Below are 144,179 nucleotides of genomic sequence, written 5' to 3'. Positions count from 1 at the left end.
ACTTTCCATATTGTCAGAAAAACACATCTCTCCTCTATGGAGAATCTTGAAGTAGGCAGTTTCATCCAGTCTCATATATATGCCTCAAGTAACACATCAAATTTATATTTGCAGCCCTGACTCTCTTTTGAGATTGAGACTCATAACCACCTGCTACTTGAAACCTTCATTTGGAAGTTTATGGAATATTTAAAGCAAAACTATCTCCATCAAAATGCACAGTTTTTCTGTCAAATTTGACTTCTGTATTCCACTTACTTACGTGATGAACTTCTGAATGACCCAACCTAAAAATCTAGATGTCACCCTCGATCACTCCCTTTTTCCCTGCTATCCCCACATATAATGCACAAACAAGCCCATTTCATTTATTTTGCAATCATCTAAGTTGAAAATTGTATTACATCTCACTGACTTGAAGTTCTCTGTTTGCTTCCCATTACATTTAGAATCAATTCTAAACTTTCCTTTGACCTACGAGACCCAAATCTGTCCACCTTGAGTTATCATGCCTGTGCCCACTTTCCTTGCTCACTGCACTACCAGCCCTCTTCCTGTATCTCAGATACATTCCTTCTCACTTCAAGACCTTGACATCTGACCCTCCTCCTCTATGTCAACCAGCCTTGGATTCACATGTCAACCCCTCAAAAAGATACTTTCTAACCATCTCTAAACTGAATCTAGTTGCCCTGTCTAACATTAATCCACAAAGCTAGCCAGAGGTACCTCAACAGGACTTCCTCTGTCTTTCTCTCTCTGGGTCTCTTTCTCTGTATCTCTCTGTCTCTGTCTCTCTTTAGCTTTCTCTCTTCTCTGTCTCTGTCCATCTGTGTCTCTATATCTGTCCCTCCTTCCCCCACCTTTGGCCTTTGCCCCTCAGAATAGGTCCTGTAAGCTTCTGCTAGTCGTATTTTCCTTCATCTTCTCAGTTCCAGGTATAAGTCACCTCGAAGGCTATGTGTTTCAAGGACCTGTGTTGAACACCCACCACCTTCAATGTGCTGTCCATTCTCTGTTGTGTTCATTGGCTAGGACTGCCATAACAAAAGCATCAGGAATTTGTTAGAAATGGAAAGACTTGGAGAAAATTATATTAAGTGAAGTAAGCCAGGCCCAAAGAAGCATAGGTCCCATGGTTTCCCTTATCTGCAATAACTAGTATATGTCTGAGACAAACAGAAAAGGTCAGACAAGTTGACGTTAGGTGAAATGAACCTCAAGATAAAGGCTCAAATTGTTTTTCTTTCTTGCTATTGTTTCTAACATATTTATAAGATGATTTCTTTGTTGCTTTGTATGTCCCTCCCCCCACGGTATAACCCCTGTTTTCACTGTATTTGATGTTGGTATAATTGAGGGAGTGGAAGGGAAAAAAACAAATTGTTTAAAAAGGGATACAGGTGGACCCATTGCAACGCTATGTCGAAAAACGAACTTTACAATTTAGGCTGGGGGGGTGTGGGGAAAGGGGGTGTAGTTGTAGAGGTGGGGAGGGAGGGAAGGGATGGTAGGGGAAAAACAAAGGAGGAGGCAACAATGCTCGATAGGAAATGTACTCATTACCTTGCTCATGTAACCATAACCCCTCTGTACAGTATTTTCACAATAAAAAACTTTTTTTTTTTTCAAAAAAAAAGCATCATGAATCGAGCGCCATTAACAACAGCAGTTGGTTAGACAGTTCTGGATGCCAGAAGTTCCGTGTGAGGGGTGGCTGCCACATGCCAGTCCACTCTCCTAGCTTCTGGACCTGGAGGCCTGATCATTGACATGCCTGGGCTATAGGAACACGATTCCAGTCTCAGCCTTCTTCTTTACATGACATTTTTCCTGAGGACTGCCTATGTCCAAATGTCTCCTTTTTATAAGAACAGCAGCTAAATTGGGGCCCACTTTAATGATCTCATACCAATTAATTTTGCCAATGATGAAATTACCCTATTTTGAATTAAGGTCATATTCCAAGGTATGTGAGGATATTTATCTGGAAAGGACAGGAGACACTGTTCAACCCATATCCCATACCTCCTGATGGGGCTCTGGTAGGTGCTTCTTAGCCACCATGACCTGTATCCCATCTCCATGTGTTATTTTCTTATAGCATCTCATTATTTGATGTTATTGGATTTGTTTGTGGTTATGTGTTTTCTTTCTGACTTTTTTCCCTCAACCGAATACAAGCTTCAGAAAAGCAAGCCATTATTGATCTTGTTTTATGATACACTTATATGGTATCTGACATATAGGAAATCAATAAATCTTTTTTTTGGGGGGGGGGGTCCAGTCGTGAGGCCTGAACTCTGGGCCTGGGCGCTGTCCCTCAGCTCTTCAGCTCAAGGCTAGCGCTCTACCACTTGAGTCACAGCGCCACTTCTGACTTTTTTCTTTTTGCTTATGTGGTGCTGAGGAATCGAACCCAGGGCCTCAGGCATACAAGGCAAGTGCTCTACCACTGAGCCACCTTCCCAGCCCGAAATCAATAAATCTTAATTGAATAAGTAAATAAACTGCAATATTGGAAATTTGCCTAAGAATCTTAAGCCTACCTAGATTCTACTTACTATAATACATAAATTATAATATTTATATGAAATTATAACATCTTCATTGGCCACATGTTAAATTTCACATGTGCTCATCAACAACATGTGTAATATATGTGACACCAAATACATTATATATTTAAAGTTCAACTACACAATATTCATGTTCATATATATACATATTTTACATACATATTAAAAAGTAGCATTATGAGGAATTAGGATACTGTGCCTTGTTTTATTTTGTTTTATGTTTTTGGCCGTAGTTTCTCGTCCACATCTACCACTGATTCATGATGTCATATTGTGAAAATCTTATAGTTTATCTGACCTACATTTTCTTCAATGGGAATAAAAATCTCTTCTTTAATCCCTAATATGAGAAGACTTGTTAAAGGCAACTAGGAAATCAGTGTGCTCTGGCAGTGTGAAGTAAAACACAACTACAAGCTCTAATTCTTCAAATATAAGACCTACAGATGTTGGTGGGAGGCTATTTGGATCAGAACTTGTTTTTAATTATGTAAAGATGCACCAGAAGAAGCAATAATAACTAGCTGGTCAACTAAATTCAGAAAAGGTCAGTTTATTTATCTCAGCAAGACTTAGAGCTTCCAATTCTCCAAACATTTTAAGGTTTCCATTAAAGAATATCATATATGACTTTTACAAACTTACCTGCCCATGCAAAATTTCTTATTCAAAGCATCCCGATTGCTTACAACTGGAGGAATGCAATGCAATAACCTTGTTTATGAGTAGATAGAAACACAGAATACTATCATACAGATTCCAAGTCTTTGTAGTGCTGCAGTAGTGAACATTTAGGGAGGAAGACCACTGCACCCTGATTTTCTTGTACAGAAACCCTCCCTACATGTTCCAGTAAATCTAGCTCCAAACTCCTTACTAACTCGGGTTCCAGGATATTGCATCCCAGAGACCAACTAATTCTTCCTGCAGACTGCTACAGGAGAGCCAAGAGAGCAAACAAATTCAGGAACCACACAGACAAATTAAGAGTCTGTTCATCCTCTCAGGCCTTACATACCCTTTGGAACCACTAGCCTGAACCCCTAAGGAGAGTCCTCCAAGCCTGAGGGCTCATCCTCACTACTCAACACCACTACTCCTTCCACAGACCCGCATCCTCAAGCCACTCTAGGATTCTCCTCCAAACTTCCTATCCAAGGTATTTCATCTGTCTGTCATATGCCTATAATGACCAGATATCCTGTTTGAAGCAAGATGGTGCGTCTTCAGTCAGGGAAATAACAAGCAGACGAGAGAGAATAAAGAGGTAATTCATAAAATGAGTGCAGTGGGTAGAGATTGGCCCTGATTTACACAGACCTCTAGGGTTAGGATACTAAAGAATTAGTCTTCCATAACCATGTCTCTCTATTTATTTTTTTGCAGTACTGGAGTTTGGACTCAGGACTTGGGATTTGTCTAGCAGGTATTTCTTCACCAAACCATACCTCCTCCAACCCACCTTACCACCCCTTTTCTTTGTGTGCTCTGGTTCCAACCTTTATTATTTCTTGACTGAATTACTACACTAAGGATTCTATGGTATTTATTTTTGTTCGCTTGTTTTGTTGTTTCTTGCATTTTGTTTTTTAGGGGGATTGCCAGTACTGGGTCTTGAACTCCCACTTGCTTAGTTTGCTTACTCACCCCTGACTCCACAAGTTGAACCACATCTCCAGACTGACATTTGCTAGTTAATTAGCAATGATGTCTCCCAGAGCTTTGTACTTCGACTAACTTCCTCTACCTTCCAGGTCTCAGCTTCCTGAGTAGGTAAGACCATGGGCATGAGCCTCTGGTGCCCAGTACTATGGTATTCCTTGAAAAATGAAGACCAGAGCTGCAAAAGGCTTAGCTCAGTGGTAGAGCATATCTAGCATTGGCATATAGAAAGTTCAATCCCAGACACACACACACACACACACACACACACACACACACGTCACATGCCACATTATAATAAATAGTGTACCCTTATGGATATATACATCGAAATAACTCATCTACAGCAGAGTGAAGCATATAGAAATCTTTAGCCAAATTGATCTGAAGTCCAATTGTTGACTAACTTCCTATGTTTTTTAATGATGAAAGAGTTACTAAGGTCCATGTATGAGAGTTCGAGTATAAACCTTTCCTGCTCGTCTACTTAAGCATCTTTTAACTGTTCATCCATCTTGGAACTCGGCAGTTGGTTTCTGTTATAGCTGACTTCATTCCATCAGAAATGTTACGTTACACACCTTCCCATAACATTTACACCGAAAAAAGAATTCCTCCAGATAGGTAAGTCACAAATAACAGAAGTCTGACAGCTCAGTTTCTCAAATTTTGCCTAAATACTAATTAGTGGTCATTTATCATAGGCTGTTCCTTATACAAACAACCTTTTCAGGGAAAACGTTAGTTTATGAAGAGGTTGAAATTATTTTCAAATCCACTACAAGTTACAAGGATTTCTAACACAATTCTAACCCAATGCATCATCTATACCACTTTATTCTTTTTTCTATTAAACTATTGTTCTCCAGGGGAACGTGAAGGGAGGGTATGACACTTGATTATAAAAAGACATCTAAACTTAAAAAGTTCTACAGCTGGAAGTTTTATGGTGAAATTTCTATGGAGACTAGTGGTTTGATTTTTGTCATGAACAAAATAATTTCATGTTTCTTACGGAAATAAATAAGAATTCATCAGTGATTTGTCTTCTGAACACTCCTGATATAGATATGTAATGATATTATTTCCCCAGGAAAAGTTTAATGACGAGACATATGGTTCAACCTCCTTTTGGCTGTAAACTGACAATGAGAAAGACTGTCTTTGCTGGTGTTTTTATCTTTTCCTGTCTCTTAGGTGGTAAGTCATCAGAAAACATAATCAAATTATTTAAGAAATTACAGAGTTACAATATCTCTAGGTGGAAAATAAGAAATTTTGGAAGGTACTATTTAGGCTTTACCTACTCTTTCTTTTTTCCTAAACCTACTTTTGGGTTAATCATCTTCTGACTCTTAGGAAATACTGCTCTAAGCCAGATGCCTTGGTGGTTCACACCTGTAATCTTAGCTAGCCAGGAGGCTGAGATCCAAGGATTACAGTTCAAAGCCAGCCCAGGCAGGAAAGTCCGTGAGACTCTTATCTGCAATTAACCACCAGAAAACTCGAAGAAGTGCTGTGGCTCAAAGTGGTAGAATGGTAGCTTTGAGCAAAAGAGCTCAGGGACAGAGCCCAGGCCATAAGTTCAAGCCCCACAACCAACAAAGCAAAAAGAAAGAAGGAAAGAAACACTGCTCTGTTAATCCCTGTGGACTTAGAACAAAACCAGAATAAGCTTTCAACTAACAGTAACCAGAGTTAGCATTTATTGAGCACTTAGCATATTCCAAATTCTGCCCTACACATTTCAGTTGTATTCGCTCATTTACTCTTCATGGTGACAGCCCCATAGGTTAGGTATTGTTTCCCTATTGTATAGAGGAGAAAGTGAGTGGGTAGATAGTGTGTTTTGTGTGATGATTACCGCTAAGCTAGCATGCATGTAGCAAACTAGGCTAGGTGTGTCAAAGCAAGTTAATTTGAGCAAAAGTATGGACCAAGCTCCCCAGTACTTTTCATGTTCTGAGTATTCTTCGCCATCAACTCCAATACTCCTTTATGTATTAAAAAAATGTATGGATATAATAGAGACTTTCAATTTATAGAACTATTAAGAGGCTTCACACTCTGTAAACGTCCAGAAAAATGTCTCCAAATATGCGTTCAAGTACCTTTGCGGGATTCTTTCTCCCTCTTCACAAGGTGTAAGTGCACTTTGTGGACCCCAGAAGGTAGCAGCATAGAGTGTATTACAGACATTCTGCATAAAGAGGGAAGAGAAGGCGCCCTCCGCAGCAGTATGTGGCAAATGTAACATACATAAGAATCACCGGAGGATCTTAAAATGAAGAGTCAGATTCAGTAGGTAGAGGCCAAAGTCTGAGAGTTTACATTTCTAACAATCTGGTTGATACTCTTGGTTTTCAGACTATACTCTTCAGCAGGAGAATCAATAAGGCATCCTAGAATAAACAAAATACTAGTGTTGTACCTTGTGGGCTTTTTGTACCAAATACTGGACTCAATACCTATTATGCTTGGCCAGATAGTATAAATGAGATAAGCCTAACAAGAGGTTGTGATACATTCCTATATTCTTAGTCCTTGGGAAGCTATGGTAGGAAGATTATGAGTTTGAGGCCAATCTGGGCTACGTAGGAAGACTCGACGGTTTGTTTGTTTGTTTGTTTTTGGTTTGGGTTTTGGTTTTGTTTGCTGATCCTGGAGCTTGAATTCTGGGCCTGGGCACTGTCCCTGAGCTTCTTTTTGCTCAAGGTTAGTGCTCTCCCACTTGAGCCATAGCTCCACTTTCAGCTTTTGCTGTGATTAATTGGAGGCAAGAGTCTCGTGGACTTTGCTGCCCAGCCAAGCTGGCTTCACACAGTGATCCTCAAGTCTCAACCTCCTGAGCAGCTAGGGTTACAGGTATGAGCCACTGGTACCTTGCCTATTTGTTTTGTTGTTGTTATTTACAAAGGAAGAGGGGTTACAGTTACATGAATCAGGTAATGTGTATTGAGTACAATTCTTTTGGAACCATGTCTCCCCTTCCTTTGCTCTCCCCCATTCTTTTCCGCCCATCCTCACCCACAAGATATTCAGTTCATTTTCCGCAGTGTCTAGTGTCCCAAACACAAACAAATAAACAAGACAAAAGGGAAAGAAAACAAGACAGCAACCACGGCAACTGAAGCATATCTCTTGTCTTCTTTCCCTGGAGTTCATGTCTAGTCAACTTTTAATTAGGGTTGTCAATGAGTAGCAATGACCTGACCATTATACACTGGAAGATGGAAACAGTGAAAACTAAGCCAAATTTTGTTTCAGTTACAGAGGAATCGTTTCACAATCTGTGCTATTTTTAACAATCCCTGCTATTTTTAGTAGCAAGGGGCTTTCCATCAGTGGCCACGGCTGTCTCCAGGAGTCATTATCAAGGATAACTGAATTTGTAGACACAATGGTTCTCCAACACTGATTCAGACATCTTTTGTCAAATAATAACCACTCAGCTATTTCTGCACGTCTAAAACACACACTCCCACAGATTCTATCTCCACATCTCCCACAGATTCTAACTCAAGTCTGTGGGGGCTCTGGGAATCTGCTTGATTTTATTTTAACCACTCAAATAAATATAATCCACATTATAATTTGGGAACCAATCTTCTAGATAATAATGTCTTTCCATTCTTTAGTTGTTTGTGTTCAAGAAGCTCTAAACTAGCTCTATGTAACCCAAGTGAATAAATTTTTGAGCCACTGAATTTGGGTATAGAAGAGAACCAATATACAAAAAAAAAATCAAGTAATAATCATTCATGATATGTAGACTATGCTACAGTAGGCAAAGAAATGAAGTCTAAACAGCAGATATGTGGCTCAAATTAAATTCTTTGGTGAAATAATTTTGATTTGATTTAATTAAGCGCTGAGAAGTCCTCCTCATTTATGATTACCCTCAATGGAAGGTGCTTTCAGTATATTAATGCAGCATGTGCTGTTTGGAAGTTTTCATCAGTAAATGTCAAAAAAGGAGAGATCATTTTAATTTTTGTGAATTGAAAAATGTAATTGTTTAAATCGCATTTACTTACTTGTTTATTTACTTATTGTCAGTCATGGCGCCTGAACTCTGGGCCTGGGCGCTGTCCCTCAGCTCTTCAGCTCAAGGCCAGCGCTCTACCACTTGAGCCACAGAGCCACTTCCACTTTTACTTCTCAAAGCTGAAATCAATGCTTTATTTATATTTGTTTATTTACCTGTTTGTTTCCAATCACTGCTTTATGTGCATTTATTTATTTACCTATTTATTTCTTCACCCCTTGCCTCTGCCTCTTTTTCTTTCTCTCTGGCCTCCATCGCTGTCTCCCCTCATTTTCCACCTCTGCCCCTGGAGATGTCGGAGGTGTGATTTGTAGGTTATGCAATCTCTCCATCCCCTTCCACGGATGTCTTTTAGACTTTGGGACCTGCAGGACAAAGCCTGGTCAGTTCTGTAAAGTGGAAGCGCACACTAAAGGTAAGTCTGGATGTTTAAAGACATACATTTAACGCGAGTGCTGGCATAGTCCTCGTACCAGAACACACTCACTGGACATGGACTATGTGCCATTTGTCATCACAAGGGCTTCGCAGGGTCTACATGATGTCAATCACACCACGAGAGCAGCTGGAAAGATCCTGACAGTCTCCACCTTCCCACCGATTTTTTTTTTTTTCCAATGCTGGGTATGGAGCCCATGACTACCCAGAATTTATTGCATAATCTGCCAAGCCCTTCCCAACATGGCGACCTGTGAAGCCACGCAGCCTGCAGGGCCGAGAAGCTGCCCTCACTCACATGACTGTGAGAGTTAAGCACAAATCCTCTAAATGGGAAAAACATTAGAAGAAAATACTAAAAGGGTCGGGTGCTGGTGGCTCACGCCTATAATCCTAGCTATGCAGGAGGATGAGTTCTGAGGATCACGGTTCAAAGCCAGCCCAGGAAGAAAAAATCTGTGAGACTTACCTCCATTTAACCACCAGAAAACTGGAAGTGGCATATAGCTCAAGTGGTAGAATGCTCGCTTTGAGCTGAAGAGCCCAGGGACAGCGCCTAGGCCCAGAGTTCAAGCCCCAGGACTGACAAAAAACAAAAACAAAAAACACTGAAAGGTATATTTTAAGTATGGAAGACAAAGAGGCCTTCTTAACATCTCAAATGTAAAATTCATCAAGTAAATGATTACTATGAACACATATCAATGTTTTCCAATTTTGAAAATAAATAATGACCTGAAATGCGAACAATAAAGAATAAACTTGGTAGAAATCATGGAAACAAAGATAACAGGAAAAAATATATAAAAATATTAAAAACTTCTATAAATCAATTATTTTAACCCCAGCTATCTGGGGAAACTTGTCAAAGGAAATTTGAGGGCAATTCTTTCTTATTCTTAAATTTTAATTTTATTGTCAAGGTGTAGAGAGGGGTTACAGGTACATATGTAAGGTAGTAAGTACATTTCCTGTCACATATTATTACCCCCGCCCTCATTTTCCTCCCACTATGCTTCCCCGCATTGGACCCCCAAGTTGTAAAGTCCATTTCTAACATATTGTGTCGCTGTTTGCCCTTTGCCTTTGTCTCACCATTTTATTTCCCTTCCCTAATTGAGATAAACATATATACAATACACCGAAATCAAATACAGTGACAAGGGGTAAACTATAGGAGTTATAAAAGAAAAAATGCAAGAAAAAAATTAATTCACATAATACATTAGAAACAAACAAAAAAAAACCTCAAGTAAGCCAGACTGTAAACAGACTGTATGGTTTCCCTCATAATAATTTAAATAATTAGTATATGTGTAGGATAGTCCTTGAAGAGGATCACAATAGCTCAATAGCTATGTACATATGACCATATAAGATGATGCTAAGCGGTACAAAGACTGTAGCTTAGTGGTAGAGTGCTTATCTAGCATGCATGAAGTTCTGGGTTCGATTCCTTGGCATCACATAAACACAAAAAATAAATAAAAATGTTTAAAAAGATGATGCTAAGAGAAATGAACTCCAAGATATGGAAACAAGAGGTTTTTCTTTGAAAAAAAATTTAATGCCAGTCCTGGTACTTGAGCTGCTGGACGCTGTCCCCAAGCTTTAATGCTCAAGGCTAGTGTCCTTTATATAAATAAATCTAAACACAAAGCTGTTGGATGTCAGTAAAAATGAAGGTGGTACAAATTACAATCATAAATAGGACTTTTCTGTGTATAGCAGTCCCGGGGCTTGAACTCGGGGCCTGGGAGCTGTTCCTGAGTCTTTTTGCTCAAGGCTCCCATTCTACCACTTGAACCACTGCTCCACTTCTGGTTTTGTGTGTGTGTGTGTGTGTGTGTGTGTGTGTGTGTGTGTGTGTGTGTGTATGGAGATAACAATCTCACAGACTTTCCTGCCTGATCTGGCTTCTAACCATGAGTCTCAGATCTTAGCCTCCCGCATAGCTAGCATTGCAGTTCGGAGTCTCAGGTGCCCATTTAATAATATAAAATTTCTAATCAATGTGACTTGTTTAAAAAAATATGAGTCTTATTATATGAGATTAATGATCATGTGGGGAGTGGAAATTCTTATGCATTTCCAATGATAATTTATATTGGTTTGAACATTTTTTTAGGCAATTGGTAAACTTCCATTAAAAGTTCAAGTTAGTACATCAATCTTTAAAATTATTCTTTTTCTTGGTGTCTGCTGCAGAGAAAGGGCATGTATCAAGGTTATTGTAGTAGCCCCATATTTAGCAGTAAAAAGCCATGCAAATAGTCTTACTGATCACCTACAGTGAACAAACTATGTTATAGTCAAGCTATGGAGGGTTGTGTGATACTTCGAACAAACTAGATCTATTTGCAAACCTGAAAAAAAAAATATCTAAAACATGGTAGAGAAGGGGAAAGTCCAATTGTAAAACAATCCATACTATATACAATGAACACAACTCAACAAACCAAAACTCTTCTCCATTCAATGGAAAGAACAAAAATTAGAGGCCATTGAAGTCAGCTGGGGGAGAGGAAGTCAATCATAGTTCACATCTCAAGGGGAGTGGCTTTTTCTGCCACATTTTGCCCCCATGATTGTTCTGTAACCCCACAGAACAACAACCAGGAGCTAAAACCTCTTGAGACTGTGAGCCAAAACAAATGGATTTTCTCAGGGATTCTGTCACAGTAACAAGAAAGATGACAAACATTAAGTTTGCTACATTTGTAAGATGCATAGGCGCCTCTGTGGCCTCCGCCTTCTAAGTGCTAAGAGCACCTTCTGCCTCATCTACTGTCCTATTTAGTTATGGTAACAAAAATGGCTCTGCTACATTTAACTATAGTTTTCCTCATGAGTAATGTAATTAAATTATACTGATCAGCTTTAAAAAATTGGCTCTGATGGTTATACAAACATCTACCACTCTGAAATCACATGTTTTGTTTATCTGCCTGGTTTTTTTTACTTTCTTGTTAGTAGAGAGAGGGCTTCTCTATAGCTCAGGCTGGATTTGAACTCTCCATCCTCCTGCCTCTGCCTCCTGAGTACTAGGGTCACAGGTGTCTACCACCACAACCAGCCTCAGAAACCGCTGGTTTGTCATTGGCGACAATCACCGATGTGGCCACTCAAATAATTAAAGCTCAGGGTGGTAGGGTCTTGGGGAAGTTATTGTCACTTTGTGATTCTGGGGGGTTACTCACATTTCCTACAGTGACTACGCACTGTGTCTGTAAACAGGAGTAAAAATAAGTGGAATTCTGGGTGAGCGGCCATCTTTGGAGACACACATACATATGTACTCGGTCCTTTGAATCACTCGTGATGGTGGGCTACACCTTGAGGGTGATTATCAGCAAGCTTCTAAAGAGTTAACACATCCGAAATTTCTGTATAGTTACTGGCCATCACGTGGTTCTTATCATCAGAGCTGGAAAGCGATTTGGTTTGACACTGTCAAAGTCTGTGTATTGCCAAGTACTCAACTGAAATAGCTTAAACAGGAGCTCTCTGAGCCATCGGTGGTAGAAACGCTACATTTGTATCTTGGTAAACCTGAAGTCTTTGCTTTCTTTTATCGTTTTTAGCATTCTTGTGTTTTGTTTCTTTTAACCTGTTAGAGATACGACATGTCTGAGACCAGGTAACAACATTATACTTCCTAGAAATTTTTTTAATTTGCTCTATCTCTTTTATTTTTTCCCCTTCAGGTGGCATTCAATGGTATACAACTAAAGGCTGTACAGAGAGTATATCAGAATGCTTCAAGTTACAATTAAAGAAGCAGGTACTTTTCTCCACCCACTGCTGCCGTTTTCCTTTATGTAATTTCTGAAGAAGAGACTCGTTTCTACCTGGCTGGACTCATCATCAGACTAAACAAACTGCCACCGTCTTCACAAAATGGCAGCTCCTGTCCATTAGAACTTGTCACAACCTTTGGACCTTTTGGCAACCTTCGACCTTTGCACGGCCTCTGGTTTGAGGTCAGAAACGGACTTTGGAATTCAAAACATTCACCTCCTCTCCCACTACTTACAACTTAATACAGAAACCTCCCGTTCGGTGCCATCTCGCCCTCTCCTCCTCCTGCCTCCTTTCCCTTCTGCTGCCGATGATTTCAAGAAATGAAAATGTCCATCACTGGTTCTACACATTAAATGGTGTGCGCCATCTCTACGCAGTTGACTTCCCTCAGTATTTCTGCATTCCAAAATACAATTATAAGTGAATTCTATCACAAGATATCCCGTGACCTGAGAGTATTCATTTGATTTCCAAATCAAACTGCCTTGCGTCCCTTCCCCTGGGGTTGATACACAGTGTGAGAGAAACTAATTTAACAGATGTGGAGGGGGAGGGGGAAGGAAGGATTCATCATGCATCAGCTAACAAGGCCTGAAAGAACTATGAACATGGCAAAAAGTTGAGACAGGAGAGAGGCCTGGCACTCGTTTCTTCCATTTGTATTGGGCATTCTGCACATTCTGGATTTCTACATCTTAACCATGTCCAAGCATTTTTTGTAATGTTGGTGGATTCAGTACACCTAGTGAAACAGGAGAAATAGATTCCCAACCATAAAGAGTGCGAAGGTTGAAAGGTTGTATTGTATTCATAAATTACTTTGTTAAATGGCAACTCTTTTGTACAACTACTCAAAGAATACACACACACACACACACACACACACACACACAAAATAAAGTTAAAAAAGAATCACTAAAGAATTGAAAAGCAATATGGATATAGTTTAAGCTACATCTCATATTTTTGAGATGCCAGATTCTATTATGGCCATTCAGTTCTTTATGGTGTAAAGTTGAAGGTTATTGAATTTTCAAATGAAGTTGTGATTTCTCTATATTTGGAAGAGTTTAAAGGAGCCAAATGGTAAATAATGTCAATAAAACCAGCTTACATTATCTTTTTCCTTGAGACATCTCGTACACTGAGTCTTCAACATGTTTCCTTATAAACTTTGAAGAAGAAAAAACAAGACAACTAGCCTTTTGCTTCCACACTCATTTCCACTATATTTCTCAGATCATCTTTCAGAGCCTACACCCAAAATAACTCTTCATCCTTATATTTAAATCAAGGTGCTCCTATTCTGTCACTTTTGAATCATTCACACTGGTAAACAGCTATTCAGATCACTAAACTTCATGGAAATCGAACTTCTTTTTTCCTCCTTGCTGTTGTTTTCTTACATTAAAAGCAAGACTTGGTGGTGAGCAAGAGTTAGGCCTATGATTTGACTAGTCATGCACCCAGAGCTCTGAACAGTCCAAGAAACATACAGAAGAAATGCAAGCAGGTAACTCTTGTGGAAGCCATTGACTTGCATGCCACAACCACCCTAAAGTCACCATGGAAAACAAACAAAACTAGCTTTGGGTATGGTAAACTGGAGTCCCTAAATATGTCCTTATTCTGATGTCTGGGATCTGTGAGTTTATTTCCTTCTTTGGCAAAAGAGGCTATGCAGATGGGTTTAGATTAAGGATGATGAGATCAGCAGATAACCCCGGTACCTAATGTGACCAGGAAGATCACTCAAGAGGGAGGGGGATGGGTGGTGTGATGTGGAAGCAAGTTTTGCAGATGCTTCACCCACCAATGGCTTTGAAGAGGGACAAAGCGGCGGGTCACAAACCAAGGAATCTGGACCACGTGGAGAAGCTGGGAAAAGCGAGGAGCATCTCAATGTCGTTCGGCTGACACATTTTAGACTTCTTATGCCTAGACTGGCTGTGTATTTGAAAGTGGTCATTTGTCACAGTGACCATGAGAAAGGAGCGCATGGGGCCATGCCGTGGAAGAGGCGGCATTTCCCTCCTGCTAGGTGGACAGTTCCACAAAGGATGTGATTCCCGAAGAGGCCGTCTGTCTCATGTGGTCTTTCCTGTCTTTCTCGGGATGTCCCCGTCATATCTTCCCTCCAAACCCACAGACCTGCCCCTGAATCTTTACCATTGACACCTCCCTCTCAACCACCTGCCCATTCAGGATTTCTCAGCTAAACATATTTATTCTTTTCAGATTCTTCCCAGCCAGAGACAAAGTGGTACCAGGTTATCCCCTACGCGATGCATTTGTGACATCAGACTTGAAGGAAGCAACGATCTACCTTGATCCTCTGATTACTAGGGGAGCTGACTTGGTGTGACACTTTATCTGCAATTGAAATAGAAATCTCTGCAGCCCATGCCTTTGTCAGGGAGATGCACTGGAGAATCGGGAGAATGTGTCAGGAACAGAAGAGAGGCAACAAAACAGACATATTAAATTTTCCCTATTGACAATTATCAAGGATTTCCTGAAATTCCAAACAATGTGCTTTTTATAACTGAGATCACCAAGGCTGTACTGTACCTGCACAGAACCAATTTGATGCATGGCAGAGTAGATCTGAATGAGTTCGTGCCATGTGGCCCTCACAAAGTCATCCTTTGTGATATTCTTGTGGTGGCAGAGCAGCTGAACATCTGGAGAGCTGCTAGCCTATCTCATTAGTACATGCTTCAGGCCTCTGGCAAATGAGACTTGGCTGGTTGAAGGAAATGCAAGAGCAAAGAAATGGATGGAAGCAGAGTGGTGAATGATCAGATGCAAAGACATGCGAAGGCTTTTGATGACTGGCTCCTTTCCAAAGACGGAAAGGTAGGTTCATATTCTACCCACAATTTCCTGCTGTGAGGATATGTTCTCCTTCCCATCCCACACATACAAAATAAACATATTGCCATTCAAAATTATGAGGTACAGCCAGGTGCCGGCGGCTCATGCCTATACTCCTACCTACTCAGGAGACTGAGATCTGAGGATGATGGTTCAAAGCCAACCTGGTCGGAAAAGTCCGTGAGACTCTTATCTCTAATTAGCCACTAAAGGCCAGAAGTGGAGTGGTGTCTCAAGTAGTAGAGGACTAACCTTGAGTACAAAAAGCTCAGGGTCAGCACCCAGGCCCAGAGTTCAACCCCCAGGATGGGCCGGTGGGGTGGGGGGAATAAGTACTAGGTACAATGGAGCTAGAAACACACCTTACACTTGGTAATTCATGTCTCAGCTCCCATGTGGGTATTACTGAGAACATTTTCTACCTGGTAGCTTCCTGTTCTAACTAATTACTCATGTTGATGAGGTATTACACTTAGTGCCATTACATGCATATGTGTCTTAGTCCGTTTGGGGTCAAGCCACTAAGTTTCAGAAGTATGCCAATCTTCTGATTTATAGATGGATCTGAAAGGAAGAAATACTTCCATTAGGTAATACTGAAGAAGAACTCGGAAGACTAGAATGTTACTCGGTTTGTAATTATTTCCCATGAAGCCCCACCTCACCATCATTCTGACCAACTTTCTTTCATTGCTTCCTGGACCCAACCTCCAGCACAACATCTTTGGGGGACAAATCAAATTGCAACCCATAAGAATATGCTAGTGAGCTGGGCGCCAGTGGCTCTTGCCTGTCATCCTAGCTACTCCGGAGGCTGAGATCTGAGGATCAAGGTTCAAAGCCAAGCATGGACAGGAACACTTGTGAGACCCTTATCTCCAATAAACCACCAGCAAACTGGAAGTGGTGCTGTGGCTCAAGTGGTAGAGTGCTCGCCTTGAGCTGAAGAACTGAGGGACAGCGCCCAAGCCCAGAGTTCAAGTCCCACAACCAACAAAAAAAAAATTAAAAGAAAAAGAATATGCTATTGAATTAGTTGCATAATCATTTAAAAACCCAGTACGTAGTAAATTTCACAGAATGTATTAGTCAGCTTGACTTATAGCTCTGTTTGTGGAGAAGGAAGGGAGAGAGAAGGGTAGGCAATGAAGGTAGAAGATGGTAGAGCACAGAATTCATTAATTCAATGTTTATTGAATAAGTCTTGTGTGTCAGGTGCTGTGGAGGTAAAGCTTGTGGTGTGGGCAGGTGACAGAAGCTGACATTTGTGCTGGCATTTGGGTGATGAGTCAGCGTGGGGTGATATATAGGGTTTGAAGGGAGCTACCTACCTCAGTGTAGATCACGAGAGGCGTTCAAAGGAAGTGGGGGTAGAAGTCAACATCCAGAAGACAGCGATTCACCTGAAGTGGTGGAAATTTGGATAGAAAGGATTCTGCCATGGTTAATTTTATATGTCAACTTGGCTAGATATTGGACCAGATACCTACTCCAACAAAATTTGTTTGTTTTTCTATGATGATATTTTCTTAGACAAGATTAGTGCTTATATTTAAGCGAGGTGCTGGTGGCTGGCTCCTGGAATCCTAGCTTCTCAGAGGATCCCACTTCAAAGCCAACCTTGGCAGGAAAGTCCATGAAACTCCTGTCTCCAATTAACAAGCCAAAAGCTGGAAGTGGCGCCATGGCTCAGGAAGGACCACACCTCACAGCAGCTGCTTCTTGGCATCGTTGGAGGCCACTGGGCCTCCTCCTGAAGAAGATTCTTCTTCAGGTGTGTGGGAGCAATGATGGCTACCAGCCCATCCTCTTCATCCACAATGGGCAACGCTGCAGAATTTCATTTACCTCCTTCAGTGTGGGAGCCACCACGAAGTCGTTCCTCTTCCAAAACACAGTCATGATGCCCACCAACAGACTTCCCACCCAGACTGGGCCTTCCAATCCAGACCTTGGACTCCAAAATATCCTGTACACGATCCTGAGGGCTGAGGACCACAGGGTCTGTGGTCTGGAAGGTCTGGTGAGAAAGGACATTGCAGCTCTTTTGGTCTAAGGTGTGGAAAAATATGGGATGCTTCACAAATGTGCATTGCTTCTTTGCACAGGGGCTAAGCTAATCTCTGTAACGTTCCAGTTTTAGTATATGTGCTGCCAAAGCGAGCACTATTTATAATGTTTAAGAACTCTTACTAATGTGTCACCTTACAAAATTAACATGTAAATCAGTAGACTTTGAATAAAGCAGATTAGTACCATAATATGAGGGCACCTAATCCAATCTCTTGATGCCTTCAGACCCAAACTGCCACTCTTCTCTTGATGCTGAAACTACTACAAGCCAACCTCCTAAAATCTCTCTCTCTCTCCCTCTCTCTCTCTGCATACACAGATGGTCCCTGACTTGTGAGCGCTCAACTTAGAAACTTTCAGCTTTGCAAAGGTGTCAAAGTGTAGCTATACAACAACTCTTCTATTTTTTCACTTTCAGTACAGTATTCAATGGGATACAGGAGATATTCCACACTTGCCCAAAACAGGCTTTGCGATTGTCAATTTGGCCTCACCTTAGGCTGATACGATTATAGTAGGTGCGGATAAGATTGGAGAGCTTGCTGTGATGTTTGATGGGTTTTTGTGCCTATGGACTTTGGATGTTTTCCAGGTTCATTGGGGCCATGATCGATGGAAGGACATCTGTACACATGTTACTGGTTCTGTTTCTGAGAGCCAGGCGAAAATAGACTCTAAGCAGAGTGCTCATCTGTTCCAGGACCTGGAAGGCACAAGAAGCCCACCAGATGGGATATGTAGACAAAGCCCAAGGCCCGTGCTGGGATGAGGGAGCCGCTGGGGTCGGGGAAGCTGCGTCTTAAGCTGCCAGGAAATCTGGCTTCACGTGAGAGCTGGGTAACTCCCGCTGTCTCGCACCTCCTCACTCTTTGCTGAGGGATAACATCACACTTCTCTGGGAACCAAGCCTCCGCCCCACTGTAGCCAAAGGACTTGCATAGAAGACATGTGTCTCCTCTTCTTCTCCCCGAGCATTGGTGCTTGTTTCTGGATTCGGGTGTATGACTCAGGACAGGCCAATTGGAGCTGTTCCTGGAAGTTTTCAACAAAGCTTCAGCCAATAGATGGGAGAATCAGCAGTCTTCCGCATGCGAGGATGAAGACCTAGATCCTGTGATCTGCCGCCTAGATCCCACCTGTGCGAAGACGTCAGGCTGATCAGAGAGAATGCAGTTGGTAGCCGAGGAAAGCATCACGGATAGAGAACCTCAGCCTTTGCACACCGGCTTCCATTTGGTCCTGAAGTCCGCCTGCGTCCCAGCTCATCCTGTTCTTTACTTATCCAACCCATTCTTAGATTCTTGGACTCTCAGATTCACCTTCTGCCTGCAGAAACTGGGTTTCTGTTTCTTGAGATCAAGGGTCAAGAACAACACAGAATGTCCTGGAAGGTTCGTGAAAATACAGATATGTGGGGAGTTTTGTTGTTTTGTTTTGTTGGTCGTGGGGCTTGAACTCTGGATCTGGGCACTGTCTCTCAGCTCTTCAGCTCAAGGCTAGCGCTCTACCACCTGAGCCACAGCACCACTTCTGGCTTTTTCTGCTTAGGTGGCTCTGAGGAATTGAACTCAGGGCCTCATGCATGCGAGGCAAGCACTCTACCATGGAGCCACCTTCCCAGCCCCCAGATATGTGTTTTGGGCAGTTGCCTTTGGTTTAGGAAATCAGTGGAACGGGAGACACAGGGGGGATTGTAGCTTTCCAGCAAGCCAGACAAGAAAGCAATGACTTGTATTAGGAAAGTGACAGTACTTAGCACCTGAGAACATGAAATACTCCTGCACCTAGTGTGGACAGAAGCCCTGCAGGCACCAGGTAGTTGGCAGTGGTCTTAATATAGTACAAGGATGAAACAACAAACAATACAGACCTAATTCTTGAACGCAAATAGTATGACAATCGAGTGGAAAATGTGTGTGCTGTTTTAGATTGGATGAGCTGAGCAGAGACCCAAGAGAAGAGGAAGAGTAAGTCATCCACTACGTGCAAGGCAGGCTTCTTCTCTGTCTCTCTCTGTCCTTCCCCTTCCCTCCCTCCCTCCCTCCCTCCCTCCCTCCCTCCTTCTTTCTTCATCTCTGCCTCTGTCTCTGTCCCTCTTTCCTCTCTCTCTCTGTCCCTCTGTCTCTCTCTGTCTCTCTCTGTCTCTGTCTCTGTCTCTGTCTCTCTGTCTGTTCTCTCTCTCTCTCAGTGCTGGTCCTAGGGTTTGAACTCAGGGGCTGGGTGCTGTCCCTGAGCTTCTTTTGCTCAAGGCCAGTGCTCTACCACTTGAGCCATTGCGCCACTCCTGACTTTTTCTGAGTTGTTTATTGGAGATAAGAGTCTCGTGGACTTTTTTGCTTGGGCTGGCTTTGAACCATGGTCCTCAGGTCTCAGCCTCCTGAGTAGCTAGGATGACAGGTGTGAGCCACCGGCGCTCAGCGTTGTCTTCTCTTTGGACATAGCAAGTTTGAGATGTTGATTAGACAGCCCATTGACAATCGGTAAAGTGAAATACAAGATACAAATATTGAAGTTCAGGAGACAGATCTGGTGAGACAGAAATTGGAGATTCATCAGCAAATCTAGGCTCCAAAGTGCCTTCAAACTGAATAAAAGCTAATTAAGGAATGAGAAGACCAGAAAAGAGGACCAAAATCTGGTCACAGGAGCCTGAAGGTTTTAGAGATGAAATAGAAGAGGCTTGGCTCTGCCTCTCCACTGGAGAGAGCCTGAGAAAGATACTAAACAGAGTTGATTTATGGGGAAAAGATGGTTGAAAGTAAGGCCAAGCCACAGAAGCCAGCTCGTTAGACTTCAACGCCTCCAGTGGCACTGAGGTGTAAAGATTTACTAGGATCTCTTCGCAGCAGACAGATGCAGATACCTAGTATATATTTATATATTTTTTTAAAGTAGGCCAATGTGAAAAGAGAAAGAAAAGACCAAGGGAGAGCTTTCAGAAGAACATGCAACTGTCTCTTAATAGTTATGGAGGCTTGAACGTCCCTAAATCCAAGACTGCTCAAGTCCTGTACAGAATAATACACCATGATATTTTCATACAACCTCTGCATATCTTCCACACGTTTAAAATCATCCTCTAGCTCGCTCATCCTAACTAGTTTGTTGTGGTGCTGTTTAAGGAATCATGACAAAGAGAAAGAGTCAGTTGTACATGTGCAGAACAATTTATTGTAATCTTTCCAGTTCACAGCTATGGAGCTAATATATACAGAGTGGGTTGTGCATTAAATATAGTGGTCAGAAAATGAGAAGAAATCAGTGTAGAGTCCAGGAAAGTATGACTATAAAAAAGTGATATACATTGAGATTTAAAGTAGGCAGAGATGCTATGCTTCAACCCTGTGGCTAGGTTGAGAAAATCTGGTGTTATAAGATGGTAGGTTGTAAGTTTAGCTCCTCTATTTAATAATGATACATCTGTCTGAACCACTGGTCACCCCTCCATCCACCCTTCCACCCCTCCCCCCTCCCCCACCCCGAGAACACCTGTTTAAAAATCCTTCCACTGAATCTTCAAGCCTAGGAGGAAACCCACCGGCAGCCAGGCCTAGGGAGTCAGGCCTCTGGCTCTTCTACACTGAGTGTCTCTGCCATCTGGTGGCCATAGGTGGGAACTACACAGAATAATGTAACGTAGTTGTCTGGCCTGGACCCATCAAGTCAGGATGCTCTACTTCTCTTTACATTCTAATGTCCTGGGCAGGGAAGGTGGCTCAGTGGTAGAGTGCTTGCCTCGCATACATGAGGCCCTGGGTTTGAGCCCTCTGTTAGTGGTGGCTGTTACTATAGAAAAAGTTACTGTTACTATAGAATAAATGATTCAAAGTGTGAGAATTATTTTTCTTGAGACTAAGTAAAAGCTCATCACATCTTTGGTTTATGATAAGAGAGAGATGTTGAAATTTTAGGGAGGCTCAGATATGCAGAAGAATCTAAAGGAAAAGATGGAAATGTAACTTGGTATTTATGTTCAGCATAATTTTGAGATTGTGTGTGTGTGTGTGTGTGTTGGTCCTGAGGCTTGAACTCGGGACCTGGATACTGTCCCTGAGTTTATTTTTGCTCAAGGCTTGTTCTACCACTTGAGCCACAGCTCCACTTTTGGCATTTTGCTGGCTAATTAGAGATGTGAGTCCCAAGGACTTTCTTGCCTGGGTTGGCTTCAAACAGTGATCCAGAGACCTCAGCCTCCTGAGTAAGATTATAGGCAGGAACCACCAGCACCTGGTTAAAAGAAGTTCTCTTTTTTGTAGTAAAAGAAACAAAAGTCCTCTTGGGACTGGCTTGTTTCACTTAACATAATGTCTTCCAGGTTCAACAAACTACCACATGCCAAATCTTCCTTCCCATTGAAAGTTGAATCATATCTTCTTGTAGTTATCTACGCATGAAGGGGCTGGGGGTTTGGTTCAGGGGTAGGTCACTTGCCTAGCTGGCATGAGGCCCTGAGCTCAAACACACCATGGTCAATGGGGGAAAGTGGAAACCATTGCATCTTGAGTGAAGAATGAGACAGGGTATCCAGAGCTCCTGAACAAGCATCCTCTTTTGACATTGCCGCTTCTGCTCTGGTCCTGGCCTGGTTTCTAGGTGAGGGGAGCTTCTTTCCCTCAGGAAGAAGAGCTGTGGCCTCTACCCACTACGGGGCGGCAGGGGGGGGGGGAGGGAAAGCCGGGGACAGAGCAAGGAGGCAGACCAAATACCCAAGGGAAAGGCAGAAATGATCCTTATTCACAGATGATGTGAATCTACATTTAAAAGACCTTGAACCCCACTAAAAATAAAATACTCTTTGATCTTGATAAACACCATTTATCAAGTAAGTAGTAGAATTTGTTTCTAAGAATAAAAAATAAATGTCTAAAAAAATCAGCAGTTTTTCTATATGCCAACAATGAACAACTGAGAAAGGAATCAGAAAACGAATCTCATTCACAAGCGTACCAAAGAGTTCAATATTTAGAAATAAACCAAACGAAGAAGTTGAAAAACTCTTCAATAAAAAAATATAGTGCATTAAAGAAAGAAATTAAGGGACATACTAGCAAATGGAAGGAGCCCTCAAGTAAATTTGATATTGTGAAGATCCGTATTGTAATGAGCAATGTACAAATTCATTACAATCGCCATCAAAATCTTAGTGTCATCCATCACAGAAATAGAAACTTCAATCTTAAAATTGCTTTGGAAACATAAAAGATCCCAAGTATTCAAAGTAATCCTGAGCAAAAGGAGTAAAACTGAATTTAGCACAATACCTGAATTGAAATTATACTACAGAGCCATAGTAACAAAATCAGCATGGTATTGGCACAGAAACAGATACATGGACGAAAGGAATAGTAGATCCAGACAATAAGCTCATACAGCTGCAGCTATTCGAGTTTTCTCTTTTCTTTTTTGTTGGTCATGGGCTTGAACTCAGAGCCTGGGCACTGTCCCTGGGCTCTTCTGCTTGAGCTTAGAGCTCTACCACTTTGAGCCACAGTGCTACTTCCAGTTTTCTGGTAGCTAATTGGAGACAAGAGTTCCACAGACTTCCTGCCAGGGCTGGCTTTGAACTGTGATCCTCAGTTCTCAGACTCCTGAGTAGCTAGGATTACAGGAATGACCCCGCAGTACCTGCCTGGTATAAGCTATCTGATTTTTTTTTTTTTACAAAGGCACCAAAAACTTAGATTGAGAGAGCAAAGGCTTCTCAACAAATGGGTTGTGAAAACTGGATATCCACATGTAGAAGACTGCTTGTAAAACAGAACAGTGTCTGCTTGGTAAGATTGTAATTACTATATTACTATTACATTGTATTACTATTATTCCTGAGCCCCTGAGGTCACTTGAATAGATTGTTTGAACCTGGCTCAATTTAGAGTCTACTATGGGGTACAAGAGGTGGGATCAGGTGTTAACTAGAAAGGAATTAATGGGTTAATTCATGAATGAATGGGTTAATGGTCTTTGTTTTGTTTGTTTCAGTTCCAGTACTTGAACTCAGGAACCTAGCACTCATTCAGCGTGTTTGTTCATCACTTGAGTCATGTCTCCAGCTGTGTTTTATGCTGGTTATTTTGGGAAGAGATGGAGGAACGCAGACTTTTCCTCCTGGGCTAGCTTCTAAGCATGATCTTAGCTTCCTTAATAATGAGGATTACAGTTGCTAGCACTGTAATTAGCACCCAGTTAATGGGTACTTCACCTTGGGTCTGCTGGGGAAGAGAGAGGACTGTCATCCAGGAGTCTGTCACAAAATGCTACCTCTCCACCTCAGGCCTGAATGGTGAGCCAAATATACCTCTGTCCTTTGTAAGATACCAAGTCTGGAGTATTGCATTCCTAGGAACAGGAAACAGATCCTGACAGCCGCTAGGGCCAGCTGAACTTTTGCTGCATATAACAATTCACAAAGTAACACACACACACACACACACACACACACACACACACACACACACACACACACCACACACACAATATGCTGACCTCTTTCTGTCCATCAAGCCACAGAGTTCACTCATAGCTCAAGAATTCCACTCTTCTGTTTTCATCTTCTTCCTTCAGATCTTCTCAAAATGAGTCTGTTAGCTGGTGGATTAGTTGGCTGCTTGCTTGGTTGGTTGTTTCATTGGTTAGTTGGTTCGTTCTCTGGCTGGCTGGTTGGTCTTGGTCCCTGTGGCTTCCAGTCAAGTATCTATCCCAGGGACTTTGTTTACAGTCGGTTGCCCCTACTTGCTCTCTATCCCATGACCTCCTTTTATTTTTTTCTCACTGTATTTATCATCATCTAAAGTGGTTGTATTCCCTTACTTCCCTGAACGATTTGCTCTGAAGTCAAACACCCTGGGTGTTTATTCATGGCTCTTCCCGGTGTCAGGGCGTGTCTGGACTGTGGGAAGTACTCACTAAACATTTGCATCTAAGGGGTTGCACCTAGCATCCATAAAAGTCAGAAACCACTGCTAGTGAGGTAACCCCCAAGGGACACCACATGGAGTGAGTCGAAGGAGGAGCAAAGAATGTGCCACAAACTGAAGCTTTCCTGGTGATCACATGTGGGGGCGGGGGGGGGGGGGGGCCTGGCTATGGGATTAGGGTTCTCTCTCACCCCAGCAAGAAGGTGTATTTTATCACTGGCTGTTTACAACCATTAGCATGTGGTGCCAATAACAAGCAGACTGACTTGTAGTCAGCCTTATCATTGCTATTCAATTATTTACAGATGACACAGATTAGGAAGTACATTTTCCTAGATCACTACATTAAAAACAAAACATTCCCTGGCCTTTGATAACTAAAAGATTGACTTCTCCTGAGCCTTAAAATTTTTTTTTTTCCTTGCTGGTAATGAGGCTTGAATTCAGTCAGAATCTGGGCACTGTTTTCTGACCTTTTTCAATCAAGGCTGGTGCTCTATCACTTGAGCCACAGCTCCACTTCTGGCTTGTGTGAGGTTACCTGAAGATTAAGAATCTCTCAGACTTTTTTTTTTGCCCAGACTGGCTTCCAATCTCCATCCTCCGACCTGAGCCATATACATCAAGATCCTGGAACTGGCATTTTGCCAGTGAGGTGCAGCATGAATAACACTGTGATGTAGTTCTTACTCAATTACTCTGGTGGGGGAAAAAGCAACATTAGGACAAGTCTCCAGGAAGCCGGGTTGTATGCTGCCCAGCTTTGGCTATTTAAAAAAAGCATTGATGCTGTTATTAGCGTTGATGATGTTATCGCGTGATGATGTTTGATGTCACCCCCAAAGTCATCCACAATCATACTTGACTTCATTTCAACACTGGGTGTAGTGTCAGCAGCATGGACCAAAGGATTCCAAACAGTAAGCCTCTGCTCTGTCGGTCAGCATGACATGTTGACTCTCCTCTTATGACCCAGAGGCAGCCTGGGTTTAGATGCTTAACTTACAAAACCTGCTTGGGAACAGTGTGATCTGGGGTCAGTCTCCTTCTGTGGTCTCTGCTTGTTCCTTGCCACCAGTATTCCTAACCTCCAGGCCTCGGCCGCAGGTCAGACTGATCCCAAGTATGTCTGAGTCTCCTCATTCCCCAGGGCTTGGCTCAAATGTTATCTCCTCAATCAGATCACAGTACATTCCTAGGGAGTGACAACCTATCGGTTTTACTCATGCTCTTGGTCTATGCCCCCCTCCCCTCCCCTAGAAAAAGCCTTTCCCACCAGGGGTGTTCAATAAATATCAACATATTCATTAAATGCCATATGAATTCTTAACTGGATGTGGTGGCAATCGGGACATGAAGATAGGAGGACAGAGTTTGAAAGCAGCCTGGGCTATATAGAAAACTCAAGAGCAGCCTGCTCTCTTTTGAGACCTTGTCTCCATAAATAGCAAACTCAACCAAAAAAAAAAAATGACAAAAACAAGTTCAGTTTTTTTTTTTGGTTGGGCTATTTATAGTCACAAGTCTTTGTTGCAAAAAATCTGTAATAGCTGCATTATCAATTTGTTTCAAATTCAGAGCAGTAACTTTGGAGTAAGCCAGCGGTTTAACACTGACTTTCACACGTGTTCTACAACACAACCTTGAGCAAGTTATTTAAGCCTCATTTTCCTCCCACTACTCCTTTAATGAACTTTAAAAATCACGATAATTTATCTAAAAGCTTTAGTGCAAGGCTTGGTTCAGAGCCTGGTCTCAACCGATGCAGTCATTAAGGTTGTAAGCTAACACTGCCATGCCTGATTGTACCTCCAATTTTGTTTTAACTCGTACACTCTGTCCTAGGGTCAGTGTGACTTACTGAGGCTCCCGGCGATGACTGCTCACTCAAGTGCACAACCAATACTCGACACGTCCCCACAACTTTATGATGAGGCTAGCCCACTCTGACAGAGTCTGAGAGCGCAGTGGGACTTGGAGAACTGGAGCTGGGCATTTCATTTTGAAAGGAACTTCCTGAAGGAAGAAGGAGCGAGGAAGTTCCAGGAACTGCAAGACCACGATTTCTAGGGGATCATATGTTCCTCTGAAAACATTTTTTTCCCTCAAAAATGTCTTTATAGAGGCACTGGGCTGGAGGCTGGAATCAGAAGGAATGGAATGAGTACTGCTGTCTAGACCAAGGGCATACTTGTGAATAGACACGTGGCTGTCTTCTGTTTCTGTTCATGAGCAGCCTGAACACAGAAGACAGCAGGTAGGACCTTCTTGTGTTGGGCGGACCTGAGGGAGGGTGGAGATGGAGAACCAGCCCTCCTGTGGAGACACGGAAGAAGGGATTGCAGTCGAAGAGGTAACACGGACCGGTCAATACCCATTGTAGAGTACACTCATTTCCACCCATCTTGAAATACTGGTCTTGGGAAAGAGAACCATGATATCCTTTCATGTATTCAATCTGGAACCTCCAAAGCTGACCATCATGGAAGTCTTAGGAATTTGGACTTTCTTGGTCCTTTGTGCTTCCTGGAAAAGGAACCCTGTTGGCTTCTTCTCTGGAGGCCCGGCCTCCAGAGGGCGCTGTGGCCTTCCCTTCTCCCAGTGGAGCTGTGGTCCCCCAGCCAAGCACCTCACACATCCCGGGTCCCCATCTCCATCTCATCCGCTAGGTTCTGGAGACACCTCAGAACAGAATGTGCATTACTAATGCACTTCCACAGGAGCGAAGACTTTATCCAGAAACCTGGGTGAGACTGAGCCAGCCTTTTGAAAGGAGACCTCCTAAAGAAGGTCCTAGAGGGAACATAATACACACAATGTCAAAACTAGGGTCTGAGAGCGCGATTGAGGGTGAAGCGCATACACTCAGTGCGTGAGAGACCTTGGGTGCAGTCATCAGCACCAAAACAAGACAAAGACAACAGAGCAGCAAACAACCCAAGCAGGCAAGTGACTTCTACTTTGTGTCTTCAGTGTCTTTCTTCAGGGTGGCTGTCTACTCCTATAAGAATAATAAGAGGTTTAACTGGTGGTCTTAACAGGAGCAAAGCCAGCAAGACAGAGCACAGATTACAACCCAAGAACTGCATGATCTGAGTGAGCAGTGTACACATAAAACAGAAGGCAGTTGCCATTTCCTTCCTAACATCTTATTTATGTTGTAGCTTCCATCAGTTCCCTTGCATGAGCTTAATAACTGGCCGAAATGACTGAGTCAGTGCACGAACATCTCTGCATGTACAATCTGCTTTCCCAATATTACTCATCTAGCTATATTTATCCAGTGAACTCTGAGTCATTTATTATTTTTAACATAGCTACAGCTTCCCAGGTAGCTCCCAGGTTCAATAAATACAGATTTCCACTTCCTTATCCTGGTACTGTATCTTCCTTGGGTCGTCATCTTGCCAAAGATTGAGAAATACCACTTTGAACCCTGGATTGAAGGACCACTCTTGTGTTTATATCATTGTCAGAGCCTGTCAGGGCTACAGATTTTTCTTGAAAGAAAAATGTGTGTGTGTGTGTGTGTGTGTGTGTGTGTGTGTGTGTGTGTGTGCACATGCACGCGCTCACGCTTACTATTTCTCCTTTAAAAGAAGGCAATCAGTTAACCTCTGGCACCAACCAGCTAAGTCAAACTTCCCTGCTTTTGTTTCCCTTCTTAAGGAGTTTTTGTGTCCTTTTTTTCCCTCACAGACAAAGAACCAAAAGATGACCTTCCACATTTCTCAAGGTCAAGAGCTGCAGAATACAGACAGAGCAGCATCAGGGGGTGAGGATGGACAGGGAGATGGCCGCAATGTGGAGACTCCCTCTCCCCTCCCCAGAAAGCTTCTCTGTGACCATTAGCTCCGATTCCAAACAAAGCAGGGTGGAAGAGAGGATGGGTTGAAGAAAGGGGGACAACTGGGATCCAGCCCAAGTTTCATCAAGGTGCCCCTGGGTCCCCAATACTCTTCTCACCAACACCTCTCAAGTGCCTGATCCAAGAAGCCCCGGGCTCTCCAGGCCGCATATCATCCAGTCCCTAAATAGCTTGGTGGCCTGATTCCGGAGAAGATTCTTCTAGCTCCAGTCACTCGTGGAGTATTCTCCTATACGTGCAACGCTGCCCATGTCATCTTCCGCAGGTGACTAATAGACCGACGTCATTCTCCTGGACGTGTGACTGGTGACATCCACTCACGCCGTCAGAGGAGGCTCAGGCTCTTCACACAGCAGTCTAAGCGCTGAGACTATTTTCCTAGTTGTAGCCCAGGTTAGAGAAGTGGAAACGAAGAGATGAAAAGGCTCGCTGTTTGTGAACCCCTCCTAGAGCTAATCGTTTCAGTCCTGAGTAAGTAGCCTAACTCAACAGCTATGGAAGGAAGAAGAGCTTAAGAATTTTCAAATGAATTATTTAGAGATAACAAAAAGATCATTTTAAAAATAGATCATTGAGACATGATCAATGATACAGGATGCTAGGCATTCACACACAGGAGGACCAACGGAAGAGGAACACAAAGGCACAATGCCTTTGGGCTCTGGTCGTATTAAATAGTATTTATTGAAATGAACGCTAGGAAATGGAAACAAGAGGTTTTTTTTCTTCATTGCTGTTTTTTTTCTTTTGTCTTATTTGTTCATTTATCTGTCTTGGGTAAGGGGAGGCACAGAAATGAGGGACAAAAGGTGAACGAACGGCAGCAGTGGGACTTGCTAGCCACTATGTTGAAAATGAACTCAACTTGTGGGTGGGGATGGGAGAGAAAAACTGGGAGAGAGGGAGGGAAGGGGTCACACTGTCCTAAAAGGAATGCACTCAGTACCTGACGTATGGAACTGTGACCCCTCTGTACATCCACCTTTATAAAAACAATAAAGCATCTTTAATATTAGTTGCATTTTCAAGGTGATGTACACAGGGGGTTACAGTTCCATAAGTCAGATCGTGAGTACATTTATTGTCTAACTTGTTACCCCCTCCCTCATTTTTCTCCCACTTTCCCTCCCCACCAACCCCACACACAAGTTGTACAGATCATTGCCAACATGGTGTCTTGTGAGTATTGCTTTTGCATTGTTCCCTCTTTGTCCTTTCTGTTGTCCATTTGGTTTTTCCCCTTCCCTTCCCTCATTCAGATAAATGTGTATACAATACCCAGGGTACCAAAATCAAATACAGTGACAGCAGGGGATTAAATAGGGAGAAAAAACACAAAAGAAAAAAGAAGTCATATAGTACATTAAAAACAACAAAAAAACCCCACTTGTGTCCATGTCTTGGAGTTCATACCAGAAAACATTTTTTAAAATAGTTCAGTGAGTCTTTATTTAGAACCTTGGGATGGGAACTCATGTTCTTACCCTCACAAACCTAAAAGACAAAGAAATACCACTAATACCATCAAAGATTATGCCAACTTCACATACGTTCATAGAAAAGAAGGTAATACTAAGTGAAAGAATTAATCATGCTAGGGGATATTTTCCCCCAAAGATTAAATAATATATGAAGTTGAAAAGATGACATTCAAGAATTTAATGCTAGGTGTGTGACACATTCTAGCACTGAGGAGGCTGAGGCAGGCATTTTGTGAGTCCTAGACCAGGGTGGGGTACATAGGCCCTTTATCAAAAGGAAAAGGGAAAGAAAGATAAAAAAGATAGTGGATAGCGTGGAACTCTTCAGATAGAAATAGCAGAGGCACTTCACAAAGAAAACAGGTCTGATGAGGGACTCACACAATAAAATACGTTTTAACTTTCATTACTTATATTTCATTACTTCTAGTGAGACAAAAGAAGACGATCTACACCATAAATCAAGTTTTAAAATATCTTCAGAGAGAGGAAAACAGGCTACAAAGGTTCAGAAAGAAAATGCATGTGTAGTTCTCAACAGAAGCACCAAGAAAACATTAGGAAAATTGCTTCAAAATGTTCTGCTAAATTCTGTGTCAAATTACGAATCAAAGGCAAAGGTAAAATAAAGACATTTGTAGACATGCAGGATACATATACACACATATGTACATGTATATGCGATATTTCTATACTTATATGTATGCATTGCACTCATGTTTATGTACAAAGATATGTAGGTGTAAAACCTACAAAGAATTGCATGAAAATCATAAAAGGTGAGTTCAGAATAGTAGACCCTCTGGTGGGTGGAGTTACACAGGAATATCAATGTAATGGAAACGTTTTGTACATTAAGTCACTTTGTATACATTGTTAATTATATCATTCTTCACATTTTATTATAATTTCAAATGTCATAGAATAAGAACATGTATCTACTCACCATCCTGCTCAAAACTCCATGAAAATGTGTGTAGGTGTGTATATGTACGTGTATGTGTGTATATACATATGTGCATGAACATATACACCTATATAGGTTTTAAAAATGATCTATTGTTAAGTAGTTTTACAAAGAGGTTGTGAGCACAATGCATTTTGATCACTGCCACCCCTTCAATCATTCTCCCCCATTTCCCCTCCCAGGCTTACCTTCAAGTTACATAGTTCAATTTTTACACAATGTACATTGAATATAATGACTGCATTTGCTGATCCTTCCTCCCACCTTTCATATGTTTCCCCCTTTTTCCCTCTTCCCCCAACATGTTGCTTCTTCCTGGTATTTAGTTATCACTTGTTCCTAAGAGTTAAACCACTAGACTCCTCATCTAAGTATATAACAGTTTGCTCAGTTTGTTTGTGCAGTTGTACATAAAGCCTGTATGTGTTCTCATGTATGTTTGCACTTTAGATCTAGCAAATGCACCATTTGTCTCTTTGAGCTTGACTTACTTAACATAAAATTTTCTAGGGCTAGCCAATAATACAGTTTTATTCTTTCTGATAGATGAGTAAAATTCTATTATATATACGTGTGTGTGTGTGTGTGTGTGTGTGTGTGTGTGTGTGTGTGTATACCACATTTTCTTGATCCACTCATCCATTGTGGGGCTTCTGGGCTGTTACCATAACTTGGCTATCATGAATAGTGCAGCAATGAACATGGATGTGCAAGTGTTACTCTTGGTGGGAATGTAAATTAGTGCAATCGGAGGGCAGCTTGGAGATTCCTCAAAAAACTAAATATAGAATTACCCTAAGATCCAGCCATACCACTCTTAGACATCTATACAGAATATTACAGGAGATAAATAGATATAGATATAGATGATGCTTACATATAAATTTTTAACAGCTCCAGAAATGACAACCAAAAGCAAATATAAACCAGGAGACTAAAACCACTGCACATCCTTAGTCTCCTAGAATAATCTCAAAGATAAGTCATCCCTGAATAAACTAAAGCTTATGGTCATGACTTAAAGTATAGCCCCGTGTTCTAAAACAGGAAATTACAAAAGCAATTGACTGGCTGACTTGGTTGGAGGCCCGAAGCTGTCACCTAGGAATAACTGGGGCCCAGGGATCTCTTTCCTCTCCCCTTTCCTCCCATTAGCACAGCTCTCTTGTCTTTCTTCTCTCCACATGGAGCCATGGCCAGCAAAGGCTTTTGAGCCCAATATAAAAATGCAATGGTTCTCTAACCCAAAGATACAGAAGACTACAGTATGGGCTACATTACATGTACAGTATCAGGCTTTACAGGTGTATTATAGTTTATTGATTGATTGGTTGGCAGTACTGGGATTTGAAATGGGAGTCTCTAGCTTGCCAGGTACACAATCCACTTCTGAGCTATAACTCCAATCCTTTATGGGTATATTTTGTTTGACCTGCAAAGCACTTAATAAACTTTTTAAGATAAAAATCCATATTTTCAACGTCCCTTAGGAAAACACCACCACCACTAAGGATGGGTACCCTGACTGTTCATTCCTGAATGACGTCTTCTGCATTTGATTTATGCTCCTAAAGGCTGAAATTCTCCACTTCCATCCTTTGCCTGTCTGACCCATGGATGCTTGAAGTTTTCTTTTACCCTAAGATTTCAGTTTGCCAGATCTTTCTTGCAGTGCTTGACAAATAACCAACTTCCCAGGCCTTTCATTTGAATAGTCCCATGTGGTGGTATTATGTATTTTCCACACCCCAAATTTATATTTAAGTTTTTAACCCTAGCACCTCCAAACACCATCTTATTTGCAGGTAGAGTAATCAAAGTAAAATAAAGGCATTAGAAGCTCCCTAATACAATACGATTAGTGTCCCCAGCTTACTTCACTAATGAGGTACCTGATGCTCTTATTTTAAAAAATAAAATTAGGACCTAGAGAAACAAACATAGAGGGAAGATGATGTAAAGAGATGAAATGAGAAAAACAGCCATCAACAAGTCAACAAGGGGAGAGGCCTCGGGCAGATCTTTCCCTCACCATTCCCAGAAGGAGCCAGGTACTGGTGGCTCATGCCCGTGATCCTAGCTCCTCGGGGCTGTCCTCGGGTCATTCTTTGACCACTGGTTATCTATAGTCAGAAACTGCCAGTTGGGGAATACAAGGTATCAGTTAATATTTTACATTTCTTAGCTGTCTCACCTCCAAATAATTTTAATAGCTACCATTTATGGAGCTTTAATAACGTATTGAAGGCTGCATAAACTCCTCAGTAGCAGAAATGTGCGATATTAGCAGTTGAGTGAATAAATGGGAAAGAGTAAGAACGTACTGCCTATGCATGCAAAGAGCAAAGCTCTAGAAGGATAACTGAGCTCCATATTCTTCATTTTCCCCTTTGGCTTTAGGCTTCCACTGTCCACCCCCATCCTCTGGCCTTGTAAGTGGCACGCTGTGTTCTAGAGATGTCTTCTCACTTTGGGCTGGTTGTGGCAGGGGGAAGGGAAGGTGGAAGGGAAGATAGGATAGTGGGATTGGTGGTGTTTATAGTCCAGTCATTCTCCTAGTTTAGGAACTGCAGATGGTCAAAACTGCCTCTCCGTTTACAGACACACTAGTGCTGGCCCATGTAAAACTCTGCATTTCAACAACTGCTTCATCCACTTACATACATTTATTTCTCCCACAGTCCTCTTTTAAGCATGATCCTCTTTTGTTAGTTTTCCTTAATCAACACAAAACTTTGTAAAAAGTCCCTCCATTAAACCATCCCCACTTGAACCAAACATCTATTTCCTGCTGAGTCTGGATATCAAGCTGATGGGTTTTAGAGATAAAATGGATTTTTTTCATTGTATGCTGCTTTCTAACTTTTAGTTCTTCGGAGTCATGTGAGCTTATAGCATATCCCCAAATTTTAACACACATATACATAGATACATATACAGATGCATATATACGAATCATATATACATATACACAAAATACACACTTATGTATGTAGGGCTTGAACTCAGTGCCTACCTATTGTCTCTTAGCTCTTTTGCTCAAGGTAAATGCTCTCCCTTTGAACTATACCTTCACTCCTGGCTTTTTGCTAATTAATTAGAGATAAAAGTCTCATGAATTTTCCAGTTCTGACTGGCTTCAAATCATAATTCTCCCATCTCAGCCTCCTGTGTAGTTAGGATTATAGCATTAGCCACCAGAGGCTGGCATCCTTTAAAACCTTTTTATTTTAAAACAATCATGGGTTCTTTTTTGAAAAAAAAAAAGACAGGTAGATCCCCTGTGGCCTCCTACTAGTCTTCTGCAATACTCATATCTTATGTTACTACATGTAGCATGATATTAAAGTAAGGAAATTGATGCTTGTACAGTGTGTGTTGTGTGTGCAGTTCTGTGCATTTTCTAGTAACTGTAGATGACATTGAAGTCAGCGTACAAAGCCATTCCATCACTTCTAGGATTTCCATTGTGTTTTCCTTTATGGCTATCCTCTCTCCTTTACTGAGTCTAACTTCTGGCTAACGCATTTCTATCCCTGTGATTGCTTTTTTGTTATTTTTGAGGATGCTAACTCAATGGAATTATACAGAAGATGGCATTTTGGTATTGAATGTTTTTTGTTGGTTATGGGGCTTGAACTCAGGGCCTGGGCACTGTCTCTGAGCCTCTTTGTGCTCCAGACTGGTGCTCTACCACTTGAGCCACAGCACCACTTCCAGTTTTTGAGTGGTTAATTGGAGATAACAGTCTCATGTGGACTTTTCTGCCTGGGCTGGCTTTGAACTATAATCCTCATATCTCAGCCTCCTGAATAGCTAGGATTACAGATGTGAGCCACCGGCACCTGACAAGACTGATTTTTTTCCAATGTAGCTCAATGTCCTTGACACTCAACTAGGTTGTTGCATGTATCAACTTTCTAGTCCATTTTAGTTCTGAGTAGTATTCCATTACTTCCGGTAGTAGTTTGTTTAACCACTCACCTAGACAGGGAGGATGTGGGTTTTTGCATTTTGGAGATATTATAAATAAAAATTCTATGTATAATCATGTACAGAATTTTGGCTAGAGATGAGTTTTCTGGGATCAGAGCTAGGAAGGATGTTCTAGATCTCATACTAAATGTGTATTTCATTTGTGGGAAAATTTCTAGGAATCTTCCCAGAGCAACTGTGTTCCTGCTATGGAACATCAGAGATCCAGTTTCTTTGCATCTTTCTCAGTATGTGATATTGTCACTGTTTTCCATTTTCTTTTCCTAACATCTAAAACACTGAATATCTTTTCATGTTTACTTGCCATCTATATATCCTCTTCACTGAAATATCTTTATTTATATTTTTATGCCTTCTGATATAGACCATCTGTGTGTGTGTGTGTGTGTGTGTGTGTGTGTGTGTGTGTGTGTGCATGCATGCACGCATGCACATGCAAGCACACTCCAATCCCAGGCTTGAACTCAGGGCCTGAGTGATGCCTTTGAGCTTTTATGCCCAAGGCTAGGGTCCCATAAGCTATCTTTCCTGGGCTCCCTTCAAACTGTGATCCTCAGTTCTCAGCCTCCTGAGTAGTCAGAATTAGGTGTGAGCCTCAGATGCCCAGCTGATCATACACCTTTTAAAAACTTATGATTACAGGGTACTAGTGGCTCATGCTCTCAGTTCTAGCTACTCAGGAGGCTGAGATCTGAGTATCTCCTTTCAACGCAAACCCATTCAGGAAAGTTTGTGAGATTTTATTGTACAATTAACAACCCCAAAGCAGGAAATGGAACTGAGGATCACATGGTAGGGCACTAGCCTTGAGCAAGAAGGCTAAGGGCAGTGCCCGGGTCCTGAGTTCAAGGGACCCTAGAACTGGCAAAAAAAAAAAAATCAGGTTATGATTTCCGTGGGAAATGTAAGTTTACTTTCTTTTGGAAGCCTAAGTGGAATGTGATGAGGTTATTTACAAAGACTGTGGATGTTTAAATGTAGACACAGGCGACAGAGTGATAAGGAGATAAAGACAAATATTGGAGGCAGTGTCAAGTTACGCACATAAAAGGAAGAAAGGAGCAGAAGAAAGAAGAAGGGAGGGGAAGAGATAGGAAGAGTAGTCAGAATAAGGAGAAAGAAGAGGGATATAGTAACTCCAAAGAGAATCATGTCAAGGCTATGAACACCAGAGGAGCGAAAGCTTTGGTCTGAGCCTAGGAAATAGGTCTAAAATGGGCAGGTCAGACCAAGTTTGCCCATAAAGATTTTGGCACCTTTACATTGAATCAACCTGCAAAGCAGGGGAGACTTTGATTCCCTTTAACCTGCATCTCAGCTGACTGTTACTGGTAAAGAATTGGGCTCCAGGGATATCATCATTAATTCCAGATCTGCCGATAACTGAGACCTCTGACCAGTTGGTTCATCTATGCCTAGCCTATCAAAGCAGCTGCCTCTCCTGTCTCTTAGGAGGATTGGAGCCCTTGCCAGACTTCAACATCTGAAAGGTGATCTATCTACAAATGCAAATTGTGACGGCTAATACTATGATGACTTTGTGCTCTTCGCATAATAGTTAAAGCTAAAGACTGTACATGATGGTCTGGATTACCACAGGCCTGCCAAGGCTGAGGGTCATAAAGAAGTCAAGAGAAGATAGGGCTCATGACATGAGAAGCCAACCCAAGGGGACAGCATTCCCACGAGGGCTGTCTCTCAACCGCTTTCTCAACACCCAGGCCATAAGAGGAAGAATGGGGTCACTTCAGCAGGGGGGAAATTCCTGAGGTGTTTCCCCAGCTTCCTGGTTTCCCATAGTCTACCCTATCTTCCCATCCAGCAAGACATTCATTGCCAGGGGACTCTCCTCTTCCCAAGGTATCCCCTGTCATCAAACTCAAACCCTGGTCACTTCAGACCTGCACTTCTGCATCACCTCCAGCTAGGAGCTCAGCAGGACGTTTTGCTGTAAGCCCTGAACACTTGTACCGTCATGCCTTCCTTCCTTTATTAAAGTCACATGCACACACACACATACACACATACACACACACACACACACACACACACACACACACAAACACACACACACACAGGCTTGATTGTGCATACTTGTAATCCCAACACTTGGGCAATAAGGCAGAAGAATAATAAGTTCAAGGTCAACCTGAGCTACAAAGACCTATTTCAGAATCTCCAGGACTGGGGATGTAGCTTCACCGTAGAGCATGTGCCCTGTCTACCGGTAGGCCTGGATTTGACCCCCAATACCATGAAAAATATACCCCCTAATGAGATATTTAGCTGACCCCCAATACCATGAAAAATATACCCCCTAATGATATATTTAGCAACTATGTGAGTATAAAGCTGGCTATAATCTAAGCCAAATTCATTTTAAATATTATTAACTTTGTTCTTTTGTTTTCATTTTTGAGAGAAATTAAAATTAAAACATTTTGTGGCTTCCTTAAATAATCAGGGTGGTGTCATATGCCAAGGACAACATGCATCCCATTTCTTATGAGCAAGAAGATATCATTACAATCTTCAAACACATGGCAATCCAAACCCAGAATCTCACCCTAGTGGCTTTCCCTTAAAGTCATTCATAAAGTAGAATTCAGCTGGAATAAACCCCCCATCACCCTATGTATTCTATCCAGTTCCAACAGAAGGACCACAGTGACTGGAAAACAATGGCACACAGCACAGCACCTCAAAAGGATTGGCTCCAGTGACACTGACAGTTTGACACAGTCATCGGCCAACAACGATTCTGGCTCCCCTTGGATGATTTCAGCCAGCCTAGCCCCTGCTTTTGATTTAACAGCACTTAAGATGTGGCTCCTTGAAATCAAATCACCCAGTTAGCAGCTTTAAAGTGATTGCTGAATAATGGATGGCAATTTCCCATCTATTATGAGGACTCATTTGCCAACAAGATTTTTGTGCATTCTGCTGAGTGTCTCTGCTTTTCATTTCCCTAACACATCTCTCTTCTCTAGGTGCCCTTCAACTATGCCTTGTTTTGATGGTGACTGGCTTTGTACAATATGCAGGGATTGGTAACTCGGTTATAGGCAGAATCTTCTTATCTCACTTGAAGTATTTGACCTCTGTCTCGGAGGAGAGAGGCAAGGTCTCCACTGGCAGATAATAAAGATTTATTCCAAGACTTAAGGAGTAAGGAAGTGATAGCAGAAGGTATCTGCAGGAGACGCAACTCCTCGAGTACTGTGGACCCTGACACCTTCAAATATTCAAAAACAGACTGAGGCTTTAAAAAGAGGTCTTTGAGCCATTGTGATCCTCTCCTGAGACTATCCTAGATATATTCTAGTTATTACAAATGAGGGAAATCATGCAGCCTGTGCTTCTTTGGGTCTGGCTTACTTCACTCAATTTAATTTTTTTCCCAAGTCTTTCCATTTCCTTATGAATGGGACCATGTCATTCTTTTTGAGGAAAGCATAGAATTCCATCGTGTACACATATCTCATTTAGTTGATCCACTCATCTACTGAGGGGTATCTGGGTTTATTTCATAACTTAGCCATGGTAAATAATACTGCAGTGAATATGGTTGTGTTGGTAGCTTTAGTGTGGCCTTATTTGTGGTCATTTGGGCAAATGCCCAGGAGTGGGGTTACTGCTCTATGTGCAGTCTTTTAATGAACCTCCATACTGCTTCCCAGAGAGGTTGAACAAGTTTACGTTCCCACCAAATCCTTGCCATCCACTGTTATTATTAGTTGTCTTGATAATGGCCATTCTAACTGGGGTAAGGTGGAAGGCACTGTTGTTTTGATTTGCATTTCTTTTATGGCCAGATACATTGAATATTTCTTCATGTGTCTATTGGCCATTCATATTTCTTCTTTGGAAAAATCTCTCTTTAGCCTAATTATTAATGAGGTTGTTGTTTCTTTGAGGATTTGTCTTGGGGTGGCTAATTTTTTGAGCTCTAAGTATATTTTAATGATGTTTATTGAAATGAACTCCAAGAATAAAAATAAAAGGGATTTTTAAAATGTACTGTTTGCAGTTTTTTCTCTTTCCTCCACCTTTGGCTTATTCCCTGTTGACACTGTTTTTGATTTCTGTCCCCATTGTCATGCATATAAGTTTATCAGATTTGGGGAAGGGAAGGGGAATCACAGAAACAGTGGGATAAAGTGGGAAACAATGCAACAGTGATACTCACTGGACACTATTTTGGAAATGAACTTTACAATTTGAGGGGGAGAAGAGTCAGGGGGAAGTGGGAAAAAATGAGGAAGGTGGTAACACTGTTCCATTCTTCAGCACCACATAAGCAAAAAAGAAAAAAGCCTGAAGTGGCGCTGTGGCTCAAGTGGTAGAGCGCTAGCCTTGAGCTGAAGAGCTGAGGGATAGGGCCCAGGCCCAGAGTTCAGGCTCCACGACCGGACCCCCCAAAAAAAAAAATTATTGTAAAAGTGATGCACAGCAAGGTTACAGTTAAGTAAGGTAATGAGTACATTTATTTATTTATTTATTTTTGGCTCCAGTCTTGGGCCTGAACTGTGGGCCTGGGCACTGTCCCTCAGCTCTTCAGCTCAAGGCTAGCGCTCTACCACTTGAGCCACGGCACCACTTCCAGTTTTTTTTTTTCTGCTTATGTGGGGCTGAGGAATCGAACCCAGGGCCTCATGCATGCAAGGCAAGCGCTCTACCACTGAGCCACCATCCCAGCCCACAATAATTTTTTTAAAGAGGCTTTTGAGCTGTGGATGTGGCTTAGTGGGAGAATACTTGCCCAGCATGTGCGAGGACCTGGATTTGATTCCCAGCACTGCAAAGGTCTAATTAATTAAATATTACACCATTACCTTCTCAACTTGGGCCATAGAGACATTTTAAATTAATGTTAATATGAAATTAAGGTGCTATATTCATCTCTTAGTGATCACAGATGTCAAATGTCACAAAATAATTGTCTACCTAGTGGTAGGGGGCTATATGCCAATTATTTCCCTTGAGGATCACATTTTAATTTCTGTAAATATTTATCAGTGAAAAGTAACATAGACACAGTAAAGTAGATATACAATTTGGGAGTACAGCTTAGTATATAACATATATATACACACATATACATATATACACATACATATACGAATATATAATGTATTTTTTGTGTATCTATATATCCATAACTACAATATTTACCAGAGAGTAGAACTTATATCTAGCATTTAGGGAGATTCCTTCTTTGGGTTATTAGCACTAGTTCTAATAGTAGCCACTACTCTGACCTTGGTTATCAATGGCTAATTTTGTGTGCTTTGGATTTTCATTTAAAGGAACCATAACACCAGGCACTGGTGGCTCACATCTATAGTCCTAACTATTCAGCAGTCAAAGCCAGCCTAGGTAGAAAAGTCCTTGAGATTCTTATATCTAATCTACTAGCAAAAAGCTACAAACAGAGGTATGGTTCAAATGGTAGAGTACCAGCCATGAGTAGAGAAAACTGGCTGAGAGTTCAGGAACCTGAGTTCAAGTTCCAATACAGATGTCTGTGTACATTCACAAATATGAACACACACACACATCACACATATGAACACACACACACACACACACACACACACACACACACACACACACACACACAGAACCATACCCCATAGTATATTATATCCTTTAATGCTATAGATCAAACTTAGGCCCCTCTCACATTTTATCATTGAGCTTTGTCCCAATAATGTCCAGTTGTTGGTTCATCATTATATTTTGATATTCATCATGTCACTTTGCAACATCAGTTTATTTCTTTTTAGTGATGAGTGGTCTACTATATTCATATATCACAATTATTCATTTTTTGTTATTTAATTTTCTCTGAGTAAAACTGAACAGATTGAGAGTGAATATTTGGCAAATCGCACGCAAATATAAAAGCACATTATATCCTCTTCAAATACATTTTCTTCCTCATGCATTTCCAAAGGCAGAGTTCCAAAAGTGTCTTTTCTTCTCTATTATAGCAACACCTAGTGGCTTAAGCCAGCTACAGGTCTGGGTATGTGCACTGAAAATTCAAACCCTGACTTTCAGTCGGGGTAGACTCCACGTAGCCTCTTCATGTCCATTAAACCACACAATGATGTCTGGACTCCACCTGCAGCCATTTCAGCCATTCGGGAGCCGTATCAGCAGAAGCACTAATCTGGCCCAATGGCTGCTATTTTTACATAAGGAAAATCTGATGCCAGGCAGCTGAAGTAATCTGCTAGTGTCAGGGGGTAGATTAATCACAAAGATCATTAGAGATGCCCAAACTTTCATCAGATAGATTCAAAATGGCTATTGCTGAACGTCCAGCCATCCATAGCTTTGTCGAGACCATGTCCCCCCACCAGGCCCAATTGTTTTAAGGGATGGATGAGATTTGCTCCCACAAAGCTTCCTAACTCCCAACACCTTAACCACTGGAGGTTGAGGAAGCGGATCATGCACACTTAGATGAGAGGTGTGGGTACAGGGGCCTGGCCTTCCTTCTGGTATCCTGAATGCTAATTAATGCCAAGGAAGGGGTGTTTCTCTCCTGTGGTACCCCGTTAGCTCCTTCAGGCACCTCACGGGGAGGGAGGGGAACCTGGCACCTGTAGACAGGGGCGACATCAAAGTCAGTTTAGCTCTCTCTTCCCCAAGTCTGGGAAGAAACGAGTTATTCTAATGGGAAAGGGTGTTGCAATGTGTCCGGACTCTTTCGTTCACTCTACCCAGCACCTGTCCGTTCCACATTCCTCATTCTCCCATCCTGTGAAGTCAGCTGTCATATTTGCTGGACCTCATGAGAAAGCAAGCAGAAAGCACTCTGCTTCTGGGACTTCAGAACCATGAGTCAGAATAAACCAATTTTCTTTCGATCATTCCATCTGCAGATGATTTGTCTGTTTTTGTGGTGCAATGGATGGAACCTGGGATCTGGCCCCTGTCAAACACTCAGTTTACCATTGAGCTACATCCCTGGCCCTTGCACGTTGCCTTAGCAACAGAAAATAGACCCCGGTAGGGTAGACTCTTATTATTAATTTACAGCCTAAAAATTGCATCTCATTACAAAGGAAGTAATTTGCATCATTTGATTTGCTCTGTCTTTCCCTATGGTACCTAAGTGTCACATGTACCTCTGACAGGAGGATTTTTCCACATAAGGTAGCCTTGACCTGACAGCTGTTGTCTACAACTGACACCGTGACAGCCTTGTGCCTAAGGGATTGTGGAGCAACGGCTGTCAGCCTGGGCACGGGTCCATTTTCCCAGCTGTGGCATAGGACACAATACACTGACTGTGGATGTTGGCCTTGGGTGCCAGCCCAGCCCTTGGAGCTGTACAGCCTCTTATAAGGCCTTGCCTTGGTGGCTCCCCAAATACCATCAACACGCATCACAGGGGGAAAAGCCTTGCTACGGGGCAGGGAAATGTAAATTCACACCACAGGTGATTATACTGGACATTTAATGAGTCATAATTATCCCTTTGGTTGCTGAGCTGAAGAGAGCTGTGAACTTTCACAATGTCTACTTACCTTTGGGCATCGTAGAAGACACTTTCAGCTCAAGATTGAGCAGGAACAGATTCCATCACATGGGAAGATAAGAAAACAAATGAAAGTGCACCAGGCAGAGACTGCAGGGGCGGAGCATTATGTATATGTTGACATTGGTTCTACAGAAAACGGAGGCAGGCTCATTTTTGAAAGGGCATAAGCATAGATGTAAGAACTCTGTAGTACAGAAGCAAATGCAGCCAGTCTAGTGGTGAAATCAGCAACTTGGGGTAAACTTTTGAAAGGGGATCTAAAATGGACCTAAATGAATTCCAGAATGACAAGAGTTGTATTTTTCTCTTAGGACGAATCAAAGGTCAATAGCAGAATTCAGATCCTGTCCTGAGAGTTTGCCATGTATAGTGCTCCGTGATTGAAAGCAGGTCCAGATACTGTTCTGTTTCCTTTTCTTCATGTCCTCTGGTTGAATCACTACTCCCAAGCAAGCATACACACATACACACGCACACACACACATAATCACCTGCATTCCACTTTGACTTAAAGATAATTAAAGCTGCTTCTTTAATTCTCAAAGGACATGGCTGACCTTCTTCTTCACAGTCATGCTGGTGAAACCCACTGGGAAAGAAAAGAAAAATTCTTCAAATTACATGCTCCCTTATCTATTGAGGGAATGATATAATGCACATGTTACATTACACGATGTTTGCTTCCATTTTGAAAATGTCTCTATAGGAAACATGAAAATACCCTTAATAAATCAAAACTATACACATAGTTAGGTACTGTAATATACATCTGCATTTAGGAAGCTGAAGTAGGAGAGAATCACAAGCTCAAGACCAGCCTTGAGCCATTTATTCCTGCTGTAAGGCAAATAAGCCAAGCTTGATGGCTCATGCTTACACTCCCAATTACTCAGAAGGTAGAGATCAGGAAGGTCACAGTTCCAGGACAGCCTGGAGCAAAAAGTGAAACTTTATCACAACTGAAAACACTGGGAATACTAGTGGGCACCTGTAATCCAAGCTAAAAAGAGAAATAGGTAGGAGAGTCGTGGTCTAAGGCCTGATCTGGGGCAAAAAGACAATCTAAACAAACAAACAAACAAAAACAATCAAAGTAAAAGAAGTGGGAATGTGGTTCAGATGATAGCCCTGCGTTCAAACTCTAGTACCAACAGACCCCCAAAACTATACAAATGATGGTGCATTTACATTTCTCATGTAGCATATTGCAAGAAGAGGTAGATGGTACTGTTAGGTTTTAGTACATCAATCTTCCACCAGTATTACTCATAGGAATATTGCAACATGTGAAGGATTTTTCAAAATTGATGTACAGCAAGCCTCAGATTGGCAGAAAATACTTTCAAGTCATATCCCATAAGGCACTTGTATCTAGATTGTACATAAACAAATCCTGTAACAGTAATACAAGAGAAAGAAACCCAAACAACCCAATTCCTTAAGTGGGCAATATAAGCTGAATACGCATTTCAGATCCATGACTACCTGGTAGACCCAAGAAAATGAGCAGAGTCATTAGAAACACACGATGTAGAACATCAGGGAGGCATTGCACATGTCTACACTGGTAATAATCAAGATGGACCGGCAGCAACCACCGCTGAGACCACGGAACCTCCTGGGACCTTCGCACACAACTGATTGTAAAATGGCACCCCTAATTTGGAAACTAGTCTAATGGTTTCTTAAAAGTTAAACGAATTTATCATATCTTGTAGTCTCCCTTTTCGGAGTACCAACCAAGAAAAATGAAAATATGTGTCCAGGAAAAGACTTGGTGTGCAAATGTTCATACTGCTACTTTCTGAATAGCTCAAAGAGGGGGAAAAAAAACAAAATTTTGAATAGGCAAACAAAATAACTATGGCAATGTAATATAGTCTTTGGAAACGGAAAAGGAGCGATGAGCTATTGGCACATTATAAAACGAAGTACCTCAAATGTAAGTTAAATGAAAGCAGCCAGACTCAGAGGTAACATGCTTTAGGATTTCATTTAGATGAAAAGGTTTTTGTATTTGTTTGGTTTTTTAAAATAGACTCAGAAAGGAGATTTGTTGCTTGGGGCAAAGATTTGGGAATGAGGAGTGAATTCAGGCAGGTATGATGGAACTTTGTCAGAGGAGGTTGTAAAACTCGACTGTGGTGATAATTGCTTAGCACTGTAAATCTACCAGTCCCTACATGACACACTTACATGGGTGGGTTCTATGTTAGGTAAATTATGCCTCAATAAACCCTTTCAAAAGTACAGAGACAATTATCACTACATTATGGGAAAAGCTTTCATAAAAGCAATTTACAGATTGCACAGCACAACAAAGACTTATATTCTCTATCAGTGGTTGCCAACTGCTCCCAGGCCCCAAATCCCTTTTTACCAGGAAAAACAGTCTTGGAGCCATTGCATTAAACCTTAAGTATAAATTGAGGAAATACATCATTTTAGGAACACAGTGAACTTGGTAAAAATCATTTTTATTTGAATTTGTATTTAACTAGCCACCATTACCATGTATAAAAATACCAGACACGTAAGACACAGACTCTGAGCAATGCCAAGTACATGCATAGAGCCACCTGCAACTTGACAGAGGTGAGATCACTCGGGGGACAATGACCTTGAGCTGAAACTTGCCACAGAGGAAGATTTTATTGCCCCCTGCATGAAGAACTGAGCAAAGGAAAGCAATCTTTCCGCCTTCCCCTCCATGATCTGTTTATTCATCTGCACAGTCAGCCTGCAACTCCGCAAACATGATTTCGTCTGGGGACTGCAGGCACAGCTCATGTTTGGGCAAATGATTCCTTGACAAGGTCACAGAGGAAGAGGAACCATTATGACTGGAAAAATATGGGACGGCTGACTGGTCAGACGCGTGTTCAAACGTATTGTGGATTCCTGCTTTGCGGATTCCTGTGCTGTCTCGGGTCTCGCCCCTGCCGTCCCTTGCAGATACCTGGGTGTCTCCCCACGTTGGTAATGGAAATGTTCATGACCCTGCGGAGACACGCTGCCCTCTCCTCTGGGATTTTCATTTCCCGTTGGATGTCCTCTCAAATCCACACGGTAGCATGGCATCACTAAGTATTTCCAGCGCTCTGAACCGAGGACTTCCCGTACATCCACTCGATCCCTTAGGAGGATCTGCAAGGGACCATTTCCATTGCCAAGAAACAAATGCAGAAATCCTCTCCATTATTTATAAGAAACCCTGAGCAAGTCTAGATTATGTTACTGTCCACCAGCAGCTGTCCACCCGGCACCGGCCTGTCAGCTGCTGCAGCCACAAGTGTTGATGGAAGCAAGTTATTTATAAACAGCATGTAATGGTTCTGTTCTACTTCCAAGTTCTACCTTAGAGGGCTGGAGGCATGGCTCAAGTGGTAGAGCACCATATAGTACGTTTGGTATGCATGTGAGGGAAAAGGATAATGAATACAGTAGTGTCCCTGTGCTTCAGATTTTGGGGACTCGCTGCACTGTATTATAGGTTGTTTTGTTTTTCCTCTCCCCAAAGTAACAATTGTACCTATTGCTTACTACTGTACCAGGAAACATATTGGTATACTATAGTTATACAAATAGCGATCTAAAATTCTTTTTATGTTTCCTAGCTTGGCAGGAATATCCCCTACTAAGGGAACATCACAGCTGACTCATACGGAACCGTTTCTCCCAACCTTAAGTGGTCCAGTCAATTCCTCCAGGGCCAATTCCTTTCTTAGATCATTAAGGCTATCCTTCTCTTATTACCATGATTTTCCTTAATAATGATCAATATTTTTAAAAGGGGTAGACTTTAAAAGATGAAAGAAAACACGATTCACAAATAAATTTGTGACTAAGCAGAGAAGGGACCTAACTAAGATCATAACCAATTAGCAAAAATAATTTTAAATAGGCAAATTAATAATTTAAATAAGCATTCTAGACTGCTTTTCTAATTCATTTTGCATTTTAAATTTACTGTTATTTAAAAATATGTATTTTTTTTTTTAGCATTTGATTTACTAAAGTTCTGTGTGTACATGCCCGGTATATTCCAAGTTAATATTATGGCCTTTTGTTTAGTTTGAGAAAGAACTGAAGAGTTTATAAAGTTGCTGTCAGAAATACTTTTCTGAAGCTTGATGGTACTCTCCAATGTGTACATGGTATTACCGGAGAGTCCACATCTCACAAATATTAAAAATAGCCCCTAGCAGACTTGACACTTCCTATTTAAGTATCTCCATTGGAAGGCTTCCCTTCCTCTTTGCATGTAGCAGGAATTCTGTACCAAGTCCACCAGTTTAAGAGTTCTCAGTTGACCTACATCCCACACACTCACAAAACCTCAGTGGCTGTCACTTGAAATAAAAATGTCTAAACCAAAATTTACAAAGCAGTATTTCCTATGGTGGAATAAAATAAGTAACAACAATAACACCTGAACTCGTACTGAGATCACTAGACACTAGGTAACAAGTAATGGGGCAGGAGGGAGGGGAAAGGTCAATCAGAGACTACTAAGTTGTAGTCAGGTATCACAAGGTGGGGAACAGATAATCGTAAAAACTGCATAGAGCAGAAAGCCACAAGGGTTTGAATGTTTTCATTATCAAGAAACAGCAAGCAAAGGTAGGGAGGTGGGGAGGACAGGGATGGTAGGGGAAAAACAAGGGAGAGGATTACTGCTTGACAGGAAATGTACTCATTACCTTACTAACCCCTCTGTACAATGTCTTTACAATAAAATATATATTTAACCTGGAGTTCTACCCTGCAATACATGGACAGATCTCTCCATCAAAGGAAAGAAAGAAGGAAAGAAAGAAAGAAAGAAAGAAAGAAAGAAAGAAAGAGAGGGAGGGAGGGAGGGAGGGAGGGAGGGAGGGAGGGAGAAAGGATTCATATACATTTAAAAAGAACTTGAATAAAGCATCTCACTATATGCCAGGAGTTTTCTTTGCATATATTCCTACAGTAACTTCCCACAGTAGTTACCAGGAGTCCTTATTTGACAAACAGGGCACAGAACAAGTAACTTCACAAAGGCTCAGGAAATTCACAAGCCAGTCACAGGCAGGAAGAGGCAGTGGTAGGGCACAGACATCTTTCTGTTGCAGTTTCTGCTTCAGTCACTGCCGCCTGCTCTTGCTTTAGTCAAGATTTAGGAACCGATTTGACAAAAGGATATGATCATATTTTAATTGAAGTACAGTTGACAGCTGACCTGCTTCTCACACCCACACAACCTTAAGATAGCTTGTAATAAAATGCTTAACTCAAAAGCAATACTTGACTTAAACAAATATTAAGTATTATTATGTAGAAATTTAACTTCCTAGTTTTTAAAAATGGGGAGTGAATTGCTGAATTCATTACAACTGTGTTATGTTACTTTCTGATTACAATAAAAGTATCCAATAAACTTTTCACACACATACACACAAATTGAACTCATGGAAGCCAAGGTGAGCAGATGCTGGGAAGAATGTCAGGAGGAAGGGAGGATGGAGAAAGGGTGATCGAAAGTGTTGAATTTTCTATTTCTGCACTGCTATGAGTATCTCAACCAAGATGCAGATGTTCCCAGAATTCCAGGAGCCATGCTTAATTCTTTTCTTGTCTGTTTCCAGTCTCCAAAAGGAGTCGCTCTTCTGACATCTGTCACCATGTTACTTAGAACTATCATTGGTCTTAAGCTTCACATAATGGATTAATAAAGGATGTAACTTCTTATATCTGGATTCTTTTAGTGCTGGTATCTGTGAAATCACCCATGGGGAAAAAATGTAAGTTTGAAAATGCTTTAATTAAAAACCTAACATAACTTGATTTTGAAATATTAGTTTACACATTTTATATTAACATTTTAATTTATGCACACAATGTTGCTACAGATCACAATCTTGTAAGTTAGGCTTGAATAAAATACTGTCTAAACAACTAGGGTACTCTTTTTTATTTTATTTTATTTATTTATTGGCCAGTCCTGGGGCTTGAACTCAAGGCCTGGGCATTGTCCTGAGCTATTGCTCAAGGCTAGCACCCTATCACCTGAGCCACAGCACCCCTTTCAGCTTTTCTGTTTATGTCGTAGTACGGAACCGAACCTAGAGCTTCATACAAGTTAGGTAAGCACTCTACCACTAAGCCACATTCCCAGTCCCTTGTTTAATTTTTTGAGACAGTCTCCATATGTTGACTAATTAACATGGGACTCCTGGCTCAACCAAGTCCCTCGCATTAGTCTCTTTTTTAAAAAAAAAAATTATTTTTTTGTCAGTCATGGGGCTTGAACTCTGGGCTTGGGCACTGTCCCTGCACTCTTCAGCTCAAAGCCAGTGCACTACCGCTTGAGTCACAGCACCACTTCCGGTTTTCTAGTGGTTTTATTGGAGATAAGAGTCTCACGGACTTTCCTGCCCACACTGGCTTTGAACCTCGATCCTCAGATCTCAGCCTCCTGAGTAGCTAGGATGACAGGCGTGAGCCACCGGCACCTGGCTCACTTTAGTCTCTTTAGACAGACATGAGCTACACCAGCTGTTGTTTTTGTTTGTATTTTCATAATCTATACTTATTTAAAAACTTCACTGGAGCTAGGTGTCAGTGGCTCATTTATAATTCTAGATACTCAGGAGGTGGAGATCTGAAGATCCTGATTCAAAGCAGCACAGACAAATCCAAGGTAAGACTTATGTCTAATAAATGAGCAGAACACTGGAAGTGGAGGTGTGGCTCCAATGGTAGAGCACCAGCCTTGACCAAAAAAGGTAAGAATTAGTGTGAGGTCCTGAGTTCAAGCTCCAGTACTGGCAGAAAAATAAGTAAGAGCTCATCAGTACCAACAAAATGGTAGTGCGAATTATTTCCTGTGTAGGGAAATAGGATAATTACTTTTCTGACAAGTTTTAAGATAATGTAGTACATAGTTCATTTTCTGTTGCTCTAACACCTGAGGGCCAGGATGTAGACTGCTTGTGTAATATGCACCAGGTCCTGCATTCCATTCACACCACCACACAAAAGGGCGATGAGGTAGTTTTTCGAAACGGTAAGTTTATGAGGCTTATGGTTCTGGGAATAACACTAGCACCAGGATTTCTGGTGAGGGCAGAAAACCTAACAGCTGGAGGCAGGAGATCAAGGAGGAAAGGCCCACAGGTTGATGCATGCAAAAGTTGGAGGTTACAGAGGGAACCAGACATGTTATAGCCACTGCATCCCCAGAGAAACAGGTATCATGAGAAAGACATGAATCCTTCTTAAATGCCCACTTCCCCAAAAGACTCCCTTGGCAAACACATCTCAATATGAGACGTGGTGAGTACAAGATCCAAACCATAGTGAGTAAGAAGGCAAGATGCGACCTTCTCTGTAAATTGGTAACACCTTTGTGAAAGTCTGGTTCTGTAAAAGTCTTTAAGTATGAAGTCGAGAAGACACAACTTTTCCTCGTATGTGTAATGGCTGACAGACTGTGGGACAGAACTGTAGCACAGAGCTGAGTAAATAGTCTGTATTTCTTTAAAGCCATAGGTGAGCCAACATGGTACAAAGTGGTCCTGCAACATTCAGTTGCTAAAGATGAACAAAATGAGCAATGACATTCTACACCATGATTATAGGAAGTAATGTTTTAAAAGAATAAGAGCAATAATTCAGTACAGAAGTATTACAAGGCACAGAAAAATATTTTTCTGTTTCCCTTTAGAAAAACCTTTGACATGTGATAGTGTAACAACACAGCACAGTAGTTACCTAGAATTGTCGCTTACTAGCTGTATGACTTGGTCTAATTAATCTTTCTATGCTTTGATTCTCATGAGACTGATATAGGATTAAATGTCCTTACATTAATGTATGCAAAATGCTTGAGAGTATTACATTTGATAGCATCTTTGTTACTGTGTAGTGATTTAGCTTTTCTGAATTCTGCAGGATGAAGGCACACAACCAAACGGGTAACTCTTCAAGGCCAATTTATCATTGTGAATGTATTTATTATCTTGTGGCCACAGCACCTCTAAAGTCCTATAGGAACAGAGATTACCAATGTGCTGAGATCTTCAGCTGAAATGAATCTGGCTGCAATAACAGGACTGCTGATGGGCAGCAGTGGCTTATATAACTAGATATTTATTTATATAATGAGAACCGGACCTTTCTAGGGTTCACCGAGTTAAGGCTTTGGATTGCTGTCTCTGAAGACTATTTAAATTTTCCATTTTGCCACTAAGTCCTAGACATGCATGTTTTCTCAGAACCGTATCAGGCAGGAAGAGCCTGGGGGGAGGGGGGGGGAAGCTTTCTTTTTTGTTGGTGAGTTAATTCTTTCCCAGAATCTCCCAGTGATCCCCTCATATGGCTGGCTACCACTAGTTGTAAAAAAGGCTGAGAAGGGCAAAAATGTGACAGAGGTCCTGCGTTCTGATAGATAAAAAGAGGTGGGGGGAGGGGAGGGGGGAGGCGTAAAAATAGCTTTTTTTTTTTTTTTTTTTTTTTGCAACATTCAGCTGATACTTTGTTGTAACTGATGACTAGAATCACAGAGGTCTTGAAGGAAGAAATTCTGGGCTGTACTCCAGAGCAAAATGAATCAGAATAGTCCAGAAGTAAGAATTTTCTTAAAAGCACATCACAAGAATGATAGGATCAGAGTTTAGAAATTCTGGTCTGCCATATTTCAGAATAACTGATGCAGTCTCGACCATCTGCTGTCAAAGCAGAGCAAGCTAATTCCCTACGTTAAATTAAGCCCATTACAATAACACAATCCTTCATTTCTCCATATTGAGCCCTAGTAACAGTTAGTTCTCAGATTAGAAAGAATGATTCCTCAAGAAATATACAGGAACTAAATAAAGCAACGCCTGCTTACAAAATAAAGCAATTTTTCTTAGTACTAAAGAATGAAATGAGGAAAATAGGGAAAACTTAAGTGAAATTTAGTCTCAGTGGGTTGAGACATTTTGCAAACCTGTCTGAGATACACTGCCAATAAAAGATGAAGGTCTGAAGGCAAAGATGCTGGCTATGAATTCGACAACTGTACATCTCAAATACAGACCACGTCTGTACATCTGAAGCCGCAGGTAGCTGCAGATGGGGACCAGTGGCTCCCAGCTGCATTCTTAGGGTTGTCTCCTGCACCCACTCCCTTCACAGCATCCAGTCAGAATGGCACGGTTGGGGTGCAGGTTTGCAGACTGAGCCCAGGCAAGGCTCCTCTTATATTCAGGAGGGTTGAGTGGTAGTAACTCCGGTTTTTCCTAGTGGTTTTGTTTGCTAAGGACGGGCCTGAGTACTGGTTAGGGAAGAGCTAAGCTATGGCATGACCAATGAGAAGCCAGAGTTCAGAGTGAGCCAGGACCCAGTCCTCAGCTCTGATCATCAGGTCCCTGTTGAGGAGGCTTGAGTCTTTACAGTGGAAGGTGAGTGTCCTGCATGGGGAATTCAGAACAGCGATTTCCTCCTGACTGAAGAGGCGCTGGCTCCCGGTGGTTGGAATCAATCCTGAACTACATTTTTGTTTCAGTTACTTTTACAAAAGAAAGGATTATACGTATGTGTATGTGTGTGAGAGAGAGGACTGAGCAAAAACCCTTCTAGGGTTTCAAGCGTCAGTTGAAATATTGCACATGTGGGCATCAGAAGACAAGCCATTCCTTATACCAATATTGGAAAGGCCTTGGATCTCTGAGGACAGCAGTGCTTCCTGTTTCTACTTAAACCCCTCCTACCTTGTTCCGTGGCAAAGAAATGCTTCTTGATCCTGTGTAAGTGTTTTGCTGTGTGTCTGGTTTCTGAGTCATGTTCCAGCTGCTTTGCTCGGCAACATGGACCTGTACTCACTTGGAGCATGACTACTAAATCTTTTCCAGATTAGTAAAGGAGTGATGTGCAATAAAGAAAGAATGAAATGCTATTGATACACATCAGTAGGCCATGCTCTGTTACAGTGCGCTCAGGGTAATCGGAGGAATTACAGTACATTCACAAGGGAAAGAATATATGCTAGATCTAATAATAATTTTGGTTCTTTAATCATAAAAGTGAAACTTACATACAAAGTACAGACAATGGATATGTAAAAGTAAGTTTGTATACAAATACAGAAATCGCGTAAGTTAATGGGAGAGAAATGAAGACTAGAGGCTTAAATACTGAGATCTCTGCATTATGAACATGATTCCTCTCTATTTTTGTCTCCAATTTTCTTAGTGTCACAAGATTTTATATGTTTTATAATGGCAGAATTCTTGAATACTTTTTAAAAATTTAATACTAGCTAGCATTTTTTGATGGGTCTGAAATGTTGTTTACTTTTACATGCTCAAATATTTTAATGAAAACTGACACTAAGCTCTTAAATATTTTCAGTATGTGTTTCTAAAAATAACACTATTAAAAACAGCAAAAGTTATGTCTTAGTATTATGTATTACCAAAGCCAAATAGTAAAATGGAAAGAAGACAAAGTTAATTAATAGTTATAGAAATATAAATTCATAAGGCAAGGAAATACTGCTGTTTACATATTAAATTAATGTAATTTTAAAATTCTATGTATTAGAAAGGATACAGAACACTGTAACTCTTTATGTTGCTATAGAAAGTGTTAATAGTTCCTTTGGGAAAAAAATTATATATTATATAGTAAGAGTGAAGATGAATATATACCTGATTCCCTCTACTCCTGGTAGTGTACATTCCTACAGAAATGCATATATGTACCAAAAAACTCACATAAACTTGCTCTTACCAATATTGTTTGAAACAGGAAAAAATCAAAATTCAAATGTAGCAGCATTGGACTGTATTATCAAAGTATCTATGAAAATACAGAGGACAACATACAATAATGTAAAATTGAATGAATTTCAGCTTCTCTGGCATGGATCACTTTCAAATTTTATAACAATGAAAAAAAAAGAAAAGATACAAAATAACATGCACAGTTTAAATGTTTATTTAAAATTTAAAATTTAGAACCCTAGCTTGACTTCTTTTCAAATGGTTGATAGAAAGAAAACAAATTAAAATGCCAACAACTGGGATCCAAGCAAAGAGAATCCAAAGGTTCACTGTACAGTTTTGATACTTTTCTGTAGTTCTCAGGTTTTCCAAAACAAAGACAAGAAAGAATAATCAGAGAAAACTATCTGATATTGTTGAGAAGTACAAATAAGGGTAGTAAGATGATACAGAAAATAATCATCAAAATTCAGGATGATGTCGCCTCTGAGAAGAAGGGTGAGCTTGTGGGAAGGAAGAGACTTGTAGGGAAATTTCTGATACTGGAAGCTTCTGACTGGTGTGTGTGTGTGTGTGTGTGTGTGTGTGTGTGCGTGTGTGTGTGTGCGTGCACGCGAGCGTGTGCATGTATACACAAATGTATATAAATATATTCATTTTCAGGGTTCTTGATTTTTCTGAGTGGATATTTCACAAGAGGCAAAAGGTAAAACTGCAGAGAGGAATACAGAGATACATTCAAAGATCAGTTGTTAGATATTTGCTAAACATTATTAAAATTATTTTTTGCTTTGTAATAAGTAAGTTTACATAAGGGAGAGGTTTCTCTATAAAAAAATCACACTAATATGAGATTGACCTATCAAAAGGCACTTACCATGATTAATTGTAAAACTAGCTATCAAATGTCATCTTATTTTCTAAAACAGTTCTGCTATAAACAATTCTGAATCATTTGGCTTGATATTAGATAGTACATAATTCTAAGTAATATGCACTTATATGCATCCAACATTCATTTTGGCCAACATTTTAGTATTTACTGCAAGAAAACTCTGGATGACAGTTTCTTGATTATTCAAACATTATATACACAATTGATATCATTGATATATAAATTTTGCCTATTTCTATAGTTTTAGCCCTCTTTTCTCATTAGGACTTTGAGGTATTTTTGTTGAAACCCTCAAAATTACTAGCGGGTTGGTGGTTACATTAGTCCACGGCATCCAGATCACCTAAGTCTCCAGCAAAATCTGAATCATCATCATTTTCTTCATTTCTTTTGCACCTTCTATGAGAACTTTGATCATTTTCACCATTTTCTGTCTTTCCTGGTTCTTTATTAAACCTAAAGACAGAAGAGAAAGTTTCTGATTACTTCACAGACCTTTATGATTGAACCACCAAAGTAAAGAAGGCCTTTCCCACTGAAAGATCCTTAAAGACTACTGAAGAACTAATCAAGAAATACACAGTCCCTAATGTAGGCTTGAAAATAATTCAAAGGTATTCATGAAGGGGAAATTGTTACATAGTGAGTAATTATTATGAATGTAAAGCTCATAGCTAAATAGTTGATGTTCTTAAAAATAACAAGTGTCACTTTTACCACAGTAGAGTTGAAAAATTATGATTCTTTCCTTGTTATGTAGAAAAATGTCTCCGTAAGTGTAAATACTTTACCTTCAGAGTTACTGAATGGGTCATTAAAAGGAAGGCCATGCACCTTAGAAAGTGTAAAACCCAGATGCAAAAGCAAATACTCACGGAATAACAATGTCTTCTTTCTTTCCACACTTGGCGCAAACTTCCAGCTGACAAGCACAAGGTCTACAAATGATGTGGTAAGAATCCTTCACAGTCTTCTGTAAACATTTAACACTAAAGATGGGAAGGGAAAATCAAATATTGATTTTTACTAATTACTTAAGACTTGATGAAATAAGGTGGTAGAGCTTAAATGTCCATTTGAAAGGCCCAAAAATCAAAACTCCTGGATTTCAATCTCAGATTTAGGTTGGGTATAGTGGTGCACACCTGTAATCTTGACCCTTGAGGGTACTGAAGCAAGAAGATTGACAGTTTGAAGCCAGTCTGGGCTACCTACAAGATTCTGTTTCAAAAACCAAAAATAGGAAAGAAGCTACAACTATTATTAACTGTAACATGACATAAAGAAACATCCTGCATATAAATTCTACTCTAAGATCTCCAATTAGGACAAATAAATTACAATTAAAAATAAAAAGTAAAACAAAATCCCTCTTCGATGTTAAACTTTTAGTGAATACAATTTTAACTAAATCACTCTGTAATAAAAGGGTATGTTAACTTTTGTATACCATAAGAATACACATATAGTAAAGTTCCAATCAAATGATTAGATAATTTTGACAATTTTTTTGGTCTTTAATTTCCAAAAGCTTAAAAATTAGGTTCATCTGAGAACTCAAGGAAATTAGAATATAATCTCATATTTTGAGGCTCTCATGCTTGGGACCATTGGAGTAGACAAATCTTTAAATATTTAAATTGCAAGTTTGGGCAGAACTGTTACTGTTAAAATTTACATATATAATAAGTTTAAAATGGATACTTTGTTTTGGTGTCTAGAGTCAAAAGATAGTAAGGTTTCTCAAGACTCAAACATCTGTACAGCCTGTTGAAATCAGATTTCTGGGCAGTATGGATTAGTTACATAACCAAAACCTTAGGAATGTATCCCAAGAATATATTAAACTCTACAAGAAAATTCTATGATCATAACCTTTTGCAAATTCTCGGCCTATATCAAAATAATACTGTCTTACTACTTTAGAGGAAATTTTCTGTGTTCCCATGCCTGGCTGACACGAAAAGGACAAACTCTGAGAACAGAATGAATTCTACTGCTAAGAGCAATTATGCACTTTCAAATTTAAATTACTTCTGAAAACCAGATTTCCCTAAGGTAGTAGCTCTGAATAAAAAGACGTATCTGACATTACAACAAAGATATACATGCTTTGAAAATGATTTTTTTTCCTTTTATAAGGGTGACATGTTTGTGAAAATATGTACAATTTTTAGATATTTACAAACTTCCACTTTCTCTATTATGAAAGTGGGATCTTGCTGAGTGTGCCTTTAAAAAAAAAACTCAATTAATTCAGGCTTTCAGAGGTTTGAAATCAACAAAAGGTTGGTATATATTTTTTAACTCAGCACAATATTCATCATCCCAAAGAATCTTGATCTTAAGTATGAGAACAGTGGTTATCATTGAATTCAATGAATACACATTTAAGTTGTACTAAAGCCTATAAAGTATTTTAAAATAGCTTTAAGACATCTATATATCTTAAATAGCTCTTAGCACTTTTTCTTATAAAGTTTACATAATTAAGAAACAATATCAAATTCACTTAAATATAAATGTTTCTCAATCTTCCTTTAAAATTGCTATATGTCCTGTACATTGTGCTATGAAATCATCAGAGCTGTTAAGTAATAGTCTGAACTTCTTTTCATTGCTCTATGGAATACAGTTTCCAGAAACAGTGGTTCAAAGAATCTTGGCCTTGCGGTTAGCTAAAAACACAAGCCGTGCTTATTGACGAAGGAGACAATACATATCTTTAAGATAGTGCTGGATTGTTTTTACAATGCAAAACAAAAGGAAAGAACAATTGAATGAAGCTAATAAATGTTTACTGTATAAAGATGAAAATGGGGGACATGAAGTTTTTACTGGATGAGGTTTAGCCCCTGGATAGCAGTATTTTTTGAAACAACATAATGGGAAAGGAACAGTAAATGTCTGGGAAACGGGAGACCATGATTCTACCCTGGGTGTGAAATGTCTCTGTTGTACAGTATTTGAGTTGCAATGTTTATGAAGGTCACTCAGAGCACTGAGACCCATGCACAAGGACAGAGGTGATGAATGACAATGGTCTGAATTGTATTATACTCGTCATCTCTACAAACTCAACAGTTCACAAACAAAAAGTCCGAAGACTTTTTGATGACACCTGTATTAGTAACATAATTTACTATAGAATTGAGCATATTGGAAGATTTATGTAGAGGAGGTAAACTTTCCCCAGTATTCTCTTTAAGAATTTCCCACTGGGACTGATATAAAACGGGTTAGTACTACATTCTCCCTGAAACTGCTTTCTTTCCTGGTTATAGCACCTTAACCTTTAGCATAATTAATCTCCATGTATGGCAGTCTCGTGTGTACCATGACTAGTTGTTTTGGTAAACAGTGACTTGTGCTCCACCCTCTTGACGTACAAATCATAGAAACTCAACACGGATAAAGCATCAGTCACATTTCCTGCAGTGGCTCTAAGTAAACCTATGCTCAAAACAGGAAGCTTCCAAAACCACACTGTAAGATTACATCACATGCTACTCATATAAAATGCTTTTTAAGGAAACAATATCCTCCCTTCCAAATACCCAGGAGTACAAGTAGTTTCTTTGTATCTTTAGATGGAGTATGTGAAAGTGAGTAGAAATACTACCTCCCTCTTATTGTAATAGTAGGTTGGATTAGACTAATTATTTTCCTTCTTTTATTTTTTTTTATTAATGTACCCTAATTGTCCAAAAGAATAGATTTCAGGACATTTTCATGTATGTATAAAATGTACTTTGATCAATTCCTAGAATATTTGCTTTAAAAAGGAGTACAAATTATTCACCTCTGACCAAGAACAGTTTAGAAATAGAATGGAAACTGTTTAGGCTAGGGAATTTTAAATCAAAGGTTGCTGCACCAATGTAAAAAAAAAAAAAGGTAGTCCCTATGTACTGTGACTGATGGATCAGAGTAATCAAAACTCCATTTTAACTTTATTAATATTATTATTTTTGTGTGCTGGTCCTGAGGTTTGAACTCAGGGCCTAAGCTGCCAACTGCCTATGAGATTTTGCGCTGAAGGCTAGAACTCTGTTACGTGAGCTATAGCTCTTCTACCAGCTTTTGTTGGTGATTAATTGGAGATAAGCGTCTACAGATTTTCCTGCCCAGCTGGTTTTGAAATGTGATCCTCAGATCTCAGCCACCAGAATAGCTAGGATTACAGGTGTGAGCCAGCAGCGTCCAGCTCTGCTTTTACCTTTTAAAAAACATGAGGAGCAGGGGCTAAGAGGGTGGCCCAGTGGTAGAGTGCTTACATGAGGCCCTGGGTTCGATTCCTCAGTACCACATAAGCTGTGGCTCACTGGTAGAGCACTAGCCTTGAGCTGAAGAGCTGAGGGACAGCACCCAGGCCCAGAGTTCCGCTCCCATGACTGACCAAAAAAAACAAAACAAAACCCATGAGGAGCAGAGGTCCAGAACAGAGCCGGAACTTTTAAGTCACCCATACAATACAATGTGACATAAAGAGCTACCTATGACTAAAACTCTACTGCAGGACATTTTAATACTCCTGGAATGCAGTGACATAACTCTCTCATCACTGATTAACCTTCAGAGACTCGGCCTATTATAAGAAATGGTAAAACTAAACAAGCACAGCTAAAGAGGCCAACCTAGATAGCTTACAGCCACAAACTGGTACGGGAAGAGATGCTTGAAGGTTGCTTTTGCTGGGCCTACAAACGAACTCAAAGCAGGGGAAAGGTTGGCATTTCTGCCTCTATTTTATGTGTGTCTCTGCTCTAAGTCATTCTCTCTGAGATCTGAGGATTGGGCAGGAAAGCCTGTAAGACTCTTATCTCCAATTAACGATCAGAGAGCTGAAAGTCAAACTGTGGCTCAAATGGTAGAGCACTAGCCTTGAACACAGAAGTCCAGAGATAGTGCCCAGGTGATGAGTTCAAGCCCCAGAACCAGCATGAAAAGTTTTAAAAATTGACAAATAAACATTATAGCTAACACAAAAGAAGGAAAATCTAAGAGCTGTCTAAATGAGTCCAGAAAATCTACTGCAAAAGTTAACATCTGTCAAATTTTTAATTGGTAGGATCTTTCACCTACTTTCACAATGAAGATGAGTATATAGAATACAGCACTAAGAAAAGAAATTAGCATACAAATAACGGATGAGACAAGAATGTTTTCAAGTGATTTCATTTCATTTCTGTTAAAATGATATAGCTGGGCTAGGAAGGTGGCTCAGTGGTAGAGTGCTTGCCTTGCATGTATGAGGGCCTGGGTTCGATTCCTCAGCACCACATAAACAGAAAAAGCCAAAAATGGTACTGTGGCTCAAGTGATAAAGCACTAGCTTTGAGCTGAAGAGCTGAGGGACATCGCCAAGGCCCAGAGTTCAAGCCCCACAACCAACAAAAAGATTAAAAAAAAAAGAAAAAAAAAAGATATAGCTATATAAATGTATATTAGCTATACTTTGAAATTTTTAAGAAAAAATTCAATATTCCCAAGACAAAATGAAGATTTGGTAATGAGCCTTAAAAATATCTTTGTATAAAGAAGACATTCAGGAAGCTGAAAACATTGGATTAGGCCTATTAACTAAAAGTACACGATTTATTGCACAATCGGCATTTAATTAGTATCTAGAGGACCCAGTTAATTCATTCATGGAAATCTAAAATTGGACAAGGCAAACACTTCCTCTATTGCTACATTGCCAATTCCTAATTTGGGCTACTGAGCATAGTAGCACTGTTTGCAACTCTTTGCTTCTTTGGTACAGTCCTAGGGACTGACTCTAGGCCCAGGCCCAGTAGGCCACACTCCACCACATAAGCTATGCCTCTAGTCACCAACAGGATTTTTTTTGAGGGAATATAAGGCAAGGCACAAAAGAGAACACTGTAAGATGGGCATAAGAAACCTATCCAGTTGTCTAAAGAAAGTCAACACTGCTCACAGTCAAGACAAAAAAACCCTCTGTCCTGAAACAGCATGCAATGAAATTCCATTGAAAGAACACAGCAAGCCCCTGTGAAACAACACAACATGCATCTATCCCACTGGTAAAGTAACTAAGAAACTGAACTCACCATTTTTTAGGCTTTGATAGCGGTTTGTATTTGCTGTACTTGACACGCCATTCAAGAACTTCTTTACAGTGCTGACACACTCCGTCATGAAGTTTTGCGTTAATTTTCTAAAACAAATACAACATCAAATTGAGAATTGAACCCAGGAGCCAGAAGAGCAAACCTTATACCAAGGTATATGATAATTTTAAGATTTAAGCAAACAAACAATCAAAAACCCTGGCTTTAATCTGAATAAGGTTTTATGAGACATTATATATTTTATGAATATTATCCAATTTGGTTCTTTATAAAGACAATAGATCTTAACCACTTTAGCTCAGAACTAACTAGAAAGCTTTTTTAACCTCCTAGCACATTTGAGAAAGTCTTCATTGATCCTGATGTATATTATATCCAAATGGGTCAAAACTCAGTATACTGTTAAGATGCTTGTAATTTTATTGAATGGAAATTATGCCTCACTAAAAATGTAATAATAAGAAAACCTAGTTTTAAGGATAATTTTAAACCTAGTTTTAAGAATTTTTTTTTTTTGGGTATGTGTGTGGGGGGGGGGGGGGGAAGGGGGTAGTTCTAGAGCTTGAACCCAGTGCCTAGCTGCTATCCGCTATCCTTGAGCTTTTATGCTCAAAGATAATGTTCTACTAATTGAGCCACAGCTCTACTGTGAATCTCCAGAATTTTCCTGCCTGGGCTGACTTTGAGCTATAATCCTTAGATCTCAGCCTCCTGAGTAGCTAGGATTAACAAGTATGAGCCACTGGCATAGTTTCAACACTATTAGTCCAACAATTCTAACCTCTTCAGTGAATTAGAGAAACCCTAAGTTCTAAATTATCTGCTAGGAGACCACAAACTAAGGAGTTTTAAAAGTGTAGGGTAGGGGAGAAGTGAGTTAGAAGTCTTTTTATTATTCAGTTTAATCTTCCAGCTTTCTCATGAAAGGGAAACTGTTGTACAAAAGCTCCATCCACAAACTACTTAAAATAGACATATGCAAGCCACTAGTTTGGTGAAGAAAGGGCTTAATGAGGGAAGAAAATATATTTAATTGGAATTTTATTTTCAAAATGTGCTGGATTTTTAAAAAGCAATAGCAAAAGTTTAAATTACCACACAGTCTCTGTAATAGTATTATATTGTGTAGCATATTGATTGGATTCAGGATTAAATACAGACACACACTGAAAAATTCTATGATTTTTTTTTTTTTTTTTTAGCTAAGGATGGGTCATCTTTTTCCCGGTGTTGGAAACAATAAGTAGAAGGCATTTTAATATTTTTAAGACATTTAAATATTTTTCTTATCTTTTTTTCTCTCTCTTTGTTTCTATTATAAATTTTTCTAGGCGAGAAAAACATATCACAAAGATGCAGATTCACCGGAAGGCTATTTGATAGTGAGTTAAAAGCCTAATTTTAGACTACATCATTTGAGAAGTGCTTGGTATTCTTGAAAGCTCTCAATCAGAAGGTGAACGAATCTAATAAAATACTTATAAAAAAAACAATTCAAGGGCATTTTCAAAAAACATAATTTAAGCTGTGAACACATTAGAGTGTAGCTCAAATGTAAAATATCTTTTATTACCTATGAATTATGTATGGGTATTTTTGTTTCTGACCTGAAGAGTTCCTGGGAAAGTAAGTTTTGCACTCAGCAGATCTGCTTACTTCACTGTGGTTAACTATACCTCTGCCAGACAAAAAGGGAAATCTATGTGAATACACAAACTTGTCTTCCTTTCAACCTTGATACTCAGCCATCAAAAAGTGCTGGTTAAAGTGGTTGAACAAGTTTACACTCCCACCAACAATACAGTAAGGTTCCCTTCTGTCACATCCCCTCCAGCATCTATTGTTATTAGAGTTCTTGATTATAGCCATTCTAACTGGGGTGAGGTGGTATCTCAATGTTGTTTTGATTTGCATTTCTTTTATGGCTAGAGAGGTTGAGCATTTCTTTATATGTCTATTGGCCATCCTTCTTTCCTCTTCAGAGAAGTTTCTCTTTAAGTCTTTAGCCCACTTATTTATTGGGCAGTTGTTTCTTTGAGGATTTGTTGTTGGGGGATTTAATTTTTTGAGTTCCAGATATATTTTAGATAGGAGACTCTTCTCCATTGTATGGCTAGTGAAGATCTTCTCCCATCCGTGGGTTTTCTTTTTCTTTTTTTTTTTTGTCTTTTTGCTTTCTTGGTACTGGGGATCGAACCCAGGACGTTGCACTTGCTAGGCAAGCGCTTTGCCACTGAGCTACATCCTAGCCCTTCAATCCGTGGGCTTTCTATTGATCTTGCTAGCTATGTCCTTTGCCATGCAGAAGCTCTGCAATTTCATGCAATCCCATTTGTCCAACCTTTCTTTGATTTGTTGTGTTTCTGGTTCTCTATTAAGAAAATTTCAGCCTGTGCCAAGGAGACCTAGGGTTTCTCCTATTCCATCCTGTAATGTTTTCAAAGTGTCTGCTTTGACTTAGAGGTCTTTCATCCATTTGGAGTTGATTCTGGTGCAGGGTGATAGATAAGGATCTAGCTTTAGTTTTCTACAAGTGATTAACCAATTTTGCCAGCACCATTTACAGAAGAGGCTGTCTTTCTTCCATTTTTTTTTTTTAAGCTCCAACCACTTTGGAAAGTAGTATGGAGGGTCCTCAAAAGACTCCACATAGAGTCCCACTTTTGGGCATTTACCCAAATGATCACAAACAAGACCATACTAAAGCTACCATCACAACTATATTTATTGCAGCATTATTTACCATAGCTAAGATATGGAACCAACCCAGATGCCCCTCAGTAGATGAATGGATCAAGAAAATGTGGTACATATACACAATGAAGTCTATGCCTCCATCAGAAAGAATGACATTGCCCCATTTGTTAGGAAATGGAAAGACTTGGAAAAAATTCTATTAAGTGAAGTAAGCCAGGCCCAAAGAAGCATAGGTCCCATGGTTTCCCTAATTTGCAATAACTAGTGTATGTCTGAGACAAACAGAAAAGGTCAGATAAATTGATGTTAGGTGAAATGAACCCCAAGATAAGGATTCAAATGTTTTTTCTTTCTTGCAATTGTTTCTAATACATTAATAAGATAATTTCTTTGTTGCTTTGTATGTCCCTCCCCCATGGTATAAGCCCTGCTTTCATTTGTATTTGATGTTGGTATAATTTGTGGAGGGGAAGGGAAAAACAAATCATTTAAATAGGGATACAGGTGGACCCTTGCAACAATGAGATGTACAACTTTGGGGGAGGGGAAGGGAAGGCAAGAGAAGGGGAAACAAAGGAGGAAGCAACAACGCTTGATAAGAAATGTACTCATTATCTTGCCCATGTAATTGTAACCCCTCTGTACCGTATTTTCACAATAAAAAAAAAAGTGCGGGCTAAGAAACACAAGTACAGTGTGCTGTCCATCATTGATCTTGGTCCCTTGTGTTGTCTAGAAACTTTACTGAAAGCACCACTTACACTTTCTCAACAATACTAGGTCAATAAGTTTGAACTATAATTCCAAGATGAATGTGATATAAAGTTCTTAGAGGGAATATTCTTAGAATGCAGATCATTTCATTCCCTGAAATTTTATGACATATAACACACTCTGCTCATTAACTACCTGGTTAACTAGGAAGCGTTATTTGGTTTCTTGTTCGTTTCTGTATCCCACTTCTGACCAGTTCATCTTGATTTACAAAGCCTTGCATAGTTTAGAAACTGGTTTCTTTAGGGTGGATCACAGTAGAACAAAACAGGCCTTTGTGGGAACTTGTCTTGTGAGTGATGTGTGAGGCAGTATAAATGAGATGTTGTACGGAGTTCACGTGACCGGCTGGCACCACGACAAAATTAAACTGGATTTTCATGTGTTAAGAAATTAGTGAGGAACCGGGCTCTGGTGGCTCACACCTGTAATCCTAGCTACTCAGGAGGCTGAGATTGAGGATCATAGTTCAAAGCCAGCCCCGGCAGGAAAAACTGTGAGACTCTGGTCTCCAATAAACCACCAGAAAACCAGAAGTGGCGCTGTGGCTCAAGTGGTAGAGCACTAGCCTTGAGCTGAAGAGCTCATCTCCTTTTGGCAATTAATTTTCATATATATCTCATGACAGAAAATCATAGCTTATTAAGGACAAGATTTAAGTATGCCCAAATGTAAAAGCAAATTTAAGTATTATAAATCGAGGCCTATATATTATGTAGCTCAAACAAGCTACTTTCTAGGTTTTGGGGGGTTTTTTTGGGGGGGGGGGGAGGAGTCCGGTCATGAGGCCTGAACTCTGGGCCTGGGCGCTGTCCCTCAGCTCTTCAGCTCAAGGCTAGCACTCTACCACTTGAGCCACAGCGCCACTTCCGGCTTTTTTCTTTTTGCTTATGTGGTGCTGAGGAATCAAACCCAGGGCCTCATGCATGCAAGGCAAGCGCTCTACCACTGAGCCACCTTTCCAGCTCCTACTTTCTAGGTTTTTTAAAGAAAAAAAAAATTAGTTGACTAAACTTATGAATCATCTAAAAAAAAACCCATATTTTAAAATTAATTAATTAATTAGGTCTTCCACACACATAGGGAACTATCTTAAAAGACATACATAGAACTCTATGTAGGCCAGTCCAGCCTCAAACTTGCAATTATCTTTGCCTCAGTCTCAGAGTGCTTAGATTACAGGCCATGTACTACTTATTATGTCTGGCTTTAAAACTTTTTAAAAAATTAAATGAATACTTTTTTTTTAAGTTAAGAATAAACTGAAGCACATCAAAAGACACTAACGTCTCCAGAATGTCTCTACCATCATTAACTGTTCAACATACACATTTGCACTGCTATTCTATTTCACAAAGCACATCGCTGGTGATACAGCAATCCCAAACAGAAGGTGAGTGAGGATTTCAACTCCTGGGAAGGCAGCAAGAGCAAATTGTAAATGTAACACATATATCAGCATGCTGATACTCAAAAACATTTCACAAGATTAATAGTATCATTTAAGACAGGGAAGATACAATGTAAGAGACAAGGGATTCGTAGACTATTCAAAAGCCAAGTAAAAATTTTTTTTCTTTAGGACTTCTTGTACCTTGTAAAACACTATAAATGGTATATTTTACTTCCCTTATCTCAAAAGAATAAAAAACAGAACTCTCAGGGAAAATACGAATTCCAGCTACAATAAAAACCCATGTCCATGGGCTAGTCTAGTCTTTATTCCTCTACTACTACTGGCATTATTCTTCCACTTAAATAAGAAAATTTACCCCAATAAAGATAATGGGAACTTTTATAGCTTATAAAATGATTTCCCGCTTTTGGGAGCAAGAACTTGAGTAATAACAATAATGTAAAAATTTTGTCATTGGTTGTGACTTTCTTATAATAAACTATTATTTATTTATTTACCTTTTTGTGCTTATTTGTTTACCTTTTTTGTGTGCTAGAGATGGAACCTAGGTCCTTGTTCATGTGAAGCATGAGACCTACCACTGAGCTACACCTTTAGTCCTATATTATTTTAACGTGAAGAACATTGTTTAACAGCTATTTTCACATAGATAAAATATTGCTGGACATAATGAAGGTATCAGAATGAGGCAAAAATAAGAGTGAGTAGAGAAAAGCATAAAGCATTTAGGAGAAAAACTACTCTTGTTACCAAAATCTAGTTTCATCTTTTTTCCAAAAAGACATCTTGTGATAGTATAAGCAAGGCTGTCAAAAATATCTGACAACAAAGCTAGGTGCTGGTAACTCACTCCCGTAATCCTACCTTTTCACCAGGCTGAGATCTGAGGATCAAGGTTCAAAGCCAGCCCGGGGAGAATCTGTGAGACTCATCTCCAATTAACCACCAAAAGGCCAGAAATGGAGCTGTGGCTCAAGCGGTAGAGCACTATCATTGATCATAAAAACTTGGGGACAGTATGTAGGCTCTGAGTTCAGGCCCTAAGACCAGTAGCAAAACAAAAGAACAAAAGTGCATTAGATACATCTGTTGTTGCTATGACAAAAATTTCTGAAAGAAACAATTAAAAAAAGTTTTACTCTGCCTCAGGGCTTCAGTGGTTTCATGATTCCTGGCCCCACATACTTAAACAGAAAATCATGGGGACAGAAGTATGTGGAAGAAGCTCCTCTTTGCAGACAGACAGGAAGCAGAGAAAGGAGGATTATAAAGAGGGCAGAGCAAGTTGACAGAGGACTCCAGAGAGAAAACTTATTTCCTCCACATAAGCCCAGCTCCTACATTTCATCACCCCCCAACGATGGCGTCAAGTTATGAATCCATCAAAGGACTAACCATAAATTCACTATGTCAGAGCCCTATGAACTAATCATCTCTAGGAAGACTCTCACAGACACAAAAGTGTGTTTTCTAATCTCTCGCCAACACAAAATAAAACTGTGAGCGTAAATTAGTCAGTTTAGCTTCTGTGAATCTGATAACCAAGATCTACAACATTCTTATCTATAAGTTTCCTCAATTCCATTCATTTGTCAATTCCCTGCAGGAACCATCCTCTGCAGACAACAATTCTTGAACTTTTGCTTCTGTAGAATGTCTTGTAAGTGGAATGATAGCATATACACTCATTTGAGGAGCTTACTGATCTTCATGACTGGTATTCTATTGTCTGGGTGTATGACAATGCTTATTCATAACTAAAGGATAGCCTGAGTTTTGTGTTGTTTGGGTGGTCATAGATACCTGCATATGAGTTTTATGGGGCATGTGTTTATTTCTTTTGAATTAAGATATTGAACCAGTATATTGTTGGCCTTATAATTTTGTAACTATAAAGATTCCGTTTTTCCAAACTCTTTCCAGCACTAGAAACTGTAAATCTGTGTGTGTGTGTCATGCCCAGTAGGGGCTTGAACTCAGGGCCTGGGCACTATCCCTAAGCTTTTCCTCTCAAAGCTGGTACTCTACCACTTGAACTATATAGTTCAACTTCTGGTTTTTTGGTGGTTAACTGGAGATAAGAGTCCCATGGACTTTTCCACACCAGATGACTTTGAACTATGATTCTCTTCCTCTGAGTAGCTAGGACTACAGGTGTGAACCAAAAATGCCTAATGGTATTTTCTTTTACTTGAAAAGCATAATGTCCTCATTATGTTTTAAATTTGTATTTCTCTAAGAACTACTAATGTTGAACATCTTTTCTTGTAATAAGTTGTCATTGTGCATTCTCTTTAGCAATGTACCTGTGTAACAGGCTTTTGCTGGTGTGTGTGTGTATGTGTGTGTGTGTGTGTGTGTTTGTGTGTGTGTGTGTGTGTGTGTGTGGTGTTTGCTGTTACAGGGGCTTAAACTCAAAGTGTCAACTCACTTTGTTGTTTTTTTTTTTTAAATCAATACTGGCATTTTTAACCTTTTGGTGGTTAGCTGGAGTTAAGAGTCACAGACTTGAGTCATGATTCTCAGATCCCAGTTTCTAGGATTACAGGCAGGAGCCACCAATCCTGGCAAGTTTATTGCCAATCTTTTAAACACCAGTTATAGGAAAGTAAAAATACATACTAGAAATATTCAAAATGTTTTTCATGAGTAATGTGCTTACAATGTAAGTTTTTCCTAGAAGTCAAGAAATAATATTTGATTCCCTCCTCCCACTTCGTTGCAGCTGGAATCTTTAGCCAACCTCTTCTACAATAGTAAACAATCACATTTTCATCCAAAGACTGAATAAATAATGAGAAATGGCCACACTAAACAAAGGACTATTCTCTTAATTGCTGGTAGAGATATTGTCAGTTGCAATTATAAAGAGAGGGTCTATGCACAAACTATCTACTGTTTGCAGAAGGTCTGTGTACAAATTACAAAGTATCTGCTGGTTTATTTTAGCAAGTAAGCAAAGTAGCAGGAAGATTTTTTCACTCACAAGTTTAATGCAGACACATACTTAAATGGAGCCATACCTGCCTAGAGGCAGAAATACTTGGTGGCAGTATCCAATATCTTTTCTTGGCAGGAGAAAAGTGTATTAAAACAATTTCATTATCTAAATTATATTCACTTGTTCGGTTTTTTTTTTTTTTTTTTTTTTGGTAGTGCTGGAGACTAGCTCATTCTAAACAAGCACTACTATTAAGCAACATTCCCGGCTCTATTCACTCAGTTGGAAGGAAAAATTAAAGTAAGCTGATATGTGTGTATTTTAACAAATAAAAGTAAACAGTTTGAGTGAAGAATTCTAGTATGAAGTTGTTTAATTCTCTCTGTTCTGGTAAAATTTAGAAGCGCATGTAATGAATATTAGAAAAGTTTCTTTTTGGGCTGGGAAGGTGGCTCAGTGGTAGAGCACTTGCCTTGCATGCATGAGGCCCTGGATTCCATTCCTCATTACCACATAAGCAGAAAAAAAAAAAAAAAAAAGCCAGAAGTGGCGCTGTGGCTCAAGTGGTAGAGCACTAGCCTTGAGCTGAAGAGCTGAGGGACAGAGCCCAGGCCAAGAGGTCAGGCCCCACGACCGGACCCCCCTCCCCCCCAAAAAAGTTTCTTTTTGCAGTGCTGGGGGTGGAATAAGGGCAGGAACAGGCTGGATGAGCACTCTACCTAAATAAGCTATATAAAGTATTTTAAAGAAAGCATGAAAGAAAATCCTAAGAAGAACACAAAAGGAATTATCTTTTGACCACAGGGTAAATTTTGCTTTGCCATGGTTAAAATATTTGGTTTAAGATTATGTTCTCAATTATCATTGAGATACCTTCATTATTGACCATAGGAAATTTTTAGTAAATAATTGAAGAAAAATTACTCTGAATATTGTCAGTTCTATGGGAAATAAGCCTTTTCTTCTTCAAAATTAGACTAAGTTCTCAAACTGTCTATGGTTAGCATTCAGTTTTTGGTTCCTGGGTTCACTGCAGGTTTTTATATGTGACTTTTATTATGTTGAGGTAGTTTCCTTTAATATCTAGGATTATGAGGGGTTTTTTTTCTTTAATGAAAGAATGTTGTTTTTTGCTGATTTTTCTGTATTAGTTGAAATGATCATGCATTTTTTCCCTTCATTCTGTTCATATGGCATATATAACATTCATAAATTTTGATAGGTCCAACCTTCCTTGAATTCCACTATGACAAAGATAAAGGATGTTTAGGGATCTAGGGATCGTTCTCTACCTAATAAAATATAGTACCAGTGCCTGGAAGTCCTGATGGAAGCATGAGGAAGTACACAGACCATTGAGTAAACTGCATACAGTAAGAAAGGGCTGGCTAGAGAACAGGAAATTAGGAATAATGAGATAAAGCAGACAAACTAAAGACTTCAGACTCTCAAGTAGGGAAGGATCTGGCAGGAAAAGATGCTAAGTAGCGAATAAAGACAAAACTAATAGGGGATATGGAATCTGCTATGGAAGTTACTGAAGTGTGACACACGAAAATAGTAAATTTGGCTAAAGCTGAGGGATAGAAAAATGCACACAAATATGGAAAATCATAAAAATGAAAAAACAGATCTATATTCAGTAAATGGTTAGAGAAGATGGCTTTTCTCTACAGTTGAAGCAAAGCCAACAAGACTGAGAAGAATGATTGTTTTTAAGCCAGTTCTCAAACTCTACTTTACATAAGACCTAACTATAGAACATATTACAAATCAGATTTGCACGCCCCGCTGTCAAGCTGTGATTCTGTAATTCAGGAGTTTCTATTGCACAGATCACACTGTGGGTCAGGGATGGGGAATGCGATAGAGCAAAGTATAATTAATGCGTTGAGTGAGCTTTGACAGGGTGAGTGTCTACGAAAAAAACCCATTCTCCCTCCCTCAGACTCAGCTTTACAGGGTAAAGGTTTACTGTTAAACCTATAAGCACAAATTAACCAAATCTGCACCTTGGGGAGTTACTCCAAGTAACTAAAGTATCAGATCTAACTGGGGAAGGTATTTAATTTCATACTTTCATATACAGTTTCAAGACTGTGTGTATCGGAATCATCTTTGAGGCCTGTTAAGAATGATGATTGCTGGATTCAGTCCCAAGCTAAACTGATTCATAATTCCTGGCAGCTCTGATTCTGTACATTAAACAATCTTTCCATATGATTCTTAAGTGCACCAAACTTTAAGAATCTCTGTTTCAGCCTGGCGCTGTTGGCTCACGCCTGTAATCCTAGCTACTTAGAAGGCTGAGATCTGAGGATCATGGTTCAAAGCCAGCCTAAGGCAAGTCCGTGAGACTCTTATCTCCAATTAACCCTCAGAAAACTGGAAGTGGCATTGTCGCTCGTGGTAGAGCACTAGCCTTGAGCTGAAGAGCTTAGGGACAGTGTCCAGGCCCTGAGTTCAAGCCCCCTGACTGAAAAAAAAAAAAATAGAATCTCTGCCCCAGTTGAATGAAACGGTTGAAATATCTAGAATATATTTCCTACCTCACTTCTGCTATTAGAAACACTAGTAATACACTTTTCCTTAGCAATTTAACATATTATAGTTGAAAAGGCACAGGTACAGGTAAAAAAAAGTAAATAGCTGACAAGTATTCTGTACTCTATTGTACAACTGTAGCTACCATGAAGCTAACTGTCAATGATTGCACTTAATTCCATGGTTAATTATTTTCTTACAAGTATGTTGATGGATAAATCTGTTATTCCTATTTTAAAGAAAAAGAAACAAATGTAGACATATTAAATAATATGATTAAGACTACATATATACCAAGTATGAGAACCAGGGCTTACGATCAGGCCCCTGTGTAGCCCAGGAGGCTCTTCAATTCATAGTTCCCCTGCCTCAAGCTTTCAAATGTTTTGATTATAGGCATACTCCACCATACCTGGTTTGCAGTCTTTCTTTTACAGACTAAATCTCAAACTCATTTTTATTTTCTTCATTGATGGCATTATTTCTTTGAAAAAATATTTCTGAATTCCAAACAAGTAACCTAAAAGAAATCGATGAAACACAGTGCTTATAGACTCAATTGTATGTGATAATAATGTAGCAAATACCTGAAATGATCTTGAAATAACCTCAGAACTGACAGGAAAAGTTTATGTTGGGAGTGTAAGCCAGGAACCCAGAAGAGCTGTTATTTTAAAAACTTTTCAAAAACTTTGTATCTACCACCTGGTAATACCTAGCTAACTCATAAGGCTGAGAGCTGAGAGCCAGCCAAGACAAAAAAGTCTGAGTGATTCCATCTCTAATTAACCAGGAAAATGAGTTGTGGCTCAAGTAGTAAAATACCATCTGTGAGCAGAAAGTCCAGCAAAACACAGGCCCTGAGTTTAAGTACCAGTCACACACACTCACATTCACCCTCAAAATTTAATAATAATCCCTCAAAATTTAATTTTCTCTCCATTTTTTTTTTTGAGCCACAGCTCCACTTCTGGCTTTTTGGTAGTTAAATCTCATGGACTTTCCTGCCCAGGCTGACATTGAACTGCAATCCTAAAATCTCATTCAGCCTTCTAAGTAGAATTATAGACAGGAGCCGCTGGCACTTGGCTTTTGCCCAACTTTAAAATCTGAATGTACACTGTCTCTGAGTGGTTTGACATGCAGGATGTGTGGCTATGTGCTGGTCAAGCGTCTTAGGGAAAAATTACTTGTTTACACATTTTGGTTGTTTCCATCAAATACCAAAGTAAATAATTTGTAAACAAAAGAGTTACCATGAAGTTATAAACCACACTTCCCACCCTACATAAAAAAGTTTCCCTGCTATTTTTATAGCATTCCTGTGGCTAGGGCTAGACATAATTACACTCATTTTGCAGACAGAAACCTGAGGCTAAGAGAATGAAGAGATTGGTTTGGGGTTTCAAAATTAATCAGGAACAATAGAGGTTAAACCAATAAAAAGATGCCTTTTAGTTCAGGCAACAATACTGAGAGTGGAAAGTGTTCTATAACTTTCTAAATATTAAAAATGACAATAAAAACACGGTAAGTTTTTTTTTTTTGGGTCCGGTCGTGGGGCCTGAACTCTGGGCCTGGGCACTGTCCCTCAGCTCTTCAGCTCAAGGCTAGTGCTCTACCACTTGAGCCACAGCGCCACTTCTGGCTTTTTTCTTTTTGCTTATGTGGTGCTGAGCAATCGAACCCAGGGCCTTGAGCATGCAAGGCAAGCGCTCTACCACTGAGCCACCTTCCCAGCCCAAAAACACAGTAAGTTTTGCAGTATACACATTTCAATCTGCATAGTGCTTGTAGCTTATTCCAACAATGGCATGTTAGTTAACTGCTTTGTAAATATGGCCAAATATGCTGGCTTTGCAAATATGCTGCTTATCTCTAAGATAACCTTTGTGGCATTACAGTACATAGTTGTCAAAAGAACACAAGCAAAATAAGTTAAAAATTTTCATTTAGAGAAAAAATACTATCATTGTTGGGGAATGTTCTAAGCAAGGAGGCTTTACTTTTCTATCATGTTGCTCACAGATTTTTTAGTACCCTGAGACCTAAACTATGAAGGGTTCCTAAGTGGTTAGTTAATATGTGCCGTCCTGTGTACAATTCAACTGGAATGCAAAAAGCCCAACTCAAGCCACAGCTGTGTAGTGTCATAAGGCAATGCACCTGTTTTTATAATCACTCATCAGAAATTAGTCACGATTTGAGATCATATCCAACTGGTATGGCATGCCCCAAGTTAGTGATCTTAAATGAGACAAACTATTGATTGACCATCATTTGAGAGGCACTTAAGCAAACAAAAGAAGAATGATATTCCTGTTCTTCAAATGATTAATTGTAGAAATTTTTAACTGTAACTCTTTTAAGAATGACTGGTATCACAAACCAAATGATTCTTTTCTTTTAAAATAAGTCTGCATCTTAAAATCATACTCTTGGAGTATTAGAGAAAAATTACAATATGAGAGGTAGTTAACTTCCTGAAAACAGTTCTCTTGTTCTGGTCATATTCATATTTCATAAAAATAATCCCCAAGGGAAAAAAATTAAGTTATCATCACCATGATTCATTTTATTTAATGCTCAGTTTGCATATCACTTACCTAACCTTCAGTTGAGAGGATTTTTTCATGATAAAAGAAAAACACACAAAGACATGTTTGAGAACAAGAATATAAAAACGTAGGGATAAAATTAAATTTTGAGATGGGGCATGGTAGCTCGTGTCACACACGTGTACTACTAGCATCTCTACAGGAACAATTCAGAAGACTATAAACTAAAATGCATCCAGATAACATTGGACACTAGTGGCTCATGCCTGTAATCCTAGCTACTCAGGAGGTTAAGATTTGAGGATTAGGTTTTGAAACCAGCTTGGCCAGGAAAGATCATGAGACTCTAATCTCCAATTAACCACTAGAAAACCAAAGTGGCCCGGGGGCTCTCAGTAGTAGAGAACTAGCCTAGAGCAAAAGAGCTCAGGGATAACACCCAGGCCCTGAGCTCAAGCCCCATGACTGACAACAAAAAAGATCCAGATCTTTTGTATGTACAGTCCCTTTTTTATATCTAGTTGGAAAGATTATAGCAATGGGCACAAAAGAAATCTGAAGAGTAGGGGATATTATTTTTAGAACTGAAATTGCATTTATAATAAACTACTTTTTTTTCCTTTTTCAAATGAGACTTGAAAAGAATTTGGACTGAAAGGAGTCACCACAACCCAGGCTAATTCACAGCTTTACAGCTGAATCACTATCATTTCAGCCCGGTGTGGTGACACACATCTTTGATCCCAGCTCACAATGAGGCTGAAACAGAAGGATTGAGTTAGGGGTCAGCCTAGGCTTCCTACTGAGACAGGTCTCAAAAATACCAAAACACTGAAGCCAAAATGAAAATCTAAAAAGCCCATCAGTCCAATCATCTAGGAGTAAAAAAATCTCTACTTCTTATGACAAACCTGTAAGGTAATTCTACTTCTGATCTTAAATCCTCAAGTCTTCAGATGCAAATGTGTGGATTAGAGTACTGACCCCATTTACAGCAATGTACCTTCCTACCTCCCCTGTACCTCTGGAGTTGGATGTTAAAATTAGAAATGGGGTTCAGCCACAGGTTGAAATGCTTTTTGCCACTATGCGTTGGCCTTTCCTGAAATGCCCGTGACTGCCTTGGGGACAAATAAGGTGATTTGGAGAGCAGCTTTTATAAGAGAAGAGAAATCCCATGCTTTCAGTGGCAGGATTTACGAACAATACTGCAGCTCAACTTTTTACTTTAGGAACTGTATGCTCATTTCTGACCTGTACTCTAGTTGTTTGTAATTTTAAAATCTTATTATAAGAAGCTTTCAGTAGGTCTTATCACCCCTGCTGGATTATCAACTTATAAACGGCTGGAATCTGAGTCCCTTTCATCTCCACTTTGTCTGCTACTGATACCAAGCAATAGTAGGTGACCAAATTGTAAATGTTTACATAAATTTTCCTTTAATGCTTTTGCCTTGCATTTAATTTTAATTTCTAGATGTGGCTAAAATCTGGCATACTATGGATCTTACTTTACTCCCAGAGGGTTTATTTCTGTTTGTTTTTTTTTTATTCAAGACAATGATAGCATTTCATTTGACTTTGTTTTGTTTTGAGACAAACTTTCCCCTATGCAACCTGGATTGGCCTGGGATTGGCATCATTCCCATCTGATATCCAAACTGTAACTTAGCACTATAAAGTTTCCAAAATTCAAAATCCTCCATGGTACTTTGTGGACACTGCCCTATTTTTTTCCAAGCACCAAATCAGACATAGGACAAGATGATGGCTGCTTGATGGTGACCTCTTTTCTCTTCCTTCCTGAAAGCTCACAGGGATTTCTATCATTAGAATCCACCAGCAACACAAAGACACGTGTGGGGATTATACTTTCCCCACAATATTCCCCCAAAAAACGTACTATTGGAAGATCTAAAATTTTCTTGAATTTTTAAGAATGACCCCCCCCCCCCCAACCCCATTCCTTCTCCTCTTTACCAGAAGGTCATTTTCTAACCTTCTGGGCCTCCTGCATTTCCTTTAGACAGACCGGCTTTCTTAGCTGGGACCTCCATGTTTCACAGTCCATTTCGTACTTTGTATCACTTTAGATTTTAGGCTCAGTTTACACAAAGGAATCAGCTTAATCTCCCAAATTCCCAATAGAGTCTTTAGCTTTGCCCATCACTATTACACAGTTATCCTATGAAGATGCTTATTTTACATTTCTGCAACCAGCATTATAATTTTTAGAAAACATATGGAGAGTTCCAGGCTAGCATGGGCACACAGTGAGCTCCTATCCCTCCTGCCCCAAAGGAAACATCACAGGACTTTTTTTGGACAACACTGCATCCTCAATTATATTATTGTGAGAACTTTTGGAATCATTGAAATAGCAATCTCATTTTCTTAGTTTTCTTCCTGTACATTTGAACCTACACATATCTGTAAAGTCATTTTTCCTAAGAAACTTAGTGCTACTTTAGTGCTCATATTTATAAATGAGATCCTTGATCCGTACTATTCAAAATGGTAGCCACTACCCATAGTGGCTTTTTTTTTTTTTTTTTTGCCAGTCCTTCGGCTTGAACTCAGGGCCAGGACACTGTCCCTGAGCTTCTTTTGCTCAAGGCTACCACTCTACCATTTGAGCTACAGCCCCACCTCTGGCTTTTTCTGTTTATGGGGTACTCAGGGCTTCATGCATTGTAGGCAAACTCTACCACTAAGCACACTGGCTATTTTAAATAGATTAAAATTCAATTCCTCAAGTATGTTTATCACATTTCAAGTGTTCAGGAGATACACGTGATTAGTGGTTACCCCCAACAGATAGCACTGATGAGGACTACTTACTGGATAGCACCATATACGGTAACTAACATTCCCATAGAACAATGTATTACTAATGAAAATTAAGAATCACTGCGCCCTTGGAAGTGGACTCAGAAATAAATTACAATTCTTGTCTTTGATTTACGGGGGTAAAACGTATGGCTTTTGCCTTAAGCATGCAGAGAAAGCAAGCTGCTCCCAAGTCTAGGGCTTCCGGGTCAAGCTCTAGGACCAAGAGTGTTCAGGAACACTGCTGTGCTTTTCTCTTTCATGTCATCTCTCTGGTTTGTGAACAGTGTTCTTCTGCTGTTGTCTTAATCTTATTCTGAAGTTTGACAGCAAGCCAGGTGAGGTACATGCCTATCATCCCAGCTACTAGAAAAGGTAGGCAGGAGGATCAAAGGTTTGAGTCTAACCCAGGCAAAGTTAGTGAAAATTTATCTCAAAAAACAAAAATCAAAAGGCCTGAAGGTGTAGCTCCAGAGAAAAAGCATTTGCCTAGCATGGATAAAGCCTTGGGTTTAATTTCTAGCACCACAAAAAAATAGACAAACAAACAAACAAAAACCAATAAGTAAAATTTGACCAGAAAAACCTTGACTTCCAAAAACTTTATATTTACAAAGTTATATCTTGTTTAGTTGTATTACTTTAAACTTATCTACTTCATACCTTATTTTTCTTTTTTATTATAAAGATAGGACTTCAATGTTTTACATTGTTTCTCTGCACTATAAGGGTCTCTGCTTTCAGATAAAGAGTTACATACTCATTTGTTAAAAATGATTAATCTTTGTCAGAAGCACCAATTCAGATAAAACAGTCTTATTTGGGTGAGATGGTCAGTCTTCCAGAATTCTACTTCCTGTTCCTATTTTTCTATATGCCACAGACAAAGGATTTAGTCCACAGTCTCCTTGTGGGTTCAGAAAAAGCACTACTCCTGGGTTGCTTTCTGCGTACTGCTGGCAGCACCTTTTTCAGTTTTCTCACACCATATTTTATTTTTTTCTTCTGCCTTTTCACTGAAATTTGAAGGGAAAAGAAAACCTAAGTGTGTGTTTCCAGTCAGCCATTTTAAATTAGAAACTTTAGTAAAACCTGATTTTTTTTCTGGGTATAAAAAAAGAAGGCAAACATCTCTCTATAGAAAATAGACTTAACCACCATGGTGAGCTAGGAATTTACTATTTAAATACATTAGGGGACCGCTGACATGGAGATCACCAAAGGAGGTCCCAAGAAATGTCTATAGTTCACCAATAATGACTATAAATGCAGTCATCATTACATATGTAAAAGTAGCCAGTATGCTCTTTCATACAGATAACAAATGACAGCTTCCCCCACATGACTACTGCAACTTTATTAAACACTCAATGTAGCACTATTATGTCACTTCAGTTCATAAGAAATGTGATAACATATTACTGAAGTGTCTTATGATAAAGGCTAATCCTGGGACAGTGAACATCCACATACAAAAGTATATACCATGATGCTAAATTGAGGACTTCAATGATATGAGTAATTTCAAAACAAACAAGTCAGCCACCCAGTAGGAAAGGGCTGAGCATTTAATAATATGTAAATCTTGACAGAACAACAAAGCATTTAAAGTAATCCCTAGCTTAGCGTGGTATTTCCTATCCAATGATGATATAAATGACCTACAATAGCAAATGTCCTTCAAAACTGGGTTTGAGTGCTGGCAAGGTACGATAAAATTACTCTTCCAATGGAGCATATTTGAAAATACCCACATACATAGCTCCATCACTAATATCACTTATAAGAAATATTTTCTTGTTAATGTCATGTGACTGCCAAAAGAAAAACAAACAAGACAGAATACAATTTAGTTCCAAAAGGACAATTTGGATAGTTACAGTACCTTTAGAAGATAAACTCAAGTCTTCTAACTAGCAGTAAACTTAATAAAGTATTGAGGAAATGCCCACTATAAGGTCCAGTATCATGGATAACCAGTGACTTAATAAGAATTAGCACTGTAGTTGAGATAATCAGCTCTAAATCTATGAGGATAGACCAAGTTCACTCTTGATATTTCTAGAAGACAAAATTTGTACAGAAACCAAATTAATGAACAAATTACGCTGATTTCTTTCAAGCCAAAATAAGATTACCAAAAGTTTGCTGTACTTACATTAAAAAACAAAACAAAACTGAAGGATGATCTACCCAGATGTTTCCAAATCCACTGGTACTACCTCTCAACAGAGGCTAGCCATCTGAATATCTGCACCTTCTCCCTGGCCCCAAAAGCCAGGATTCATATCTTTTTAAGATACTTCAAATACTGAGTACCAGTTGTTTAGGCCTGTAATCCTAGCTACACAAGAGACTAAGATCTGAGGATCAAAATTCAAAGCCCAGGTAGCAAAGTCCAGAAGACTCATCTCCAATTAGCTACTAATAAGGTAGAAGTAAAACTGTGATTCAAGTGATAGAATACCATCCTTGAGCCAAAAAAGCTAAGGCCCTGAGTTCTAAGTATTAGCATGAGAGAGAGAGAGAGAGAGAGAGAGAGAGAGAGAGAGAGAGAGAGAGAGAGGGGTGGGGAGAGGGAGGGAGGGAGGGAGGGAGAGAAGGAAGGAGGGAGGGAGGGAGAGAGGAGGGAAGGAGAAAATCAATACACCTGAAAAAGAGAGAGAACTACATTGATTAGGAGATATTATCAATATACTTTTGTATGCTTCTAAGTTAGACTTCAATTAAAGTTTATTAAATGAAAATGCTCCATATTTATCCATTTTTCTACATTAACATTAGTAACTAGACAGATTCTTTAACAAAAAATTCATTATTATACTGATCATTATCAATGCTTGGAATACAATAGTGTCTCAATAAAAACAGATGAATGAAGAGATTAGTAATCAATTGTAGTTCGTCAATAAGGACTGATCAATTCCATTCTTTCATGCTACCTCAAAGGGTTGCTGCGACAAGATGTATACCATGAGTATACTGTATACCGTGAGTAGTAGCTAAAATATGCCGTCCCTGTATTTAGAACATAAACAATATGTGTGTGTGCGAGAAAGAGAAAGAAGCCAAGTCATGTACGCTAATAACTAATGTGACATTCATCATATGTATGGAGAGGTTAATAAATGTCACAGGTTAGGGAAGGAGAGAGACATTCCAGCCTGGTCCAAGCAGGGAGCAGCCAGCACGTGAGCTTAATGATCATCGGAAGAAGATGAAGGGATGGACTGACAATTACAAGGTGTTTAACACTCTATGTCAGGTGGCATATGAGAATTTTCACAAAGCTTACTTAACACAGTACAGCTAATACTGTGAGAACTTAGGTAATTTATTTAAGATCAAACAGCCAGTAAACATCAGGTATTTTGATCTAAATCTGTTTACTCCTGGATCAATGTTTTCCAGCCACACTGTGTTGGTCTTGATAATTTCTGTCAAAAATTCAAAAATCTACATCAGAACCATGACCAAAATAGGACTTCTTTTCTAGCAAATACATCCAGTTCAGTCTTCACATTTGACAAAAGCCAAAACAAAGGTAACTATATGTTTATTTATATGAATGGTGACTGAAGGTGACAATATGAGAATTTTAATTCACGATTCAGGATTAATCCGATCAACTGGCTCTAGTGAACAATAACAGGAGATACTTTAGTTGCTTGTGATTTCGTCAACACATAATACAGCATTTTCATTTCGGCAATTACCATGCATATCTATTTGTAATTTGGTTTTATTATAATCACTAGGAAAAGATACTTCAGACTCTTAGTCTCTTCTTCATTTTAAAGAGAAATTAAGTATTCACTCAAGCATTTCTGAGCTATCATTGTACCAGGAGCTCTTCCCTCAAGATGAGTAAGAAAGAAGACCCATTATCAGTACAGCAATTTTACCTGAATATTTCCACTTTATTTTCAGATTAAATTTGTTAAAATCCTCATCTACAACCTACAAAGAATATATACCTACTCTTCTAGTTGTTGTCTCTCAACTTCTTGACTTCTCATCCCCTCAGTCTACTCTTTTCAAGGATAATACTTTATTATTATTATTTATTCCCTTTCTCCCCTTTTATTTCTCAATTATAACAACACTAAGTGCATGCTGGGAACTCATATCTGTAATCCTAGCTAAAACCTGAGGATCACAGTTTGAAGCTAGCAAAGTCCCAAGACTCTTACTTCCAATTAACTACCAAAAAGCTAAAAGTAGAGTGGTGGCTCAAGTGGTAGAGCACTAGCCTCAAGCAAAAATGCTCAGGGATAGTTCCTTGGCCCTGAGTTCAAGCCCCAGCACTGTCTATCAACCCCAAAACAAACAGACAATCAAAAAAACCCCAAAAACAAAAAAGCACCTGAAATAGTACTATCCCTATCAAAGCCTGTAACAGCTATATTTATTTACTATGTACTAATTAGCATCTATGTACTAATCCTTGTCTAAGTATTGAGAATAAAAAGAAAATCCTTGCCTTTAAGAGTATTATATTTTAAGGGAAACTAGATAAAAAACAATATAATGTAAGAAACTAATAAGACTACAAAAGTTAAAACAATGCAAACTGTTTGCTGACAAACTAAAACATGGAGTGTGAGAAAAGATAAAAAGTCAGGAATGCTTTATACTTTCGGTTTTCAGAGCTGGGTAAGGGTGGGGTCATTCTGCAGTTAGGGAACACTGGAAGGGATGCTTAACAAGAAACCAGCATTTTGCTGTTTTGGTGTTTTGTTTGTTTGTTTGTTGCCATATTATGCTTCAGATACGTTTAAGAAATTCAATAACAGAAGTCAAGGAGGTCATTAAATACAAAATAACTCTGTAGCTCAGGAGGTCGTTTGACCTGGACTGCCGGATCTGAGAGTCAGTCACAAGCACGAAGATGATATTTTAAACCACAGACTAAACTGAACAAAAAATTACTTCAAAACAATGGGAGGCAAATGCTGCTGACAGAGCATTACCATTGTATCACTCTTGGAATTTAGAATATTTTAGTTTTACAGAAAAATTGAGAAGCAGGTATAGTACCCTCTGTACCCAACAGGCATTGCTCACTGATGTGAACACCCCTTACCAGAGCAGTACATTTGTTACAACTGATGAACCTATGTATCGTACTGACACACATTGGCCACCCAAAAGAATTTCACAACCGAAATCAATGAACTTCGCAACAGTGGTTTGAACTAGGTGTGACAGTTCATGCCTGTAATCCCAGCACTCAGGAGGCTGAAGCAGGAGGATCACAGGCTCGATCTCTCTCTCTCTCCCTCTCCCTCCCTCTCTCTCTCTCTCCCACACTCACACACACACATATACACTATACACACATATAAATTCATACACACATATGCATGCATGAGCAAGGAAAAAAGTAATTTCAGTGAAATTCTAAGAACAATGTGGAGAGGTAGAAGCAATAGGAAGTAAAGAAGTGAAGACCAGGAGATTTTCTATACAGGAAGAAAAGGGAGAGTAGATAGAAAAAAATAGGTTTTAGGGTAATTTTTTTTTCTTTATCATGCAATACTTTATAATGTTTTTCTTCCTGATGTGAATACTTCATACATATGGGCAAGTGTCCTACACCACTGAGCTTGCTAAGTTGCCAATGTTGGCCTTGAACTTGCAATCTTCTCACCTTGGCCTCCCAAGTGATTGGGATTACAGGCATAGACTGCCATGCTTGACTTCTAAGGAGAATTTTTTAAAAAGAAATTATGATCAATAATGCAGAGAATGATGATACAAGAGTGCATGGAGAACTAAGGAGTCGTTCATGTCTCAGGCATGAGCAGGTAAACTCCAGGTACAAGAGGAAGGGCTGGCCTTAGGGAATACCAGGCATTTCATTTGTTATAATGGAGATAATAGAGATGGAAGTTTAGATACAGGTCGTTTGGAAGATGTTAGGATAATAATAGAAAGCTGTATCTAAGAGGGTTAGGATTCTGTCAAGAGGGTACGACATTGAGAAAGAATGAGGAAGAAGAGGTCTATTCCAAAGACCAGTTAGATCAATGACGCCTGGAGTCCATTAAAGAACAGAAATAAGAACATGAATAAGTAGAAGGGTAAATAAGCAGGAGTACCTACAGAAGTAAAAAGGGGATAGTGGAACCAGATAACCAGATGACATTACGGCTGGGTATGAAATCACACCAGGACATTGTGTTGAATGCTAGGTCTCAGCTAGGGGTGTTATCTGGGGAGGTAGTAGAATTTCTAGGCTTACCTGCAGGAAGTGGGTCTCTGGTGGCAAGCCTTTGAAGTATACCTGGCCGTGGGGTCCTTTCTTGTTCATTGCTTCCTGTATGACCCTCCAACAGTGGATCCAACCTCTATGCCCACAGGGCTGGGGTACCAGACGGCCCCCTCTGAAACCAGGAGCCAAAAGAAATCTTTCCTCCTTGGAATTGTTTGCTCAGGTATTTAGATCACCACTATGCAAAATAAACTAACATGGATGAGGGTATTTTAAGTTTTTAAGTACAACAGATACCAGCCAAGATGGAGTTTGACCATGAGAACAAGCTTCTGATAGGCAGAGGCCAGTCCTAAGGGCTCAGTGAGCAGACATTGGCTGGATTACCCATTAGCAGTTACTGCCTATAATGACAGGAGAGGATCCTGGTCCACCAGTGTATATTTTAGAAGAGCTCAAAGTTTTTAACTGAGGAAAAATGGGTTAACCCGGTAGAGCTAGAAAGGGTTCTACCTGGGGAGGTAAGGACAGGGGGCAAAAACCTCATCAACCAAGGCTTAAGAGGATTATGGGGAAATGATGTTCTTGGGAATATTCAGATCAGGCAACAGGTGAGAGAGTGAGAAAAAAAAATTATCACTGTATGTCTGCTTAGTGAAAATAAGCTGTAAAAGCCAGAAGGTGAAGTGGAAGGGTTGAGGGAGAGCACATTGTAAGGCTGAAAGACCTCCTCATGTTTGGTTCGGTTCAAAGCTAGGTTAAGATTTCCCAATAATTACGGATGATCTGGGAATTCTAGACACTATAAAAGCCAACAAAACAAATAAGCAAGAGCCCCACATAAGTTTCATGAGAACAGCCCAATAGTTTGCCAATAAATCCCTTTCTGTTTAAGTTGAGCTTAACAATAAATACCTTCATGTTTAACTCATTTAATATGTTTAAGTGCTATTTGGCCTGCAATGGTAAAAATACATTTAAGAAAGCGAGGTTAAGCATTTAGCTATTCCATCTCCTCCTCCTTTCAGTCTGTCTCATCACGAGTCAGCAGTAAGAAAGGGAAGTGACCAGGAAGAAGAACATGGCAAGCCTGCAGCAGAGATGTTCTGAGGACAAGGGAGGTCCCCAGCACACCTGCCTGTGACCTCACCGTACGCGTCTACAGGTGTGGAAGGAGTCCCGCGGCTTAAAATGACACATGCCACAACCTGTAACTTGCAGCCCAGTTCTTTGCCTAACTACCACTCCCTACTACTGGGCTTGCTGAAAGGAAAACAGGTCTCTTAGGGACGCATCCAGATAAATCATAATTTCCTCTCAGGTAAACTAATGTACCTGGATGAAGAAGTCTAAGAATTATTAACAATGTATTAATCAATTTATGTAGAAATATGTATTGATGGTATAAATATAAACTTCATAATTAAATACAACAGCACTAGCCTCTATCTCAATAAATCAAATCAAGGGAACTTAACTTACTTCACTTGTCATTCATAGCATGCAATAGGAAATGTTACAGACATGATTAATGCAGAAAAAAATTGTATCACGCTCCAGTATTAAGAAACATGCCAGTGAATTTAATAGCTTCAAGTGGAAGCAATTTGGAAATGTAAATATCTTCACAAAAGGATGTAAATTATTTTGCGTCAGAGGAAAGAAAATAATAAAATAAGAATCAGAATAGGAGAAGGGTGCCAGTGGCTCATGCCTGTAATTGTAGCTACTCAGGAAGCTGAGATCTGAGGATCATGGTTCAAAGCCAGCCTGGGCAGGAAAGTACGTGAGACTTTTATCTCCAATTAATTACCAAAAAAAAACCAGGAGTGGCGCTGTGGCTCAAGTGGTAGAGCACCTGCTTTAAGCTGAAGAGCTCAGGGACAGCGCCCAGGCCCAGAGTTCCAGCCACATGACAGACAAAAAAAAAGAGAGAGAGAGAGAGAAAGAAAGAATTAGAATAGTATGAAGTACTTCAAAATAATGAAAATGGCACAAGTAAAAAACCTTATGTAGCTCTTCTAGAACCATGACTTTTGCTAAATGTAATACTTCTTGATTATAATATCATGTATGTCATAATTCCTAGCATGCCAAAAATTAAGTCACATTGTCAGTTGAAGAAATATGTTTAAGGGGCTGGGAAGGTGGCTCAGTGGTAGAATGCTTGCCTTGCATGCATGAGGCCTTCAGTTCGATTCCTCAGCACCACATAAGCAGAAAAAGCTGGAAATAGGGCTGAGGCTCAAGTGGTAGAGCACTAGTCTACAGCTCAAGAACTGAGGGACAGTGCCCAGGCTCAGAGTTCAGGCCCCAAAACTGACAAAAAAATAAAAATAAAAATAAAGAAGTATGTTTGTAGGTGAGACCCCTGAAAACTCAGGAACTTGGGATGCAGGGATCAGGAGATCAAGGCAAGCTCAGACAAGAAAAAAATAACAAAGGTTGCAAGACCCCTTTTTAACCTGTAAGTTGGGCATGGTGGTGGACCCCTGTGAATCCTGCTATGTTGGGGACATAAATAGGAGGATCAAGGCTGGGTGGACTCAGGCAAAAAAAATGTGAAGCCCTGTTCCAAAAGAACTAACATTCAAGTGGTAGAGTGCCCTGGCACCTTCAAAAACAAACAAAAACAGAAAGGGCAAAAGTATATTGAAGGAAATGACAAGTTAATGAGAGGGGGGTACATTTAACAAAAGCTCATTTAAAGCAGCACTGAGAAGCAGATCAAAGACTGCCCTATTTGGAAAAAAAGGAAACAGGGAGTATTTTCCATCACTTACGTTATTTCTAGGTTGCCTGGGTAGGATCCTGGAAACTAAGGTGAACTCTGCTCAACTATTTTGTTCAATGGGAACCCAGTTGTGTATAAACTGCTGTCACCCATCCGCTAGCAAATAACATTTATGCCCATGGCTAGCATTTATCTCTCACACTGGAATTACACCAGGGATTCCTTAGACCAATCGGGCACTGCACCTTACAGCTCAAGATTATGGGTTCAGGGAGACAGGACAAAGGTTCGAATACCCCATTCCAAAGTGCCTGTACAAAGCAAGCATCACCAACAGTATAGTAAGGGCTTTCGGTGGCCAAATTTTCATCTTCATTACGGTCAAAAGCTTCGTTTCATAGCTTCACGCATCATGGCCTACTAAATTAGGACTAAAACTCTACCTTAGGGTGAAACTAAAAAGGACTGATAGGAGTAGTGTTTCCACAACTTGGCAAAAACCAAAAGCAATCAGACTTTCATCACCTCTGAGATCGTAATCAGTTCTTTTGCTGTAGTATCTAATTTCACTGGAGGTAAAATGTCCACCGGTGTAGAGCACAGGCCTGCGTTTGAGGCCTTACAAGGACATGTCATACATGTATTTACTTTTATGATCTCCACTGGCATCATCCTGGGAATTTTCTTTCCTCCCTTCAATTCCTCACCACTCCAAATGGAGCTCACACAGTATGAACTTTTCTATCTTGCCCTCCAAAGAATGTTTTATTTTTTTTATCCTGTGAGTGTATTTATTTACTTTTTATAATTTTCTTTATTAAGTGATTACACAAATTTCACAGTATTCTGGGATAGTAATAGTTAAGGTCACAAATACATTTTAACCTTCACGAGGCAAATTGTCATTATCTTGGTCTATAAGGCTTGTGAATTCTAGGAGCTTTGACGATACAGCTATTTCTCCCACATCGGGTGATATGTACCTTTCTTTCCTTTTGCTTAGTGTCAGCTGTTCCCTTTTCCCTCTCATTCCCTCCCTCCCACTGCTGCCCTTCAGTTGCTTAGTTTGTTTTCATCAATGTCCAGTGCAGCTGATGGGCCTCTTTTGTGTATTTCCCATTTCCCTCTGATTCTGTGTCCTCCTCCTAGCTTCCCTCAGATGTGCCCAGATAGATAGACAGATAGATGATAGATGGGCCATATATGTAGTCAAGAACATGGAGTCATTTAGAAATGATACAACAAATTAAGTAGAGGTCCTTTGTTTCTTGAGTCCTGGTCACTTCATCATATCTCCTTGCATTTTGAATTTAACTTCCACGTATCAGAGAGACCATGTGCTGTTTGCCTCTCTCCCTCAAAATGCTTTGTTCTAATTCCATCCATTTCCCTGTGAGTACCATTATGTTGTCCTTTCTAATGGCTGCAGAATATTCTATTGTACATAGGTACCACAATTTTTGGATCCACTCATCAGTAGTGGGGCATCTGGGTTGTCTTCATATCCTGGCTATTATGAACAGTGCAGCAATGAACATGGAGGTGTATGTGTTCCTGCATCCTGGTTTCTGTTGCTCAGAGTAGATGCCTAGGAGTGGTATGGCTGGGTCATAGGGGAGGTCTGTATTTAGCTTTCTGAGGTACCTCCAGACTGCTTTCCAAAGTGGTTGTATTAGTGTACATTCCCACCAGCAGTGTAATAGGGTTCCTCTTTTTCCACATCCCCACCAGCATTTGTCGTTGGCTGACTTTATTTAGGATGTGGGCCATTCTGACTGGGTAAGGTGGTATCTCAGGGTTGTTTTTATTTGCATTTCCTTTACGGCCAGGGATGGTGAACATTTCCTCATGTGTTTCTTTGCCATTTTTATCTCTTCTTGAGAAGTCTCTCTTTAGTTCCTTGCTCATTTAATGATTGGTTTGTTAGATTTGGGAGGGATTAGTTTCTTGAGTTTATATTGAATATTAGGCCTTTGTCTGATATATTGCTGGTAAATATTTCCTTCTCAATTAGTTGGCGGCCTTTCTAGTTTGGTTGCTACATCTTTAGCTGTGAAGAAACTTTTTCACTTTAAGGTAGTCCCATTTGTTGAGTCTCTCAATTTGTTGTGACCCTGGGACTCTGTTCAGGAAGTTCCTGTCTGTGCTGATCAAGTGTCTCTCCTACTCTGTCCTGCAGTAGTTTCAGAGTTTTGGTCTGATATTGAGGTCTTTAATCCATTTTGAGTTGATGTTAGTGCATGGTGATAAGCTGGGGTCCACTTTTAGATTTCTGCATGTGGCTGCCCAGTTTTCCCAGCACCAATAGATGAGGAGGCTATGTTTCTTCCATTGTCTTTGGCTCCTTTGTCAAATATCAGCTGACTGTAGGTATGTGATTTTATTTCTGGATCATCTAATCTGTTTTATTGGTCTTCAGGTCTGTTTCTGTGTCAATACCAAGCTTTCTTATTATAGCTCTATAGTAGAGCTTGAAATCTGGTATTGTGATCCCTCCTGAGTTATTTCTTTTGTCTAGAATTGCTTTGGCTATTTGGTCTTTTGTTGCTCCATAGAAATTTTTGGACTGTTTTTCTCTATTTCAGTAAAGAACGTCATTGTGATTTTGATGGGAATTGTATTGAATTTATCATTTTTGGCAGTATGACCATTTTCACACTATTGATTCTTCCTATCCAAGAAAATGGAAGGTCTTTCTATTTCCTGGTGTCCTTTTTTATTTCTTTCTTTAGGTTTTTATAGTTTTCACTAAATAGGTCCTTTACGTTCCAAAGAATGTTTTGCAATTCATCTACATGCATGTTATCAAAAGTTCATTTTTTAAAGATCACAAAGAAGTACACATATTCTCTTTGTCTACTTTAATCTGCTTATATGCCCTTTCATAATGGGTATTTAAACGTTTTCCCCATTTGTGGTTACTGTGAATAAAGGATCTTACAAGTCCAGAATCCTATCCTGTTTTATAAACCTAATCAGATCACCTTATCATATCTTTCTGTCTATAAAAATACAGAAAGTGAAGGACCAGACTAAAGTAGCATCTGCTTATACTTTAAAAGAGTGAAAGGTACCTTAGTTGTGGATTAGCTGGCAACCACCCCAAAGTGCCCGTATCAATGACCCCAGGGGGGCAACATTCATGATCTAAGACTTTTCTCTAGAGCATTTCAAATGCACAGTGAGACTGTTTAGTAAAATCCTTGAAGCGGGGAATTTTATAAAGGAGAGGTTTACTCAGCTCATACTCTTAGAGGCAAAAAGCCCAGGATCTGTTGACTTCATGTGTTTGGCCTTCAGTAAGGGCTCATTTTTCTGAATCACAATAGGTCAGAAGAGTGGAAAGGGAACAGTAAGTCATGTGCAGACGGGTTGAGTACACTTGTTACAGTCCAGTCTTGTGAGAACTCACTCTCTAAATCAATGTTAATCCCTTCTGAGAGCAGCACCTCCTTAATAAACTAATCACTTTCATTAAGCTCAGTCTCTGAAAGTTCCACCATCTCTCAAAATCACCACCTTGAGGAACAAACTTCTAACACGGGAACTTCTGGGGAAGAGACCACAGCCACATCATAGCAGAGGCAATAAAGCTCATTTTTCTTTGGACCCAAATCTGGTATCCTATTACATTACCTCTGTGTAAAATTACTGTATTAAAAAATCCACATAAGCAAGCATGGTTTTCATTTACTTGTCCTATGAGGTCTCCTCATACATCTCACCTAATCCAACATACTAATTATGCCACGTTGGGCACATCATTTACTCCCCTAAGCCTTAATTTCCCAGTATGCACAAGGAGATAATTACAGCATCTATCATAAGGTTATTTTGCAGATTAGATCTTGTGTGTCATGTAGGCCTAGTGCATAGCTCACCTAAGTGCATGGGAATTAGCTATTATTAATATGGGTGCATTTCCAAAAGTATTCAGACAGTGTAGCCGCAAACTTTCATTTGCTATCTCCATCTCAAGGTGCAGGGCAACTTACCATAATAAGGGCATTCTAGGAAATTAGTGCAACCGGCATTCTCCAAACCAGCGTTCCATTGTTAAGTGAGTTTTGGCTAAACATTTTAACATCTTATTGCTTTATGCTAATGTATACTCTTTTCTTCCCCCAAAGTCAGGCCTACTATACAGTACCTCCAAAAGAACTTGTCTATAAAATTGACTACTAAACTAATCAAGGAAGATCATGTGAACCTGAGACTCTAATAAAATTATACGCTGACTGCACATGTAAAACAAATTTTAGTCCCTTCAGGATTATATATCTCTTTCCATTTCACTTAATGTTACCCATCCAACAGATCTCTTCAGTGCCTTCCTTAACCCACCAAACTTAATCCAGACTTCTCCTTAGAAATTATCAGGCCTCCCAGACTTTTCTTTCATATCTTTTACTGCACTGGCATTAACATACATATAAGATTATCTGTTAGTCATTTTTCCCAGTAAAGTATATGCTTCAGTGAAGGCCAACAGGAACTATAGGTTTACCAGTATCTAGTACAGTTTTTGGTACCAGACCTAGTTGTGGAAAAAATGCATTAACACAAGAATTTCATTGTAGCTTTTTTTTTTTTTTGAGATAGGTTCTCACAATGTAGTGCAGGCTGGCTTCAAACTCCAGAGACCTTCCTGCCTCAGTTTCCTAAGTGCTGGAATTACAGGCATGTGCAGCCACAATTGCTTCAGCTTCTTTGACATAACCAAAAACTCCAAAGGACTTAGATGTTTATGAGTAATATGGTGGTTAGATGAGTTTGCTACATTTATATCACATAATGACAGCATTAAGAATGCTAAAATTAATCTGTATTTGGCACACCCACTTTACTAAGTGAGAAGAAATTCTGTACTTTATTATATACACACTGTACTGTACATAGATGTCTAGAACCACACATACACATCAAACTGTTAACAGTGATCACACTTGAACAGAAATAGGACTAAGAACAGAGGCCTTTAGACTCTATGCATTTCCCTACTGTTTCAGTATTTACCAAATGTTTCTTTATTAGTGTTTTTGTTTAATGTGAACAACTACAGGTCCACATAAATTACCTTATGCTTTATGATTGCTTTTTATTTGCATCCTTTTATTTTTGTAGTGCTGAGTTTCAAGGCCTTGCATGTGCTAGGTAGGCACTTAGCTGGATTTGCAGGACAACTTGCCTGCTCCCATGTCTTTATTTCTTAAAAATACTTTTGTAATGAACACTACAACAACCCTCAGAGGACATTAGGACTTGGTATTAACCCAGAATTGTAAAATGAAAGGTTCAGGAAAGTTGCTTTATATCATGAAGCAAAATAAATGACAGAATTGGGACTTCAATGTCTCTTCATTGTTTTTCAAGGGATATGTAATGGGAAACAAGGCAACTTGATCAGAATCAGTATTTTAATATCAAAAAAAAAAAAAACTAGAAAAGACTTAAACCTATTCCATCCCCCTTTCCCAACTCTGTAGGTGGTTTGAGGGTACTGCTGATCAGTGTCCATAGGGGTGAGGCCAGGGAAGGAGGCTACAAACACCCTAGCATGCTGCTTAACTTCTAAGAGACTTCATTTATATTAAGCTAAAGCCTACCTTTCTTACTTTGACCCTTTGATCTAAGTTTAGTCATGTGGAATGCCACAAAAGAAGCTTCTCTCCGTTTCCTAGAATATAATTCCGATGCTTTATCTAGATAAACGTCCCAATAAAACATCTTCATTGCTCAACTTTTAATTTCAATGAAGTCATAACAAATTACTTGGCGGAGGAGGAAAAAGAATGATCATGCGGAACCTTTAGCAAATAATGAGGTACAATTAGTCAACTGTTACTAGAGTCCTTTAGGGGGAGTTACAGAGAATACATTTCTTACTGCTTGGGCCAGGTGCTTCTGACAAAGACTTAGGTTTAGACAGTTCAGTACTGCTGGATCCAAAATCTGCTGTTTATTATTCTCCATTCAACAGTTGTTCCTCAGCAAAATGTTTTTGTTGAAACTTCCAGAAACAATGGGCTTAATGGTCTCACCAATTAAAAAAATGAGACATCTTCACAAAATACAAGAGGGAAAAGAAATACAGATGAATAACATGAAGCTTGCTGTCTGAAATCTGGGACTCATGAACACACTTAAGACCACACTAACATGGTTAAAAAAACCAATAATATGAAAAATGAAAAAATACACATACACAAAGATTAGGTATAAAATATATTTAGTTCAATGCTTACTAAAGCTGCTTTCCAATCATTTGATAAGTAATTAGCATCAAACTTATGGAATATCTTCATGAAAGATGTAGACATGTATTTAGAACAGGGTGACTTTTTATTATGGTATTACCCATGGATAATAGTCACAAGCTTGGTAAAGCCTTCCAGAATATTGCTCAAAGTTTAGTTTCTGAAAATTCTCTCCATTTAAGTAGGAGAAAGGAAAAGTCTTCTCAGGATCTCACTTGAAAAAAAAAAACACATACACAAAGAAGAAACATTCCTCTTTCCTCCTCTTTACTGAACTGTTTATCTTCCCTCTAACATTTATTACACTTGTAATTAAATAACTATCTGGTTAATAACTGTCCATATCACTACTTCATAACAGAATCCATGTTTATGAACACTGGATAGCCACAAATGTAGGGTCTTGAATATGGAAAATGCTCATTAAATACTTATGAAGTAAGAGAAGTACTAACAAGATAACAACTGACAATACAAAGATTTCTTTGCTATCCTACTTAATGTTAATGTTGAGAAACTACTTGCTGAGAAAATCTATTGTCCCAAGCTATATTTATATATCATTTACTTAGCATCACAATAATCCTATCATATTTCTCATTTGACTAAACCTCACGGAAACTAAATAAGCCAGGCTAATAATCCTAGCTACTCTGTTTGAGGGATAAAGATCAAGAAAATCATGGTTTGAGGTCAGCCAGAGTCAAGTTATAATTAGACCCTATTTCAGCCAACAAGTCAGATGTGATGGTTAATACCTATAATCCCAGCTACAGGGGGAAGGGGTTTGCAGGTAAGAGGAGGATCCAAGTAATGCAGAAAAAAAAAAAAAATCACATCCCAAACATAACTAAAACCAAAGAGGGCTGGGGGGCGTGGCTCAAGTGGTACCAGTACTGCCTGAGTTCAAAGCCCAATACCACCAAACCACACACACATACACACACAATTCGAGCCACAAATCTATTTTAACTTCACTTCATGTGAATACCAGATTCACCTAATGCAGTGCTGGCCTAGTATGTCTTTTGTCCTGAATTATCACAGCAAATCAATGGTTATATACAAGCTCCCCCTCCTAAAATAAGTGACTTCAGGAACAGCAAACCAACCACTTCCACACAAGTCTTACAAAAACCCCCAGACGGAAGGGACTCATTTTTGCAGCTGAGGCTAAAATCAGCTGCCTTCCCCCGACAGACCCAAGGCGGCCCCGGCGCCCTCCGCACCCGGGGGTCTGGAGGCCGGACGCCCCGCTGGAGAGGGACCGCGAGCGGGATCGCGCCTCCGTGACCCGGCGGCGGAGCGCCAGGACTCACTCCCGGCAGGTGCACGCGAGACGGCGCCAGGCCCCGCGCACCGTCAGCGCGGGCGGGGACGGGGGACCCAGGCCCGGGGCGGGCGCGGGAAAGGCCCGTGGTGCGGGGGGCGGCCGCGAACCCAGGCCGCGCACGCCTCGGGCCGGTCCCTACCTTGGTCAGAACGCTCTTATCAAACCTGTCGTTCTTGAAGCCGAAGGTATTCTGGTGCCTCTGGGGCCGGGAACGAGCCACGTTGCCTTTCTGGGAGCTCATCACCGCACCCCGCGGTCGCCGGGAGCCGCGGCGGCGGTTTCCCAGCCCAGCGCGCACCTTTCCCCAGACCTGTTCCTGACGCGGCGGGTGACCCGGAAGGAAACTCAACCAGCCTGTCGGCTCCCGCCCCCCCCCCGCCCCCGACCCCCTCCCCCAGCCAGCCCCAGAGACTTCTCCCCGAGGCCAGGGGACCCCGGCTCCCCGGCAGCGTGACTCCACGCGCACCGCCGCTCACCTCCCACCCTCCGCTCAAGCCTCTTTTGTCAAACCAGGTGAACAAATTGCCCTCTTCCTTCGAAATGAGAATCCCGCCTCCCATTGGTCGGAACCGGGCAGTCAATCACGGCGAAGGGGGCGGGGGAGGAGACCTCTATTCCCATTGGCTCTCCTTTTCCGCAATCCCCGCCTTCTGCCGTTTCCGTTCACCCTCTCCCGGAGCCCCTAGCGTGACTGACACTGCTGAGCGGCTTGGGATTGGCGGAAGTTGGGCGAAGCTGGGCTGGTCCCGCCCCCTCCCGCTGGCAGGCTGGAGCCCGGGTCAGTTTTGGCACCTTCCTCCAGTCAGTGAGCAGCTCCGGGCTCGTAGAGCGCCGTGGTCGCCCCCTCGGTTCTCCTCGGGTCTCCCACCCCCCACCCCTCTCCCGCTCCGGGAGCATGCTCAGCCCTCGGCGGGTTTAGGAGGAGCGAAGAAAGGCGGACTCAAAGAGAAGAAAAGACCCGGCCGGGGACTGGGTGTTGTCTGCGGGGCCGGGAAAGGAGGCGGCGGCGGCGGCGGCGACAGCGACCACGACCACGGCCGCGCGGGACGTGAGGCCCCAGAGCAGCCGGCGGCGGCGGCCGCCGCTCCAGCGACTCGCCCCGGGGCCGTTAGTCAGCAGAACGCCCGCTCGTGTGGAAGAGCCGGGCCGGGCGGACCCCAGCCTCGGGAACGCGAGCCGGGCCGCCTCGGGCCGCGCCGCTCTAGGTCCCGGCGCCGGTGATTGCCGCAGCCCCCGTCCCCTCCCTCGGGCCGGGCCGGTCGGCAGGCTCTGGGGAGAGCCCGGCGGCCGCAGCGCGAGCCGCGGCGCCTCGTGGAGGACCCCGAGTCGGTGGCCCCCGTCTCCCGATCTCCCCCGCCCGGCGTCTCGGCCGTGGCCGCTCCGGAGCAGGTGCGTGGGGGGGGGGGGGTGCGCGGGGCCGGGCGCGCCGCGCCGGTGGGGAGCGGAGGGGAGGGCGGGCCGGGGTCGCCGGAGCCGCAGCGCGGGAGGGCCGGGGGGGAGGGGAGGGGAACGGGAGGCGTCTTTGTTGTTGGCGACCCCGGGGGATCCCTCTCCGCGCTGGGAATCCACTCGCGATCGGGTCGGTATTCGGGGGTTCTCCACTTAGGTCCGTGCTGGGGAGGATCCGGTCGGAAGTAGAGGGGCGTGGGGGGGGGCGGGCGTCCACCTGTGCCCGGTGAGGGGCGCCGAGGAGACCCAGACTCGCTCCGGAAGGTCTCGGGGTCCCGCGGGGGAGAGAAGGGGAGTCCCCTGGCCCCTCCGCGATGTCTCCCGGCGCCCGCGGCCCGGCCCCCGGGGCGATGGCGCGGGTGTCCGCCGAGCCCCCCGCGGAACGTCCCCGTCCCCCGCCGGCCTCGGTCGCCGCCCGCCTGAGCGTGTTCCGAGTTTGGCTGGTGGCTGTATTCTGCTCACGCCCGTCCCCGGCTTCCTCCCTCGCTTACATGGTTGAGCGTGGGTCGCCTCGGGGGTGAAGAAGTCGGGGGTCCGCTCATCCAGAGCCTGTCGTTTTTTTAAAATTGGAAATTGGGAGCTTTTTGTTATTGAACCCCGAGCCCAAGAAAGTTGGATCCGATTAGATGATATTGTGGGGGTTCGTTCGTACAATTAAACCCCAGCTGCTGCTGCTTTTTTTTTTTTTTCTTCCCTAAACCAATGTTCAGAGCTTTAATCCATGATGGGATTTTTTTTTTTTTTTGGCCAAAGGAAAAACAAACAATGGTTTTTTAAATTTTTTTTTTTAAAAACCCCATTCATTGATTTTTAAGTCGGTGTGGGATACATTTATTTGGAAAGCAAAGGATGAATAACGGAATGCAGAGAGGATGACCTTTAAATTTTGGCTGCGTTTTTATGGAAGATGTTCCTGCTTAATGATTTGTTCGTACTATTTATTGCTTGATCCATAAAATAATTCATTGAGTTTTATTAAGCCTCCAGCAAATAAAAGGAATTTTGGACATCTTGGGTCAGCATTTGGAATTACTTAATGAGTCTGACTATAAAATCAGGTACAAGCTGTGATCACATTCGTTTGTTTACGTTTAACAGGGAAATTTACAATAATAAATGAACTTTTCTCGGTAAAGAATTTGTGTCTTATCACATTGAATCTCATTAGGTAGTATAATCATGACCGGGTACATCTTAAAAATTAGCTTGATTGCCAGTGTTCTAATCTGGGACTCCCACATTGCATGGTTGTTAAATCTGTTTTGGGGAGAAGGGGTAGTGACATTACTCAAAGAACAGTGACGGTAATTGTGTTATAACTTACAAAAGATAGAAAGTCCGTTGTACCTTTATTGCAATATTACTTCAGATCCAGGAGGAAATGAACAGCACTCAGCCATATTTTGACCTCTCTTTTCTCCTACTCTAGTATTAATAAGGTTAATTGGCAAGGACAGGATTAGATTTTCAGCAGCCTAGGCAGTTTTAATTTTGTCCCTTGGTGTGCAATACTTTAGTTGATGTGTGGCTTATTTCCTTGAGTATCTTCGCCCATTTTGACATGTGTATGAAATTACTGACAAAAGAATTTATTTTCTGGGACAGACATGATCACCATAAGACAACATAGCAAATGAATGTTTTCAGATTCCCAATGAATGCAGCTGAACTAGGCAAGTGGTATATCGATTCCAAATTCTATCATTAATCAGTTTTCAAATCCGGACATGCTATCCCTACATCTAAATCAGTTTCTTCATTTGTAATATAAGACTAATAAAATGGCTTACTATATAGAAAAGATAGTAGAAAGTGTACCAGCAAGTTACTCTGGTTAAGTGACATTTATTTTAGAGTGGTAATTGGTCACTAACACTTTCTGCCATACTTGCACTGGTGCTAATATCCTCAGAACTACTGATGCCAAGAAGAGAGTTTGCTGATTTTTGTTAGTTTATGGGCAGATTTTATTTGTAATCTAACCAAATTGTTCTCTTTTCAAACTTATTCCTGATTTTTCTACAAATAGTGGGACTTTTTCTCATACATTACAGTATTTGTCTCTCAAATCCAGCCCTTTGAATAGTGAGGAGAAATGATTTTATGATTATTACAGCTGAAATAAATAAAGCCTGAAAAAATTAATTACTTGAATTACCAAAGGATTATCAGTTGATTGGGCTCTGGTGGCTCCCGACTGTAATCCTAGCTCCTCAGGAGGCTGGGATCTGAGGATCACGGTTCAAAGCCAGCCAGGACAGAAAAGTCAGTGAAAACCGTATCTCCAGTAAACCACCAGAAAACCAGAAGTGGCACTGTGGCTCAAATGATAGAACTCTAGCCATGAGCACAAAGAGGCTCGGGGGACAGCGCCTAAGCCCCAAGTTCAAGCTCCACAACCAACAACAACAAAAAAAAGTAGTGAGACTAAAGCAAGATTCTTCTGATTTATAATCTTGAATTGTTTGCTTTTGGGCAGTATCTTCCAAACTCTTATATCTGTACCCCATATATCTGTGCTCAAGAGATTGTGTCAGTGTAGGTGTGTAGCACTGTAAAAGTACCTGCAGCTTTCAATATAATGACTATTCGTGTACCTTCCACTCAGCTGAAGAATTAAAACTGCAAATCAAGCCTTTATACCATATAGAGTCTCTTAAATCCTATTTTCTCCCTATACATTATATAGTTACATTGTGGTTGTCTTAAAATACTTTAAATGTTTGTATCTTTCAATAGTTTGCTTTTGTTACTCAACGGTGACAAGACTTAACTATTCAGGTAGCTCTAGTTTATGTTCATTGTGATATATTTATGTGCCCCATTATGTGACATACCAGGTTTTTGTAGAAAATCTTAATAGCTTTTTATCAATTCTTTGGTATTAAACAGTGCTATCAGTAATCTCCATTATAGTCATTTGCCATATGACTTTATGCTAACCTTGAACCACATATGCAATAGTAGCATCCTAAGATTGTATCATCTAGTGATGCACTGCACTCACTAGGTATCTGAGTTTGTGGATGTGAATTCTAATAATCGCCAAACAGCACATTTTTTAAAATGCCTCCCTATTTGGGGTGGGGGGGAGAATAAGGGAAGTGATGACATTAAGATGATAATCATGAATGTTCACAGTTTTTAAAAAAGCATGTTCCTAATTAAAATATCAGAGGTAAGTGTTGTACTAGGTGAAGGCTTGAGCTCAACTATAGTCTCTTCACCAAATATAACGGTAGACCAATAGCAGCAGAATCAGTTGGGAGCTTGTTAGGTTAGGTAGAAGCTCAGGACCTACTCCACTGACTCAAATGCTGTAAGTTAAAAAGATTCCCAGGTGAAAACTACAGCAGTACTCTAATGCTGATTGCAATGTTTGCTGTACATTGAATTCACCATTTAGGTATAAAAAATGGCATTAGTGGTGAAAAATTACTTTCTAAACTAAACATTTAGTAAAGTTTTAGTAGGTGAAAATCTTCCATTTCTCTTTGGGTTTTGTTTTTTGGTTGTTTTTAGTTTTTGAGGGGTTTTTTGTTTGTTTTGAGACAGAGTCTTGCTGTGTGGCCCATGATTTTCTGTTTGGGTTGTTTTTGCTGTGTGTGTGTATGTTTCTCCCTGTTCCCCTCTATAATTGTCCAGCAAAGTAGCTAAAAATGTTAGAGAATGTAGGTCAACATTAACTTTATTCAGGAAGAGTGCCGGGTACCCCTAGCTTCTGATTTAGTAGTGCACCATTCATTATAACAATCCAGAAGCTGTCATTGAGAAACCTTGTACCCTGGAATCTGGTAGTTGATTGCTTGACCATAGGATTTGAGCTTCTTGCACTTAGATATCTCTAAAGTAGTTGTGCCTTACATAATTTAGGCTGGTTTTGTTGTTGTTGTTGTTGTTGTTGTTTGTTTTGGTCATTCCAAAGATTATGAAATATGGTTGATAATAGTTTCACTGGTTTTTTTTTTGACCTTTCATACTTTTTTATGAATTGCCTGCTCAGCTTTACCTTTTCTTGTTCATTTGTAGTTACATATTGTCGATGACAAATTTATTTTTGGGTCTTCATTTGGAGTCATCTTTATATATCCTACATAATAACACCTGGTTGGCTTTAAAATATCTTCCAGTCTTTAACATGTCTTTTTTGTTTTGTTTTGTTTTTTTTTGGTCGGTTGTGGGGCTTGAACTCTGGGCCTGGGCACTGCTCTTCAGCTCAAGGCAAGCACCCTACTACTTGAGCCATAGCGTCACTTCTGTTTTCTGAGTGGCTTATTGGAGATAAGAGTCTCATGGACTTTCCTGCCCGCGCTGCCTTTGAACCATGATCCTCAGATCTCAGTCTCCCAAATAGCTAGGATTACAAGCTTGAGCTACCAGCACCCAGCTGGCATGTCTTTTTTATTTAACAGACTAGAATTTCAGAATAAATTTAAATACTCAAGTGGAAATTTGACTCAAAGGTAGGGGCTATTTTCTTTCGTCGGGAATTAAGAAATGAAATTTTGAAGAAGTTCTTACATAAAGCTATAGATGAAAGAAAGAAAACATGGACTAGTATCTACTGTGTATGTAGTAGTTCCTCTTCTAGAATTTGTTTTGTTTTCTGTGGAAATGCTTGTACGAACAAAAGAAGCAAAGCTCTCTAATTTCCTAGAAATTACTGTCTAACTGAAAACCATAGGCATACAACAAGTAACATATCTAACATGTTATTAGAAAGTGATTAGAAGGGGGTCCAAGGGAGCAGTTTGACCTATTAAATATAATGATTATGTCAGTGCTCATTGAATGGGGGAGAATGAGCAAAGATGTACAGTCAGTGAGGTAATTAGCTATATGGAGATTAACAAAATCCAGGAAAAGTGGACAACATACAGTCTTCATCTCAGACCTGTATTCCTGGCTCTTCCAGTTACAAGTTGTGTGAACTTGGATAAGTTAATTAACCTAACAACCTCCAGTCTTAATTTCTACAAGTCTAAAAGGATGATAACCTGAGGAAAGTATTATTAAGATTAAAAGAGATAACTAGTGAAAGGGCTCACCTCCCACTTTGTTCTCATACAGTGCACTATACTTTATTTTCATCATACATATTACAGCTTATAATGATCCTTATCACCCTTTGATTAATGTTTATCTCATCTATTCTGGAATATTGACAGGAAGAACCAGTCAATGCAGTAATATATTTCATAATATTCAACCATTCATAGACAACATCTAAACCATTTTTCTATATTAAAAATGTTTAAACTTTGTTTCATTCACATTTCTTTAGAAAGTGCTTATACTATTGTGTCTTTATGCTAGAGCTTTGGACTGTACTTTAGGTATTGATTGGCTTATTAATCCCTACACATTATCTCTCAGATGAAAGCATTAAGTGTTTATCATCTTATACTTGAAGGAACTGAAGCTGGTGAATTACATAGTGATACAAATCAAAGTAAATTTAGATCAGATCTGCTTGCATTTTTCCCAATGTTGCTTTTTTCCCGTTTTGTAGTTAGAATTGACTTTCTTTGAAGTATAAAAGCAAAAACCTATATTGTTAGATTGTAGCCTTTCAAAAAGCATAGCAAACATGCAATTAATGTTCTAATTATAACTTCATTTTTAGTTTTCCCTCATGAAATTACTTATAATATCTGAGAAAGTGATATTATAGAAGTATCAGTAGAGCCAGCAGCTGATTGCTCACCCTGTGCTTCTAGCTACTCAAGAGGTGAAGTCTGGAAATAATCAAAATTCAAAGCCAGGCTAGACAGAAAGGTCTGTGAGACTCCTTGTCCAATTTAACCAGAAAAGGCTAGGCTTGCAGGCATGGGTCAAGTGGTAGAACACCAATAAGCCAAGTGAGTTTGAGGCCCTGACTTCATGCCTTGGTACTGACAAAAGGAAAAAGGGGGTGGGGGGGGGGGGGGGAGAAAAGGAATTAGCAGAGTAACAGGCCTTTACCATTAAAAAATACTATATACAACTAAAGAAATTCTTTGTGTCTGATTTAAAAGTAGTTTGTTTTTTTTTTTTTAGGATATAGTTAAATGAAATGTTTAGATTAAGAAAATAATATAGGGCTTCAGGTAAAGCTCTGTGGGAGAGTCCTTGCCAAGGATATAGAAGACCTTGCGTGTAGTTACTAGCATACTTGCAAAACAGTGATATTTTTTACAGAATATGCTTAGTGTAGACCAGGTTGGTATGGTCAAACCTCTTCCAATGCTAGCAAAACAAAGCAAAAGAAGGTGCCTGCAGGAACAAAAATAGATGTTATTATCTCATCATTAGAAGAAACTTGCATGACTTTTGAATTTAGATTATTCTTAAGTATACTTTGAACATTAAAGTAAATTGACCTCATCAGATGACAAACTTATCCAAACAAATGCTGTCCTCACATTGTGACCTAGATGTTTTGTTTGTGATCAGTGTCTTGCATACTATACTAATATTTTTTCACTCTTTTACTTTGCCACCCGCAAAGTAAAATTATTTTAAGCACATCCATTATTAGCAAAGAAAATAATATAGTTTAGTAATTCTGGTAGCTGGCAAGCCTGTATCTAAAGCACTACAAGTATTTGTTCTTTTAAGCTAGAACTTATAGAACAAGTTCAAGGCTAGCCTTGAACTGTGTGCAAGCATTCTCCTGTCAAACCTTGGAAATAAATACCTGAGGCCACAGGCAGATACCCAGGTTGCAGCTTACATTTTGTTCAGAGCTGCTTTTAGCCTTAATCTTGCTGTTATTGATTAAATGAAGATTTAGGGCAAAAAGTAATCATAGTGAGAAGTACGTTTTTTATACATAAAAGACATACTAGATACAATTTTGTAGAATGACGACTTCCAACTTGTATGTCTGTATTTAATTAACCTATTTATCTATTTTTGGTCAGTTATAGGGTTTTAACTCCGAGCCTGAGTGTTACACCTGAGCTCGTTTGCTTAAGGCTAATGTTCTACCACTTGCCACAGCTCCACTTCCAGTTTTCTGGTGGTTAATTGGAGATATGAGTCTTGCGGACTTTCCTGCCTAGGCTGGCTTTGAATAGTAATCCTCAGATCTCAGCCTCCTGAGTAGCTAGGATTGCAGATGAGAGCAACCAGTGTCCACTGACTTCCAATATTTTTATCTGTTTGAATCTCTAAGAATTACATTTTACTTCATAATTTAATACATAAGTATGCACAAATAATTTTTTTTAAAAATACTTTGACCAAATTGTTATCTAAATCAATCCAACCACCACTGCTCATGCCTACAATCAAGGCTACTTTGGAGGCAGCAAGTGACACCATGGTTCAATCCCTAGTACTGCCAAAAAAATTAATAAAAATTTAAAAATACTATCTAAATTGGTCAACATGGGCATGATTTAGGGGAGGCTTTTATTTTTCCCTAGAGAAAGAAGTAGAGCTTAAACAGAGGCTTAAAGAAGGTTGGGGAAGTAGTAAGTTGGAAAGGATTTTACCTTCAGAATATAAAAAGTATATGCAAAGGTACAGAAGTACAAAAGGAAATATTTCTTAATCCAGGAACAGCAAATTCAGTAGACTAAATGAATAGGGAAATGTCAGGAAGTCCACAGGTAGAGGGGACTCATGCATGGCATACTGAAGAATGAGGTTTATTCAGGAAGTCTTCCAAGACCCATTGATAGACTGTAAACAGGAAAGTGACCTCACCTGGTGGCAATGTAGAGTATGGATTGGACTATGACATAGATATTAGTCAGTGATTTTATAGCGCTCAGTGAAAAGTGGGTGAGCTAAGCTGTGGCTAAGAACACCGGGGAGAGAGAGATACAGAGAAAAGAGGCTTTGGTTTTTTTCTTTTGATTAGGTTGGTTTTTTTGTTTTTTGTTTGCCTGTTTTAAGGTACTAGTGTTTGCACTGAGAGCCTAGCACTTGCTTGGCTTGCTGGCTCTGCTAGTATCTAACACTTTAGCCACACTTCTAGTCTAAGAGGCCTTGATTTCCTAGAGAATGGCAAGAGGCAAGAAAAAGAAGAAAATACAGAATGAAATATTCAGGGTCTAGATTTAAAGAGATCTGAAATCTTACAAATTAAGGTAATTAGATTAGGCATCTTTGGTGCCCTAAGCTGTATTGAAAGCACTATTTGAGATAAAAAGATAAGAGAAAGATAAAAAGATCAGAGAAACTAAAGTTGGAGATTAGTTTTAAACTGGGGGCCTATCCTGAGTGATAGAGTACCTGCCTAGCAAGTTCAGGATCCTGCATTCAAACTTCCGTACACACACACACACACACACACACACACACACACACACACACACACACACACACACACACACACACACACACACACACACACACACACACACACACACACACGTTAGTCTGTAAGCAAAGGACTGATACCTTTACATGCCACATAGTGATGAAAAAATATTGTACTTTTCACATTGTGAGAAATTATCAGTGATATTAAATAAATAAACAAGTTGATATTTAGATCACAATTCTTTGGAAGGTGTTACTATGAAATGAGGTAAAGAAATTGGATTTTAGCAGGCCTCTGATGGGCAAAATAGGCCCCCTCTCTCTATATATATATACACACACACATATGTACACATATATTCACATACTTTAAAAAAGAGCATCTTGATTGTGTTTATAAATGAAGAGAAGCTGGAGATAGCAGAGCTACAGACAGAATAACTAATTCTTTGGGGGTCTCTAATAAAGGCTATGTTAGTAATAGAATCCTCCAGAATGTAGCCAAGAATTGGTCCTTAGGGAATGAAACTATTTCTCTGGAGGAAAAAGGCAATGATGATTTGATTGATTTAGGGGCTCCAGAATGAGGTCAAATACATGACTACATAGTTAACTAGAATGACATTTTTTCCCCCCTGCATCTAGTATAGGCAGAAGAATTTAAACATTATTTCATTTAATCTTAGCAACTCTGCAACGTTTATATGTCAGAAAATTGAGGTCCAGAGAACAGTTTGTCTACAGCTACATAACCAAAAGGTACTATATATGGTTTGAATTCATTTATGTCTGGTTCTAAATAGTAGTAATTCCAAGACCCTTTGTCTTGACACCAGTGAATTTCCAGCATGAGAAGGCTACCCAAAATAAATTTTGTCCCATAGAATCCTTTCAAAGAAATAAAACCTTTTTTTTCTGCCCCCAAATGCACTCTTTTAAAAAATGGTTATATTTCCTTCATGTTGTAAATTTTTAAGGATTCTGCTTGTTGTCCAACTGCCTAGAAAATAATAGTTATAAATAAACTGCCAACTCTACTAATATATTTCTAATTTAATCTGCATATATAAGGGTTTGGGGTTTGTCAGTTTGGGGGGGCGAAGGGGAGGGGTACACGTCTGTGCATGTTTAGGCTTTCTCCCAGAAGTGAAGGAGCGGGATAGTTGATGGCTGAATCTGCTTCAGCCAGAACTGGCCTTGAAAAGCATTAGAAGAAAGGAAAGTCAGTGCTCTGCTCACAGGCTTGCAGCCACTTTCTTCTCCTCTTAAGTCCTTAATTTCCTAAACATGGACATGATTAGCAGAGCACGAACTAGTGTCCATTTATGTTGGGTGCTAAAGAAGAGAAGAACTTGGGTTCCCTACATCTCTTGAACTAGAATAAGCTTCACGAGCACCTGTAGTTGATAGCCCTGGATACACGGAAAGAAAAGGAAAGGCAAACTTTCTGCTTTTGCTAACATGCCTAAGGAATTGATTAGCGCAGCATCACTTAAGAACTTACACTGTTCCTAAGGCTACGGGAACAACTTGTTCATTTTTAGAATGTCCCATTTATAAATAAATGAATGCTTCAGGAATATAAATCCTTCTCATTAGCATACATTTCAAGAAGCATATTACATTGTCTTAAGGAAACTCCCAGATAAACATAGGGGAATAGTCAAGGAATTTTTTTATGTTGCAGCTAATGGACATTAACCAAATAAAACAAATCTTTATTTGGCAAAATAGTAAATCGGACATGTAAATGGTACTACCTCAATCGTATGTTTATTTGCCTGCCTTTTAGATTTTAAGTACTCAGAAAGTGAATTTTTTTTAATTCAAAGGGAACAATGTCAATATAAACTTAATTTGTTAATCAATACAGTTTTCAGAAAGACTCAAGCCAATAATGACATTTGTATTTTGAATTCTAGATCAGAACAATAAAATAACAAAAGAAAAACCCCTCTATTATGTGTAATGTATAATCTCAGTTTATATTTGGTGGGGTCTTTTAGCTACAGCTTCTTATTTTCTCTTTCATTTAGTTAACAATCAATAGATTAAGTGCAACTATATAAATTCTGCAGATATATATATTCACCCCAACTGAAGACAATAGGCATTAATCAAGTAATCCCACAGTGAATATACATGACAGGAATCACAATTTTCAGCTATGACAATGAAGAACTTGTTGCTATGAGCAAATAACCTAATTTAGATATGAGACATCTTTTTGAAAAATGTCATTTGAGACTGGAATAGAGAGGAAGTAAAGAATGGATGCCTACCCTAATGTAAAAACAGCTTCATGATCTCCAAGCACTAAAAAAGATGATAAATGAGACCTCAACTATAGTAATGAAAGAGGAACATATCAGGGTAGTACTGAGGTGCAAGCTATGGCCAACTTACGCAAGGCCTTAAAGGCCCTGGAGAAGGTTGGTTTTATTAAGGTGCAAAAGGAAGTTACCAAATAATTCTTCAGCTGAGTAATCACATTTAAACTGTAAAAGAATTATAGAGGAGTACATGAAAATGAAAGAAATTCATTTACTCTCAATTTTTTTCCATTTGTTTACTCATATTTGGGGTTGTTTTTCTGTTTACTTGCTCTACATTACCTTAATCAATGTGTTCTCCTTCTCCAGCTCTGAATGTCAGTAATTAGATAACTTCCCAGTTGCTTTTATTGGTTTTTAAACTGTTGGTCAATGATAATTTCCTGCCTGTGTGATAGCATTTTGGCTTATTTTCAACATGCTCCCCAAAATATTACTTTGTAGACTGGAATCAGATTTTTGGTTAACATAGAATATATAATGGTCCTCAGAAATCTAGATAATGGGCTGTGGGTGTAGCTCAGTGGTAGAGTACTTTAGTACCTTTGTAAGGGTACATAGATTACCCATCTTGAATGCTTGCTTTTCTTCTTCCTAAACAAGTATGCCACATATATGTTAGACTTGTTGAATATTGAAAACTAAAGATTGAAGCTGTCAAACTGAGTCTTTAGTTCTTGGTATTCAACAGGTCTACAAGTCTAGTGTATTCGCACAGAAGTTGCGTCAAATACTTTTACAAACCTCTGTTCCCCTTCTGCTTACTCCAAATTCCCCATTTGCATTACTTAGTCTACGACTTGAGCAACATTGTTGAACTCTGTCAACTTTGGCTAAAATAATTTTCAGACTTAACTTAGAAGTTAACTATAAAAGAGGGGGAAAGGTTTTCTCAATCACTGAAATACCAGCAAATCGTGATTATCTTCATTTTACATAGTAGAAAGTTATATTGTTACTAGTTTGAAGGATTTAAAAATGTGAAAAGAAGCCCAGTCAAATGTAGACAAATATTTCTATTTAATTGCAAGATGTGGTTGAACAGTACAATATACATTATAAAGCAGGCATTTGTTAATTTTGTATTTTAGTAATGTGTTTGAGTTGCCTTCATGAATCAGATTGAGATGTTTTTCTTCTTCAAAATCTTAAATTTAAGATCTTGAAATGAGATACATAAAATTTTTCTAAGAGTGCATGAGTTACCAAGTTACTTTGCTGAAGTCACCAGTCCTGTCAAATTCTGCAGTGAATTTGGCTCTGATGCAGTGACTTAAATGAGTGTGCTTCACTGTCCGTACAGAGAAGAGCTACTATGGCTTCCTATACGTCATTGGACTGTTGCCAATTGTACCCTTTGCCATCTGTTTGTTTTCAGTGTGTTCCTTCAGCTTTTTTTACCCACTATCATATTTTGCATGTGTAAATAGTCTGAACTGAAGGGTTTTCCTTCTGATATTGGAAATCCTTTCTAGTCCTCAATGACTCTATCATTGTCTAATTTCTTGTTGGTTTCTGAAGCTACTCCATATTTCATAGGTATATAATAATATATATTTATATCAATTTACTAAGGGGCATGTGAATTTACAATTTTATAAGAGTTTTTTTTTTTTTTAAACCAGGCATGGTGGCACACATTTGTAATCCCAGCTGCTGCTGGCGGTTGAGGCAAGAGGACTGTGATTTGAAGACCAGCATAGACAATCTAAGGAGAGCCTGTCAAGAGAGAGAGAGGAAAAACAAAACAAACAAACATAACAGAGAGACAGATGGAGGGCGGGAAGAAGAGAGAATTCGACTTTAATCATTGTCAGCCCAGTTGCCTTTAGTTTTCAAATGAGGCTACAGACCCCAGAGCTGTAATGATTTGCCTAAGATGTTGGCTCACAATTTTTAAGTGTGTCGTTCTAACTTTCTTTAGGCATTTAGTTTGTTCTTCTTGGAAATGATTATTCCAGTTCTTGTTAAGTGCTTGCAGAAAATGTGCAAAATGCAAAGTGTTGACTGCTGATGACAGGAAGGTAATAAGAACCAGTAACAAGTGCTTGTCACATGTCTTCTAAGAGCAGTGAGGCCTCTTGAGATACTTCTGTAGAAGAGCATGACTGAGGGATAGATCTGACAGCCAGTGGAGGAACAGGTGATAGGAGAGCAGTTTATATAGTCAAATTAGATGTAGGTAGGCACAGTAGAGGTAAGGGCTGGCATATTACTTACTCCATCTGTGTGGACAGACTTAATGCATTGAAACTACAAAAAAGGCATTTTATATACGGAAAAGGAATTGGCAAAGAAGAGGAATATTAGGGAATTTTTTTCTCCTTCTTAGCTCATGTAGAACAATGTTACAAGAGGTTTAATAATGTAGAAGTGGTCAAAGACTTCTGAGTCAACTAATTTTATTGCTTTTTCTTGAAGCTGCTACTTAGAAGAAAGTTCTTTTTAGATCATTCTTAGTTAAAAGGTGATAGATCAACAGAGTTTCTTTTTTTTTTTTAATTTAATTTTATTTTATTTGTGAACCTACTGTACAGAGGAGTTACAATTACATGGGCAGGATAATGCATACATTTCTTACCAAGCATTGCAGCCTCCTCCTTTGGTTTACCCTTCACATCCCTTCCCAGCCTCCCCCCTCCCCCCCAATCCCAATCCTTCTCCTTCCCTATCTCCCCCCCCCCCCCCCCCCCCGCACCGACGTTGTAAAGCTCGTCGGACATGACAACTTGTACTTCTCATTGTTGCAACAGGTCCACCTGTATCCTTAAACAACTGGTTTTTCCCCATCTCCTCCACAAGTTATACTGACATCAAATATAGTGAAAGCAGGGGTTATACTGTGGGAGAGGGACATACAAAGCAACAAAGAGATAATCTTATAAAAGCGTTAGAAACACATGCATGAAAGAAAAAAAAACATTAAAATACATATCTAAGGGTTCATTTTCCTGACATCACATTATCTGACCTTTTCCGCTTGACTCATACATATACTAGATATTGCAAATAAAGGAAACCATGGGACCTATGTTTCTTTGGGCCTGGCTTACTTCACTTAATATAATTTTTTCCAAGTTTTTCCATTTCCTAACAAATGGGGCAATGTCATTCTTTCTGATGGAGGCATAGAATTCCATTGTGTATATATACCACATTTTCTTGATCCATTCATCTACTGAAGGGCATCTGGGTTGGTTCCATATCTTAGCTATGGTAAATAATGCTGCAGTAAACATTGTTGTGCTGGTAGCTTTAGTGTGGTCTTGTTTGTAAACATTTGAGTAAATGCCCAAAAGTGGGATTGCTGGGTCATAGGGGAGTTCTATGTGAAGTCTTTTGAGGAACCTCCATACTGCTTTCCAAAGTGGTTGAACAAGTTTACATTCCCACCAACAATGAAGTAAGGTTCCTTTCTGTCCACATCTTATTCTCATCCTACTTCTTTTTGGATATTCCAAAATTCCATGGATGTTAAATTTTAAGCCTTGAGACATTTTCTATATAATGAGTCCTAAGGCTACTAGACGAGTAAATAACATTTTTTAACTTAATTTTGTTTCTTCATCTCCGAAAAGTAACCTTTTTTTGCACCAATATGAAAATTAAAGGATTTTGATGAATTTTCTCTTCTCTGTTTTTCTTCTGAATCATTTAATTTACCTTTTAAAAAGTAAGGAGAGGGATAGTTCTGTGTCCTGAACAAGAACGTACGTATATGTTTTGCTGTAGAGAGGGGGTGAGGGGAGGGTTCTCATCTCCTCTTTCTTTGGCTGACATTATAATGACAATCTTAATACCTTTCTAACAGATACACCAGGAAAAACTGGCAGCCTTATCCTAAAAGTCATAAAAGGCATAAAAGTCTAAAAGGTATGTCTTTTATCCATGGGCTGAAATGCCAACTTTCCCTTCCCCAGTGTTTCCCAAGGTCTTCTTCCAGTAAGAGTTCATAGGAAAATACAACCCCAGGCCAAGAATAAGAAGTGGGCTAGCAGAATTATAATCTAGACTATGTATACATAAGGCCCAAAGGGAAAAAATTAAGATTAGGAATGTAAGGTACAAATCCTTAACTAGAGCTGAGAATGTTATTCATGTAAAAGTAGCTTGAAACTGAATGAACATTCACAGAATCAAGATGCAAGTAGATAATGATCCATTCTACTTCAGTTTGTAACAGAAAAGTTTTAATGTAAATCTTAACTACAGATCAGATAGGTACAAAAGGGAAGGAAAGATTCTTCTAGCTTTCCAAAATATCTCTGTAGAAATTAAGATTCCATACTTGTTGCAGACTGTGTAAATGGTAAGGCTTGAAAAGCAGGAAATAAAAGTGTGACCTACCTTAGTTCAAGAATTTCCAGAGATAGCTGGCGCCTGTGGCTCACACCTGTAATCCTAGCTACTGAGGAGGCCGAGACCTGAGGATCATGGTTCAAAGCCAGGCTAGGCAGGAAAGACCAAGAGACTCTTATCTCCAATGAACTACCATAAACCAGTAGTGGCGCTGTGGCTCAAGTGGTAGAGCGCTCGCCTTGAGCTGAAGAGCTGAGGGACAGCACCCAGGCCCAGAGTTCAATCCCCACAACCAACAGGAAAAATAAATAAATAAATAAAAAAGAATTTCCAGAGTTTTGAGAGAAAGGGGTTTTCAGGATACTATTAAATATTTTGGATTTTTTGTACAAACTTTTGCATATAGTTTCAGGTATGCGCCATGAATCAGAGACATCTTTAACAGTGTTGCAAGTGATTTTTAGGTTTCACCCAAAACTGTCATCATAGTAACTGATTTCAGTTGGGTTAAATAGTACTTATTTCAGAAACCAAACAGATACAAAGGTTTGGCAAAAGTCAGGTTTCAGGGCATAATCAGTATTAATCCTGGTACTGCTTTCACAATCAGGGTACTGACTAGAATCAGTTTATAAAGCATTAAAACATTAATAAGCTACCTATATGGAAAGGCTAAGAGACCTGATCTGTCCTTCAAATTTCCCAGACTTACAAGGAAAGGTAGCACTTCATTTCAGGAATCTATAGTGGGTTATATAGCCATCTTCACTAACAGATTCACTTTCATTAGTACCCAGAAGCTCAAAGCTAATACAAGAGGGCAGAATGAACAATAAGGAAAATAATTCCTGAATTATCACTTCATTAAGATAGGTGGAGCTGAGGTTATCCACACTGGTTTTGTACAAAAAGAAGAATCTTTGCTTTGAGACAGGGTCTTCCTAAGGCTGTTCTCAAACTCAGGATTCTCCTGAGGCTGACGAGTCTTGAGTTTGAGGTTCCGAGACAGATAACTCAACCTGAGAGACAGTGCAGTATGTTTTTTTCATTTACAGGCCTTGGGCATGTAAGTACTTGTGTAGTCAGTCTTCAAGGGGTTATAATTTCTTAGCTTCTAGATCTAAGGATACCTCCCTGATAGCACCCTCTAAAACCCATAAATACACTGTTGACATTATGGGGAGATAAAGACTAAAACTTCCAAGCAGTTTGTAATCATGGGATTGATGGTGTCTATTCAGCCAGACTCAACACTCACTAAAAGATAGTGAAGGAGCAGTGTAAATACACACTGCTCCTCAAAGCCTCTCCTACACCTTTAGGGTAGGTTTCCTGTGTAACATATTTATGTGCATATCCACTCATACTATTCATTATATGGTAGCTTGTTGGACAGTGATAAGTTTTAATCATACAGTGAGTATACCTTTAGTACAAGTGGAACAAAACTTTCTAGTGTTTAGGACTCCACCATGTCTATGGCTTCTAATAGAAGCTGTTTTTAAGATGGAAAATCTAACTTTTTTTTTTTTTTTAAAAGAATGAGCTTAGTAACCTTGGGTTATTTTCTGGTTACAGTTGAGGAATCTCAAGGGGCCTATTCTTGTTTAAATGCCCTGTTGTACTGAATTAAAAACAGAATCATGATCGTTTTTACTAGTACTCATGTTCATTGGCTTTGGATCTACTCTAGTTACAATTTACACAGGGCCCCTGTTGGAGCTAGTAATTCTCGGACTTGTGACTAGTTTCTCCTTTAAGCAAGTTGTATACCAGATAACAGGTCTGCCTGGCTCTGGTCAGTACTTCCTGTGCCCTGCCTTCTTTCTCTCCCTTCCTGTTCAGATAGAAGCCTGGCTTTAATGTAGGATGAGGTAGATGATTTTGTGTACTTTTGAACATGGAGCTGAGGTTGACTTGAAATCAATTAAACCATTTTATCCAAGTCCGTAAAAGTGAAGGGAAAAATCTAGGTAGAAGGCAGCAGACCAGAGAGCCACATATCTCTTCATCTCCAGCTGGGAAGGAGCTAATCAAGGGCCGGCAGTGAGCCAGTCAGTTTGTATACTGCCACTATCACGGCCCACTCCCATGTCTGATAACACATACCCCAGGGAGCCTACCCATCTTTCATAGAAGTGTCATTTAAGTAGAGATTCCAAACTCTCGAGGTAAAACTCTGTTACTCACAACTGATGTAGAACTTCAGTCTTTACTGCTTCCCGAACAACCTGTTAGAATTTCAGATTTGTATTAGAGACTGCTTATTTCATTACTTTGAAGGACAGACTTGGTATGATATAGATTCCACTATATGCCTTCTTTCAGGCACATATGTCTGCAGTTCTCCTACAGCAGTTTAAACTGAGCCTTAAATCCATAGATTCTAGAAGTATATATAAAGTATATATAAAGCTTTGTTCAATCAAAGTGCAGTAGCTTCTATGCAGTAGGCAAGTTTGTTTTCTGAAGTGTCCATTTTTTAATCCTCATTACAAGAGTTACAACAGAATTTTGTGTTGTTGCTGTTGAGGTAGTACCTCACAACATAGCCCAGGTTAGATTGTATTTACACTCTTCCTCTCTCAAGGCTGGGGTTACATGTACGTACCGCTACACTTGGCTTCTACTGTAGTTGTAACTAATTTAAATATAAGAAACAGATACAAAAGAAAGCACAGAAGTATGTGGGAAAAAGTATAAGGGTAAATCTAGTTATTAGCTATGAGGAGCATAGTTAATTTAGCATAGAAAAAAATGTTCCTCTGCTTTTATGAGGTTAATATAATTTTAATGCAAAAGCCTTATTTTAAAAAAAAAAAAAAAAAAAAAAGCATGAAAGAAGACAGTTAAAGCTCATTCTCAATTATGGCTGTAAGACCTAAGGCAAAGTACTAGCAAACCACATCTAGCTATGCACTAAAAAAATACATGTTAAATACATTTAAAAATAGATTTTAGAATACATTCAATATGTGTGCAAGATACATATTACTACTTAAGTTACTGCAGAAACAGAAGATTGGTTTTGTGTCATTTATTTCTTTAAAATGCTGAAAACTTGGAAAAGAAGGAAGCTATTTCAATTTCTAAAGCAATGTCCATAAAAGTTCTGTAGGAAAAATCTTTAAAAGCATTCCTGTCCTTAGGCATAGTGGCCTGTAATCCTAAACTCATCAGTAAGATCATTAATTCAAGGCAAGACTAGACTACATATTGAGACACTGTCTCAAAAACAAAACCACTATTACCACTTTCCTAACAAGTATGGAAGGAACAAGAAGAAAGTAATGAGCAAATAAGAATTTAATAGTACAGTTATGAAGACCCTTAATTACATTGCTGAACCAAATATTTAAAGCTGTGCTGTGGTCTAAAATATTTAGGAAGAATCTTCTGTTACCTGGAAAATAATTAATAGAAGACATGTTTTCCTCATAGTAGTTATGGGCAACACTGTGAATATGTTTGAAGGAGGATACATAGAAAATGTGTGTGCATGTTCATGGGTATACCAAAAGCACACAAAAGTAGGAATCAGAAGGTTCTGGATCAGCAAATCCTCAGAAAAATAAATGAAATGTGTCATGTGCTGGTGGTTCATGCCTGTAAGTCTAGTTAGTCAAGAGGCTGAGATATACAACTCAAGGTTCAAAGCTAGCCCAAGCAGAAAAGTTCATAAGATTCTCATCTCCAGTTAACCACCAAAAACACAGAAGTGGAGCTGTGGCTCAAGTGGTAGATCACTAGAGTTACAGTGCATAGGCCATGAGTTTAAGCCCTAAAACAGACATTTAAAAAAGAAAAGAAAACCTCAATTTAGTTTGCTCATAAACATGAACAATCAGAAAACAATGAAAGCCCAAAGAACAAACACTTGAAAAACACAGATGATCAAAACAAAGTATTTAGTGTTCTAAAGTTGAAAGGATTGCATATGTACAGCAAGAATGAACTGTTGTAACAATAATAAGATTTTTTTTCTTTTTGGCAATACTAGAGTTGAACACTTTTGACTTAGTTTATTTTTCATCTATAGTCTCTTCCTACTTTTGCCCTGGGACAGCCTAGAACCATGATCCTCCTACTGCTTCTTCCTACCTACCCTGGATAACAGAGTTGGCTCCTTCATACCAACTGAGCTTTCTTTTTTTAAAAAGATTGTATTCATCATTTACATTCAATAATAATTAAGTTTTCTAAAATGTTGACTACGTTGATTATATTTTACTATAAATAGATACTATTTTCTGTAGGATATGTTCAATATTCTCCTGTACAGTTTCTCAGAAACATTTTTTACTTCTTTATAAATGAAGAGGGAACGAATGTGTATTTGTGGAATGCTTCTAGAGGCAGTGTGATATAATAGCTTTTGTGTGAACTTTGAAGATACACACGATGGAAGTTGGACATTAGAGGTAACAAAAACCTGATGGTTAAGGGAAGACATTTGTCTATTCCTGTTTTAGCATATACTCAGCAATATTTAGAAGCTCTAAGATAATAGTACTTTATAGTCCCCAAAAGTTTTAGGAAAATTTGGTATGAACCTTTGCAGAAATCCATACCTGTCCTTCTGCTTGATCAAGGAATCTTCATTCCCTTGTTTAGGGCATCAGGATCATAAGTGTTTAGAATGCTGTTTGGAATGCGTCAAGAAATTAGTTGACTAATAGTCACAAGATGATTTACAATTGTTTGGCCAGTTCTGGAGTTTGAACTCAGGGCCTTGTGATTTCTTAGCCTGCTTCCTCAACTGCTCCTCTACCACTTGAGTCATTTCTTCAGTTTGACTGTGTGCTGGTTATTTTGAAGATAGAGTCCCCAGGACTTTTCTACTGGGGTTGTCTTCAAACTTGTAATCTCTAGTTCTCAGCCTCCTGAGTAGCTAAGATTATAGATGTAGGACATTATATATATGTAGGATTGTAGGTGTAGAACATTGGTGCTTTTTATAGTTTTTTAGGACTTGCAGCTTCAGCTTGTAAGGAATCTGTCAAGAACATGAATCCCTTTGATAACTAACCAAAACCATATATTGAAACAAACAGCCTGATTGGTTTACATTGCATAGTTTTAAATGGCTTTTACCTTAGAATTAGGATAGAATTAAGTATGTTGTATTTTCATCAAGAGACAGTCTTCTAAAATAGTGTCATGTAGGTGAACTCATTTACTTATATAAACTTTATCAAAACTGCCTATTATATACTTTGAGAAAGCCACAATCCAGAATGGAATGAACTCCAGCTTTTGATGCTAGTATGAATGTGACATAATTCTTGTTCTGAATTGTCTAGCTTTCATTCTATGCTATTCTATTTGGTACCCACTAGTCACTTGACAGGAGTGGTAAAAACTAAACATTTGATTTTAGATAGCCACTTGTAATTAATGGTTCCATAGTAGGATAATGCATATTAATACTATTTAAAAACTGAGGGAAAGAGTTAAAAGTTCAGGAACTGAGTCTCAATTCATCTACATAAGGCTTTAATTTTTGTAATTGAAATAAGTATTAGTGGGAACACTTAGTATGCATAAGGACCAGGGTGCAATCTGTGTTCACTGAATGAATAATGGAGTGAGTGAGTGAATGGTGATAGGAGCCAGGCATGGTGGTGCATCCTATAATCCTAGGACTTAGAGGCGAAGGCAGGAGGATTGAGAGTTCAAGGCCATCCTAGCCTAGGTAATGAGGCACTAGCTCAAAAAAAAAAGGTTAATGGTAGTTGTTTATTTTAATGAGAGCAGACAGACTAGTCTTTAGATATTGTATAGTCTTCCTGTTTTCAATTACTTTGTCTTGGAATACTCAGATTTGTATGTAACTCTAAAAAGATATCTCTGAAGTGTTTCTATTAATGGTCACTGGAACTTGAAGAGGTTTGCTTTATTGTTTATTTATTTATTTCCAGTTCTGGGGGCTTGAACTCAGAACCAGGTCACTGTCCCTGAGTGCTCAAGGCTAGTGTTCTACCATTTTGAGCCATAGCTCCATTTCTGGCATTTGGTGGTTAATTGAAGATAAAAGTCTCATGAATTTTCCTGCCTTGGCTAGCTTCGAACCAGTCTTCAGATCTCAGCCTCCTCTGAATATCTAGGATTATAGACTACCAGTGCCTGGCAAGAAGCCTGATTTTTAAGAGTGACTATAAGTTAAATAGAATAGTCATGAAAGAGTTTGTTGTAATTGTCTTGAGATAGTTGGGGGTTTTGTAGATGACATGACCTTTTTGACTTCCCATATGATACATATTAGACCTTATGACGTATTTTCTCACATGGCACCTAGTATTTAATATTTAAGTGGTTTTAGTATATCCTACTTATACTATATATATGTTATATTTATATACTATATATATATATATATATATACATGACTTTCAATCAGTAGAGAATACCATTGATAGCATAGCTGTCAAAATACCACAGAAAATAAAAAGATATAGGCATTCTTTTTAGTGTTTGCCTAAGCCTAATTTCAGAGACTTCAGAGTACTAGTTCTTTCCAGTACATCAAAATTTTGAATCTTAGGAAAATCCATTGTTCAATATAAATGGTGGTAAATTGATCTAATTACCAAGAAACTATTAAAAGGAAGTTTTTATCATTAGATTATTACAACAAAAAATGGATGGCAGTCATTTTAGTAATTTCCTATGTTACAAGAGGAAGCAAGTAAAGTAAGTCATTCTATGTAAGTATATTTTAAACATTAGTCTTCCTGTTTTGCTGGGAAAGAATGCAGATGTGCATTCTTTTCCTTTGTCATTGAGTAGGAAAAAGTTATCAGGAGACACACATTCTTAAACGATTTCATAGTTTTAGGAAGTTTCTCTCTCTGCTGTTGGTAAAGTAAGACCCTTCTGTGGGGGGGGTGAGATTATAGTAGAGTACTTGCCTAGCTTGTGCAGGCCTGGGCTCAATTCCTAACACCCCTCCCTCCAAAACATATGTGGAAACAAAACCCTTTATTTTCCCAGTGGCGGTCTCTCTAACATCGAGATGACCTTTCATTTTGTGTATTGCTTTTAAGAGGAATGAAACTCTCTCTCCTTGAAAACGGCCCTGTTTATCATCTACTCTGTTATAACAACTAGCAATGCTTTTCCCTAGCTGTGCTGTGCCCCTCCCCACACCTAGATTCATAAAACTTGGACTGCTTCTGCTTTGCTCCCATGCAAAGGAGAAAAATCTCGTGTGTGCGCGCGTGTGTGTGTGTGTGTGTGTGTGTGTGTGTGTGTGTGTGTGTGTGTGTGTACGCGCGCCAATCCCTGGGGCTTGAACTTAGGGCCTGCACACTGTCCCTGAGTTTTTGTGCTCAAGGCTAGCCTTCTACCACTTGAGCTACAGCTCTGCTTCCAGCTCTTTGGTGGATAATTGGAGATAAGAGTCTCATGGACTTTCCTGTCCAGCCTTGCTTGGAACTTTGATCCTCAGATCTTAGCCTCCTAAGTAGCTAGCATTATAGGCGTGAGCCACTGGTGCCTGGCTTAAGAAAGAAATCTTAATCATGAAGTGTCGGCTTTCTTTCTCACATGTACATTTAGTTGTTTTTACTTTCGTAAGAGCTTTTTAGGTGAGTGTTGTTAGTTTTGCTAATGTGCTAACTCATTCATTCAAATTTTTTTAGATACTTTACTGTTGTCATGTTCGTTGCTTAAGTGCTAGAATTCCAGTTACAAGCAAGCAGATAGGATTGTTGTACTCTGGAACCTGGAGACAAATTCATGTCACATTATCATCAGGCTGTGAATGTAGGTTCTATACTTAAAATTTTTCCCTTTACTCTCCATCCTCTTTTATTCTTAGCTATATATTTGTCCTCAAGACATGATGTTGATGTTAATAGTATTGTTGGATCTCAACTTTTTCCCCTTTTCCTCCTTGTACTGTACTTTTAAGCTCTGTCAAAGTCATTGTAGCAGCTATTCATTTCCATGAATTTGATGGAATCTGTTTCCTAATGTTCTGACACAATATTGTAGTGATTTGGTGCTGGAATTTAAAACGGCAGTCCTTCATGCTGAGCAACTGCTATACAACTGAGCTGCACTCCCAGGCTGCCAAGGCTGGTTTTGAACTCACAGATTCAAGCAGTCCTTCTGCCTCAGTCTCCCAAATACTAGGACTAGATCCCTGCCATTATGCCTTTCTAGATACCCTTTATTTGAACGAAACTAAATCTAATGTTTTGTCTTTCGTCAAGATCTGTGTCATTTTCTTTTTCATGTAGTATTTATATTCTACTGCTATATAACTACCTGAGATAATCAACTTAAAATGAAAACAGGACTATTAATTTGACTCCTCTCTTTGGATGTTCCAGTCCACGATTACTTGACCCCGTTGCTTTCAGCCTGTGGCAAGGCAAGGCAGCACAAAATGACAGGAGCATATGATAGTTCAGTTGCTCACCTCATGGCCATAGAGCTAAAATAGAAAGGAAGGGATTGAGGTCCCACTGTTCCATTTGAAACCCCATACTTAAAGACCTTGCTCCTGAACATCTTACCACCTCCTGATTATTTCCACCCTGGTCATAGGCCGTTGGGAACCATCCGCGATTCAAACTGTATGTTCATTTGCCTTCTGAGCAGTGTTGTCTGAGTGTTCTTTCCACAAAACAATGGTTCTTTCAAGCCCCAGCTTATCATTTCAGCTTTTACTGGTTTGTGACCTTAGACAAATGATATAACTACTGTGTACTTCTGTGTCTTCAATTGAAAAGATGGGTATAATGTTAGTCCCTATGTCAGAGAGTTTATTGAAAGGACAGAATGAGTTGCTATATGAAAAAGAAAACTCTCTGGCACTGAGACTTGCCATCAGCAGTAATGAAAGCCTTTGCTAAAAGTCAGCTTTTTATTCTCAATTTTGTTCATCTTTGCTGTTAAATTTTTGTTTCTGTGTGCTTATTTTTTTTAATTGGGTACTCTGAAAAAATATTCTTTAATTTTTTTGAAAGTAGACCCAGCTACCTTATATGTATGAACTATTTTTTGTGGTTATGACTTCAATGATTATATCTGACAGGTACCCCAGTACATTTTCATCTTGATACCCCAAACTTGTCTTTCAGTTTTTCCCATGTTGGTTTTCCCCAATTTTTTCTTTTTAGAATTGTTAGAGGTACACTTTGCTACCTTTAAAGAAAATGCCCTGCTTGCTTATTTCCATACTTCAATACATTTGTCTGCTCCACTATATTAATTACTCTCCTTTGTCATATCTCAGCTATGACTTCACTTTCTGCTTTCTTGATGGAGTTTGTCAGAGAATCTTGGCTTCATAAACATTCTGAAGTTTCATACGCCTATAGATAACTTTTTTTTATAATCTCACCAAACCAAAACTTTAATTTAACTCTATGTAAAATTATAGGTTCCAAGTTTCATTTCTTCCTTGCTTTAAAAATATCCACCCCTGTCTTTCAGTTTCACTGTTGCTATTGAAAAGTCAGATGTTCATCTGATTTCTTGCACTCCTGTTCCAATCTGTTTTCCCTTTTTAGAAATACTTAGATTTTTGTTTCTAGTATTTTTAATTTTTATTAGTGTTCCTAATTGTGAAATTTTTCATAAAGATCCTGTTTGGCACATTGTGAAATATTTTGATCTGAATTATTATCTTTCTTTTATTCTGAGAATTTTTTATTTTCCTATTTGTTTCCCTGAGGCATTTCCCTGAGACATAGTATAGATATTGGCATTTCTCCTTTAAACATCCTTACCTACTACTTTGTCTTTTCTACTTTCTATCTCTCCACCTCTTGCAAAATTCCATATTTTGGAATTCCTCAAACTGATGTGACAACTCACTAAGGTATTCTTTGGCTGTTAATAATTCTCTTTCTCATTCCATCAGCTTCTTTATTTCTGTGTGTGATTCTGTGTACTACTGGATTTTCATTCATGACAGTTTCCTGTTTCACCTTTTAAGTATTTTTCCCTTTTAAAAATGGACTCATAACTATATTTAAAATCCTATTTTATGGCTCAAAATTTCTACTTTTTCTGCTGCAAAGTGTTCAACTTTCTGTCTCTCTCTCATGACTTTTGTATGCTGTCTTATGTCCCTGCCATTTTATCAGAACAGTTATATGTAGCCTTAACTTTTCAGCATTTTCTTGTCAGTAGTAACTAGTAAATGATATTTTTATTCAAATGAGTTTTAAAGTTGAAGATAAAGTTTTCTAAATTTGCCAAGCTATTTCAGTAATTAAATTCAAGAATAAGATGTTTTTTCCTGAGTAACGGCTCAAATCATACTAAAACTTTTGTCTCATTTGTTCTTTTTATTGTAGAAAAAAATCTTAAAACTTACAGAAGAGGAGACAACTACTTTTTAAAAGCAGGACAGTGTGGCAGGCCTGTTATTTAGAAAGTGATCATTTGTGAGTTGTCAGGAAATGGTTTCTGTTATCTGGATTTGGGGCAGTAGAAGTGTGAATAAGTTCTTCTGCCACCATTGAGGTCAGTTCGTGTTTTCCTTAGACCCTGGTGTTTCTCCTGTCTGCTTCTTCATCTTGGTGTTCATTCCCAGAAGCATAAACTGAATATGCTCACTCAGTCAGATTGATTCCATAATCAGTTTATCGTCATATATAAAAGTTCCTGGTTATGAAGTCGGAGCACAATCTTGGAATATATTATTTACTTAATACTCAAGCTTTTATTTGGCTTTAGTAGATCAGAAGTTTGTGGCATGGAAGGCAATTGAAGACAAATGATACAAGGAGATTATGGAGCGATCCCTTTGGTATATTGTAACTTTTGCCTCCTTGTTTTTCTCCCTATTACCTCCACTGGTATACATCTCTTAAACTCCCTTCCCTGCCAGATATTTTTATACTCTGCACAGGATAGTAAATCAGTAGCTAGATCCATAAGTAGACTCCGCTTATTCATCGTGCATTCTTTGCCCACCAAGCTTAACAAAACACACTTGGCATTCTCACTGCAGTGTTTCAGGAAGCCAGTGAGGCTTAGCACTAGAGGTGACACCTAGCTGTCATTTCTGTTGTAATTCTTGTTCCATCCAGGCCAACACATTAACTTAGTGAGTCTATATTTGCTTTGAAGGCAGAAAAGGAATAAGCATAGACTATCAAGTAAAACTGTTTCCAGTATCCAACAGGCTTTGCCCTTACTCAACTTTTAGAGCCTTATATGCATAGCTACTCTTGTCTTTTTCCATGTTACTACTTCTGTTTCCCCTTCCTACCTATTGTACTTAGACTGGGAAATGAACACATTTGTATTGTCCTATAAAGTATTTTTTTGATTCAGTCATAGTAAAAGAGCATTCCTTTCTTTCCACACACACTCAACGCCCCTGAGGTGATTTCATGTTTTAGTATTGTGTAAGTCTTTTTCCTATCCTTGTATTCACATATTTGGAAGAGAATATCTCCAAATTGAAAATATTTCCAAAACAAACATTTGGAAAGTATTAGTTTTGAAAGCCTTTCTACAAGTAAATGATTGTCTACTTTTGCTTTAAAAGAAAAATAAGATAGTTTCAGAAAGGACAAGATGGAAGGAAATGCTGATGACAAGTATTATCCCTAAGTTAGCATGAGCTGGATACTTTTACGATATTAATGGAAAAGACATAGAAGAAAGCTAATCATTCGTGAGTATGCCAACTATGTGGGCCATTACTGTGTTAATAGGTGATTACCACATCATTGTATTTGACCTTCACAAGCTCTCTACTGAACTGTAAAGTGCTTCATTTGTTTAGGAAGAAAATGAAGATTAAGACATAAATGACTTACTTAAGGACACACAGCAGTAAGTGGTAAATTGGGATTCTACCAGCTCTCTTGACTTTGAATCTTTGGCCCTTCTTCATTCAGCATTAGCAATATTTGCTTTTTACGGACTTCTGCATTTTTTCCATATTTGCCTATATGATAGCCTTTTGCTTTGTTCAGTGACGGTGTACATATCTATAAGCAGACATTTGTACTTTATTTTAGCCACCTGCACTGTGTCTAAATGATAGGCTTTTGACACAGATAGGGTTACATCGCTGGGCTGCACTGGCTAAGGGTTTCAAAAGCCCTATTGGTGTGAATGTAGCAAAGACTAGTTCTGCCTAACTGTCCAAGCAGTGGAGATTGGGAAGATCACAGTTTGAGGCCAGTCCAGGCAATAAATTAATGACACCTCCCATCTTGGTAGTAAGCTGGGTATGGTGGTCCATACCTGACATCCCCGCTATGCAGGAAGCCTTAGGTGCAATCACCATCTGAGTTTAGTCCTGTGTGGAAACCTTGAAAGAATAAAACTTCCAGTTGTACCATTGACTCATCGTCTACAAGTGTTCTCTTAAATCCAACTACAAGTTATTTGGAAGATGCAGTGAAATATATATATATATATATATATTGATTTTATCATACCTCTTAACTCCCTAGCTTCTCTGTGGGATTCTGAAAGTTTTTCTTGACTTACATAGTGATCTAAAGATAACTCATATTGGCTCCAAACCTTACACATTTTTGTTAAGTGAGAAACTAATCACGAATAAATCTTTGGTATTTATTTGCCTACTGGCCTGGAATAGTAGTCTCACTCCAGGATTTGAAGTGCTTTGAGAAAGATGCCACGTTATCTTTTGTGGAGGGAGGATACTTAGCATTATGCCATAGATTTGACCACCAGTGTTTACTCCTGTTGTTTTAACCTGCTGTACGAGAATGCAAATCCACTTTCAGTTATTAAAATGTTTCCTGTCTCCTTTTCTCTTTCAGAAGATGAATAATCTTTCATTTAGTGAGCTATGTTGCCTCTTCTGCTGTCCACCTTGCCCAGGGAAAATTGCTTCAAAATTAGCATTTTTGCCACCTGATCCAACCTACACACTGATGTGTGACGAAAGTGGAAGCCGCTGGACTTTACACCTATCAGAACGCGCGGACTGGCAGTACTCCTCTAGAGAAAAGGATGCTATTGAGTGTTTCATGACTAGAACCAGTAAAGGCAACAGAATTGCCTGTATGTTTGTGCGTTGCTCACCCAATGCCAAATACACTTTACTTTTCTCACACGGAAATGCTGTAGATCTCGGTCAGATGAGCAGCTTTTACATAGGACTGGGATCACGGATTAATTGTAATATATTCTCATATGATTACTCTGGATATGGTGCAAGTTCTGGGAAGCCAACAGAGAAGAACCTGTATGCAGATATTGAAGCTGCTTGGCTTGCTCTTAGGACAAGGTAAATGTTGATTCGGAATTAGTTTTTACACTTAGAATAGTTTACTATAACTATACTATTGAAGAATAAACTCTTACACGTCTTGACTATAAAGATTATATTTGCCAATATGCTTATGATAGTTAAACTTTTGTATTACAATTTTAAATTTTGCATATTGAACAAAAAAAATTTTAACTGCTTGTTTTTTTTTAAGTTTTAAATTCAATTATTTTTTTTAAGTTTTAAATTCACTGACAGTGTTTGGTTATAAACTTAATTACTAGAGTATGACATAAAATGTTCATTCAAAATCGTAGTATTTCAAGGGAATAAGAGCAAACTGACTAGGCTTACTTACTTGATATGTCATCAGTTGTGTTAGAATACGTAGGGGTTTGTTTGTTTGGTTTAAATCTTAACCAAAACATGCACTGTAAAATTTTTTGCTTTACATTCTGGACTCCTAAAATTGAGATCATGATCTCAAATTTTATTTTCTTTAATTCAGAAAATACACTTAGGAACTAGACATCACATTAATCCTTTCTAGTCACTAGGATACTTACAAATTTTTTTGGAAAATGCCTCAATTTTATAGACTCTAGTGCATTTTCTCATCAATCAGGTTAGTGTACAATAATACAGCAATACCTTAATATAAGTTACTTTTCATATTATACATGGATACTTGACTTCCAGCGTCTTTTAGACTAAAACTTGAGGGCATAAAGAAAATTCACTGTTGCTAATATTAATAATGTCCAGAAGAACCTCTTCAAGTATAACATGTTTCTAAAAAAAGTTCTTAAAAGAATTGAGTTCCACCCCTCTGTACAGTATTTTCACAATAAAAAATTTTTAAAAAGCAAAAAAAAAGAATTGAGGTCCAGGCTTACTTAGTCTCTATAGTAAGACTCTGTCTCAACTAAGTGGGAGAGAGGAAAAGAGAGAGAAAGAGAAAAAACACAGAGAGAAAGAAAATAATATGTATTTCCTTCTTCTCCAAGAAATACAACAAAGTTTTGCTTTCAGCAAAATTCTATATAAAGGAGATTCTTAAATCAATTGAAATATGAACAAATTTAAAAAGAAAAAAATAGTAATAGAGAGTTAACAGAAACGGTGAAGATTTTGAAAAGTATGAGGAACCACTTTTCAAACTCACCCAACTGTGTATATATATATATATATATGTATGTATGTATGTATGTATGTATGTATGTTATGTATAGCTGTCAGAAACTAATTGTAATATTTTAAAATATTGACATCATAACTTTAGTATAACTTCAGTGAAAAATGTAGACTTCAAGGTGCTAAGAGAAAGCACATAAAAGCATTTCTGTTGAAACAAAATGAATATTCAGTGTTCGAGGTATTTTTTAACACAGTTGGTAGGGCCACCAAATGAGGAAGAATGACAGAATACATTCTTAAATAATCCCACTTACTAATTTAGTGCTTTCATATTTTCTCTGTTTTTGAGCCTTAAAGACAGTTGAGAGACTTAGTATCTAAGCAGGCTTTGGAGGTTTAGTTAACTTTCCTGAGCATGTTTTCCTTATTTGTTTAATGAAAAGGTTCAATGATCTCCAAGATCTCTTCCAGCTCTAGAATTTTATCCTCCGATGAGTTGTATATAATTAGAATATATGCCTTATATTTCTTTTACCAGATGCAAATAACAAGGCTTAACTACCAGAAGAGGGAAATAAAAGATGAACTTAAAGAATTACTTGAGCCATGCACCAGTGGCTCACACCTGCAGTCCTTACTACTTAGGAGGCTGGGATCTGAGGATGCCGGTTTGAAGCTAGCCCAGGCAGGAAAGTGTGAAACGATTATCTTCGATGAACTGCCCAAAAGTCAAAAGTGGAGCTGTGGCTCAAGTGGTAGGGCACTAGTCAAGAAAGAATTATTATTTGAATGATACTCCGTTTCTTTAATTACCCCAGTTTTGTTTTTTTGTTTTGTTTGTTTGTTTTTTAATCTCTTGGTGAACCCACAGAAAGTAACACTCTGTGAAACCTTCCCCCACATCCGTTAGCTGTGTGCTGTCACGAAAAGAGCACTGGACTTGGAGTCATTGTATCTAAGTTCTAATTATAGTTCTACCATTAACTTATGAGTTTCAACATGTGCTCATTAAGCAGCTTGACTAGATTTGATGATCTCTAAAGTTCTTTTTATCTCATACTATTCAGAAATAGTTACTGCATAGAGTTCACTGGCGAATGGTTAGCAGCTGTCCCTTCTACTCCAGAGCCTAGCCCTTTAGCCCATAACCATAATCGCCATCATTAATCCAGCTGGGAGCAGCAGTGCAGGCCTAAGAGGTGTACAGATGCTGCAGATGTGTGCTCTCCCCAGCTGCTGCTGCTGCTGCTGCTTTGGGCTTTTTTTGTTTGTTTTATTTTTACAGTTCTGAGATTGAATTCAGGGTTTCGTGTTAGCTTGGCAAGCTTTTTACCACTCGATCCAATCCTCCAGTCCTTTTTGCTCTTAGCTTATCTTTTAGCTAACATCTGGCTTTTGCCCAGGCTGCCTCGAACTAGGGATTATAGGTGTGAGCCACTATTCCTAACTTGGTTTGTTTTGTTTTGTGTTTTTGCCAGTTCTGGGGCTTGAACTTGGGGCCTGGGCACTGTCCCTGAGCTTCATTTGCTCAAAGCTAGCACTCTACCACTTGAGCCACAGTGCCATTTCTGGCATTTTCTGTTTATGTGGTACTAAGGAATCAAACCCAGGGCATCATGCATGCTAAGCAAGCACTCTACCACTAAGCCACATTCCCAGCTCTCTCCCCAACCACCCCCCACCTCCCCGCCCCCTGCCTTGTTTTTGAGATAGGATATCAGTAGCTTTTTGCAGGATCTGGCCTCAAACCACAATCATCCTTACTCTACCCCCTGAGTAGCTGGGATTACAGGCATATGCCACCATGCCTGGCCTAGCTTCTTCATTTCTGTGAAGTATGTACAGATAGATGTACAATGAAGATAAAAACTTTCCTGAGTTTAGTAGTGTTATAATTAATAGTAGATGGAACTCTGCCTCTTGTTTGTGCCATAAATATTTTGGAAAACTTGATTAAACTACCTGGGTCATTAATGCAATTAGTCTTGAACGCATGAAGAGTTTGCCCTCTCCAACCTGATGAATATTAAAATTCTCAGGAAGCTCTCATATAATTCTGAAAGATTAGAAGCTCCTGTGTAATTATCCTAGCTACCATAAGTGACTACTGTTTCCTTTTTAAATGGAGAGGCATTTTTAAAATCATTATAATTCTTACACCAACATTTAGATGTTACGTTATTTGCATTTGGCATAATTACACTGTAGACAAATATCAGTTCCTAGAACATAGTAGGTAACCAATAAATACTTAACATCTGTGAGTTCACTTATTTAAATATGTGTAGTATTGTTAAAGGGAAAAGGCAAAACTCAAGATTTTGTAGCATTCATAGTTTAACTGTGTGTAATGTTTAGAAGTCTAGCTTATCTGTTCATCTTTTCAAACATTGACTCATTATTTTACAAGTATGGCAAATTTCAAGATAAATGCAATTTATGATCCTGATTGTGACTAAAATAACACATCATTCTTCTTGCCATACCATAACTATATGCAGCATTTTAGGAAACAAAATGGAAGTCAGGCACCAATGTTTCACACCACAGCAAGCTGAGATCCAAATATCTGGATTTGTAGCTAACTCAAAGCCTTAAGCCTTAAGACTCTTACCCTCCACGTAACCAGGAAAAAATTGGTAGTATGGCTTTAGTAGTAGAGCACCAGCCATCAGAGAAAAATGTGAAAAGAGCATGACCTTGAGTTTGGGCTCCAGTGCCAACAAAGGTAAAAAAAACAAAAAGGAAACTGAGCCATTCTTGATACCTAAAGAAATAACAAACTTGTTACATTGAATGGAAGGTAAACACCAGCAATAAATGTACATTAATCATCAGTCCATTGAAATATAATGTCATATACCCCCCAGTGTCAACAATATATGCTAAGTTGGAATACTGGAATATAATAAACTACTTAATATTTTTTCCAAAAGATCAAAAATTTGAAAGACATTTATATTTAGCTTAGCAGCTACTTTTCTCAAAGCTAAAGCAAACAGGTGAAATTAGCTGAAAATCCAGAGCTTTTTGCAGCACTACAAATTTAAATTTTAAATGAATGATGGACCATCTTTACAGTTCAACTTGTTTTTTAAATTTCTGAATCTTGTAGATATGGCATCCGTCCTGAAAATGTGATTATATACGGCCAGAGCATAGGCACAGTGCCCTCTGTGGATCTTGCTGCTCGGTATGAGAGTGCTGCTGTTATTCTTCATTCTCCTTTAACCTCGGGAATGCGAGTTGCTTTTCCTGATACCAAGAAGACTTACTGTTTTGATGCATTCCCAAAGTAAGTAACGGTACTCAAAATAGTTTGAAATTCCTCACAAGAAACTTGTAGGGAATTTTCTCCAGGCATTCAGACACCATGTGGCCATGATCTGTGTTAGATATCTTATTGTGAAAAAAATGAATTTAAAGAGGGTTTTGGCAAGTGACCACAGTAAGGAGCCTGAAGTGTTTGAGCTATAGTGATCGACATGAGCTCCAGGCACAGTCCCTGGCATTGAAGACTAGTATTAGGAAATGTAAAGAGAGCAGTTTAAATGAGAATCCCATGTTTGTATCTTGAGCAGCTAAAAGAAGATGATATTCAATAAGGTAAGTAACACTAGAGGAAAGGAGAAATGAGAGGGGGAAATGAGTGGAAGATACCTAGCTATAATGATACCTAGTTTACCTCCCCCTCAAAAAAAAAGTAAATTGCAAAATGGTGAATCTTAAATGAGCTAAAGTATTATCACAAAATCTGAAATAAACATTATAAGGCAGATTTGAAAGAAGGACAGCTACTTCATGTTTTTTCTCAAGAAGCTCTTTATTGTTGCCTAAGCTGAGCACTGGTTACTCGCGCCTATAATTCTACTCAGGAGGCTGAACTCTGAGCATCACGGTTCAAAGCCAGCCTATGCAGGAAAGGTATCTCCAATTAACCACCAGAAAACCGGAAATGGCACTGTGCCTCAAAGTGGTAATATGTTAGTCTTGAGTGAGAACTCAGGGACAGCACCCAGGCCCTGAGTTCAAGCCCCATGACCAACAAGGCAAAAAAAAAAAAAAAAAACTTGATGGCCTATTTTTTCTCTCAGAGAAAAACAAGAAGAAGCTGGCAAATTCCAGTCTTCTTTTTCTTCAGTTGGCAGCAGTACAGAAGATTTTTGTGTGAATAGCAAGCCAAAAGCCAAGTTATCGTTTGGTGTTTTTAGACTAGCAAAAGTTATTTTAAAAACAAATTTTGTCACGATTAGCTAAAAGGGGTCACATTAACAGGGAGGCTCCGGAGAGCAGTGGTTTTGATCAGTACGGTTGACTATGGGGATTTTTAATTAAAGGGTTAGAAAATGCTTTGTTCTTTTTTTCTGGGATCAAACTGGGCTTTGTACATGTGTAGTAAGCATTCTACCATTGGTGATTTTTTTTTTTTTTTTTTTTTTTTTTTTTTGGGTCCGGTCATGGGGCCGGAACTCTGGGCCTGGGCGCTGTCCCTCAGCTCTTCAGCTCAATGCTAGCACTCTACCACTTGAGCCACAGCGCCACTTCCGGCTTTTTTCTTTTTGCTTATGTGGTGCTGAGGAATCGAACCCAGGGCCTCAGGCATGCAAGGCAAGCGCTCTACCACTGAGCCACCTTCCCAGCCCTACCACTGGAGATTTTTATTTTGAGTTGTACCATTTCTCTTTAGCTGAATGGTAAGAATTCATATAGGATGTTACGTGAGATAATGCTGTTTTATGTCTGGTATACCAATAGAAAGGCCAGCATAAACTGGAAAAGATCATACAGGATTTTTGTGGGGGGAATTTTGTTTGTTTTTGTCGCTGTTTCTGTTCTGGTGCCTGGGCTTGACTTGACTTATATCTGGTACTCACTCTACCACTTGAGCCACGTTGCCATTTTGACATTTTTGCTGATCAATTGGAGATGGTGTCTTGCAGACTCTCTGCTCAGGCTGACTTCAAATTGCATTCTCAAAGGTCTCGTACTCATGAGTAACTAGGATTATAGGCATGAATCACTGGTGATTGTGGATTTGTTTTTTGTTTTAAGTTTAAATTCCTCCACTGTTAAACAGCTTGTGTACAGCAAATAGTTCAAATAGTATACTCTCCTTACAGATACAGCCTGAGTTTTTTCACTGGTTATTTTCTTCCTTTGTAAGATTCCATTCTCATTTTATGAGAATTCTTATTCTCTCAGAAATTTTACAAGTGATACAATGTTTCTTCTCTACAGAACTTCTTTCTCCTTCAAGTTGCCTTTTAAAAATTCTGTTGGTTTTTATCTGTATCTTATATTTCAAGAGCTTTCTTCTGATGTCTAATATTATTCCTGGCTATCGGCTCACGTGTAAGAGTGGAGAACTAAAGAGTTGATTTGATGTAGTATCTAAAGAAAGGCTTTCTAAACCTCTGGTTGATGAAGGCCTACCTACTAGCATTCTTAGGAGGCAAGTAGGGATGACAGCGGCCTCTCTATACACACACACACACACACACACACACACACACACACACACACACACACACACACACACACACACACACACACACACACACACACACACACACACACACACACACACACACACACACGTATGTATGGATACGTATTCTATGATGCTATAAACACTGGAAGTCCTGAATCTGCAGGCCCACCTGCCTTGGAGAAAAAGCAAGTCAGAGTGACCCAGGAGCTTCAGGAGGTAGAAGAGACTGGGAAAAGGGTCTAACTATATTTTAAACAGATTTTTGAACAAAAGTGTATTTTAGCCACCTGTCTTGTCTGTGAAAGTACCCTAGCCTTCTGGAGTATTCTGTGTTATAAATTGGGTTCCTCCTTCACCTTTTCTCTGTGTTAGATTATATTTTTCATATTTATCTTCTAAGCCAGTTATCTCTTTCTAGCTTCAGAACATTCTCCCTTTTGGTGTATGCCTTCAAACCAGAACAAAACCAAGACATTTTTCTGTAATTTTAGTAAGAGATTACACAGGAAAATATAAATGCAGAAAGTGGTAAATGCATCCTTGAAATACGTTTCTGTTTCCTATTGAAAACTAAGCTTCTCTGACCTTTTTAAAACAAAAACAAAAACAAGTCAGTGATAGTATCCCTGAGTGACTATTAAGTCAGAAGTGTTTGTAGATAAAGTCCTCAGGTCATCCTAAAACAACATGTAAAGGCAACTTTTGAACTCAAATCTGAGTTATGCCTCCCTTCTGACCTGATTCATACAGTTCTGGTATTTCTGTTACAGCACACATGCACCAAGAAAGTTTCTTTGTACATAGTTAATTGCTTCTTTTTCCACTCCCCTTTCTTTTTCCATACAGTATTGACAAGATTTCTAAGATAACCTCTCCAGTATTAATAATTCATGGGACTGAGGATGAAGTCATTGACTTTTCACACGGCCTCGCATTGTTTGAGCGTTGCCAAAGACCTGTGGAGCCTCTGTGGGTTGAAGGAGCAGGACACAATGATGTGGAGCTTTACGGACAGTACCTTGAAAGGTTGAAACAGTTTGTGTCACAGGAACTGGTAAATTTGTAGGATGCTCTGTAAATTGACCTCCTGGGTTTTCTTGTCTTGCTGAACTGCACTTCTTGGTAAATAACAAAAAACCTGAAGGTTTTGTTTGCAAATCATGTCAGTTGCCTTCATCCATGTACAGGTAATGATTTGTTAACAGACTTAATGAAGGTTTTAATTACCAGAACTAGAAACGGGAACTAACAGTATCATGCAGTCAGGCTGTGTAATTTATATATTTTCTGTCATTTTTTTTAAACATCAAGATGAGTACTGTATGAAATTTTAATTCTATAAAATCAAATGCTGTAAAAGTATTGCCAAATGCTTTTGCATATCAGAAACAAGTTTATAAGTATTTTTAAAACATCTCAATGTACTAAACTTTATCCTGGTATACAAATGTAATATTCTTTCAAACAACTATATATCTAAAGCAGTTCAAGTACTCAGAATAAACTGTATAAAAACAAAGAAAAAACAATGACAACACGAAAGGTAACTAGAGTTGACCCAAACCCTGTTGTACAGGGTTAGAGGCTTACGTGGTTTATTTTATTGTAAAATACATTGACTTTTCTGTATTTTCTGGTTACTATACATTTATTCTTCAAAGAAAAAATGAAGTAAGTCTTAATTTTTATGCCATCTGTTAACTTACAAATGAGTTGTCTTGTAAATGAAAAGTCATGACGGCACTGAATTTTAACTAGTTTGGTACTGTGAGGCAACCACTTAAAAGTTGGGTTAGTTATTTAAAAGACATCTAGGGCTTCAGCAATGATTTTGTATGCAAAATTGTCTTCAATTTTGACTGATCTCATAGAATTGTAGTGCTCTTCATTATATGAAAATGTGAAAATCCATTAGTTATTCTTCAAGACCACAAATAGACTGGCTATTTGGTCCCTTTTCACTTTGGCAATTTTTGAAAATAGGACTTATTCATTTGGAGTACTATGAGAATTTCATGGATTTACTCCTGAATATTGGAGATAAGAAAACATTTAATACATATAAGTTTTTATATAAACCAGTATAGTAAAAATAAAGTAAAATAAAGCTCACACACAAAAACAAACTAAGTTGCCTTTCCTTGAATGAATCCTGCCTGAATAAAACAATGAAAGAAAATAAAAAATAAACGGTATGTAGTCTTAATTTGTAATGAATGAATATTGACATAATACACACTGTGGATATATTTTAAGGCCTTATGTAGTTTTAATTGTTCTGCTTGTTCTGTGGTTATGTCTAAGACTATATGATTCTCTTCAAAGTATATCAAGTATTGTGAATGCTTTGGTTCAGATGTGTCAAATTAACAGTAAAACAACTAATGTACCACTCAGTTGTGCTTGTTTGCCTTCTTCCATGATCCTCACCTCCACACTAAAAGGACGAAAAGAAAATGATCATACCCGTTACAGGACATATTGCTCAAGTTTTCTGCATTTAAAAATAATTAGACATTTGTATTAATATTAATGGTGTTTAGTGTGGTTTTCCATACGTGCACATAGCATGTTCTGATCGAGTCCCGTGTCTACCCTCCTTACCCCACACACCCCCCCATACATACCCATCCCAGTTTCTCACTTCCTTTTCCACTTTGAAGTCAACTTTTCTAGCTGCACAAAGGACAGGCAGGGAGCACGCCGTGCTTGTCTCTATGTGCCTCGCTCATTTCACTTAACACAATGTCCTCCAGTTCCATCCATTTTACTGGAAGTGGCGGGATTTCATTCACCATCAACACATAGGGATTTCTTGGGACTGGGTGTGGTATCTGTACACCTGTCAATCCCAGTTACTTGGAAGCAGAGAAGGAGAATCAAGGTTCAAGTCAGCCCAGGCCAAAGTTAGCAAGACCCTGTCTATACAACAAGATGGAAATGCAAGGGCAACAGGAAATAACATCTGTCACCCATCCATTGGAAGGGTTGATTCAGCTGATCAGACTGGCTAAGTGGGGGTGGTCTTTCTGCTCTACCCTTCCAAGTCTTTCCCCAAAGCTTAGCTCTTAGTAAGAGAGAATGACTTCCTTGATGGAGAAGGACCATTGGTATGTCCAGGGCATAGGTGTAGGCATAGCTGCACTCCCCTGCTGGAACCTTTATAAGCAACTTCCCCAAAACAAAGCAGCACATGTGGCGCATGGCTGTGTTCCTAGGTACTGGACAGGCTTACTTACCACCAGCCAAAGTTAGCAGTGAGACCCTAGTCGTCAAACTAGAAAGAACTGGAGGCGTGGGTCAAGTGGTAGACTGCTTGAGTTTAATCCCAAGAACCAGAAGAAGGATAATGGGGTTGGTTTATTTTTGCAATAGTCTCACGGTATGAGACTCAAATTTGAGATCCTTCAGCTTGTACTTACGAGTTCACTGTGGTTTTGATTTGAATGTCTCCGGGGGTAAGTGATACTGAGCATCTTTTCCTACTTGTTGGCTATTTGTGTTTCTTTTTGAGAAGCGTCTGTTCAAGTCATTTGTCCAGTCCTAATGGGATCACTTGTTTGTTGTCGTTGTAGTTCTTCATTTCACATTCTTTCTGGATACTAAACTGTCAGATGAATATGTGGCAAACATTTTCTCTATTCTGTAGGTTTTCTCTTTACTTGGTGATCTTTGATGTACTGCGACTTTATATTGATGTCTTTTATTTCTCAACTCTGGCTTTTGTTTCCTATGCTTTGCAGGGTCCTATCCAGAAAAATCACTCTCTACTAATATTTGGAAGTGTTTCTTGTGTTTTTCTTTCTATGTTTTCTTCTAGTAGTTTCAATCTTTGTTGTTGCTGTTATTTTCTTGTTGCTGGTCCTGGGACGTGAGCTGAGGTATTAGACTCTGCCCCTGAGTTTTTTTGCTCAAGGCCAGGATTTTACCACTTGAGCCACAGCTCCACTTCTGGCTTTTTGCTGGTTAATCGGACACAAGAGTTTCATGGACTTTCCTTCCCTGTCTAGCTTTCAACCAAGTGTCTCAGATCTTAGCCTCCTGAATAGCTAGGGTTACAGGCGTAAGCCACCGGCACAGGGTGAGCAGGTAAGTGGACTGGCTAACCAGCCCTCCCTCCCTCCCTCCCTTCCTCCCTCCTTCCCTCCCTCCTCCTTTCTTTTCTTCCTTCCTTCCTTCACAAGGTGGAGTCATGTCTGATACATGTTGACATCCAGTTTCCCCATCACTTAGTGTATTCCGTCTCCAGTGGGTGCTTTTGGCACCTTGTTTGAGAGTCATTTTGCTATAGATGGGTAAAGTTAATTTATTGGACCTTTCTGCTCTTTGCTCATGCCAATACCATGCTGTTCAACCTAAGGCTCTGTAATCTCTTGAACTCTGGGCCTGGGAGCTGTCCCTCAGCTCTTCATCTAAAGGCTAGCACTCTACCACTTGAGCCACAGCGCCACTTCAGGTTCTCTGGTGGTTAATTGGAAATAACAATTTCACCAACTTTCCTGCTTTGAACCACGATCCTGATCCTCAGATCTCAGCCTCCTGAGTAGCTAGGATTACAGGCATGAGCCACCAGTGCCCTGCAAAATCAGATCTTTGATTACCTCAAGAATTGTTATTTTCCTCAAGATTGCTTTGGGTATTTGGGATCTTTGGTGCTTTCATATAAACTTTGTGATTGTTATTTCTTTTTTGTGAAGAGTATCATTGGCATGTTTAATGGGGATTGCATTAAATATATAGATCACTTTGAGTAGTATAGACATTTTAACATTGACTCTTCTAGTCCATGAATATGGTAGATATTTCCATTTTTGTGTTTTTGACCAGTCTTTATGTTTTTCATTAGTTTTTTTAATAGTTGTAATTATTGAAGTCGTTTACTTCTTAGTGAAGTTTATTTCCTTTATCTTTTTTTAGTATTAAGGGTTTTTATTAATCTATTGTGAATGGGATTGCTTTTATAATTTCTTGCCCTGGAATTATTGGTTTATAGAAGTTACTGACTAATTCTTTTATCCTGCTACTTTACTACATTTATCAATGCTAATCTTTTTTTTTCTTTTTTTTTTTTTTTGTCAGTCCTGGGGCTTGAACTCAGTCTGGGCACTGTCCCTGAGCTTCTTTTGCTCAAGGATAGCACTCTACCATTTGAGACACAGCACTACTTCTGTTTAGATGATACTTTTTCTGTTTATATGATGCTGAGGGAGCAAATCTAGAGTGCTAGACAAACACTCTACCACTAAGCCATATTCCTAGCCCTCAATTCTAATCTTTTGGTGATAATTACTTACCTTCTTTGTATAAGAATAATTGGTTTCGTCTTTTCCTGTTTGTATGCCCTTATTTCTTGCTCTTGCCTACTTTGGCTAAAATTTTTATGGCCCTTGAAAGAGCTATAAAAATAGACATCTTTTTCTTGTTACTGATATTAGATGAAGTTCTTTCAGCTTTTCCCCATTCAATATAATGTTGGCTGTGGGTTTGTTAAATAGAGCCTTTGTTACATTGGAGTACAGTCTTTCTATACCTGATTTGTTCATGGTGATTATCATGAAATGATGCTGCATTTTATCTAAGTTTTTTTCCTGACTACCAATATGACCATTGGTCATTGTGTAATATGTTTAAGTTACTAATTTGCTCATTTTCAATTATAAATGATCTTTTTTATGCACTCGTGACTTTTATTTGAGGTACTGTGGGATTGATTTGCTAGGTTTTTGTTTGTCTCATTGCTAAGTTTTCTCAATTATCATTTCTGTTAAACAACAGAAATTTATTTTGGAGTTTGAGAGGCTAGAAGCTCAAGATCCCAGGTTTGGCTTCTGGGTCCTCTCTGGCTGGTAGATACAACTTTCTGCCTTCTCACAAGACTTGGTGTTTGTGTGTGCACAATCCGTGGTTGATTGACTAGTCACTTGGAGAATTTTTGCACGTGTATTCATCAGCAATATCAGTCGATAGGTTTCTTTTTGTGTTGTATTTTTGTCTAGTTGGATACAAGGGTAATGTTGGCCTGATGCGTTCGAAAAGGCTTCCCTCCCTTTCAGTTCTGTGCGGTAGTTTGAGAACAATTATTTTGCTAAAATTCAGAATTGTCATAATTTTGAGAAAATTCAGCAGTGAAGCCATCTGATCCTGGTATTTTCTTCTTTGGAAGAATTTTAATAATTTTCAATCTCATGACATATTATCCTAGAGTGTTTGGTTCTCATGATTCAGTTTTGGTAGGTCATATGTGTCTGGAAGTTTGGTCCATTTTTTTCCTAGGTTTTCAGTTTGTTAGCATGTATTTTTTTCATGATAGTCCCTGTGTTTCTGTGATACTGGTTGTAAAATCTGATTTTTATTCATTTGGGTCCCCTGTTTTCTTTAATCAAGCTGTAGGTTTGTCAAATTTATCTTGTCACAAAACAACAATGACAACAACAAACCTCCAGCTAAGTGTCCAATACCTGTAATCTCAGCACGTGGACAGCTAAGACAGGAGGATCAGAAGCTGAGACCAGCATGGACTACATATCAAAGACCTTGTGTGGGTTGTGAAATTTTCATTTATCTCCAAACTGATTTTTGTTCTTTCTTTCCTACTACTAATTTGGTTTCAAGTATTAAATATTTTAAATTTAAAATAGTTCAAATTTCTTTTTTTTCAGTAACCTATTGTTGTTCTCTCTCAGGCTCATTGAGTATAGCTGCTTTCCCTACAGTGTTTTATTCTTTATTTTATTTTTATTCTTTATTCTTTATTTTATTCTCATTTATTTTGGAGAAATTGCATGTGTGTCTGTCTCTGTCTGTGCGGGGTATGAACTCAGGGGCCTCAGGCCCTCACTTGGCTCAAAGCTCTACCACTGAAGCTATACTTCCCCTTCTGGGATTTTGCTCCATAAATGGAGATCAGAGACTCATGGATTTTTCTGTCCAGACTGGCTTCACATATCAATCTTCAGATCTCAGTCTGCACTGTAGCTAGGGATACAGGCATGAGCCACCAGCACTTAGCATATAACATGTAAAAGTTTCTTGGGAGGTAAAAATAGGAGGAGGGGCAGAGTAAGGAGGAATTCCATGAAAAAGTGGTATTAGATGGGCTGGGAATGAGGCTTCGTGGTAGAGTGGTTGCCTAGCATGCATGAATCCCTGGATTCAAGTCCTCAGTACCACAGAAAAAGTTGGAAGTAGCACTATGGCTCCAGTGGTAGAGTGCTAGCCTTGAGCACATTGATGCTTAAGGACAGTGCCCAGGCCCTGAATTCAAGCTGCAGACTGGCAAAGAGAGAGAAAAAAAAAGTGGTATTTGAATTGAGCTTTAAAGTGTATCTAAGAAGTGACTATCTAGAAATATTGACTGAGAAGAAAGTGTATGAAAACCTTGAAGGAAAAAGTACATTTGAAATGTAAGAAGCTAGCCAGAAGTCATAGGGAAAGGATTCAGTGGCTCACACCTATGATCCTAGCTATTCAAAAGGCTGAGAGCTAGCAGAATGATGGTTTGAAGCCAGCCTAGGCAGACAAATCCACAAAACTGCAATTAACCCCCAAAAAAGCCAAAAGTGGAGGTGTGAGGTAAGTGGTAGAGCTCCAACCTTGAGCCAAAAAGCCAAGAAAGATTGTGAGGCTCTGAGTTCAATGCCCAGTACTACCACCATACAAGCGTAAGAATATACATACATACATATATACATACATCAGGCTGATGCAAGCCAATTAGGGAATCATAGATGGGCTCAGGAACCTAGTCTTTATCCTTTATTGATAGAAATAGGACCTATTTGTACCAAAGTATAGATGAAAAACATGTAGAAATTTTAGCTTACTGAAAATAACATAAACCAACTGTTTGGAAACTAATCAGGGTGCTATAAAACACATTATGATGAATTAATGGCAGTCTGCAAAGTGGGGAATTCAATATTAATATCAGTGCATGGGGCTGGGAAGGTGGCTCAGTGGTAGAGTGCTTGCCTTGCATGCCTGAGGCCCTGGGTTCGATTCCTCAGCACCACATAAGCAAAATGAAAAAAAAAAAAATATTAATATCAGTGCAATGGAAGGACACAGGAAATCCTCAAGTTACTAGATTGGCAAGAGTCCATGAACTGAAACCCAAAGATTAGCTCAGAGGAAGGAAGATCGCTATCTTCAAATATTTGAGAGTAACTGTAAAATTTATTCTTTTAGGCTCTCAGAGCAGAACTAGGAAATGGCAGAGTACAATGTAAGAAAAATAACCTTATGGGTAATGTATCCAGCAGTGGAAGATACTGCCTTCTAGAATTAGCAGTCAGCTTAGCAGTAGAAGCAGAAGCTGGATGACATCTGTCATTTATATCACGGGAAATTTCAGATTTAAATAGGAACATGGAACACGATGTACCAAGTCTTTTAAGTTTTTATATTCCATTCAGATGTCTCCTATTTATTCCTCAGACTATAACTTGCCTTGCATTTTCTAGATGTAAAATTGCTTGGTGATAAGAGCCGGGTTTTCCTTCCAGGTTGTGGCAAATGGTTAAAGCGTTGGGGTGGGGGGAGGCAGTACAATAATGGTAGACCAGCTGAAGAAGTGAAGTTTGGGGGTACCAGGGAACCTGAAGCTATTTCTGCTGTTGGATGCTGGGGCCCCATCGATGGGGGTTTATAGAGGTTAGCAAAGGCTGGGGTTACGGTCATTTACACGAGGTATGGTTTATATACAAGTGGTAGAAAACTTCTTTAGGGAACTAGAGATAAACAGTAAAACAGCTTACCGTTTGCAAAAACCTTAGTCTGCCCCCAGGTTCCCCAGCAGTTTAGGGTCAAATTAGCACACACTCTGGCTAGAAATCTGAATTCCTGGTAAACTAGGACTGATTGACCTTTCCAAGAGACTCTGCATACTTCTGAAAGGTTATGTTGGGAGAAGGCCTTCTGAACTTCCAATCCTTTTGGGTCTTACAGCTCAGCTTTTGGGGCTCTGTTCACACAGCTGACACTAATAAGACTTGTGACCTTGAGTATGACCTGTGACCTTCAGTAAGTCACATCGCCGGACATTTGTTTCCTAACCAGAGATGTACTTTCTGAATGTAACCTGAAAAATCTTGCAGTCCTATTCACATGTGATAGTTTATATGAACAGAACCAGGGCTTGTATTCAGAGCCTCTTCGTTGATAATTGACTTTTCAGTGGTTGTTATAAATGCTTCTGTAAGTCTATAAATGTTATCCATTTTAAGGGAGCTTAATATATGAAAAAATTCTGTAAATCATAAGCTGACAGCAGCTGTCATGTAAATAGTGATATTCTTGGTGTATTTATACATTCTGCTACAAAAGCTAGAGGTAGGAGTGACTTCCCATGAATAGATATTGCAGAAAGCCAGATAAAATCATAAATCTTAAGTTTAATGCCCTAATCTGTTTGTTTTATAGATGTAGAAACAAATCCAAAGGAGGGAAGTGACTTTCCCAAAGTCAAAGATCTTGTCACCAATGGGAAATGGAGTGCCATATTCCATGGTTTATGATGTGGGCACATCACATGTTTTTTCTGGTGTTTTCTGGATTCCATTGTTTTGGGTGAGGACTAAGGTGGTACTTAAGGTTCCCTTATAAGTGAACCTTGTAAGTACCCTCACTTGATTTTCACAAGATTCCTCCTTGTCTCTGATCTTCAACATTTATACTGTGTGTGATTGAGTATCTGCATTTATTCATTTCATTGAGATTTTTTTTTTTTTTTTGTCAGTCATGGGGCTTGAACTCAGGGCCTGGATGTGGTTCCTGATCTTTTTCCCTCAAGGCTAGCACTCTACCACCTTGAGCCACAGCTGTACTACTGGTTTTCTGGTGATTAATTGGAAATAAGTCTCACAGACTTCTCTGACCAGCCTGTCTTTGAACCGTGATCCTCAGGTCTTAACCTCTTGACTAGCTAGGATTACAGGCATGAGCCATCAGCGTCCAGCTCCTCATTGAGATTTCTGATGTGTAGATCACCGTTTCTTAATAAATTGGGGAAACTTTGTACCTACCTACCTTCTTTTTTCCTTTCTTCTTGTTCTTTTCCTTTTCTTTCCTTCCTTTCTTCCCTTTCTTTTTTCCTTCCTTCCTTCTTTTCTCTCTTATTCCTTTCTTCCTTCCTTCTTTCCTTCCTTCCTTCCTTTCCTTTCCTTTCTTTAGTTTTCTTCCTTCCTTCCTGTCTTTCATTCTTTCCTTTCCTTCCTCCCTCCCTTCCTCCCTCCCTCCCTTCCTCCCTTCTTCCCTCCCTCCCTTCCTCCTTTCCTTTCTTCCTTCCTTCCTTCCTCCCTTCTTTTCTTCTCTTGCCTCACCATATGCCTCAGGCTGGCCTATTTACCACTCTTCTACCACAGCCTCCCAAATAGATTATAGGCATGAACCACCAACCCTGGCTTCTTCCATTATTTCTCCAGTAATTCATTCTTCGCTTCTTTGTGGTACTTTCACTCCAGCAGTAGAGGATGACATCTGCTCGTGTGTTATTGGAATCCAGGATGCTTTGTCTTCAACATCCTGCACTTGCTTTTGAGTTTCCCCTGTTGACTGCTACTATTTATTATTGTGCATTTGTTGCTTCTGCTCTAACTTACTGTTTCTTATTCCTACCCAGAAAATTGGCTTCATTAAATTATTTCTAGAGCTGGTAGTGTAGCTTCATGGTAGAACGTGTGTTTAGCAAGCAGAAGACCTCATGGTTAATCCCCAAAGAGTTGGGGGGAATCTAAGCCTAATTGCATTTATTCTGTAAAGCAAAATAGATTGCCAGGGTTCCTAGCCCTCTGGTCAAGGTGACTGTCATTGTCTTCTTCTTGAAAACAGCGTCATGTGGACACGTGCTTGTATTCCTAACACTTGGGAGGCTGAGGCAGGAGGATGATAAACCTGTGCTATATAGTCAAAGAAAACACTTAAAACTTTTAAGTAGGAATAAAGAGTATGTAACTTTTATTATGGTGATGGAAACCAGCTGTTTTGATGCAGTATGTGTGGATGACTCAGGGCTCTTCATATCTTTTCACTATTCCTATTTTGGTCACATTTGACTCATTTTCGTGCTTTGGAAAAGGCAGGCTCTCTCTAAGAGAAATAAGCCAACCATAAAGATTAAGAGAAGATAAAAGGAGTTGAAGCAGGAAGAAGATAATAGAGAACTGGATGCAAGTAGTTTATATGCATGCGTGAAAATACCACAGTGAAGCTCCCTTATGCAATGAATGTATAGTTATGAAAAGAAGGAAATATATATGTTATTACATACATGACACCTTTACTTATTGATTTCCCTCACTCCGGGAAGACCTAAATGAGGAAGGAGAGGGCGGACTATGTAAGACCTTCCAGCTCAGCAGCTGGAAGGGAAGTTAACAGAGTCGCTACAGTGTGTGTAGAGAGCACCCCAAACAACACGGACGAGGCCCCTATGGAGCTGCTCTTGAAGAAGCGATCTGCTGCCCTCTTATCTACTAAGCTAGAAGTTTCTGCAGGGCTTTCCTTCTCCTGGTAACTGAAAGCTCCCTGATGATGGAACGAATATAAATGTTAGACTTTGCCAGAAAACCATGCAGCCATCCAGACACAAAGAACAGAGGAAAGGTTTATTGCCAGGAAAGGGACGAGTGAGACCCCCCTTCTCACAATGAAGTGCCAGCTATTAGGTGACCCATATGACCTCCGAGGTTAGGAGGAGACTCTGGTGCAGACATGTGGACCAGAGGCTTCATCATGACCAACGAGGAGTTACGTCTGCTGCTGAAGTGGCAGGTAAAGGATCTGCAGTGACCCAGACTTGAAGGTCACTTGAAGGGGATCTTGTGGTCTTAGATGGTGGTAACTTCCCCCAAAAGAGTTCCATCTCAATATGATGAACGGGGAGTGGAGGGCCCTTATTTACTGCCTTTATTAAATGGGGCTAGTGTTGCCCAGGAGAAGAGCACGTTAAGCTACAGGAGAAGAGGCTATTGAGCTAACAATAAAGGAAGAAAATGTTCCAGAAAGCTTAAAGCCTGGCTTCCCAATTAACTTGGCTTGATTGTTCAGCTGATGCTCTACTACTTGAGCCATGCCTCCAGCTCAGCTTTTAGGCTGGGTATTTTAAAAATGGATCTAGTAGCATTTTCTGCCTCAGCTGGCTTTAAAAGCATGAGCTTCCAGATCTCAGCTTCATGATCAACTAGCATTTCAGGTGCGAACCACTGGTATCTGGCTTAAGACTTTTTTTTTTTAATTGTTACATGCCTTTTACATTTGTAACTATTACTATAGTTAAGTAGTTATACAAAGGTGTTGACATTTCACAAAGCGGTTTATGAATACTGTATGTTCATCAGTGTCATCCCTCCTACCTTCTCCCCCAGCCCTTCCCTCACTTTGCTTAATGCTGTAGGATATACATTGAATTCTTTTTTGGGGGGGAGGGGTGGAGGGGGCCGGTCATGGGGCCTGAACTCTGGGTCTGGGCACTGTCCCTCAGCTCTTCCACTCAAGGCTAGCGCTCTACCACTTGAGCCACAGCGCCACTTCTGGCTTTTTTTCTTTTTGCTTATGTGGTGCTGAGGAGTTGAACCCAGGGTCTCATGCATGCAAGGCAAGTGCTCTACCACTGAGCCACCTGCCCAGCCCCCTACATTGAATTCTTGACTGCATTTCCCCGCTTCTCTCTACCTGTCTTCCCTTGACCCCAACCCCCCCCTTTCAAGTATTCATTTCCTGGTGTTTATTTAGTTGAACTTGGACTTTGCCTTTCTAAGGAATTATACTATTTGAGCTTCCCTCTTGAATCCATTATATTTCAGTTAATACATTCATCTACACTTGCATACCACCCAATGTATTTACTTTTCTACCTTCCACATATTAGGAGAAACATGCAACCTTTATCTCTTATACTTTATCTCTTTATCTCTTCCTTAACTTTTTTTTCCAGGTCTTTCCATTTAAAAAAAAAAAAAGACAGTCATTTTTGTTCATCATTTTAAGTTTCAAATCAAAATCCTCATAAGTAAAAGGTATGACTATGTTTTGTTTCTTTATTATATTTGAGAAGAAACTAACAATAGCAATATTAGCCATACAAGAGAATACTTGAAGTACTCTAGAGAATATAAAAACATAGAGGAATCTGGCATGGTATCACAAACCTGTAATTCTAGTACTTGGGAGGCTGGGGCAGGAGGATCCCAAATTCCAGGTTAGTTTGGGTTTCATAAGTGAGACTATCTCAACTCACTTCTTAACCCCCCAAAAAAATAAAATTTATATATATATATATATTTATATATATGGTTTTACTGATATATAAGTGGATCTGTGTAAAGAATGTGGGACCAGGGGCTGGGAATGTGACTTAGTGGTAGAGTGCTTGCCTAGCGTACATGAAGCCCTGGGTTTGACTCCCCAGTGCCACATAAACAGAAAAGACTGGAAATGGCGTTGTGGCTCTCAAGTGGTAGAATGTTAACCTTGAGCAAAAGAAGCTCAGGGATAGTGCCCAGGCCCTCAGTTCAAGCGACACAGGACTGGCCAAAAGGGGTGGGAAAGTGAGACCATACATTAGTTTCAGATGGTTTTAAGGGAGTTTTCATTCTTGATAACATGACAGTTTAGTGGATTTGCAGAGAATACTCAGTCCATAGAACTGACTCAAGCAAGTCCTCTTCTTACTTAGGTCATATATATATATATATATATATATATATATATATATATATATATATATATATATGGGAGTGTCTATATAAATATATATAACAAACATAATATGGATGCAAGATTGATGTATTAATAGAGAATGCTATCATATATCACAGGCAGCATCAAAGCAACCAACATCTCTGGCCTTCAAATGATGGTTGCCCACGAAACTACCTTGTTCTCCACTCTATCCTGCTTGGTGACACTGTGTGTCCCTGAATACGCTTCCTTAGTGTTGCTAGTTTTGTGGGTTGAACTAGAAAGGCTGAAGACAAAAATCAACAAGGCAGGGTGAAATGAAAAGCCCCTATTTGAGCTGAGATCATCTTTAGTATAAATCCCTCTGATTACCTGGACTGTCTTCGCATCACATTTCTCTTACCTATACCTTCCACATAGTTTGGATTATAAGCATGTGCCACCACACTCAGCCTATTTGTTGATGAATATTGCTAATCTTTTCCCTAGGCTGAACTAGCCTACAATCTTCCCAATTTCTGCACCTCCCTAGTAGCTGAGATTATAGGTATAAGCCAATGTCAAGTAATGTAATTTTAAGTATACACTAAGTATGCATTAAGTATATATTTAAGTATACATTAGCTATGCAAGAGTCCCTTTCCATAAGCCTGGAATCAACGAATTCACCTGAGCCAAGTAACTTATAAGGGATGATCTTTTTAAAGCAATTCTCTAGACAACTGCTGTTTATTTAGCTATCCACAAGCTAACAAATACAAACTCTACTTCTGACTCCAGAGCATTTCCAATATTTCTCTCAGATGGCTTCATTTCACCCAACCTTGAAAAAGAAGAAGCAATTTGATTTTAGCTGTTCCTCAAAAAAATGTCTCCATCTGTGATACACACGTGCATAAGTAAACAAGTTTTCCTTGGCCTTAAACTTCATCTATATAATGCTGTGGGCTTGCTAATGCTGAAGCAGGCTATAGACAGATATAGGGAATTTTAAAAAGAAAACTGCATGCCATATAAAGACAGATGCATATTGCTGAACCACAGAATGTCATGTGACTAAAACTGCAAAGCAAGACCTTGTATGAACCAATTGGGACCAAATCACCTGCCAAGATGATAGCTAACTGTCCGTTGCTTCATTATAATGGCATTTCCATATTATTAACATTGTATTTTCAGCTGCTCCCATCAAGCATCTGACACAAGGACATCTGAAAACCCCCTGTGAGAACAAACCAACATAAGGAGGCCTCCTCAGCCTTCCTCACTAGCAACGATTCCAACTGATGTCCATCTTGTTTGTTTTAGTAGCATTCTAACATACTGCTTTATTGAGGTTTCTTTCTTGAGGTCCAAAAATGCTCTTGGCCTTCTGCATTGAAATTTCTTACTCCCAAGTCAGGCCCCACTATCCAAGTTATGCAAAATTTCAAAGCAAAGAAGACTGGGGGGGCTGGGAAGGTGGCTCAGTGGTAGAGCGCTTGCTTTGCAAAGAAGACTAGGGCTTAGAAATGATCAACTTGGTATAAGAGGAGAACTAAAAGTCCTTTAAAGAGTGCTCAATACAAATGGCCAAGGTATTTTTATCCGACTTTCATGCTCTTGGTGCTGCTGATAGATAACGAAGGACTATTTGATTATACACATCCTACGAGATGTATGTAGACGGACTCTTCAGATTGTAAGGCAGAATTAGTTTTAGAGAATGTGAGTGACAATCATTGCTCCCTTGATGAATCCACGTCTGCATTCAACCCTACTTCCCCTTATCGCTGCACATGGGCACAAACCTGCCTGTCTAACTGCTGGCAAGAGTATTCCTTCTACAACATTTTCTTGGCTAGCTAAGACAGATCAGCAGAAGTACACGCACCAGGAGCTACTTTTAACCAGACGCTAGTTGGAACTCAGGGTCAGTCCAGCTTCCATGACTTCCTGATGTATCCTCCATAGGCTCCCAGCATCTCCTCCAGGGATGAAATTCCCATCACAGTCTCCACTGGTT

At 39.4% G+C, this 144,179-nt stretch overlaps 3 protein-coding genes and 1 non-coding gene across 4 annotated transcripts; 2 read left to right on the top strand and 2 right to left on the bottom strand.

Annotated features, from left to right (window-relative positions):
* Positions 1-5,389: 5,389 nt before the first annotated feature.
* Positions 5,390-12,855, top strand: CUNH9orf57 (chromosome unknown C9orf57 homolog). The gene is made up of 4 exons (XM_042699364.1): positions 5,390-5,441; positions 8,582-8,704; positions 12,435-12,511; positions 12,649-12,855. The coding sequence occupies exons 1-4, from the start codon at positions 5,390-5,392 to the stop codon at positions 12,853-12,855; spliced, it is 459 nt and encodes a 152-aa protein (XP_042555298.1).
* A 4,616-nt stretch (positions 12,856-17,471) lies between these two features.
* LOC122124710 lies at positions 17,472-17,575 on the bottom strand. Its single transcript, XR_006150622.1, has one exon. It is a non-coding gene; the product is annotated as a U6 spliceosomal RNA (small nuclear RNA).
* Positions 17,576-52,280: 34,705 nt separating this feature from the next.
* Positions 52,281-92,640, bottom strand: CUNH9orf85 (chromosome unknown C9orf85 homolog). Its single transcript, XM_042699349.1, has 4 exons — positions 92,447-92,640; positions 59,986-60,092; positions 54,784-54,897; positions 52,281-54,364 (listed from the first exon to the last, which is right to left on the bottom strand). The coding sequence occupies exons 1-4, from the start codon at positions 92,546-92,548 to the stop codon at positions 54,229-54,231; spliced, it is 459 nt and encodes a 152-aa protein (XP_042555283.1). The 5' UTR covers positions 92,549-92,640; the 3' UTR covers positions 52,281-54,228.
* A 472-nt stretch (positions 92,641-93,112) lies between these two features.
* Positions 93,113-130,893, top strand: Abhd17b (abhydrolase domain containing 17B, depalmitoylase). The gene is made up of 4 exons (XM_042699400.1): positions 93,113-93,696; positions 121,418-121,887; positions 126,122-126,301; positions 129,344-130,893. Exons 2-4 carry the CDS (start codon positions 121,421-121,423, stop codon positions 129,561-129,563), a joined length of 867 nt encoding a protein of 288 aa, XP_042555334.1. The 5' UTR covers positions 93,113-93,696; positions 121,418-121,420; the 3' UTR covers positions 129,564-130,893.
* Positions 130,894-144,179: the final 13,286 nt, after the last annotated feature.

This window comes from Dipodomys spectabilis, unplaced genomic scaffold, assembly GCF_019054845.1.
Source record: "Dipodomys spectabilis isolate Male_0828 unplaced genomic scaffold, ASM1905484v1 ptg000241l, whole genome shotgun sequence".
In the NCBI taxonomy this organism is placed as follows: domain Eukaryota; kingdom Metazoa; phylum Chordata; class Mammalia; order Rodentia; family Heteromyidae; genus Dipodomys; species Dipodomys spectabilis.
The sequence above is the reverse complement of the archived record's forward strand: the minus strand, read 5'-3'. Positions and strand labels throughout refer to the sequence as shown.

Bases quoted from the DNA above. Each gene is read 5' to 3' on its own strand.
- CUNH9orf57 (XM_042699364.1), top strand. From the start codon at position 5,390: ATGAGAAAGACTGTCTTTGCTGGTGTTTTTATCTTTTCCTGTCTCTTA. The intron at 8,705-12,434 runs GTAAGTCTGGAT...TTTCCCCTTCAG, and splicing joins AGTGGAAGCGCACACTAAAG to GTGGCATTCAATGGTATACA. The intron at 12,512-12,648 runs GTACTTTTCTCC...CCTGTCCATTAG, and splicing joins AGTTACAATTAAAGAAGCAG to AACTTGTCACAACCTTTGGA.
- CUNH9orf85 (XM_042699349.1), bottom strand. From the start codon at position 92,548: ATGAGCTCCCAGAAAGGCAACGTGGCTCGTTCCCGGCCCCAGAGGCAC. The intron at 54,898-59,985 runs GTGAGTTCAGTT...TCCCATCTTTAG, and splicing joins CTATCAAAGCCTAAAAAATG to TGTTAAATGTTTACAGAAGA. The intron at 54,365-54,783 runs GTGAGTATTTGC...TTCTGTCTTTAG, and splicing joins AAAGAAGACATTGTTATTCC to GTTTAATAAAGAACCAGGAA.
- Abhd17b (XM_042699400.1), top strand. From the start codon at position 121,421: ATGAATAATCTTTCATTTAGTGAGCTATGTTGCCTCTTCTGCTGTCCA. The intron at 121,888-126,121 runs GTAAATGTTGAT...TGAATCTTGTAG, and splicing joins TGGCTTGCTCTTAGGACAAG to ATATGGCATCCGTCCTGAAA. The intron at 126,302-129,343 runs GTAAGTAACGGT...TTTTCCATACAG, and splicing joins TGTTTTGATGCATTCCCAAA to TATTGACAAGATTTCTAAGA.